At 35.3% G+C, this 144179-nt stretch overlaps 2 protein-coding genes and 1 non-coding gene across 3 annotated transcripts; 2 read left to right on the forward strand and 1 right to left on the reverse strand.

Moving 5' to 3' along the window:
* Positions 1–13594: 13594 nt before the first annotated feature.
* Positions 13595–13667, reverse strand: trnak-cuu (transfer RNA lysine (anticodon CUU)). Its single transcript has one exon. It is a non-coding gene; the product is annotated as a tRNA-Lys (tRNA).
* A 2284-nt stretch (positions 13668–15951) lies between these two features.
* Positions 15952–71736, forward strand: adisspb (adipose secreted signaling protein b). The gene is made up of 6 exons (XM_030162486.1): positions 15952–16122; positions 25820–25923; positions 44692–44831; positions 62835–62973; positions 66747–66872; positions 71070–71736. The coding sequence occupies exons 2-6, from the start codon at positions 25905–25907 to the stop codon at positions 71168–71170; spliced, it is 525 nt and encodes a 174-aa protein (XP_030018346.1). The 5' UTR covers positions 15952–16122; positions 25820–25904; the 3' UTR covers positions 71171–71736.
* A 27979-nt stretch (positions 71737–99715) lies between these two features.
* vax2 (ventral anterior homeobox 2) lies at positions 99716–141842 on the forward strand. Its single transcript, XM_030162832.1, has 3 exons — positions 99716–100069; positions 104120–104307; positions 140407–141842. The coding sequence occupies exons 1-3, from the start codon at positions 99808–99810 to the stop codon at positions 140902–140904; spliced, it is 948 nt and encodes a 315-aa protein (XP_030018692.1). The 5' UTR covers positions 99716–99807; the 3' UTR covers positions 140905–141842.
* Positions 141843–144179: the final 2337 nt, after the last annotated feature.

The raw sequence follows: 144179 nt of genomic DNA on the forward strand, positions 1-144179 counted from the left end.
CTGGGTTACCTGAGTACTTATTTGGCGGAGGGATATTAGGTTCATCCGGGACTCGTGCGGACGAAACAGAAGGTACGGGCTCAGCCGGCTGGGCAGGCACCTGAACCTGAGTGAGGGAGGACTGGGCGATCTGGACAGAGAGCTGGTTCATCTTGTCGAGGATAGTTTGTAACACCTGCTCGTGCCCCCCTAGACGGTGCTCCTGCGCCCGAATTGCCTCCCGGACCTGGTCAAGGTCTGCTGGGTCCATATCTGGCCAGTTCGTACTGTTAGGACTGATGGTACGAGAACCGGACCCAGATGCAAGACCCTCAGACGGAAATACAATTAAAGGGGATTTATTGAATACAGTCAGAGTTAATAATTCACACAGGAAAGTAATGGATCTTTCTTCAGTGTGGCTGTGGTGGGGAACCGTCTTGGTTTCGGATTCCAGGAGAACCACTTTACAGCCCTGGTCGGGAGCACACGAGGGGAACCCGACTAGGAAGAAACACAGAAGAGTCAGGGGACAGACCAGGTCATACACAGGAGGACAATCACTCAGGCAAACGTACATGGGGATAGGCAGGCTCACGTACCGATAGTCCAGGCAGGGGTCGAAACCAGGATAGGGCACCGAGGCGGATGAACAGACAGGGGTCAGGCGAATTCTCAGGTGTGATAGACGAACCAGGTCGAAGACAGACGAGCAGGCAGACGAGGGACAGGCAGAGACGGTGGTCAAAGGGCAAAACGGGTCACAACAGGCAGGCGAACAAACAGGATCCAAAAAACGCTGGTAAGTTAACACACCAAAAGGAGGAAAACGAACTGGCAATGAACAGGGGAGAACACAGGGTTTAAATACACAAGAGGGCGGGAAGAAATTCGGACACAGGTGGAGACAATCAGGGAGGAGTCAGGTAATCAGGGAAAAGGTGAACACAAAAAGGAAGTAAAGACACCAGACAAGACACATGAGGGAAACTTAACAAAATAAAACAGGAAACGACACACAAGACAGACAAAACAAGTAGAAGTCCGGGGACTGATATGACAGAAACCTCTTATGTCCAAATCGGTTATTTTTCAGAAGTAAATGAATGGAGTTGAGAAATGTAGTCATAAGCCTTTTTCAACACTTTTCATGAGTTAAATATTTCTAAAACCATCAGGCCAACATGAAGACTGACCCATAGAATCATTTTATGACCAAAATGACTTTTGATGCTCCAATAATTTTTTCTGTGACTATCTGTTTGTGACTGTATTGCTGTTGTCCTCCTCAGGGTATGTTGACCGAAGGCCTGCGTACGGCTGAAGGCTGTTACCGGACTGTGTGGGAACAGCTGGGCATGGCCTTCCAGACTCCTGAGGCCTACTGTGAGAAGAGCATCTACCGCTCTCTGGCCTACATGAGGCCGCTGAGCATCTGGGCCATGCAGCTGGCCCTGAACGCCTCACAGAGGGACCAGACCACTTTGGCTTCAACTGGAACCACAGACCAGGACCAGGCAGTACAAGCTCAGAAAGAAGACCAGAGCTAGGACCGGAGCCACCTGACAGACTGTCTATCCTGTGCTGCTTTATCTGATCGACTGAAGACTTTTCCACATTTTCTGTTGTTTGACAGAGTTGTGGTGGTTGGAGAAGAACTCCTGTAGATCATAATGTTGTCAGATGATGGGTCTGAAGAGCAAACGCTCCTGATTTACAACATTAGTCGCTTTTCCATTGGACGTCTGCACGAAACTTTACCGATATTTATTAAGTGTGGAAAAAACAAAAGTGTGTAATGTCGATTTTTCCATTAAATCACAAATGCGATGATTTGTTTATTTACTATCGCCAGATGACACAAGAAGTCATTCCATAAACATGGCGATGAACGTAAATATCATGTTGATTTACAGATATATTCATCATTATTATTACTAGCTGCATTGTACCCGTGGTGCCATTGTACGATAGCGCCCTCCTGTGGTGCAACAGCTGTATTGCACCAGTACGCCCTCCTGTGCTGCAACATCGGGACACGTATCGCACACAGAACGTCCGTTATAGTAGGATTATATATTACCCCTCTATCCTGTACTAAATTAAAAAATGATTGGGTTTCCTGGTACGTCCACACGTTTCTTTTAAAACTCTTCTTCTTCGCTTGTTATAACGTCTGTCAACATCCGGCTTTTTTTATTCATGCCACTCTAGTTGCGGAAAAATGTCTTTCCATTGCAGTTTTGTGCGATATACCATTTGCGCTACGCCTGAAAAAACATCTCTTGCCAGAGCAAAAACTTTGGCGAAGTTGTCGTTTTTCCATTCAATCACAAATGCGATGATTTGTTTATTTATTATCGCGAGATGATATGAGAAGTCATTCCATAAACATGGCAACGAACATAAATATGGTGTTGATTTACAGATATACTCATTATTATTATATACTACCCCTCCATCCTGTACTAAATTAAAAAATGATTGGGTGTCCTGGTGTGTCCACACGTTTCTTTTAAAACTCTTCTTCTTCGCTTGTTATAACATCCGTCATCATCCGGCTTTTTTTAGTCACGTGACTCTAGTTGTGGAAAAAGCTCTTTCCACTGCAGTTTTGTGCGATATACCATTTGCACTACACCCGAAAAACCACGTCTTGCCAGTGCAAAAACTTTGGCGAAGTTGTCGTTTTTCCATTCAATCACAAATGCGATGATTTGTTTATTTATTATCGCGAGATGATATGAGAAGTCATTCCATAAACATGGCGACGAACGTAAATATGTTGTTGATTTACAGATATATTCATTATTATTATTATATTTTACCCCTCTATCTCGTACTAAATTCAAAAATTATTTGGTTTCCTGGTATGTCCACATGTTTCTTTTAAAACTCGTCTTCACTTGTAACGTCCGTCAACATCCGGCTTTTTTTATTCATGCGACTCTAGTTGTGGAAAAAGGTCTTTCCATTGCAGTTTTGTGCAATGTAGCATTTGTGCTACGCCTGAAAAACCACGTCTTGCCAGCGCAAAAACTTTGGCAAAGTTGTCGTTTTTCCATCAGGCAAATATTTATGCGCAGGTTATATTCACACAATTTGAGGGTCAATGGAAAAGCGACTATTTTCAAGTGTCCGGTTATAGTCGGACAATGAAAAATCAGTTATAAAATCTAATTTTGGTTGCAGCAGATGTTGCACATTCAAAGCACTACATCATTTCAGTCGGTTCAGATTCATGTTTACTTGGAAGTGTTTCTCTGGAGCTGCTGTCAGTACCGTCTATGTCTGATTATTTTAAACCGGACCTGTGAGTGATCCCAGATCTGAATGATTACTGGACTACACCCATAAACAGCAGCAGTGAAAGTCATTCTAAAGGTTCTAGAAAGACATGAATGCAGTGAAAGTGATAGCATATGATGATAAGTAGGTTTGGGAATGACCTCTGACGATCTGTTTCTTTTGTAATAGCATGTGCCTTGTTGCCTGTTGACCTGCATCTAGACTGTATTGATGAACTGAATAGTTATGTTTTATAAACACCGATGATTACGACAATCCTGCAAAATAAATCAGAGGACAATGCATGTTCTGTGCTCATTTCTTATTAAATGCTGTATTTATGTGATGAAATGTCAAATATTTAGCTGATGGTCTTCACCCACGGGTGTCAAACATGCGGCCTGGGGTCCATATCCGGCCCGCCAAAGGGTCCGGTCCGGCCCTTAGAATTCAGATGCAAAAAATTTAGATGCAAAAAATTCAGATCACACATCCGGGACACCAAGGATAAGTAATGGATTCTATCTCAAGTCCAAACGACTGCCAGCCAATCAAGGTATGTTAGGTTGGTCATGTGATGCCGATGCTGACCTGGACGTGTGATCTGAATTTTCTGCATCTGAATTTTTTTGTATTCTAAATTTATGAACATAGTTGAATTCAGAGACAAAAAAATTCAGATACTTAATTTAAGTGCAAAAAAAAAATTTCAGATACTTAATTTAAGTGCAAAAAAAAAATCCAGATACTTAAGTTCAGTGCAAAAAAATTCAGATACTTAAGTTCAGTGCAAAAAAAAAATTCAGATACTTAATTTAAGTGCAAAAAACATTCAGATGATTTCAGTAGAAAAAAAATTCAGATACTTAAGTTCAGTGCAAAAAAAATTCAGATACTTAATACTTCCTTTGGTTGCCAGTGGATGTTTGGGTCTTTATGGGTTAAACAAAGACACATTCGACTTCACTTGAATCAGTCACAGAGTATATGTAAAGTGTAACTAAAAACAGATGAGTGTTGGAAAATTACATTTACAAAAGGGGTGGGCTTAAGAAGGAAGAATCCCATCTGAAAATGTGTGTCCTTGGGTGGACTTGAGCCACAGTCCATGAGTCTGTGTATGTATGTTGTCTGTGGTCACGTGTACATACTACTCATGAACCTACATATCTTTACATAGTGAAACGCACACCTGCCCTTTAGACCTCGCAAAAGAGTGAATGATGGTAGGAGAGCGGTGACAAACAGGAGTGTTATGGCCAGTTTCTGTGGAAGTAAATCTGTTTCATCAGATTTTGAATTATGAATGCTGTTGAATTTCTAGCACTGGATTTTTTTAGGACCGAAATTTAGTATCTGAATTTTTTTTTTTTTTGCACTGAAATTAAATATCTGAATTTTTTTTCTGTCTCTGAATTCAACTATGTTCATAAATTTAGAATAAAAAAAATTCAGATGCAAAAAACTCAGAAGCAAATAATTTAGATACAAAAAATTCAGATCACACATCCAGGACACGAAGGAAAACCAATCGATTGTATCTCAAGTCGAAATGAAAACCAGCCAATCAAGTTATGTTAGGTTGGTCATGTGATGCCAATGCAGACGGTCAGTGTGGATGTGTGATCTGAATTTTTTGCATCTGATTTTTTTTTTATTCTAAATTTATGAACATAATTGAATTCAGAGACAAATAACATTCCGATACTTAATTTCAGTGCAAAAAAAATTCAGATACTTAATTTCAGCGACAAAAAAAAATTCAGATACTCAATTTCAGTGGAAAAAAATATTCAAATACTTAATTTCAGTGCAAAAAATATTCAGATACTTAATTTCAGTGCAAAAAATATTCAGATACTTAATTTCAGTGAAAAAAATTATTCAGATACTTAATGTCAGTGCAAAAAAAATATTCAGATACTTAATTTCAGTGAAAAAAATTATTCAGATACTTAATTTCAGTGAAAAAAATTATTCAGATACTTAATTTCAGTGAAAAAAATTATTCAGATACTTAATTTCAGTGAAAAAACAAATTCAGATACTTAATTTCAGTGCAAAAAAATATTCAGATACTTAATTTTGGTGCAAAAAAATATTCACATACTTAATTTCAGTGAAAAAAATATTCAGACACTTAATTTCAGTGAAAAAAAAAAATTCAGATACTTAATTTCATAGCATAAAAAATTCAGATACTTAAGTTCAGTGAAAAAAATATTCAGATACTTAATTTCAGTGAAAAAAATATTCAGATACTTAATTTTGGTGCAAAAAAATATTCAGATACTTAATTTCAGTGAAAAAAATATTCAGATACTTAATTTCATTGCAAAAAAAATATTCAGATACTTAATTTTGGTGCAAAAAAATATTCAGATACTTAATTTTGGTGCAAAAAAATATTCAGATACTTAATTTTGGTGCAAAAAAATATTCACATACTTAATTTCAGTGAAAAAAATATTCAGATACTTAATTTCAGTGAAAAAAAAAAAAATTCAGATACTTAATTTCATAGCATAAAAAATTCAGATACTTAAGTTCAGTGAAAAAAATATTCAGATACTTAATTTCAGTGAAAAAAATATTCAGATACTTAATTTTGGTGCAAAAAAATATTCAGATACTTAATTTCAGTGAAAAAAATATTCAGATACTTAATTTCAGTGAAAAAAAAAATTCAGATACTTAATTTCATTGCAAAAAAATATTCAGATACTTAATTTCAGTGAAAAAAAAAAATTCAGATACTTAATTTCAGTGAAAAAAAAAAAATTCAGATACTTAATTTCAGTGCAAAAAAAATATTCAGATACTTAATTTTGGTGCAAAAACATATTCAGATACTTAATTTCAGTGAAAAAAATATTCAGATACTTAATTTCAGTGAAAAAAATATTCAGATACTTTATTTCGGTGAAAAAAAAAATTCAGATACTTAATTTCAGTGAAAAAAAAAAAATTCAGATACTTAATTTCAGTGCAAAAAAATATTCAAATACTTAATTTCAGTGCAAAAAATATTCAGATGCTTAATTTCGTCCAAAAAACATTATGATACTTAATTTCATTGCAAAAAATATTCAGATACTTAATTTCAGTGAAAAAAAAAAATTCAGATACTTAATTTCAGTGAAAAAAAAAAATTCAGATACTTAATTTCAGTGCAAAAAAATATTCAGATACTTAATTTTGGTGCAAATAAATATTCAGATACTAAATTTCAGTGAAAAAAATATTCAGATACTTAATTTCAGTGAAAAAAAAAAAATTCAGACACTCAATTTGAGTGAAAAAAAAAATTCAGATACTTAATTTCAGTTAAAAAAATATTCAGATACTTAATTTCAGTGCAAAAAAAAAAATTCAGATACTTAATTTCAGTGAAAAAAAAAAATTCAGATACTTAATTTCAGTGAAAAAAAAAATTCAGATATTTAATTTCAGTGCAAAAAAATATTCAAGTACTTAATTTCAGTGCAAAAAAAATTCAAATACTTAATTTCGTGCAAAAAACATTCAGATACTTAATTTCAGTGTAAAAAATATTCAGATACTTAATTTCAGTGCAAAAAAAAATTCAGATACTTAATTTCAGTGCAAAAAAATATTCAGATACTTAATTTTGGTGCAAAAAAATATTCAGATACTTAATTTCAGTGAAAAAAAAAAAATTCAGATACTTAATTTCAGTGAAAAAAAAAAAATTCAGATACTTAATTTCAGTGCAAAAAAAATATTCAGATACTTAATTTTGGTGCAAAAACATATTCAGATACTTAATTTCAGTGAAAAAAATATTCAGATACTTAATTTCAGTGCAAAAAAAATATTCAGATACTTTATTTCGGTGAAAAAAAAAATTCAGATACTTAATTTCAGTGAAAAAAAAAAATTCAGATACTTAATTTCAGTGCAAAAAAATATTCAAATACTTAATTTCAGTGCAAAAAATATTCAGATGCTTAATTTCGTCCAAAAAACATTATGATACTTAATTTCATTGCAAAAAATATTCAGATACTTAATTTCAGTGAAAAAAAAAAATTCAGATACTTAATTTCAGTGAAAAAAAAAAATTCAGATACTTAATTTCAGTGCAAAAAAATATTCAGATACTTAATTTTGGTGCAAATAAATATTCAGATACTAAATTTCAGTGAAAAAAATATTCAGATACTTAATTTCAGTGAAAAAAAAAAAATTCAGACACTCAATTTGAGTGAAAAAAAAAATTCAGATACTTAATTTCAGTTAAAAAAATATTCAGATACTTAATTTCAGTGCAAAAAAAAAAATTCAGATACTTAATTTCAGTGCAAAAAAATATTCAAATACTTAATTTCAGTGCAAAAAATATTCAGATGCTTAATTTTAGTGCAAAAAACATTCAGATACTTAATTTCAGCGAAAAAAAAAATTCAGATACTTAATTTCAGTGAAAAAAAATATTCAAATACTTCATTTCAGTGCAAAAAATATTCAGATGCTTAATTTCGTGCAAAAAACATTGAGATACTTAATTTCAGTGCAAAAAATATTCAGATACTTAATTTCAGTGAAAAAAAAAATTCAGATACTTAATTTCAGTGAAAAAAATATTCAGATACTTAATTTCAGTGAAAAAAAAAAAATTCAGACACTTAATTTCAGTGAAAAAAATATTCAGATACTTAATTTCAGTGCAAAAAAAATATTCAGATACTTAATTTCAGTGAAAAAAAATATTCAGATACTTAATTTCAGTGAAAAAAAAAATTCAGATACTTAATTTGAGTGAAAAAAAAAATTCAGATACTTAATTTCAGTGAAAAAAATATTCAGATACTTAATTTAAGTGAAAAAAAAAAAATTCAGATACTTAATTTCAGTGCAAAAAAATATTCAGATACTTAATTTTGGTGCAAAAAAAATATTCAGATACTTAATTTCAGTTAAAAAAATATTCAGATACTTAATTTTGGTGCAAAAAATATTCAGATACTTAATTTCAGTGAAAAAAAATATTCAGATACTTAATTTTGTTGGAAAAAAAATTCAGTGCTAGAAATTCAATAGCATTTCTAATTCAAAATCTGATGAAACAGATTTCCTTCCATACACTTTCTAATGATGGGCTTAAATAAATATTTGTTTGCTTGAAAAATTAAACACATGGTGTCCAGCTGAGTGGACATTTTTGTAACTCCATGAAAAATAGATTGCTAAAACAATTTGACTTGCATTGTTTTTTTGAGACCTAAAGAGGATTAAAATGACTGAAGAAAAAAATGTGGACTAATATTGTCGTAATTCATGCATGAAAGGGTTAAAGCTGAGAGTAAAGTTGAGTTTTATTGTATGAAAAGAGAGAAAACGGAGTTTTTCAGTGAACTAGATGATTAGCTGCAGCACACAGACCAGTGGGAGACGTGATGAATTGTTTCCAGTGTTTGTCGCTATGGAAACCAAGGAAAGTGGGCGGGGCCTGTGACCTCGTACCGTCTGCACGAGCTGTGGGTGATTGACATTTGAAGAGCAGAGCTGTGTCAGTCTGCAACAGAGATTTAAGGACATTGATCTGAAAAAGTGAGCTGAAAGTTTCGAGAATGGGGCAAAAACACGGATCACGTGTCAACAAAGTATCAGAAGGTGGATTAAAAAAAACTGTTTGCACCCAACGTGGGGCTCGAACCAGCAACCTTGAGATTATGAGTCTGATTCTCTACCGACTGAGCTAGCCGGGCTGACGTCACATGGAACGGAACACTGCTATTTAAAGGAAAACCTCAATTGGTTCTGCGCAGCACCGGAAGTAATTTCATGAGGGTTCTGTACGGCCATATATGGGCATGTGTGTCTCTGTGGCGCAGTTCGGCTGTTAACTGAAAGGTTGCTGGTTCGAACTCACCCAGGGACGACTGCTTTGTTTATAGTAATGTTTTGTTAATCGCAAGACAAATTATTGTGTGTTAAACTTACACTGTGTAAGTAGAATGAAAGCAGCAGAAAAGCTGTTATCAACTGCACAAATAATATACACACTGCCAGTCAAAAGTGTTCAAAATTCAGATACTTCATTTCAGTGAAAAAAATATTCAGATACTTCATTTCAGTGCAAAAAATATTCAGATGCTTAATTTCAGTGAAAATATTCAGATACTTAATTTCGGTGAAAAAAAAAAATTCAGATACTTAATTTCAGTGCAAAAAAATATTCAGATACTTAATTTTGGTGCAAAAAAATATTCAGATACTTAATTTCAGTGAAAAAAAAAAATTCAGACACTTAATTTGAGTGAAAAAAAAAAATTCAGATACTTAATTTCAGTGAAAAAAAAATATTCAGATACTTAATTTCAGTGAAAAAAATATTCAGATACTTAATTTCAGTGAAAAAAAAAAATTCAGATACTTAATTTCAGTGAAAAAAATATTCAGATACTTAATTTCAGTTAAAAAAATATTCAGATACTTAATTTCAGTGCAAAAAAAATTCAGACACTTAATTTCAGTGAAAAAAAAAAATCAGATACTTAATTTCAGTGAAAAAAATATTCCGATACTTAATTTCAGTTAAAAAAAAATTCAGATACTTAATTTCAGTGCAAAAAATATTCAGATGCTTAATTTCGTGCAAAAAACATTGAGATACTTAATTTCAGTGCAAAAAATATTCAGATACTTAATTTCAGTGAAAAAAAAAATTCAGATACTTAATTTCAGTGAAAAAAATATTCAGATACTTAATTTCAGTGAAAAAAAAAAAATTCAGACACTTAATTTCAGTGAAAAAAATATTCAGATACTTAATTTCAGTGCAAAAAAAATATTCAGATACTTAATTTCAGTGAAAAAAAATATTCAGATACTTAATTTCAGTGAAAAAAAAAATTCAGATACTTAATTTGAGTGAAAAAAAAAATTCAGATACTTAATTTCAGTGAAAAAAATATTCAGATACTTAATTTAAGTGAAAAAAAAAAAATTCAGATACTTAATTTCAGTGCAAAAAAATATTCAGATACTTAATTTTGGTGCAAAAAAAATATTCAGATACTTAATTTCAGTTAAAAAAATATTCAGATACTTAATTTTGGTGCAAAAAAATATTCAGATACTTAATTTCAGTGAAAAAAAAAATTCAGATACTTAATTTTGTTGGAAAAAAAATTCAGTGCTAGAAATTCAATAGCATTTCTAATTCAAAATCTGATGAAACAGATTTCCTTCCATACACTTTCTAATGATGGGCTTAAATAAATATTTGTTTGCTTGAAAAATTAAACACATGGTGTCCAGCTGAGTGGACATTTTTGTAACTCCATGAAAAATAGATTGCTAAAACAATTTGACTTGCATTGTTTTTTTGAGACCTAAAGAGGATTAAAATGACTGAAGAAAAAAATGTGGACTAATATTGTCGTAATTCATGCATGAAAGGGTTAAAGCTGAGAGTAAAGTTGAGTTTTATTGTATGAAAAGAGAGAAAACGGAGTTTTTCAGTGAACTAGATGATTAGCTGCAGCACACAGACCAGTGGGAGACGTGATGAATTGTTTCCAGTGTTTGTCGCTATGGAAACCGAGGAAAGTGGGCGGGGCCTGTGACCTCGTACCGTCTGCACGAGCTGTGGGTGATTGACATTTGAAGAGCAGAGCTGTGTCAGTCTGCAACAGAGATTTAAGGACATTGATCTGAAAAAGTGAGCTGAAAGTGTCGAGAATGGGGCAAAAACACGGATCACGTGTCAACAAAGTATCAGAAGGTGGTTTAAAAAAAAGTGTTTGAGCCCAACGTGGGGCTCGAACCAGCAACCTTGAGATTATGAGTCTGATTCTCTACCGACTGAGCTAGCCGGGCTGACGTCACATGGAACGGAACACTGCTATTTAAAGGAAAACCTCAATTGGTTCTGCGCAGCACCGGAAGTAATTTCATGAGGGTTCTGTACGGCCATATATGGGCATGTGTGTCTCTGTGGCGCAGTTCGGCTGTTAACTGAAAGGTTGGTGGTTCGAACTCACCCAGGGACGACTGCTTTGTTTATACTAATGTTTTGTTAAAGCTATACCTACCGATGTGGCATTTCTCACAGCACTTAGTAAAGGTTTGAACATGAACAACCCACCTCCCTCCAAATGTTCATGCCCAACGTGGGGCTCGAACCAGCAACCTTGAGATTATGAGTCTGATTCTCTACCGACTGAGCTAACCGGGCTGACGTCACATGAAACGGAACACTGCTATTTAAAGGAAAACCTCAATGTGTATTTGTGTGTATATATATATATATATATATATATATTTTTTTTTTTTTTTTTTTTTTTTTTAATATACTTCTTTGTTTTGTTTTTTGTTGATTTTTTTTTTATATACTTTTTTCATTATTATTTTTTCTTTTTCATTTTTTATTTTTTTAAATTAATTAATTAATTTATTTTATTATTATTATTTGTGTGCGTGTGTGTATATGTGTGCAAATGTATATGTTTGTCTGTATGCATGTTTTTTTTTGTTTCTCTCTTTTCTTTCCCCTCACACCTCCCTCCTTCAGGTCATCAAAGTGATTGTATGAAGGTGTGCAACTCACTAGTGAAAAAAGCCCTGATGAAGACCAGAGGTTGCAACACGTTGACTGTATTTTTAAAAAATGCCATGAATTAATAAAGACATTTTATTTTTACACAAATCCTACAGTGTGCCTAGCATGCGAATGCAGATTTTTTTTTTTTTCTTTTTTTGACTCTAAACAACCAGACACACCACAAGTTTCCAGAGAGCACCTGTGGATAATCACCAAGAAGAAGACCCAGCAGCACTTCCACTTTGTTGGATTAGGGTTGGAACACACTTTGGTACCATACCGTTGTGACAATTATTTGAACAGTATTGTACTGCAGAAAGTAGTGTGTTACTATAAAAATGGAAAAGAGGAAAAGGCAATTAACAATAGAAGAGACAGACCATCAGAACACTTAAAAATGTGGGTCTGTCCTACAGAGAAATGTCCAAGAAAGTCCAGGTGTCAGTAAGTCCAGTTTCCTTCACCATCCAAAGGCACTCAGAAACTGGAGGAAATGCTGACAGAAGAGGTGTGGCAGAGCCAAAGACACAACAGAACCAGAAGACAAGTTTATGACATTCAACAACTGGAGTGAGAGGAGACTGACAGGACAACAGCTTCAAACACAGTGAAGATAGTGGTCGTAGGAAGCAAGTCTGAGTTTCAGCTGTGAACAGAAGACTTCCAGTTGCAGGTTTGATGGGTCGAGTTGCAGCAGAAAGCCACTGCTGAGACTTCAGAATAAGAAAAGAGGCTTCCCTGGGCCATGTTCTAGAACTTTTGACCTGTAGTGTATATGTCTAAACATACACAGAAAAATATACATATCAAACACTCTACTAAATACAGTTAGAGCAGCAGTTTGTACAATGTGTACCAGATAAATATTATCTTTATGATCATTAAAAGAAATGTGAATAAATAAGCCCACCCAGGGACGACTGGTTCATTTATAAAAATACTTTAGTAATCCCAAGAGGAATTACTGTGTGTTAGAGTTGATCAGTGTAAGTATTATTAATATAGCAGAAAAGGCACGAATTTCTAAACATACACATACAAAAATGCTTAAACACAATTAAAATAGATAAATATGTACCTAACAAATTTTTATCATTTTATCATTATGATAATTAAACGAAATGTAGATAAATAAGAGTGCAAACATGTTTAAAGGGTTTTTACCCAGTGAAGGACCTACTATCAATAACTGTGTTTTCATATTATTTAGATTACAGTTTAAAATAGTATGATATTATGTTGTATCCACAAAAACAAGGATTGTATGAAACCAAATCTGCCAGCATCGTCTCTACTCTTTTAACTATATTTTGACAGTTGAACAAATGTTATCAAATCAAATCAAATTTGATTCTACTAAACGTTCTACTAAACACAGAACAGCAATTTGTACAATATGTACAATATGTACAAGGTAAATATTATCATTATGATAATTAAAAGAAATGTAGATACGTAAGTGCAAAAACGTTTAATGGGCTTTGACCCAGTGAAGAGTGTACTATTAATAATTGTGTTTTCATATTATTCAAATTACAAATAGTATGATATTATGTAGTGTCCACAAAAACAGGATTGTATGAAACCTTTTAAGTGTGTTCTACACTTTGAGTGTATGTGACTTCTTTTAAGTGTGTTATGCTTTAAACTCTCTTGTTCTGTTTCCCTTTGTAATTCCATTGTTGTCCGCTAGGGGAGCACATGGAACTCAACCAGAAAGAAGTTGAGGCGCTTCCTAATGAGTGAAAAATCATGCGCCCAACGTGGGGCTCGAACCCACGACCCTGAGATTAAGAGTCTCATGCTCTACCGACTGAGCTAGCCGGGCTACGTCATACAGACGTTAACCGGTGTATAAAAGTGACATCAATACTTTGGGTTAAGTTTTTGATCATTTTTTTCATCGTTTAAGATCCCTAAGAGACAAGACAGACAGAGGTCATGCAAACAAGTTGGATAAGCCAGCTACTTTGTACGATTTGATCTTGGTGGTAGAGAAAATACTTAAAAACTTAAACAACAACAACAACATGGGCCCAGAATACTTACCATCGACTTCAGCCATCTGCCTCATTCCTAAAGAAGAAAACTCATTAGTCTTGTCCAAACAGAACTGTAAACAAACATTTTCAGTTATTCTGGTCTAGGTTTATGTTTCAAGTGATATCAAACATGACTTGACCTCAGTTTAGCTAAACCCATGTTCATTAACCTACTCCAGGCAGACAATGAAGAAAATAAAACAGACAAATTAAACATTAACATGCATTTTTAAGATAACAGAAAGCATTGTAAGGAAGCAGGTTTTTTTTTTTTTTACACAACTGTACTGGGACAAAACTTGACATCGCTAAAAGCTTAAATTAAAAAAAAAAAAATTGTACTTTTCAGGAAACATACACACGTTCGTCATCATTGCTAAGTACTAACTACAGGGCATTTTCCTAAAGTTTCAGTTTTTGACACTAAATAAGTCTAATGTCTGGTACCTGGAAACCCAAGTCCACAAAAAAAAAAAAAAAAAAATGCGTAAAAGGCACGCAATGATGAATAAAAAATAATCAAAATCAAATGCAAGTAACTACGCTCATGACTACAGGGACAACAAAGAAAAATAAGAGGTACATAAGAAAAAATATTTTAAAATTGAAATAACAGTCTTTTCCTGTAAACGTACACGTCACCGGTAGATGGCGCCATTTTCAAACAGATGCGCGTGCGTGGATCTGAGGACAGAGCACAGCTGCTGTCAGCATCACTTCTGCGCTCGTGCTCCTATTACAAACTTTCCTTTTTAATCTTTAAAATTGAGCTTACTCATAATATTTCAAGAATTCAATATTCTGAAAATAAAAAAAGCTATGAAAACCACAGTTCTATGTAGCACTTATGATCTTTGCCTAAACTGATGCATTATTTCTACCTGTGTATTTTGTCCCGTGGTTATGTTCTGTTCTTTTCATGTTGTTATATTAATATTGTACTGTTTTTTTTTTTTTTTTTTTTTATATATTTCCATTGTATTCTGTAGAACAAAAAATAAATAAATAAAACAAGAAAATGGCTGGGCAAAGAACCCCCAACAAAGAAGGAATGGATTGGAATTATTAAAGAAATATACAATACGGAAAAACTAACTTTCTCCTCGAAACACAATTTGGACAAATTTACTAATTATTGGCTAAAATGGACATCTATCACAGAGGATGTGACGCCCCAAAAGTACAGCACCTTGTTTTTCTCATGAGATATATGTCAACATCTGTGTGTTTTATTATCAACATGTGTAAATATGCATTTCAGGAAAATGTACACAAATGTTTATGAAAAATGATGGATGTAACTATGTCAGCAGGTTTACGGGACAATGCAATATGAGAATATATCTGAATCATCTGACTCGGACTGAAACAGGACAATACCCAAACTATCTCAACCTTCTTATTAGGATGGGATAACATTATGACTCATTGACCCACATCTTTATCATTGTACTTTAATTTTTGATGCTACCCTGTCTGTGCTTGTCGATGTCTCTTGTTTTGTATGTAAAATGTAAAACCTGCCAAAAATAAAGTATAAAATAAATAAATAAATAAATAAATAAATAAATAAATAAATAAATAAAAATTCTGAGCTCGTGGAGTGGACGCAGGAGACATTCAGGTACGACTTTTGGAAAGCAGCGGTGATGTGTAGTACTTTTGTTCAGTGTTTTTTTTTAGTACAAATTTCACTTATGCTTGTGTTTTTCCATGTTCTACAGCTTAATAACTCGACTCTACTACCACCACCACATCACTAGGTAAATATTTGACATTTTACCACAATTTGATAAGTTTTAACTGCATTTTCTTTCTTTTCTTTTTTTTTTTAAATTCTTTTTCTCCCTTTTTTTCCCGAAACGGCGTGACCCCAAATGTGTCGACTTTGAGTGTTTCTGGTGAACTTACGGGTTAAAAATGACTTTATTGGGTTGAATTCCTAATTTTCCTTCTTTTTCGTGTTCCTAAACTTTTTAAAACGGCAGTAAATTGCACCGTGAACGCAGCAGTAACATGAGTCCAAAACCATAGGAGCCGCCGCCGTACCACGTGACCGAATGCGGAAGTAGTGTAGAACCAAAAGTCTGGCGGAGAGAAAGGTGGAGTGGAGATTTGAGTGAGCGTTTGTAATTTTGCGCCGGAGCTCTCCGACCAACCAACACTTCCAAACAAACGCGAAGGACGACGACGGACTTGGTTATTTGCTCAGTTAGATGTCCCATCCGTCGGCCGTGAAAGGTAAACTTAAGCGAAACGGTAAACAAAACATATTTCTGTTCGTTATATTGCGTTAAACTTTTAAACGGAAACTAGACAGTTATTAGCTAAAAGTGTACCTGTTGTGACGTTAGCTTCATAAGAAAATTTAACTTAATGTTGCAGAAATATTCTCTATTACTGCAGGAAATGTCAGTAGCTGAAGTGTGTTTTTGTCTGATAAACTGTAAAGTACCTCTAAACCTCAAATAAACATTACATTTCCGCAAAAAAATAGGCTAGTGGTCTACTGTATTTATAGATAACATTAGCAATTTCAATTCTCAGCTACACATATTGCGTTAGTAAGTGTCATGTCACGATATATAGCAGGGGTGTCAAACTCTTTTTAGTTCAGGGGCTATATTCAGACCAGAAAAATAATAACATAATAACCTATAAATAATGACAACTCCAATTTTTTGTCTTTGTTTTAGTGCAAAAAAAACCCCCATTAAATATTAAAAATTTTTACTTGTATAAACTATCAAAAAAAACCTGAAAAAAGTGAAATTTAAATTAAAAAACATAAGAGAATTTAGTGCAGTTTTAACAATATTATTCCTTCACTTTTCATTTGTCCGTGTGCATTATGGATCAGATCTACAAAGACACTAAACACTTAGTAACAGGCAGAAAAAATATTGAAATTGTGCTTAATTTTCTTTAGACATTTCAGGTTCTTCATATTTGTTCAGGTTATTCACATTTTATTGATTCAGGATAGTTTGTAAATGTAAATATTTTCATAATTTAATCTTATTTTTTCACTAAAACAAGGAAAAATAAACAAATTGTTAATTCTAGAATTTTTTGGCTTAATTCAAGATTTTTTTTTTTTTACTTAATTGAAGATTTTTTGGTCTTAATTCAAGATTTTTTTCATAATTTAATCTTATTTATTGCACTAAAACAAAGAAAAATAAATAAATTGTTGATTCTAGAATTTTTTTGGCTTAATTCAAGATTTTTTTTTTTTACTTAATTGAAGATTTTTTTTGTCTTAATTCAAGATTTTTTTTCCTTAATTCAAGTTAATTTTTTTTATTGCTTAATTCAATTCAAGACTGGAATTTCTGCACTTGGCAAAAACATCCCAGGGGCTGAACTGGACCCTTTGGCCCCTGGGCCGCATGTTTGACACCCCTGATATGTAGGTTTTCGCTGTGTCATTAAATGATATTGACAGTCCAGTAAACGCTCACTCATGGAATCGAGGTGGCCAGAAAATTAGAAACGGCTCTAGCTGTAATGCAATAGCTACTGTTAGTTAGATGCTCACCTATTAAGTGGCTTGTATTTTGTGTTTATAAATGTACTTTTCTACTGTGAAACAAGCCACGTATTTATAGCAAATGAAATAATGACATATTTAGATCTCATTGATTATTTACACTGCACCAATACCCATAATGTCATATCCTGCTTACCTTTTAATTAGGGGTGTAAGAAAATATTGGTTCTGCAATATATCGCGATATTTCATTTCACAATACTGTATTGATATTAAAAAGTACTGTATCGATATTTGTAGGTATTTATTCAAATGCAGATATTGTGGAGGTTCATTTTTTATTTTTTTTTTGTTTTTATTTTTTGTTTTTCTTTAATTCATTATTTTATTTATTTATTATCTATTTAACACTCTTTTATTAAATAATGCTAGGTCCTTTGTTGGGATTGCACAAAAATAATGTTTTGATGTTAGGTATGAGCTAATAGAATATGAACATTTGAGCAGGATCTTAAACTGTAATGTCTGTAAAACATAATTTAGGAAAATTTTGTGATATAGCATTAGATCCTGTTCTGATCAAATAAAAATGTTTTTAGTATTTGTGCATATTTCTGGTGTATTTCAATTCTTCAAGGAAATAATCATTTTAAAAAAGAAACAAACCAAAACTGGCCTTTTTAACAGTATCGTGATATATCATGATATATCGTACCGTGATCCTACTATTGTGATTTGTATCGTATTGTCAGATTCTTGCCAATACACAGCCCTACTTTTAATATGAATACAATGATATCATGTCTTTAGTACACTGTAAGCAACTTCCCTGTGTTCAATTAGAAATGACTAAAAATCTTCAAATATTTATTAGTTATCTCACATACCAGGCGAAACTGCTTCCGATTATATATTTAAATCAGGTGAAAGTAGAGAATTTTTATTATTATTATTATTATTATTATTATTATTATTATTATTATTATTATCATTATTATTATTATTATTATTATTATTTTCTTTATGTTTTTTTTTTTGTTTTTTTTTGATGGTAGGAAAGTCACTAAAATATTTAAAATCCTTCACTTTGGTACAAGGTTCCTAAACAATCCTTTTTCCATCTCTTTGTTTCACATGGTTGTCCTGTTGTTAGGTCTCTAACACTGGCTAATTTTTGTCTTAATACATATTTTACATTGTTTTCATCTTGCTCCATCACTTTCCTCTTGTCATTTACATTAGATTTTTACATTTTTGTCTTTTTTACCTCCTATTTTTGTTGTCTTTTACATTTGAATCTCATTGTGTTGCTTACTTTCTGGTTGTTGTTTTTTTCCAGTATTTCATTCTTGGTGTGCCTTTTACATTTGGATTTTGTTATGCCATTTTCATATTCTTGCCTCTTTCATGTTGTTTTCATCTGGTTACATTTTTGTCGTGTATCAGTTTTGTCTTACTTGTCCAGTAAGAAGAAATCAACACTCTTTTAAGGCTGATTTAAATCTGATATGCATTATAAGCAGTAGTCTCCTTACAGCATATTGCATCCCCAGGTTGCAGTAACACCTCCCACTGTTTCCCAGAGGGGTTATGTTTACCACCATCTAAATGTGATTTAGTGACAGTAGCCTTTATCAGTGAAAACATCCTGCAGGTGTGTAAAGCAAACACTACAGCATCGTGAATAGACCTAATGCTACCAGTGCGGTTTTATATTACATTATTTACTTGCCATTGTCTGATGTAGCACTGGAATAAACAGATATATTAAAGATGAGGTTCAACAGCTTATTCCCTGCCGTGTAAAAGTCTAATAATCTTATTTTAGAATGAATTTTATGACTGCTTTGATAGCAAAGACACACCCAGTATGTGTCTTTTTCAAATGGCGGATAGCAAAACATTCAGTCAGCACACATGCATGAATATCAAACAGGAAGGAGGCGAGGACCTGTTGCTGCTGTCTCTGGCATCTGCAAGTTTAATTTATCAGCACAGCACGAAGATGAGGAGGGATGTCTGTAACGAAAGCCTGGCTGGGTGATTTAAATAAGGTGGTCACGCAGGTCAGATGGATTCAACAGACACCTTTACATGATAATGTTCTCACCAGTAAACAGTCGACAAACAATTATGTGTTCATTCGTGATGGGAAACAATATATTTATTCATGATTTTGGAGTTTAAAGTCATGCAATAATCATCTTTTCTGCCATAACATTGCAATATTTATTCAATATTTATTAGAATATAAATGCACTGTTTTAAATAGACTTGGGTTCATAGGTATAGATACACTTACTGTTTTCACAGGTAGTCCATATTGTTAATTAGAGCTGCACGATTTTGGCCAAAAATAAAATCCGGATTTTTTTTCCCTCTAAAAACCTCAATTTTCGATTTCTGGGTAAAACTACAAAAGACAACAGAAGTCGGCAAGTCGTTTTCATGTGCAGACCACAATGCAATGCACTGCTCCCACTCTGGCATGTGATGATGTTTGAGGTGCTGAAGTAAGTTGGTTGTGCTGCTGTCTTTGACTGATACCACCTTCAGGCTGATTTTGCAGAGAGGAATGGTTTGGTCTTCATTGGAAACTTTGAAGCCGTACCAATTCCACACAGCCGACTTCCTCTTGCTATTTTTAGCCACGACTTACTCACTTTCCTTAGCGAACACCATTTTTGTACCGGTGTGTGGAGACCAAAGACTGTGGAGGCTGCTCTTACAGTTAGGAGGAGGAGCTTAAGGTAGCCCGGAGACATGAGAGAGATGAAATTCAATTTGACAATTACCCTTTTTTTAAACATCGTCCTAATTTAATAATCCGATTTCAATTTAAAATCGATTAATCGTGCAGCCCTACTGTTAATATTATTACACTTTACACTAATTATTTACATGTATTAATAGGATTAGCGGATTAACAGGTATTAAACAGTTTAGATTAGTAAATGGTTTTGGTTGCCAGTGGATGTCAAAGTAAAATTTGTCACAAATCAAGCGCTCCACATACAGCAGGGGTATTCACATCCGGTCCTCGAGGGCTGGTATCCTGCAGGTTTTAGATATGTCCCTCTTCCAGCACCTGGAAGCCATTACATCAGTATCAGGCTTCTGCAGAGGTTGATGATGAGCTGATCATTAATTGAACCAGGTGTGTTGGAAGAGGGAAATATCTAAAACATGCAGGATACTGGCCCTCGAGGACCGGAGTCACCTACCCCTGATACACAGTATAAGGTGCACAGGAACACTGGGCAGGCAAAGTGCAGTACAGTGGAACTATGACACTTATCAGTATTTTCTGACTGCTAAACTTATTGCTCTTAAATCTTATTGTTTGTAGCCATTTTTATGCATTAACCATATGACACCAGGCTTGTTATATTAGTTGAGTTAAATATTACACCCGTCAGCTGTAGAGCTGTGTATTGGCAAGAATCTGATGATATGATACAAATCACAATACTAGGATCATGATACAATATATCACGATATATCATGATACTGCTGAAAAGGCAATTTTTTGTTTGTTTCTTTTTTTAAATGTTTATTTCCTTGAAGAATTGAATTCCACCAGAAATATGCACAAATAGTAAACGCATTTTTATTGGATCACAACAGGATCTAAAGCTATATCACAAAATGTTCCTGTGTTCAAACTGAAATTATGTTTTACAGACATTACAGTTTAAGATCCTGTTCAAATGTTCATATTCTATTAGTTCAGAACTAACATCAGAACATTATTTTAGTTCAATCCCAACAAAGGAACTAACATTATTTAATAAAAGAGTGTTAAATAATAATAAATAAACTATGAACAAAAAAGAAAAACAAAAATGAAACTCCACAAAATCTGCATTTGAATAAATACCTAAAAATATCGATACAGTACTTTTTAATATTGATACAGTACCATGAAATGAAATATCACGATATACTGCAGAACCGATATTTTCTTACACCCCTAGTCAGCTATTGTATTACCATGAACGTATCCAATAAAACATACTATGGGTGCTGTTCTTACATCTGGAGGTGTGTAATCCCATAACTGGTTGTCTAATCATAGTGACACACTTCAGTGCTCCAAACAGCGCTGATTAAAACTGGGCCATCTCCTGATTTCAAACTATTTTCCGTAGACCTATCCCTGCATGTGACACTCAAGAACTCTGACTCTGGCACTGATCTAGGCTTGATGTGCTATTGTTTCCACAGTTGTTACACTGAGAGAAGGTAGAGGAAACTGTGAGTGGTTCATTGAGATTATTGACCTCGAAGATGTGACTATGTCCTGTTGGAAAACATTAGAAAGGAACAATTAAAAGGAAATACCAACACCACCACTATCTGTGAATGGGATCACCTGGTTTGTACTATGATGCACATTACTGTTAGAACACAACAATAAGAATTGCTCAGGAGAGTCACTTCAGGCTAGTACATCTAAAAACTGACCGTATTATTCAAGTGATAAAACCAAATGAAATATATTCACCTCTTTCCCACAAACAGGAAGCTGGGGCTTTTCTGTTGAACTACATCATCACATCACTGTCTGTTCACCGGTGATAGAAAGAGAGAAGCTAGCAAACATGGGTTGGATGCCTATAAGTTATAAATGTTCCTTTTGTTGGGTCACTCAATATATTATTAACTAGAAATATAGACAAACGGGGGGGCACAGCATCTCCCCACTCCTTGAGATCTGTCCCCCGCGTGAACCTTCTCCATACTGAATCAGATACTAGTCGCTTTTCCATTGGACATCTGTGCAAAACTTTACCGATATTTACAAAATGTCAAAAAAATACAAGTGCGTAATGTCGGTTTTTCCATTAAATCACAAATGATTTGTTTATTTATTATCTTGAGATGACATGAGAAGTCATTCCATAAACATGGCAACGAACGTAAATATGATGTTGATTTACAGATATGTTCATTATTATTATATATTACCCCTCCCTCTTGTACTAAATTTAAAAATTACTGGGTTTCCTGGTGTGTCCACATATACCGTGACATGTTTCTTCTTCTTCTTCACTTGTTGTAACGCACGTCAACATCCGTTTTTTTAATTCACCTGACTCTAGTTGCGAAAAAAGGTCTTTCCATTGCAGTTTTGCGTGATATTCCATTTGCGCTACGCCCGAAAAACCACCTCTTGCCAGCGCAAAAACTTTTAATCGAAAAATTAGACTTTTGGCGAAATTGTCGTTTTTCCATTAGGTGAATTTTTATGTGCAAGTTATATTTGCGTCATTTGAGGGTCAATGGAAAAGCGAATCCTGATGCAAAGTCAGAAATGCCCATTTCTTTTAAACTGCCCCTCTTCAGATCCATTTATTTTATTGAATTTCTCTGCAGAATTTCTTTAGTTCTACTCCATAAATGTCATTGCCTGTACTGTCTCCAATGATACAATATATCAATCATTAAGGACTATGACATGCTTTTTTTCATGAAGTATATAAACAATATTAGGTTTTATTCTTATAGACCCTGTTGAAATTCAGGTTCACAGGAAAATCACTGCTTATCAATTAATTGTTTATCGATCAACAAGGTCAACCAACTAATGATTAATCAATTAATCAATAATTTGCATTCCTAATATTAACCCTTTATCGGGCAAGTGACTATTTCTTGGTAATTTCCGCATACATTAAAAAACAGTGACAGCAACAGTTACAGTGAGGACAGTGAGTCAACAATCTCAGGTCCAATGTGGTCTACAGGGTCTGTAAGGTCCACCCCTGCATGAACAGTGAATGTACCTGCTCTGTTAGGTACCATGAAGTAATGGTACTAATGTAAGGAATGATGTTCAAAGGGATCATGTGGATGTGGACAGGGGTCTGGATCAGCACTTATGTTGGTCTAATGTTCTAAAATACACGTTCTTTTCCCATTACATGTGTTTTTCTTGTTTTTTTTTTGTTTTTGTTTTTTTTTTGTTTTTTTTTGCCACTTATGGGTAAGGATCCAAATATGGTAACTTCATTAACCTTGATTTTCTACATAACAGTAAAAAAAATATGAAAATTTCTCAAAAGTTACAAAATCTGTTTATGTCCTCCAATAACACACTAAGGTTGAAATTTTGTATTTCAGAGTATTTCTATGAGTGTCCTGTAAAGGGTTAAGGTTTTTGCAGGAGATTTTAATGTGTCTGTCATGGTGTTGCTGAAATATTGTGCGTTAGATATGCATAATGGGACTAACTCCTGTATGCGTGTGCAGTGGATACATCTAAAACCATTAACACTGAACCATGACTGTTCTGCAGAAACTGGTCACATCAACGTGCAGTGTCGCCAGCATAGTCATTTTCTTTCATTAGATACAGGGACTTTTAAGACCCCATTGGCTGCTGTTTTTACTTAGTATGTGACACAAGAAATTAATATGCAATATAATCTAGCGACCTCTTGTACAGACGTTATCTCCTTTATTTTACACTCTTGAGCTGTCATTCCATTTATCTGTAGAATATTCTGTGTTCATGGAGCATATTCTCTATATTTCCATATTTAAATGAAGCCCCTCCTGCAGATACAAACATTCTCCATATGTTCTCCATATGTTCTCCATTCTGTTGTTTACTTTCTGGTTTTTTTTTTTCATTATTTTAGTCTTGTTGTGCCTTCTACATTTACAATTTGTAATACCATTTCCATATTCTTACCTCTTTCCTGTTGGTTTTATCTTGCAACATCCTTATGTCTTGTATCAGTTTTGTCTTACTTGTCCAGTAAGACAAATCTAACACTTTCTTCATTGTTGTGAAAATTTTGTTTATCTGTAGAAACTGAATGTTGACATTTGAAAGAGCCACAGCTAATTTATACATATATATATATATATATATATATATATATATATATATATATATATATATATATATATATATATATATATATTTATAAATATATATACACACACTAAAATCTAGAGGTAGACTGTAGGGCTGAACGATATGGACAAAATTTCATATCTCGATATTCATGCCAGATATCTCGATATCGATGCGATACGATATGACTACGGGTTCGGTGAAAACCAAGCATTTTTCAGAAAAATACAAACATCATAATACAAAAGAATGTGGAAAGTGCAGTTTTATTTGTAAGAAGTCACTGCCAGTCATCAACATTAGCATAAAGTGCAAATAAATTAAATTTGTTGTGACTTCCAGAGCTGTACATGCAGGGCAAGCATGGGGGAAATCTATATCGTTTATATCGTTGCTTTTTCGACATTAATATCTTGAATGTTCATATCTCGATATCGATACAATAACGATATATCTTTCAGCCCTAGTAGACCGATATATTGGGCCGATATATAGATTTCTTTTTTTCAGTATCAGCTTTCGGCCTTTTTTTTTTTTTTTAAAGCCGATATTTGATCAGTTGTAAAAATGTTATAAGATATTTGATCAGGCACCTGTGTGGGCAGCACTTGAAGTTCAATAAATATTAATACTATATGTGTATGTGTATTAATAATTTAATTTATATTACTGCATAAAAATCTTAATTATCTGAGTGTTTCAATTGTATTTTATGGTCAATGTGCTTTATTTAAAAAAAAAAAAAAAATTCAAACCTTAAATATTGGCCTCAAAAATCAGCTGGAGATATCAGCCATCAGCTGACCAAATTTAAAAAAAAATCAGCTTCAGCCTTAGAAAAAAGCATATCGGTCGACCTGTACTAAAATGGTGGAAGTGCTTATATCAGAGCCAAACAATAAGGTTTTCCATCTTTTCTATTTTTGAATTTAATTTTTCCTTTTTTGGGTGCCTGAGCTTTGGCAGTATTTATTCTTAAAATTAAACCATGTCACTGTGATTGAATGCCAGTTTGTTTTTCCATCAATTAGGAAACCAAAACAGGGACAATCCATGTGTTAAAAGGTGAAATACTAATAATGCTGGTAAGATAATATCCAGTGCCTTGTAGAATATCCAGGGTTCATCCAAGGAGCATATTCTGTATATTTCCATATTTAAATGAAGCCCCTCCTGCAGATGCGACTGTTCTCCATCTGTCTGAAACCACAAACAGCAGCCTGGGCCCTGCTAATCCTCTTAGACTGTTGTGTTGTTTTCCTTTAATTGAACTCTTTGTCAGGAGTCTCTACTACTCGTGGCTTCACTGCTGTAGCCCAGCTGTGTTCTGTGCTGAAACACAAGATAACCTGGGGTCATAGATTTAAATAAAAAAAACACACCCAAGAAGCGCACAGAACCGTTACATCCTGCTTCATTATCTCATGTACAACCTTTACCTTCGTATTTATCTCCCTGTGCTCTTCTGCTGATCTAATCACTGCCTATCTATCACCTGTTTTTTCCTTTGTCTCAGTGTAAACTCTAGTGCCACATGCTCTTCTCATTGTTTCCTGTCTTGCTAACTTGTTTTCCAGGGTTGTTCTGAGACCAGGCTGCTGAGATGACAAGGCAGTGACAGAGTGTGTCCAAGTGTGTCTGTACTGGACCAGTTCCTGTGACATGGCTGCCGCGAAGAAGAGTGAGTACTATCGTTTATTTATTCATTAAAAATTAGTTCATTTAGCATTGAGATACAGCTCAGCATTGTGTTACATGTGATGTTAAAGTCCATCAAAATTGATCAAGTCTGTGAGGACAGGCTGCAAAACAGTGGTGTTTTTAGGTTTAAACTCAGACGCACTTTGACTTTGGCATGTTTAGTGTCTGCCATCATCATCATGTTCTGTCATGCTCACATGTCTTAGTAAATGTTTTGGTAATATGTAACAAAAGGTAAGGTAGTGCTGGGTCTTGAGTCCAGTTGCAGGATTCATGAAACTTTGGTGCCCTTAATTGAAGCCCACTTTTCCACCAGATTTGACTGGAACCATAGTTATTTAAGATGTGTCATCAATAGATGGTTGCATAATGGACACTGGATTTGAAAAACATCAGAATCAGAATACTTTATTAATCCCAGGGTGAAATTATTATGTACATTTGTTTCATTCAAGTATAATAAAAAATAGCAGGAAAGAAATTATTAATACAACTAAAAAGAAAAAAAATACACATGTATATAAAGCTTTAAATATATAAACATATATATATATATATATATATATATATATATATATTTTTTTTTTTTTTTTTTTTTTAAATTCTGCATATAAATATATATATATTAGATATGCATATTAAAGTACTCTATTAAGACAGAACTAGAACAGCAATTTGTACAATATGTACTAGACATTATATTATCAATATGACAGTTAAAGAAATGTACATAAAGTGTGCAAAAATATTGATATTAAAAATTATGTGGTCATAATGAGGAATTAAACAGTGAAATCCAGTCATATTACCCCATCCAGCTCCATTTTTAACTATCGTGTAATTTTTTTTAATTTTTTTAGTTTCATTCCTTGTTGAAATTTTGCTTGGAGAAATTCTTCAACTACTCTGATATAGGGCTTACTGTTTCTTATGCCACATTATAGTTTGATGCAAGTGCATATTGGTTTTGTGCCAGTTTTTAAAGATCTCCGTTGTTGTTTTCGTCATGTAAATCTCTTTCCACCCTGACATTCCCACAGTGGTTCACATTTCAGCCCAAGGAAAAATCTACTGATGCTATTTACCTTCAACACATTGTTTTATGACTCAAATAACTAAGATAGTGCTTCGGAGGCGTTGTTGACATCTTTTGTGGTTGTCATGCAGTTGAGAAACTGTCAGCTGTTACTCTGGTAATTCAGTGAAGGTTTTCTGGTTTAACAAGGTTTAACATGCCCATGAGGTATGATCCTGATTCATCTTGCAGTTTTTTGAGAAAACCTGGCAGTACATAGTTGAGGTTTTGCCCAAATCCTCTAACACCACCCAACTAAACTCCTTCTATGAAGATGATTGAAATGCTTTCAAAAGCTTAGTCTTTACCTGGTGCCATTTTCTCACACATTTGCAGTGATATTGCAAATGTACTCTTAAAGGAGTGATATTTTGCTTTTTTAAATGGAATTATTCATTTTAAAACATTTCCCTGTGGTCTGCATAAACTGTAAATGCTATTCTTGGGCCTGAATTCTTCATTAATTCAACTCCACAGGTCCAACTTCAACCCTATTTCTGAGTAATGACAGGAGAAAGGTCATTTTGAGCACTGGCCCTTTAAATGCAAATGAGCCACTTCATGCCCCTCCCCCTCCAGGTTGTTGACTGTGATGCTCAGTCTCGTTCAGCCACTTGTGTTCATTAATACAACCAACAACTGAACATTTTAGGTAATCGGCTCAACGTTTGGACATATTTTCAGTATGGACTACAACCGCTGCTGCTGACAAACAATTACTGTCGTACTCCAGGGCTCAAAATTAACTTTTTGACCTAGGAGCACTGTGCTCCTAACCCTAAAAAGTTAGGAGCACAGGCTAAAATCTAGGCGCACCACTATTATATAAAAAATTTGGAGAACAAGCAAAACTCTTGGCCATACCAAGTAATATTCCTATATGTATTTAAGCAATGTTAACAACCTAGAATAAAGTATTTGAATAGAGTATGAAAGAAAAAGCTTACATTGACACAGGTGCAAAACAATTGTCAATGTGTGGTATATACTTTAGTTGGTTCTTGGAGAAGAAAGACGAATCACACCATTATTTGCAACAACCAACTTTTTTATTTCATGGCCTAAAGGCCCTTAGGGGCCGTTTACACGGCGTCGGCTTCAGTCGACTCCGGGAAGATTTCATCGCGGATTAGCCTTCTGTTAACATGGAAACGGTGCCTAGAGTGCCTGAATCCGGAAACTTTTGATACCAGGGTCCAGGGTGGAACGTTATCGATACGCTCCGCATTCCAGCTCCGTGTTCACGCGAGTCGGAGCGTTCCGGGGTAAAATATGACGTCACCGCATGCGCGCGCAGCCAAGAACCGCCAGTTAACCCACTCCGGGCCAGTTGGTGGCGGTAATGCGCCTCCAAGCTGGTTTGCCAGCCTCTATGACACAATAAAGCTGCAGAAAAAGAAGGAACAACCACAACAACAATGGCCGGTTTCAGAACAACATACGTGCTGCTAACTGTGCTCAGCTCGTCTGTCCAGACAAAGAAGTCCTGCGTCTTTGTACGACCACTCGCCATTGTTGTTTGTAAATAGTGTCCTCCTCCTCCTCCTCCTCCTCCTCCTCCTCATTTAAAGGCTGTCTAAACCGGAAATTGTTTGTGCGCAGGCGCCTGTTTTACCACCACTGTTTCACTACAGCTCTACATCGCCAGCTACTGGTCTGGCATGGCCACTACAGTGTATTCAGCCGTCCTCGCGGACTCATGTTAACGCAGATCGTTATCATAGCGGCGGCGTCTTAACGCGGAATGATTTTATAACGCAAAGGAGAAATCTTTGCGGAGTGTTGCCGTGTAAACGTACCCTAGTCACTGTGGTCTACACCACGCCTGAAGTCAAGTCTCCTTGACCTGGTGCCCCTTAGTCACTGTGGTCTACACCACGCCTGAAGTCAGGAGATTGTTTCAAACGTCGGTGGAGTTATTTGATCCCTTTGTTTATGCCGCCTGCGCACGCGAGGGGGCGGGGACTAGATTTTCCGCTTCAGTCAGCGGGGCGTGGAGCTTGTTTATTTTCAGCTGACGAGTTACTTCTGCAGACATTATTCTAGGCGCACGTATTAATTTTCGCTCATTTTTTTTATTGGCGCACCGTGCGATCGTAATCTCAAAAACAGTCGCACTACCGAAATTCTCAGGCGCATGCGACCGTAATTCAGTCGCAGTCACGAGCCCTGTACTCGGAGAAATGTTCATCAGAAGTCTGGGCCTTATATGTGCAAATGTCGTGACGTAACTAGTTATAAAATGTAACAAATTAAGAAAGATCAAAGACTAATAAAAGTGGGTTTAGCAAAATATGACCCCTTTAAGAATGATAAAGCTCACTCATTAGTGACTGCCAAAATCAATTTTTTTAACCACTTTCCAAATGTAAGAGACTTCCTCGATTAATATGTCTGATGTGGCATTTTACAAAACACAATAGATTATTTAAGAAAAACAACCAAGAAATGGAGCCCTAAATAACTGGGTTATGGATTTTATACTATTTGGACAATCAGATGCAGCCTCAGCTTGTAGTCAGCTATCCTCAGATCAATTGGTGTGAATTTGGTTGTAACTGCGAGGTTAAGCACAATGGCTGAGGAAGGAGAGAAGAGTGAGGAAAGTGTGGTCTTAAAACAGAACAACTGTATGTATGTGTGGACCACGGTGGAGACTGTAACATGACTGGAATACAAGAAACAAATACAAATTCCAAACAATGTCAGATGGAAACGGCACCAAATCACTACCAGATGTTCAGAGTTGGACAAGAGCTACATGTGTCAGATGTCTACTGTGACTTCAGAAAGAAAAGCTAAAGACAGCTGTTGTTTAAAGTAAATGTATGAATTAGTAGGTCTAACACCTCTGTATACATCCATCATAATTATGTATGTGAAGTTAAAACCATTGTATTTGATCATAGGAGGCATTAGCATGGTCATGATATTGAAAGTTGAAAGCGATTGGATTTCATTATTTTCTTATTTCTTGTTGCATATTGGTTTATGTCTTGTGTTACTGGTTGCTGACTATGCTGCTGCAGTAATGCAAAACAATTTCCTTAACCACATCTGTAAAGTATATCTATCTACAATGGATGTAAATACATTGACTTTGGTCAGTTTTGTGAAAGTTCTGTTAAAATGGGATATGCATTTGGATGAAACCTGAGGAGTGTATCACCCATTGCATGTTCTTCATGATGGGTAGACCTAACAGTGATTTACCGGCATATATGCTTTTTTTAACCCACCAAGTAAGAGGTCATGAGGTTTATCTTGTCTGGAGGTGAATCAAAGTTAGTTAATCTTTGACCTGTCTTCACAGATTGTGACGGATGACTTATTTCAGTTAAAGTGCAACCGTAGAATAGATCACTCAGTATTACTGCGGTCAAGAAATCCAAACTGACCTTTTTCATTGATTAGCCATCAAGGAGGCAGTCCCGGACGGCTAATCAATGCACTTTAAAAACACAAGGGGTTTTTCTTTTTGTTGGCTTTGGTGCATTGTGAAAGGAGTCTGTTGGTGACTCACTGTCCGCAACTGCTTATCAGAGATTTTGCCAGTGTAAGCAAATTTATTTCCCCTTAAACCAGAATGTTAAAAACAAGAAGATGTAATAGACAGTCATGAAAGATTCATTATGAACTGATGAATTTGCCTTATCTTCTTACAGTGGACTATGGGTACTTGTCTTTAAGGACCCGTCTGTCCTCTTTCCTAAGGTCACTGAATGAAAATCAGTGCATTGAGACCTTTATTGACTTCCTGTTGATGACATTTGGCAATGTGTTCAGTATCTTTCATCAGTCTTCACAAGTTGGTGTGGTTCCGTTTTCATATGACCTATGCACAGATTCTGCAGCCCATGTACAGTATTACATTAGGGAGGGTGGTAGACAACCATGAATGAATGGTTTAATTCACAATGTTTCCAAACTAGGGATGCATCAACCCTGAAATTCTGGGATGATGCCAGTACCAATAGTTTCTTTTTTTTTTCTTTTTTTTTTTTTTGTTACATACTTTATTTTCATGTTAATCACTAGCACCCTAATTTCTGGCAGACTAAATCCACATTTTATATGATTTTATTTATTTACTTATTTATTTTGAACGTGCAAAGAAATAAAATAAACAAAACAAAGCAAAATAAGCCAAAAACAAAATAACATTTAAATGAACAGAATCTATCTTCAAGTACTTGCAAGTCTGAATTTTGCATGGTCAAAAAGGAGTAGGAACAAGTATAAACTTATGTAATCCTACCCCTCAAGTGCTTTCACACCTTTATCACTAACTTAATACAAGAATCAAACGATACATTTTTCTTAATTTTAGCATTCAACCACAACTAATACATAATGCAGTAATTGAATTATACACAACAATATGATCGTGGTCATGGAACTTGACTTTTTACTTTTAACCTCAGCCACCAAACTTACTTATCGTCTCACAAAGTCCCATACATACTTTGGACAACTGGACATTCAGGAAAGACACTTTCATAAGCACTTGGTACCTTGTTGGACTGGATTTGTGCTGAGGCTGAACTGTCATCAGACAACAACAGATAAGCATCAGACACTGCTATCATACAATATCATCAAAAAGGTGAATATTACCGGATCCAGACAATTATTACATTGGTGTTGATGGATGATTTCATTGGCCATTGCCAGTGTCTAATAGTGATTCTATCCTCACACCCCTAGGCAGAAAAAGTCACATTTTCAGTCTGTGCGCACACACACAAGTAAACAGCAATTTGTGTAAGGCATAACTCCAATCTGCCTATGACATTTTCTCTATTTATTTATTATCTCCTCTATGTGAGTTGCAGTTTCACTTCAAAGACCCATTTCAGTGAATTACCAAGACAAAGATAAACATTTTGTTCTGGTCCTACTGTTGGTCTACCACAGACTGTACATTAGACTGCAGATCTCCCTCTCTTTTTTTCTTTCTCTTTGTCTCTCTCTGTCCCTCATGTGTTAATGGTGTGGAGTTAACATTACATTCCAGATTAGTTTCAGTTGGTATCACTCTTTTTGCCAGTAGCCTCATATAAAATGAGAGTAACACAGTCTTTGTGTTGGTGTAGGCTACATCACTAGACTGAGTTGGTTCAACTTTAAATCTGTGGTAAGTTTATGAAGACAGAACCAACTTAAAAATGTTCTCCAACATTTTTCTGAGATTTCTTGCTTGGCTCAGTATTTTATGTTGTGACGGGACGATATACATATGTACTGATGCAGTGATGACTCTGGATTCACAGAACCACATTTAGTATGGCTTCGGCCCTCTGGCAACCTCAGTAAATATTTCGACTAGAAATGGTATCTATAGTATCCTGCAGTCTCTGCTCTCGTGCAGTTAAAATGCTAATAAAGGTGAAGTGAGTCGAGCTGACACTGGCAGTGGAAGGAAGCATGTTACCTCACCCCCACAATGTCAGTATCATCTCATGCCAGTTTGGAAGACATTGTGAAAACCTGCCTTATTATCAGACAGCCCTTTCCAGCAGGAACTGAAGACTTGAAATTTACCACCAGAGTTTCTCATCTATCACTTGGCTTTGTGAGTTGGTGATAATATGTGATTTGTGAAGATGAAAAAAAAAAAACCCAGTTTGTCCAAATAAATAATTTCAGTTTCCCATTACCAATTGCAATTAGTGTATTTGCACGCTAGCAGTATTAGCACATTTGTATTATTCAATTATCTGGTTGGAATTGTAACACCTAATAACCCAATCACAACCATATCACGGCACATAAGACTTGGATCAACTTCTGTTTTTTCTGGTCAATCTGGTGTTGATTTACGCTCAACCATCATCGGTCATATGATAGGGTGTGTCAAATTAAAAAGTGTCTACATCAACAACCTGTGCTAACAGCATCAGCGTTAATAATAAGTGATAACGCAATGAGATGAAGGTAATTTTATGTTGGATGTAAACAGAGTAAGAGACGGAAGTGTTTGGTTAGCCATGAGTTTAACTGCTGAGCCAAGGCGAACAATGTGAAGATCACATTTCAGTCGAGTGAGGGGGAAAAATATATGCTGCGTATGTTTTGTTTGTTTAGTGGAAAGTCCATGTGGTTTCTGGGGTGACAACAAGAGGAGATTGAAACTGCACCAGTCAATGTGTCATATTTGATGCTGATGAGAGAAGTGTACATGAGGCATCATGTCAAACAGCAAATCTGATTATACACTGGAAAAAATCAAAATCTTACCAAGTGTATTTTTCTAATTTCTAGTCGAAATATCTCATCACACTTAAATAAGACATAATCACCTAAAGAGTAACTTTTCAGTGAGATATAAGAACTTATTTTTAGACAATAGATCTTGAAAATGTTATTTCAAGAAATCTTACCAAGATAATTTTCACCTGTTCCATCGGCAGATATTTCTGCTTGAATTAAGCAAGAAAATCTTGAATTAATCCTCACTTGGGCCCCCTTTGACCTTAGTGAGGATAAAGCAGGTAATGAATGAATGATAAATATTTCTGTGAATATATCCATGACACCAACCCAGACAATATCACTGTGTCCTCTGCTATTTATGTTGGGCTGAGTGCAGACTGGACAGTAACTCACTAATCAATCTAGAGTTCCAAAGTTATATAACAAAACAGGTTGGGGGATAACATGTTAATATTGAATGTTAAAAGTAGACATTGTACAGATTCTACCTTTAATTTCCATGTTAATATATCTGACTGTGTACTTTTGACTATACAACAGCAGTAAACAATCATGAGGCAGTATTGTCAAGGAGGAGAGGAGCAAATTAGAAAGACAGATGAGAGTAATCTAACAGTTAGCAGTGCCATAAAACTAAATAGAATTGAGGTTATACTTAGACTGTTGTTGCACTGTGTTCAAAACCATGCTCCAGGTGGGACTGTTTATTGGTATCAAACCAAAACTAAAGGGAAGTCTAGAAATGACTCAGGTAATAGTTGTAGGAAAAAGGGAAACCAGTAATAAAGCACAGATAATTGCACACTGTTATGTAATATGGACACAGCAGAGAGCTGTACAGCCAGGTAGATAGGGATGGAAATAGAGAACCAGTTCTTTTTGAGAACCGGTTCCCAGTAGCTCAACTCCTTGGAATCATTTGCATTGTTTTGGTTTAGAATGAAGCCAACATGGTGACGAGGCAGAAACGCTCCAAAGTATGACTATGTTTCATGTGAAAAGATGACACCAGGGCCACTTGTAACACTTGAAAAGCTTCCATTTCTTTAAAGGGGGGAAATCCCTCCAATATGCTCAAACATTTGTCCACAGCATGTGATTCATTTGCAGGAATGTCTCATGTTTGATACGGTACTTAGTGATGCTTGTGAATCTAGTGGCAGAGCAAACACCAGGGCGTCATCTGGGCCTGGTTCTGGGGGGGGACAACAAACCTCCTACCCCCTCAAATAAAAGTTTCACAAAGTGAAAAAGGAAAATGAGGTGCACAACACAGGAGACATAGAGGAATTAGCAAAGCATCTTAAGTTTCACTTTCACTTTGTACAGTCGTAATGTGTGAACCCGGTGTCATCTGTTATTATTTGTGCATACTGTATATGTTGTATTTTCTGTTCAGAGATGGAAATATAAAAGACAGTTAATGTAAACAAACCTGTTTGTACTCTTTTATTCCCTCACCCAATGAGAATCAATAAGAGAATCGATAAGGAATCGGTTCGATAAGCAAAACTGATAATCGAATCAGAATCATTAAATTCTTATCAGTTCCCCTCCCTGCAGGTAGATGTGTTTTTTTATTTGGATAGCAGGATAACAAAAAGAAAATCAGAGAGACAAGGCTGACAGGTTGGCCAAATAGTGTAATATTCTGCAGCACAGAGGCAGATATAGTGACAGATTAGTGGACGGAGTTAAGTAGATGGAGATTAATCTGAAGTAAGACAGTTCAGTAGGACGCGTGTGCACATGCTCATGTTAATTGTGCGGTTGTGGGTCTGTTGAGGGTTTGCGTCCTGCTCTCACTGTGTCTCGGATTATCCGATCCATCTAAAAGGCCACAGATCTCAGTGATAATGAGCCAGACTCAGTGGCATGGCCCAAAGCTTTGCCGCTGCTTGTCATCAAAGCAGTTGTTTTTAACCCAGTACGACCTCAGGCATCCTGTATAACAAGTCTAAAACCTAAGCGTTGTGTGTGTCCTGAAACATGAGGATTTTATGAAAAACTAAACACAGTTTTAATGGGAATGTTCACCAAAACATTTATGTACAGTCGTAGACAAAAACAATGTTCCACCGTCTCTTAAAGGTAAAACCACAAAAAAAAAATGTCATCCAGTGTGTTAAAGTTTAAAACATGCATGTGTTGCATCAGAACTTTAACTGAATTTCAGAAACATTACATTTCACATACATCCTGTTTTCCTTATTGCACAAAAGCTTCCAAAGGGAAAGTCAACATAAAATAAAAAATGACCTTGTTATACCTAAAATTATAAAGTTTTCTTAAGTTATATTCATGGGTTGGATCAAGTCATAATTTTGATTTAAAGTTAATCAAAGTATTTATTTAACCCGATGGAATAATTTACGTTCAAACACACTAAAAAGATGATTTACTATAAAGGCCAGAGAAGGTTTCTTACTTTGAGCCTAATTTTTTATTTATTTATTTTTTTAACTTTGAATAAACACATATTTTTCATTATCTTCAGGTTAAGATTTCACCAAAATATCCATCCACCATCCACCACAATATCTACCCCAATAGTCTCTCGATTGAAACCAAGCACATCAAATGTCATAAAACAGTTAAACAGAAGTATCTTTATTTCTCTGGTGGATTCAAATGGAACCTCTCTGCCTCCAAAGCTCTTTTCCATTCTAAGTCTCATTAGTATATCCTTTTAACTGTAACTTCTTATAGGCTTCTTTACAGTATGAAAGCACACCATTATGAAGCTCAATGTGCACGAAATGAATGTATTTGCAGTCACAGAGCTTTATTGTATGAGGTTCTCTGCTTCATTCAAAAGCCTCTTGCAGCAGGAGTGGTGACAATGGGAGTGGAGGCCATACTATAATCGTTTCATCTCGCAATATGGTAATGACTTTAATGCTTAGTCTTCAGTTTTAGGAGCAGAGTTGAGTCAAATGCTATATATCAGGGGTGTCAAACTCATTTTCCACCAGGGGCCACATTCAGCCCAATTTAATCTGAAGTGGGCCGGACCAGTAAAATAATAGCATTATAGCCAATAAATAGTGACAACTCCAAATTGTTTTAGTGCAAAAAATAACATTCAGTAATGCCAATATTTACATTTACAAACTAGAAGCACTCGGAGAGCGCAGACCTCCGCCAAGGCTGATCAGTGCCCCCCCCCCCCCCCCCCCGTGGGCCCCCCCATGCCAAGGACGTTATGTTTTTGCCAGGGTTTGTTTGTCTGTCTGTCTGTCCGTTAGTGTGCAACATAACTCAAAAAGTTATGGACAGATTTTGATGAAATTTTCTGGTCTGCGCCCCCCCGTGGCCCCCCCACCCCCGATCACCACCAAAATTTAATCATTTCTTCCTTATCCCATTTCCAACAAACCCTGAAAATTTCATCAAAATCTGTCCATAACTTTTTGAGTTATGTTGCACACTAACGGACAGACAAACAAACAAATAGACAGACAAACAAACAAACCCTGGCAAAAACATAACCTCCTTGGTGGAGGTAACTATCCAAACAAAAAGGATGTGACTAACCTGAAAAAAATGAAATTTGGTAAGAAATATAAGTACAATTTTATCAATATTATGCCCCAACTTATCATTTATACATATGCATAACAGATCAGATCTAGAAAAGCACAAAACATTTAGTAACAGGCAGAATATTGTTAAAATTGCCCTTAATTTTCTTTAGACATTTCATGTTGTTCATAATTGTTCAGGTTATTCACATTTTATTGTTCAAGGATAGTCTGTTAATGTAAATATTTTCGTAATTTAATGTTTTTTGCACTAAATCAAAGAGAAAAATTGGTGTTGTCATTATTTATAGGTTATTATGATATTATTTTTGAGTTCGATGCCCTAACTTGCACTTTGCAAATTCATCCCATGGGCCGGATTGGAAACTTTGGCGAGTCAGTTTTTGCCCCCGGGCCACATGTTTGACACCTGTGCTATATATGGACAAAAGTATTGGGACAGGTTGAAATCAGGTGTTTCTTTTCTAACGGGTCTGGGATACAATAGTGACAACTAACATAATATAGTTTTATATTGGGGTAAATATCATTGCATTGGTTAGTTTTGTTTAAATTATCTTTGCTTCCAAAATGCCTCAGAGATGGTTTTTACTTTTTAATTTCTCTCAACATTAGTTTTTTTTTTTTTTTTTTTATCCGTGACTATGATTTTTAATGTTCTACCTCTAAATTTCTAAAACATTTTTCATGTTCTGACTGTGAATAATCATTTTCTACCACAACTAACCATCTACTTTCTTTACATCTCACTTAGGAAGAAAAGTTCCTTAAAGAAAACTTGAAGGAAATATTGATGTTTATAAACTATATGGACAAAAATATTGGCTACAGCTGTAACATGTCCTGTTCATGCTGATTTGAGATAAAAGCATCAATATCTGACTGAGAATTCATGACTGATCATGGACACACGTAAACAAAGAAATAACATAATATGTGTATTTTAATGTGACAGTGTCTGAGAACTTGATGAGATAGAATTTCAAAACCCGGGTTTCAGCCCAGTCCTCTGGTTTTCCCACCTATTAAAACAGGTCCATATGGGTTAATTGTCATATCAGTGCCTTTGATCAAATGCATGAAAGTTTATAACATTACATCTATTTCACCACCACAGTGGATTTGAAATGAAGTAATCCAGATGTAATTCAGATGTGAACTTTGAGGTTTAATTCAAGGGGTCTAATAAAAATGTCTAATAAAAATATAGCATATCCCATTTAAGAATTACAATAATTTTAAACATAATCTCTCCATTGTCAGAGGTTCCAAAGTAAACAGAGCACAATCAATGCTGAAAATCCACATCCCATCTCCACTGCATCACCTAAAATCCAGAGGCAGAGGCCAAATTACACAGACTTGCATGTAACTCTGAAATCCTGTGTATATTGACATCCAAGCTATTTCACAATGGTCACCATATTTTTGTTATCACTGGAATTGCTGTTGTTACCATGCCCCCGAAGGAGAGGCAAGGGGTATTTTTGGTTCAGTTTGTTTGTTTGTTTCTTTGATTGTTAACACTCTAGCAGCAAAACTATTGGTTGAATTCATACCAGATTGGGTTTATAGGTTGCCAGTGACCTAAAATAGATCTGATTACGTTTTGGGAACAGTAGGTCAAAGGTCAAATTTTTTTATGAATTTTTTAAAAATCTTTTATTTTCCCCATTTACTTATAGTGGGTGAAATTTCACATGGCTATTAATATATCCATTTTGTTTCAGTTTACTTCTAACTTGGCACATACATAGAGGCACTTGATAAAATGACATCAGCACATGCATAGACATGATGACATCAGCTGGATCGATGCTAAAATAAGCTACAATACATGCGAGGGCTGGGGTTTGTTGTGCCTGGCACCACTTGTTTCCTTTGGAACGCAGGTGTTCTTCATAACATATGTGACTTGTCATTTCAAAGCAGGTGTTACTAACATCATTAAGGGAGCCCTGTTTGTCTGTTTGGTGTCCTGTAAGCCATAACTGTGGGTCTAATGCACAAAAGAACACCACTGCTTTGCTTGTTGCTCCATTTCAAAATAATATTAAAGTGTATTCATATCTGATTGTCGTGTTTTTGGAAGGGCCTTCTGATAATACACTCATAAGTCAGATAGGAATATGATTTTTTTTTTTTTTTAATATCCTTCATGTTTTTCAAGAGACCTGTTCATGGCTTGAGCAGTACGGTAGAAATAATTGTGTTTTAGATCAGAACGTGAGAGATATTTCAATATTCAAGGTACTTAGTTCTTATCTTTGACATCTAGAGCTTCGTATGTGTTCCTCATTTCACTCACTTGCTATTTTAACACTGTGATCCTGCACATATGGAAGATGATGTAACTCTCTGAACTCATTATTGTGACCCAGATTGCTGATAGCAAGGATTTCTAATCTCTAATATGCATTCATATGAAAGTTTAATGGAAGTAAGCCCATGTGGGGCAGTAATGGTCTGTGTTTCATGTAACATAGAGGCACAAGCCATGAAATTAATTCATTAATAATGTCAGAGCTATACACTAAATAATAGCCTCAGTATAAACTGCAGTGATTTAACTTAACATTTTTGTGAACCTTTCAATGTTCAAACATTATTTAACTGAATTAAACACCCAATAAATCTTCTGATGTTTGCTAAGATTAAAATAAATCCTTTGTTATTACCAGGTTTTGCTGTTTTAGCTTAATAATGAATATAAATAGAACATCTTCTGCAAATCTTGGCTTGGTATCATGTGTTTGATGACAGGCTTGTGGGGGGACTTCAGTCCACATACGGGGGGGAGAGGTACCTCGGCCAAACAGAGAACCACAAAACAACTTTAGGCTATTTGGGGGAAGCTATTTGTTCCAGGATCTTCAAAGACGTTCAATCTGTGCCATGTATTGAGGTTGTTCCGTATTGTGATGAAGATATGATGTGTGATAAATGTTCCTTTTAGCTGTATATGTCCTTTTTGTTCCTGCTTCAACACATACACTACTGCACTGCTAACCACAGCTGTTTGGCATATCAAACAGTCTTTTATGTATTATTATAGCATGTCATTGCTTCTAATTCTAGAGCAATTCTAAAGAGCGGAGTTGGTATTCTTTTTCACTGCTGTGTCATTATCAACTGTATTTTTCTTGCTTTTGTTTTCTTCCTGAGCCGTAGTGCTCACTCTTCCTGCACCAGCTAATCTGAGGGTGGCCTCTGTAATTTACCAATTTGGGAAAAATAAAGTCTGTGTGTCTGTCTGTGTCTTGTCTTGTCTTACCTTGTCTTGTCTTGTCTCTTATCTTGTTGTCTTGTCTCTTATCTCTTGCCTTGTCTTATCTCTTATTTTGTCTTATCTCTTGTCTTGTCTCTTATCTTGTCTCTTGTCTTGTCTCATCTCTTGTCTCATCTCTTGTCTTGTCTTTGTTTTGTCTCTTGTCTTGTCTCTTGTCTTGTCTTTTGTCTTGACTCTTATCTTGTCGTCTTGTCTCTTGTCTTATCTCTTGTCTGGTCTCTTGTCTTACCTTGTCTTGTCTCTTGTCTTATCTCTTGTCTGGTCTCTTGTCTTACCTTGTCTTGTCTCTTGTCTTGACTCTTATCTTGTTTCATCTCTTGTCTCATCTCTTGTCTCGTCTTTGTCTTGTCTCTTATCTTGTCTTGTCTCGTTTCTTGTCTCGTGTCTTGTCTCGTGTCTTAGCTTATCTTATCTTATCTTATCTTATCTTATAAATCCAAAGCAGCCAGTAATACATTAAATGTTCCCATGTTGAGTGTGAGTCATAGTTTCCATTCAGACCCGTTCTGACCTGACTCTAACATCTGTCCTGCCAAATCCAATCACATGTGTTCTGCTCTAATCAAAGTCTGAACACACTCAGGTTGCATTCCTATTCCATATCCCTGTGTGCATTGGGAGGTGGTGTAGGATGCATCGGCCCTCTGTGGTCTGAACAGGTATGTGTCCACATAACATACACTATACGGACAAAAGTATTGGGACACATTGAAATCAGGTGTTTTCTAACAGGGGTCTTGGATACAAAACAATAATGACAAATGTCATAATATAGTTTTATACTGTGATAAATATTGTATTACACTGGGCAGTTTAGTTTAAATTGGTATCTTTGCTTCCAAAATCCCTCAGATATGTTTTTTTACTTATTGTTCTCTTTGTTTTAGTGTAAAAAGTAAAATTACATGAAATTGTTTACACTTACAAACTATCCTTACACAAAAAATGTGAATAATGTGAACAAATATGTGCCAGGTGAGATTTATTAGGAACAGTAAGTGCAATTTCTACAGTTATACCTGTTACTAAATGTTTTGAGTATTTGCAGATCCACTGTTATCTTTAAGTTGTAATGCACATCTGTACATGATAAACTGAGATATAATATTGTTAAAATTGCACTTACTTTTCTTAAGAAGTTTCAGGTTGTTCATGTTTTTCATATTTTTTAAAAGGATAGTTTGTCGATGTTAACATTGTTAACTTTTTTCACGCTAAAATATAGAGAAAAGTTTGCAGTTGACATTATTTATAGGTTATTATATTAGCCGACTATTTTCCTAGTCCGGTCCATTTCAGATCATATTGGACTGTATGTGGCCCCTGAAATAAAATGAGTTTGACACCCCTGATTTAAAACATCAATTTATAGTCATGACATAGGTGTAATTGTTGTGCAACATGACTGAATGAACTACCATTCAATAACAGTATCATATTATGGTGGTAGGTGTAGTCACTAAGGTTATAATAGTTTTGGATTTTTCATCATAGTTTTGTTTTATTTAGGTTTGACTTTTTTTTTTCTCTCTAATTCAGTTAGTTTTAATTAGTTTTCAGAGCAGGTTTGCTAGTTTTTATTGGTTTTCTTTTTTTCTAAATGCTTAGTTTTAGTGTAATTTTAGTATTAGTTTTACCTTTTTCATATCTTTTATCTTCCTCGCCATCGTATTCATAGAAATCCCATTCAGGACTCTGCTGCTTTCTCCCATCTTTAGTCTCCATGTTTCCAGGTAGAGTGAGGACGAGAGGACGACTCTAAACGACAAGTGACGAGAGGTGACGGGCCGTGACAAAGACAGAAACAAAGGGAATTTTATCCATGATTTTTATACGTTTTAGTTAGTTTTGTAAGCACATAATACAGTTTCAGTTATAGTTTTTTCTTAAATTACAGTTTTTATTTGAAAATGCTTTTTCAGTTCGAGTTTTTGTCATTTTGTTAGTTTTCGTTAACAATAATAACCTTGATAGTCACTAATGGCTTTTCCATTTACCCACAAATTGTGCAAATATAACTTGCGCATAAAAATTTACCTAATGGATAAACGACAATTTCGCCAAAAGTCTCATTCTTCGATTAAAAGTTTTTGCGCTGGCAAGAGGTGGTTTTTCAGGCGTAGCGCAAATGGTATATCATGCAAAACTACAGCTAGAGTCAGGTGAATTAAAAAAACAGATGTTGACGTACGTTACAACAAGCGAGAAAGAAGACGAAACATGTCGCAGTATGTGTGGACACACCAGGAAACCCGATCATTTTTTAATTTAGCACGAGATAGATGACTAATATATAATAATAATGAACATACCTTGGGGGGCTGAGCCTTCGCTGCAGCCACCCCCACCCTATTGGAACTCACTCCCTCAAAACATCAGGAACTCTGACTCAATACAAAACTTCAAATCACTACTCAAAACACACCTGTTCAAACTTGCATTTTCTTGATCCTCTTTTTTTTCTCTCTGTTCCATTTGTTTTGTTTGTTTGTGAAGTGTCTTTGAGTGTCCAAAAAAGTGCTATATTAGTGTGATTTATTATTATTATTATTATTATTATTATTATTATTATCAATATATCTGTAAATCAACACTATATTTACATTCGTTGCTATGTTTATGGAATGACTTCTTGTGTCATCTCACGATAATAAGTAAACAAATCATCGCATTTGTGATTTAATGGAAAAACCGACGTCGCGCACTTCTGTTTTTTTGACATGTAGTAAATATCGGTAAAGTTTTGCGCAGGTGTCCAATGGAAAAGCGACTACTGTCTCTAGATGAGAGTCCATCTGGCCTGTGCCTGCTTTGTGTCATGTTGTAACTGACAGAATTTAGTCAGCTCTCAGTGTTACTTAAGATGACAGATTATTAAAGTAATCATTCACAGACCAGGTACTTGTTGAGTATGGCTCTGATAATGTGTCTTTGTTGTGAAGTCTGTTGAAGATGAACCAAGCAGGGAATCACACACTTCAACACACACTGCAGCAGCCAGTTTCTTAAGTGTTCCTATGGGAAATGACATTTTAGCGAAAGTGTTGAAGTCCCATCTGCTTTAGAAGGACACTTTCCTATTAATAGAACAGTGGGTAAACATGTTTTTAACCAAAGCAGATGAAGCCACGATACTCTTTATACTGTTTTTATGTTGGACTCGTGTTGTTTGGACCACACTCCTCTGAGATTCTGGGAAATTGATGCTCTGTAAGCAGACCTAAAGCTCTGGGAATAAAACTTAAAGCAAACTGTTTGTTGTCAGAGAGAATTATTATTTTTGGGAGGAGGGGGTTTATTTGGAGAACAAAAATCTTTCATCTCACACTGGGAATGACTGCTTGGATAGGAGAACAATAAATATCAATGTCATAGGAGAGCACGTAACCCTAAAGGGAAATAATATGTGTAGCTTGTAAGCCTAAACTTCTATAACTGCTTTACCCAACATCCCATAGAGACTCTTGTGATGCACAGAATAGAGCGGAAGAAATCGAATCACAGTTGAATGAAAATGTCCATCTTCCATTATCAGGATTCAGCAGCATTACTGTCAGTAGAGAGGGGCAGTTACACTAGGGGTAGTTACACCTGGGTTCTCCGTAAGACCAGTCTCATTCCAGTTTTTGAAGATCTTGTATCAGAAACGATTATATTTTGTCTTAGTCTTGTCTCAGTGTTGCACAAAGAGGACTCAGGATTTTATTTCAACACGGTTCAAGACCATGGTTTATTGACATTAGAGGTGTAAGAAAATATCAGTTCCACAATATATCACGATATTTCATTTCACGATACTGTATCAATATTAAAAAAGCACCGTATTGATATTTTTAGGTATTTATTCAAATGCAGACAAGGCGAGGGTTCCGTTTTGGTTTTCGGTTTTCTTTTTTGTTTATGCTTTATTTATTACACTGTTTTGTTGCATAATGGTTATTTGAAGCATTCTAAAAGCACTTAGTACCATCTGAGAAACGGATGTTAGCTCCTTTGTTGGGATTGTATAAAAAAAAATGTTATGATATTGGATGATTCAGGGACTGTCCACTATACATTCTACTAACAACTAATAGAATATGAACATTTGAGCAGGCTCTTAAACTGTAACGTCCGTGAAAAATAATTTAAGTTTTTACAGAGGAAAATTTTGTGATATATTATCAGATCCTGTTCTGATCAAATAAAAATTTGTTTAGTGTTTGTGCATATTTCTGGTGTAATTTTTCAGAAAATCTTAAAAAAAAAAAAAAAAGAAACAAAAGAATATCGCCTCATTAACAGTATCATGATATATTGTATTGTGATCCTAGTATTGTGATTTGTATCATATCTCCAGATTCTTGCCAATACACACCCCTAATTGACGTCATTATATGAATTGATGTAAAACTTCCTGCTTCAAATGGTAGTAATGACTTAACTCTTTTTTTTAATTATTGAATTTTTAATTGAATTTAATTTTATCTTATCTTAGGTCGACTTATTTCCTTCATAATGTCACTTTCATTATGTCAGTAGTAAGACTGAACTGCTGCTATTTTAGTTGATTTGTTTTACCTGTAATAAATCCCATCTGAGTTTTACTTGCCATATCTACAGTTTCTGTTTTCTCTTTCTCAGGTTGTGCAAAAACAGGAGGGGTGCGTTTCTCAGAGGAACCCCCTGCTGCCGGCGCCCCATCACACGTTCATTTCGATGAGAAGCTCCACGACTCTGTCGTCATGGTGACTCCAGAGGATGACGGCAACTTCATGGTTAAGGTGGGGTTAATTAGACTGACAGTGGGTAACATTTCCAGTCTGTTTTTCTCTGCTCCTGAGACCCTCCAGGTCATCACCTCTTGCTGTCAGTTTCTCCCATATGTGGTTGATGAGGGACTACTGTAGTTGTTGAAACCGGGAAATATTCCAATCCTACCATTACTGTTAAGTGGAACCAGTAGTAGGCAGATAGCTAGGGCTGGGTATCATGGCCAATTTCCTTAATCGATTTTGATTCATAAGGTTCTGAATCGATTAATCACAATTCAATTTGATCCGATATTGATTCGATTCAGTATTGATTGATTCAGATCAATTTAGTGATACCAAAGTACAGTTTTGAGCTGTAACCTGATTATTTGACGACCGCAGCCATGGAACACATCAATACTGGTCGCAATATTGACATTAGAAAGGAAATAAATATGACATTTATGCAGAAAATAACTGAATCTGCTCTTAAATAATGAACGGGACAGAAACATGGCCATGTTTCTACAGTGGCTCAGAACAGACTTCTTCGTCATCTTTATTCTGTTTTATGGCTGGTGGCTTCTAGCGTTAAGGCACGTTACTATCACCTATGGCTGAGTGTGGATCCAAGTTAATATTCGTAGAATGACCGGCTTCCGCAACCCGCCTTGGAGAGCCTCCAGACGGTCAGTTTCTCCACACTGCAGGTTCGGGTTCCTCCATGCCCCTCCCACTCCAGAACTGTTGCGAGTAGGGTTGAAACACCCCATTCCCACAGGTGCCCGTAAGACGGAGCTGACCGCACCTCGGTATTGGCAGTACCCTGGTCAGGTACTTGCCATACTGCTCTAAAAAAATCGATCTTATCCACTATTACTCAATAACACAAAATTAAAATAAAATTGATCAAATTGATTTTTTTACCCAGCCCTATTTCTAGCTAATGCTGGCCTGCTGTTGATCCTATTTTTATTGCATTCTGTTTGTATAGTACTGGTAGTATTGCCTCCCTATTGTTGCCAGAGTCGTCAGTATTTGCACACCTAACGTTGCGTATGTCAAGTGGTAACGCATGTGGTGGCAGGTGTGTTTTCAGCTTGAGTAGGAATAAAACATACTTGTGTAAAAATGTTCTGAGTAAAAGGGTGCAGCTATGGATGTAGTTTAAAGTTTCAGCTGGTCTTTTCAGTCATGAGCTCAGTAATTGCCTGGCATCATCATCATCATCATCATCATCATCATCATCATCATCATCATCATCATCATCATCATCATCATCATCATCATCATCATCATCATCATCATCATCATCATCATCATCATCATCATCATCATCATCATCATCATCATAATAACAATAATAATAATAATACAGTTTGCCCAGACTACATTAGAGGACATTACTCACACTCCATCTGGGTCATGTACGCTATGTACACTCTGTAACTTAATTAATTTTGTGGGTTTATTATTGGAGGAAGTGAGGGTGATAAGTTTGTCAGAAAATGCTGGATGCACTGAATAAGCAAACAGGAGCAGATAGGACAAGACTGAGACAACAGTCCAAAGCTTCACTAATGAGTTCCTGAACAAGCAAAATGCCTTACATAACATATGATCTTCATGCCTGGTGATAGTTCATTTCAATCAGATTATTACTGTTCAATTAAACAGAGAAGGCACTAATTACTCATAACTAAGCCAGGCTGAAATACTAAAGGGTTCAGTACAAATTAGATGTTAAAAAAAAGAATCATCTTTAAAAGAAGTTAAATGTAATCAGGTTGAACTACAGTCACTTGTGTTTTATCTTAATGGTCAGTGTATTCCAAAGCTCTGTAATGAGTGATAATCCGGGGCTTGGCTCTCCTGGTCTGACAGGTTTTTCAGGTGGCAGATATAAGGTAGCTCTATGATCTAGTAAGCCATTCTGTAACATTGATAAGCTTTAGCTGAAAAAACGTCCAGGGGAAGATTAAAGTCTTTTCTCATCACTCTTAATCTCCTCTGTCAGCTACAAAGGCACACAACAATCATATCAGGTTTCTCATCTGTTCCTGCATTTAGCTCTTAGACCTCCGAGGTGTTTAAGACTCGGACAAAGAAAAGTGCAAAAGGCACCAAAACTTAATCTTAAACTTAATGTACCCTTTTGAAACCAAGAATCACAACACACCTTATCATACACTTAAAAATATGCCATGGACTCCTTTCACCTTCAGGTTTTTACACTTTCAGCATCAATAGTGTAAATAGTTTGTTTTTTTTTCAGCTTTACTAGTGTATGTATATACCGTATATTTACTTCCATTTCCTGTAGATTTGTACATATGCAAATGTAGTATTTTTTCTGCTTTATTTCTGTATTCTATTTATATTATTTATTGCTTTTATCTCTTCACACTTACTTTCCTCTTTTTTTTTTTTAGCTTACCGGCCGACAGGCTGTAAGCTATTGTTGTCAGGTGGCGTCTGTCGTCGTCTGTCATCGTCTGTCGTCGTCTGTCGTCGTCTGTCATCGTCTGTCATCGTCTGTCATCGTCTGTCATCCGTTACAAAACTTTCAATCGTCTTCTTCTCTGAAACTACAATTCCGATTGACTTCAAACTTGGTATACAGCTTCTTTATGATGATGTCAACAAAAGTTAGTGAAATTATTTGGATCTGGATCTGATTCTGGATTTGGTGCAACTTTGAAAAATTTCCCCATTATAAGAGATAGGAAGTGGATTGATGCAATAACTCAGTAAATATAAATGATATCAAATTAAAATTTCTACAGTCCAGCCCTGATGGGGAGGTGACCAAAACATAATGTCCACATGCTGATCAGGATCTTCTTCTGGATCCGGGAACTTACGGAAAATTTAACATGGGCTCTTATGGGGAAAAAATTTCAATCATCTTCTTCTCTGAAACTCCAGTTCTGATTGACTTCAAACTTGGTATACAGCTTCTGTATGATGATGTCAACACAAGGTATTGAAATTATTTCGATCCGGATCTGATTCTGGATTTGGCGCAACTTTGAAAAATGTTCCCATTATAACAGATAGGAAGTGGACTGATACAATAAATCAGTAAGTATTAATGATATCAAGTTGGAATTTGAATTTTTTTACAGATCTGATTGGAATATGACCAAAACATGGGCTATTTCTGTAATATAACAAATACACATAACTGGGTGATAATAAATGGTATCTGGATCCATTTCCCAAAGCTTTTAATTTGGCCGGTAAGCTACAGGGCCATTGGTCCTATTTTTTCTGCTTCATTTCTGTACTCTATTTATATTATTTATTGCTTTTATCTCTCCACACTTACTTTCCCTTTTTTTTCTCTTTTTTGCTAGTGTTTTTGAAGAATGGTTTTGTATGCAACTGAGCTTTTGAGACCAAGTAATTTCCCTTGTGGATCAGTAAAGTTTGTTTAAGTCTAATAAAAGCAGAAAACACTTAAACCAGAAGCTCCTTTTACTGGCTGTGTAAACCAACAGGCCTAACACCAAACAAGATTTTCAACTTTTGATAACCGTTGCAGGTAGTTTCCCAGTTTTGTGGTGTCATGGAATTACACATTTATTATTACTGATTACAGTGACCCTTAAAGTAAAGCGAAGATAAGCTTATCTTTGATTGAACAAGTGTTTTATTAGGACCTGAGCACTGAAAGAAGAGCAAAGACCCTGTTGAATTCTTCAGAAACAAGCTTTTTGAGAGGCTAAACATCTTTGTGCATTCATCAGAGGTGGTAATAAAAAGTGCTACAGCCAAAGTTCACCTACTTTGATGGAATTCAGTTGAGAGTGTGTTTTAAACCCTTTGCATAACATTTGGCTCAGGCCAGTCCTGAAAACGTTTAAAACCTCTGAATTAATGGCTACTAGATGCTGGCTCTTAGCTTTCAGGATTTCAGGGCTAATAGAAGGCTTTGGTGTGTGTCATGTGGTTGACAGCTTGAACATATGGAGCTTCTTTGTATATGAATTATGTTTTCTTCTATTTTCAGCTCCACATAAAGATGAGCGCTGTCACAGTGCTAGCATGTGCCGTATTTTATTGAAGAGGGTACATTCATCTACAATATCTATTTTCATTTTATATATTTTCAAAGGCCACCTGTTAGTGCTAACCATTTTTGCAACATTTTTTTAAAGGAGTGATATTTTGCTTTTTTAAATCTAATTCTGCATTTTCAAACATTTCCCTGTGGTCTACATAAACGGTAAATGCTCTGCTTGGGTCTGAATTCTTCATTAATTCAACTCCACAGGTCCATCTTCAACCCTATTTCTGAGTAATGACACCAGAAAGGTCGTTCTGAGCGCTGGCCCTTTAAATGCAAATGAGTCACTTCAGGCCCCACCCCTTCCAGGTTGTTGGCTGTGCTGCTCTGACCCGTTCAACCAACAACTGAACATTGTAGGTAATCAGCTCGAAGTTTGGACATATTTTCAGTATGGACTACAACCGCTGCTGCTGACAAACAATTGTGTCGTACTCGGAGAAATGTTCGTCAGAAGTCTTGACCTTATATGTGCAAATGTCGTGATATAACTAGTTATAAAACATAACAAATTTAAAAGTAATTGAAATGTGTTGTAGAAATCCACTCCATTTTGCCGGAATGAATATAAAGATAACTTTGCAGCACCTGGAGGGTTCAAATTCAAACTTTATGAACTATTAGGGTCCAAATACACAAATAAATGAACCAAAGACTAATAATAAAAGTGGGTTTAGGTAAATATGACCCCTTTTAACCCTAGGCCTCAGAGAACTAGCTCATATGAGCTTAGCTAGCATGGCATAGTGTCTATTTAAATGTACCTTCTATCTGTATTTATGATTCATGTGGTCCATTAGCCACTCAATCACACATATTAGTAATGTGCCAAACTAATTCATTTATTCATCCTCTTCAGTAGCTCATGTGCTCAGCCTATGCTCCACTTCATACACTCACCTGCAGCAGTACGCAACGCCAAAACAGGAAGTGGCACAGTTCACCTGTTTTCATAGGCCCAAATGCCCAGATGGGTTTAACTGAAAGTCTCATAAACATTTGTTTATTGATTTGTTTGTCAGAACTGGTTTGATATTTTCAATGCTGTATGTTATTGAATTGTAACGTTCTATATATATTCATATAGTGCAGCCATAGTAGAGCTGTAGGACACACAAACCAGGGCTGAGGAGCCCCTACAGTTTTTCTAGTTTATGGAGGTGGACTAAGTTTCTGTGTCATTAGTGTCAATAGTGCATTTTTGCTAGAGCCTACTTAGCCACTAGGTCTAGCTCAGTGGTTCTCAATCTTTTTCTGTCGGGCCCCCCTTTGGAGCATGAAAAATCTCCAAGCCCCCCTCAACCCCAACAACATTGTACCTGTGGTGCAATTATTACTTTTATCGAAAGAAACATCAATATCCTAAAAATACTTTTTGCTTTTCCTTGAATAATTTGTTGTGCAAATTAAAAATAACGTAGATTTTTGATTGAACAATACAAATGAACTCAACAAGACTGCTCCCTGAGACATTACTTTTCAAAATAAAAATAGGAAATGTGTAATTATCTTAAACTATGACAATAAGGTAATTTTTTTTTTTTTTTTAGAACAACAAACACATTTTGGTAACAAAGATGAACATTTTAACAATATCAGTGGCTGCAATGAGCCCGTTTACGTTGCACATCTCAGAACGTCAAAGTGCAAACTGTACAAACTGTGCAAAAACAGAAACATGTCACATTTTTCTTTTCCAGTCCAATCCTTGTGCACTGTCCAAACCTAAACTCTTTGTCTAGTCTAGTGACAGATCACCATGGCAGTAGATTTGTTTGTTGTACGTCCCTAAAATGAGTCCAGAATGCTCCAACGCTAAAACATTAGTTCCACCTGCTACATGTGCTAACCTGAAGAAAAAATAAACACCTAGGAATGAGTCCATGCCCCCCCTGGCAAGCCTTTGCGCCCCCACCCGGGGGGGCCCGCCCCACTTTTTGAGAAACACTGGTCTAGCTGAAGATATTTTGTTCATTTTTTTCCTCACGCCCTGAAGGGGAGGCAAAGGGTATTCTTCTTTGTTTCTTTGTTAACACTTGAGCAGCAAAATTATTAGTTGAATTCATACCAAATTGGTTTATGGATTGTCTGTGACTCAGAATAGATGCCATTACATTTTGGGAAAAATAGGTCAAAGTTGAACTTTTTTTATGAATTTTTAATATCTTTTTTTTCCCCATTTACTTTTAATGGGCATAATTTCACGTATCTATAAAAACATCAGTTTGGTTTCAATTTACTTCAAACTTGGCACATGTATAGAGGCAGTTGATATGCTGACATCAGCACATGCATAGATATGATGACATCAGCTGGATCGATGCCAAAATAAGCTACAATTCGTGCAAGGGGCGGGGTTTGTTGTGCCTGACACCACTTGTTTTCCTTCTTTTGTCACTGTTTTTTTGTGTTTTTTGTTTTCATAAAAAGGTTTTAATCTTGCATTTGTACTTAGAATTCAGGTCCACTTCATCTCCACGTTGATTAAAGTCCTACTCTGCATGTCCCCTCTCTAAATGTGGGTTCAGCCCACTTTTGAGCAGTATTTTCTTAAAAATACAACTGGTGAATACATGAATATAATACATGTGATTAAAGCCTGTCCTGAAAGGCCCTGCTCTCAGACAGAAGCTACAATCCACAGCCTCTTAACTATCAGTGGATGAGTCGACGGCCCATGCATTCCAGTGTCCTTAAGGGTTTGACTGCACAAGATGGGTCTGTTATTCATGACTTTACATTTACATTTACATTTATGCATTTGGCAGATGCTTTTTTCCGAAGGGACTTACAGGGGAAGATTAACAATTAAGCTCTCTCTATCTCTACTTCTTTTGTAAAGCACCTTAAAACAACCACAGTGGACCAAAGTGCTGTACAGAAGAATAAATAAAAACCAAAGTAAAAATACAAGAATAGATTAAAGACATAAAACAGCTGTACAATTGAAAATGGTATCGTACAGAAGAATAAAAAAAAAGCAAAATGATCGAATGAAATACAAGAATAGATTAAAAAGACATAAAAACAGCTGTACAATTTAAAAACAGTAAAATAAAAATACCAGATAAAACAATAGAATAAACATAATATTCCATTCAAAATGGAATCTTTGAAAATGAAACTTTACCTTATGATACCTGCTTCCCAGTTTGACAGGTAACCTCCCACTCTAACTCCTGTCACTGTCTGAGGAGCAGGACTTGACACCTAATGAGACGTTCAGGGATTGTAAATCTGTGTTTAACATGTGACTGAAACACAACCCCAATGACATAATTTCAGGCATGACTTAAATGTGACTGTACACCTCAGCCTAATCCTTAAATAGATATGCAGTGGTTGGTATTAGTCTGTGGTAGGTCCACAGCTGTGTATTCAACCTGACGATGTGCACACTTTAATAACGAATAAAATTAAGGTCAATATTATAGGGACACACAGATCAGGGTTCATACAGGTGCTGGAAATCCTTGAAAATGCTTGAATTTCAATGTTGTGTTTTCAAGGTCTGAGAAGTGCTTGAATTTCAGTTTAAGTGCTTGCAATTTTAACTCAGTGTGATTTATGTTTTATGATATGATTTTGTTTTTTTTTTCATTCTTTGCTTATTCGGAGAAGCAGATCATACAAAACTTCCCTCTCGGGTATAATTTAAGTGTCTACACCTCAAATGTGAATGAAGAGTGAGTTGCTGATCCAAGTTTTTTTTAGTAGAATATAGAATAAATATAACAAGTGGGTGGGAGGAGAGGGCTTGTTCCGCTTCTTCATCAACAAGATAAGACACATTAAGGTGTGTGTGTTTAATGAGTTAATTTTTAATATTAACTCTGCCAGGGTAGATGCCGAGACAAAACTACTCACAGAGAGGTGATACATTTGGAAAAATAAAACTTTATGTCAAAAAACAGAATTCCCAGGTGTACTCAGATCGACTCCAGGTGCATTTTTATCTTTATCTCGGTGTGTGTGTGTCTGAAGAAGGCCAAGTGGCTTCCCTGTTTTTTGGATAAAACTTTGTGTCCTACTTCAATTTTTTTTTTTAACTTTTCGCCATTATGAAACAACTTTAGATGTTTGTGGCATAATCCAATGTACGTCATTGTGATAAAAATAATCATGACTGTAAGTATTCCATTAGATAGCCTATGTATTTTATTGCAGAGATAAGGTGCTGTGCTGGAACAATTTGAAAATTACCCTGTAGAAGTCAATAACTTAATAACGACCGATAACGTAATTATGGTCAATAATGTGATAACAGCCGATAACGTAATAAATTTACCATTTTTAAAATGTAATAGGTGAATAACGTGATAGCAGCAGACAGGACTAGAGATCATTTTAACCAAGTTAAATAGACAAATACATGGAGAGAGAGAGGGGAGATTTTATCATAGTTATATCTAATAAATGAAACTTTAATACAGTCATATTAATATATTATTACATTATTGGCTAAGTTATTACATTTGCAAAGAATTTTTTTTTTTTTTTTTTTTTTTTACCAGGCCAATAATGTAATAACCAGCCAATAACATAAATAGTTATTATGTTATTGGCTGGTTATTACGGACCTGGGGGAAAAAAGAACAGACCAGGAAAAAATAAGTAATAATAAGTTATTACGTTATTGGCCAAAAGTTATGTTATTGGTTCAGGACTTTTATTACGTTATTGGCCTATTACATTTTAAAAATGGCAAATTTATTACATTATCAGTTGTTATTACGTTATTGGCTTCTACAGACCCTTAAATGTGCTTGAAAAGTGTTTGAATTTGTCCTTGCAAAACGTATACAAACTGACAGATCTACAGTGAAATACACAATTATTCATTTCTAGTTTATGGCTCTTAAATCTTTGCCCTGATAGTTTTTTCCATTCGTGTCTATTTATTTTTTATTATTATTATTATTTTATTATTATTATTATTATTATTATTATTATTATTATGAACACCCTTCATCTGCAGTTACCTGTACTTAATTAAACTCCTCTCTAAAGTTCTGGTTTTGTTCAAGTGGCTGAAACATAATACCAAGTGTTTCTCAAGTAACATCGGTTTTTCTAAGTGTCTTTTGAAAAGATTTGCAGCCTGAAGGTAGTTTGTCCTAGAATTCTCTATATCGCTGTAAAAAGACACTTCAGTCCTTCTTTGTTTTCATCTTCTCTTCATTGCACTTTTGCTCTTCAGGCATAACATTCTCCACTTCAGTGGGATATTAGCAGTAGATCTGTCATCGCTTTACACCTTTAGTTTCTCTCTTCATTTCTGCTGACACAATAACACACGAAGCTGCATCAAATTCCCTTCGTAAAATGCTCTAATAGGTCAGCTTGTAATTTCTCTGCAGTTTATGTGGTTAGGCTGAATTCCCAGATGAAAGTGCTGGACAGGCTCACTGTAGCTAAGCCTTTCCAAGCTTTGAAACTAATTCACAGCCAAATCGATTTATGTGCTCATTCCTTAAAAGCTGTGTGTGTACACGAGTAGATTGACGACAAACTTAGCTGTGACCTTCACACTCTGCACACTCTATACGCACACACACACACACACACACACACACACACATACAATGTACTACACATATTTGTGCGTGTGTGACAGTGTGCTTCTCAAAGCTCTTCCAGTGTGTTTGAGAGTGGGCACGGAGTACAGTGAGCCCAGCGTCACGGCTCATCACGGAACACAGAGGGCAGGGTTGCTATGGAAACAGTTGGGAGGGGGGGTTGTGATCCTTGCAGACAGACCAAAGACGAGGTGGGAGTGTGTGGGCTGGAAGCGGTATGTCTGCAACAGCTGGATGAATACACATTTTCACTCAGTTAAACAACAGCTTTCACATTTCACACACTGTGTACATGTGAAGACCGGCCAATTTTTTCTTTTTTTTTTTTTTATTGTTTTTCTGCTTTATTAGTGTATTCTATGTATATTATTTATTGCTTTTATCGCTTCACACTTACTTTCCTTTTTTGCTTTTTTGCTAGTGTTTTACAAGAATGGTTTTGTATGCATCTGAGCTATTGTGTCCAAGTAATTTCCCTTAAAGGGGTTATATTTTGTTAAACCCACTTTTATTAGTCTTTGGTTCATTTATTTGTGTATTTGGACCCTAATAGTTCATAAAGTTTGAATTTGAACCCTCCAGGTGCTGCAAAGCTATCTTTATATTCATTTTTGCAAAAATCGACTGGATTTCCACAGCCTGTTTTAATTCCTGCTTAATTTGTTACATCTATAATAGGGGTGTAGGAAAATATCGGTTCTGCAATATATTGTGATATTTCATTTCACAATACTGTATCAATATTAAAAAGTACTGTATCGATATTTTTGAGTATTTATTCAAATGCAGATATGGCAGAGGTTAATTTTTGTTTTTCTTTATTGTTTATATTATATTTATTATAATTTAACAGTGTTTTATTAAATAATGGTTATTTGAAGCATCCTAAAAGCACTTTTTACTGTCTGAGAGAGGGAGATATTAGTTCCTTTGCTGGGATTGCACAAAAATAATGTTATGATGTAAGTTATGAACTAATAGAATATCAACATTTGAACAGGGTCTTAAACTGTAATAATTGTAAAACATAATTTAAGTTTTAACATGGGAACATTTTGTGATATAGCATTAGAGCCTATTATGATAAAATAAAAATACGTTTAGTATTTGTGCATTTTTCTGGTGTATTTCAATTCTTCCAGGAAATAATCGTTTCAAAAAGAAACAAAACTAATTAAAAAAATGGTCTTTTTAACAGTATCATGATATATTGTGATATATCGTATCATGATACTAGTATTGTGATTTGTGTCGTATCGCCAGATTCTTGCCAATACACAGCCCTAGTCTGTAACTTGTTATGTCACAACATTTGTGCATATAAGGTCAAGACTTCTGACGGACATTTCTCTGAGTACGACATAATTGTTTATCAGCACCATACTGAAAATATGTCCAAACTTCAAGCCGATTACCTAAAATGTTCAGTTGTTGGTTGAACGGGACAGAGAAGCACAGCCAACAACCTGGAGGGGGCGGGGCCTAAAGTGGCTCATTTGCATTTAAAGGGCCAGCGCTCAGAACGACCTTTCTGGTGTCATTACTCAGAAATAGGGTTGAAGATGGACCTGTGGAGTTGAATTAATGAAGAATTCAGACCCAAGCAGAGCATTTACAGTTCATGTAGACCACAGGGAAATGTTTGAAAATGCATAATTCCATTTAAAAAAGCAAAATATCACTGCTTTAAGTCTAAGTCTGAATACTGCATAAAAGGCAAGACAGGGTTTTACCTTTGCCAAGGAGGTAACAATTATCCAAATAGTTTCAGTAAAAATCCCCAAAGACAAATTTAATATTGTTTCAAAATCCAAATGTATAAAATTAATTATGAACTTCCACACGTCCAGTTTTTCCTGACTCTCGGTACAAACAAACTCTTCTTTTTTTTTTTAACTAGGCAGAGGTAGAAAAGTACTTCAGAGGCTCGAGTAGAAATAGAAACACCAGCAAAATTTACTTTAAAGTGTCAAAAGTAAAAGTAGGACCTACCCATTCTGGAAGATAGCAATATGTGATGTTATTGCATTATCAGACAAAGCTGCAGATCATTAATGTGGACACAGTTTTATTTTTATTTTTACGTGTCCCTGATTATTACGGAGGTTATTAATTGAGGTGGCTTTTGCCTTTTCAAAGAAAGAGTCTCCATCTTTGTGTCTTCTCCACATTGAGGCAGAGCTTGTGTTTTGTTTTTGTTCCTGTTTTCTAACCTGGCACATATGTCGGTGCACTAATGAGGACCCTTTGTGTTGTGCATTCTCCACTCTCTGCTTTTGTAATAGGAGGTGAATCATGAGCCAGTGGAAATGGGCAACTGTCAGTTTTCTGCTGATGAAGTGTTGCTGCAGAGGCAACACATTTTCACATTACATGTGAATTTCACAGTTAGCTTTTCCTTTTGATAGGAGCCGTCTTGAATGTGACGACCAGTAGTATTAAGCAAAAAAACGTATAGTAATATAATACAAAAGGTGTGAGCTGCCTCCAGGAAATATTTCTTACACAAAATAGAGGCGAAGCTCAATATCAAGGTTGTTTTACTTGGTGTTTTTAGGGTAAAGTTTGCACACTTTAACACAAACTTATCTACTTGCATGTCACTTGGAGTCCATTTCCATTTTCTGTCATAATATGCCAATTTTTTCAAGTGTATTTCTTCTTGGTTCTTTTTTTCAAATAACGCTTCGCACTGGGTTCATTTAATGAACTCTGTGGCAGAATCAAAGCAGAAATACCAAACCAGGTTTAGTCACCGTTATAAATTACATTACTCATTCTACATCAGTGTCTCTAAAGGCAAAGCAAGGCAAGTTTGTTTGTATATAGGAGTGTTAGAAAATATCGGTTCTGCAATATATCGCGATATTTCATTTCACAATACTGTATCGATATTTAAAAGTACTGTATCGAAATTTTTTTAGGTATTTATTCAAATGCAGATATAGCAGAGGTTCATTTTTGTCTTTTGGTTTTCTTTATTGTTTTTATCTTATTTATTATGATTTAACACTGTTTTATTAAATAATGGTTATATGACACATCGTAAAAGCACTTTTTCTGTCTGAGAGGCAGATGTTAGTTCCTTTGTTGGGATTGTACAAAAATAATGTTATAATGTTAGTTCTGAACTAATAGAATATGAACATGTGAACAGGATCTTAAACTGTAATGTCTGTAAAACATAAATTCAGTTTTAACACAGAAACATTTTGTAATATAGCATTAGATCCTGTTTTGATCAAATAAAAATGTGTTTAGTATTTGTGCAGATTTCTGGTATAATTCAGTTCTTCCAGGAAGAAATCTTCAAAATATATAAAAATCTTAAAAATATATCTGAATAAACAAATAAATGGTAATATAAATAATAAAAAATCTTTAAAAATCTAAATAAATAAATAAATTGCCTTTTTAATAGTATCGTGATATATCGTGATATATCGCACGTGATTCTAGTATTATGATTTGTATCGTATTGCCAGATTCTTGCCAATACACAGCCCTATTTGTATAGCACATTTCATGTACAGGACAATTCAATGTGCTTTACATAAAACATAAAAGCATCACAGGAGAGGCATAAAAATACATTTAAGATGATAGAAAGTTAAAATATAAAAACAATAATGTTAAAATATAAAATCGACATTAAAATCATCAGCGATAAAATGTCATTTTTAAAGTCATTTAAAAGACATTATTTAAGAGTTTAAGAGAAAGCTGCAGTCAACAATAATATTTTCAGGCCTGATTTAAATGAGCTGACAGTTTGAGCAGACCTCAGGTATTCAGGAGGTCTGCTCAAAAGACTGTTGACGGATTGTTAGAAGAAAACATATTCGAAAAGGACCGGGATGAAGTTTAACTCATATACTCCCGTCCCCTTACCCCCTCCTTCGACCTACCCTAAATTCCCATGTCAGATCCCATAAGTAACTCAACAAATCCTACACATATCAGACTAAATTGTGACTAAGCACAAACACAAAAATACTATACATATCAAAAATAAACTGCTCATTTCGTCATATTTTCTTAACATTTTGTTTTTTATCGTCTTTTTAAATGTGTTATTTGATTTCATTGCATTCGTTTCATCGTTTAGGTTGTTCCATAAGTTGATTCCTTTCACAGAGATCCAACCTTCCATCACCCTCGTCTTGAATCTTGTTTTTTTTTTGAAGATGTTTAATACTTTTAGACTGTAGTGACTTTTCCTTCTTTCAAATTTGTGCTGAATGAGTGAACATTAAAGGACAGTACAGGTTAAGGCAGTACCCAACCTTTTTTGCCTTGTGGCCCCATTTTAATATCACAAATTTCTGGCAACCCCAGACATTCAAAACGGAGACCTTTTTTTTTTTGGCTAAAATGAATTTGTTTTTGATTATGTAATAGTTTGCTGTACCATGTTGTAAATAAACGTTAATTTTAGAGGACATTTAGTCTATATAATGTATATTATTCTGGACGGAGGCAGAAAAGCCAGGTGTAGATTACTGCACAAAGTGAGAATTTGATTTTCCTTGGTCAGGATATGTACAGTCAGTCCAGCTTGAATTTACAAGGCTGACAAGTAATACTGAACAAACAAGAACTCAAACTATGAATTATGAAAGAGCTGCAGCATCTGAAACTGACCACAATGAACATTTGACAGATGAACAGAACCACAGTGCTTCAGTTTCAGCTTCACAGTTTGTCTTTTATGTACTGGGATTATCTCTGTCAACTCACCTTATGTTTTTTATTCCTAAGTTTTTATTTTTATCAATTACTAGAAATTTCAGGCGACCCCATTTGAATTCCAGGCAGCCCCACAGGGGGTCCTGACCCCAAGGTTGAAAAACACTGGGTTAAGGTTGTTCACCATTTGCTCATGAACCATTTGAATTCCTCATGTAAATAAGATGGACATTAAAGGATCAAATCACCTGAAAACATGTGCTCTTACATTGTCAACGATTATTTAGCAGGACTACTTAGATGTGTAGGACGTTAGATAAAGCCAAAGGCTCATTCAGTGTCCAATGGGAGTTACCAGAGTTTCATCTCACATGCCTCAGTTAAAAGTTCTGTCTGGTCACATGGACTGACTGAACTGTTCTCAGTGACATAAAGTTCACAGAATATTTGGCATTTTCTTGTAAGTTGACTGAAGAATTGTGCCATTGTTTTGGAAGAACTCTATGTTCATGTGTCTGGGTGTGTCCAAGTGATACATAGAGGATATCTTTATTAATTTCATCTCTTAGTTGTGATGTAATGCAGGCTAGAGTCTGCTCAGTAACTCAGAGGAGTCTTTGTCAGTTGTCTCTTTTTACTTTTTTACCACTCAAACTACATCGGACCAAAACCTGTGGCATAATATTCAAATGTAGTCAATTATTCCGAGACAGATTCGTTGTGTTTACATGCGTGGGACTCCGCTGACTGGGTGGATATTGTTTTTGTGTGTGGCGCTCCTTCAGCGTGTCCTCTCTCTCCTCTCTTAATGCTGTTTGCATCCTCGGCTGTATCCAGGGGTCATGTTGGGCTGGAGCTGCCGTTTGCAGCTCTTGCTGGAGGGCTTTTCAGCTTATCTCTCGTTGCCTGCACTTCCCCGCTGTCTCCTCCTCTCGTTTTATCCTGTCTCCTCTGTGAGGCTTTCCTCACTCCACTCTGTGATGTATTTCTCTCGAATTTTTCTTCTTGCTGAAGATCCATTTCTTCTCACACACCACCTCTCAGTTAAACTCTGCTCTTTTTTCCCCCCACTCTGTTGTCTTTTCTAATATTTTATTCAAATTTAGAACAACTGGTACAGTGTCAGTTATGTTGTGCGCAGATGATGGACAGATACTTATTAGTCACTATGTTTTGGAGGTGTCTGTCCCACTTTTGTGAACACAGTACCCCAATGCCTTCTGGGAATTTCTTCATATTTGGCTCAAATATTTACAAGGTCGAAGTCATTACAATCAGTCAATCAATCAAATTTTATTTGTATAGCGCAAAATCATAACAAAAGTTATCTCATGACACTCTACATATAGATGTTAACTAGGGGTGTGTATTGGCAAGAATCTGGCGATACAATACAAATCACAATACTAGGATCACGATACGATATATATCACAATATATCACAATACTGTTCATATGGCAATATTTTTTGTTTCGTTTCTTTTTTTAAAAGATTATTTTCCGGAAAAACTAATAGTGCAGCATTTGGATAAATAAAATTTTAACACACGGCTTTACCAGTACAAAACAACACATAAATAAAATTTTACAGACATTACAGTTTAAGATCCTGCTTAAATGTTCATATTCTATTGTGAAAAGAATATGTTGTGTTCAGTCCCTGAATCATCCAACTTCAGAACATTATTTTTGTGCATTCCCAATAAAAAAAAACCCAATTACCTCTTTCAGACAGTAAAAAGTGCTTTTAGGATGCTTGAATTATCCATTATTTACCAAAACAGCATTATCAATTTCAAAAAACTACATTTATGACCTGCAATATCACAATAGTACTTTTATAGTATACAAACAACAGAACAAAAAACCCATGTGAATATAGAAATAAAAGAACTGGAAAAACTAAAACAAAAATGAACCCCGCCATGTCTGCATTTGAATAAATACCTAAAAATATCGATACAGTACTTTTTAATTTCGATACAGTATCGTGAAGTGAAATATCGCGATATATTGCGATACCAATATTTTCTTACACCCCTGATGTTAATGTGTTCTTTTGTTGGAAGCTCCATGAATAAGTCCGGATTCATCTCGCTCTCATTTTTATAAATTTAATTTGACTTGAGCTGATCACAAACAAAGCATTCCTTAGTACTAAGGATCCACACCAAGGAGGAAATGGATACAGACATTCAAACACACATCACTTTTATAATCCTTATAAACAGATCCCCAAACTATGGGCTGACTCCCTGTGGGCTAGGTGGGCTGGGTCACCAAAAAGGGGCTGGTGTGATCTGACTCTTAAGTCAAGCAGATGTGATACCTCAACTCGATGTAAAACCCTTTACTGACAGTGTGTTTACATGTTATCTCCTGTGATTAACAATAATATGTGGGAATGTGTGTTTAAAAGTGTGTCTAAGGTAAAACTTAAGTCCTGTGTTCATAAATCTGTCAGTTTGGTATACTGACCAAGATGTTACAACCAACCCATACTATCCTAAAAACTTACTAAGTGAGCCAAAGGAATCCTATCTTAAAACATTTACTAATTTCTAAAAAGATTAAACTTAAGACTTCAACTGTCTAAATTAAAATAATATTTCATAGAGCTAGTCAAAACCAGACTCGCAACCAATTTACAGAAGCTCACTTGATCTTTAGTTTCAGTATGAATACAGACCGTGACAGCGGGGCCTCATGAGCCTTCTGACTTTTTGGGTTTTTAACATTTTTTATTACAATCTGGTAATCAGGGTCAAGGTCACAGATGTGGTTCCACTGATGACCTTCTAAGAACTGGTTGACTTTTCAGTTAGTTCGATCAGGGGTGTCAAACTCATGTTAGTTCAGGGGCCACATGCAGGTCTCAAGTTTTGGTCTCAAGTGGGCCGGACCAGTAAAATAATAGGATAAATACAATTATAAATAATGACAAATCCGATTTTGTCTCTTTGTTATAATGCAGTAAAGTAAAATTACATAACAAAACATGTGAATAACCTGAACAACCATGAAAAACCTGAAATCTGCATTCATCAACCCAGTAAGGTGGGGTGAAACCCACCTGTCCTGAAGAAGAAACAATCCAGAAACAAATGAAAAAATGTGAATAAAAGCTCTATTACGTATGTGGTTGAACTTCACTGAGGCGTCTTTTCCTGGGGAAGCTATTAGAGGGTCTTAACCAAATCCTGCACTCGTGTAGAGGGTGTTACTACGAATAACATTAAACTCTTGGATTTTTGACAAATCTGTTCACAAGGGTTTCGTGCTACTGGCAGACTTTTCAGTTTTATTTTCACTAGGGCAAAGTCTGCCAAGACAGCAGAGGTGAAGGGATTAAAATCACCGGAGCAGTAATTAATTAGTTCAATTAGAGCAGTCCTTCCAGAAAAAAAAACTGGCTCAACAAACGGTAGTGCTTATGAGATTTACTTATCCAAAATAATCCATTATTTATTGAACTGTTAGGAACTTAGGCCATGCACTGTGAGGCCTGTTTTTCCTCTGTATAAACCCCTCTTTTTATTTCTCTCTTTGTCACCACCCTCTCTCCCTGTGGTACAGTCGGATTAGTCCCGAGTTTGAAGGAAAAGAAAAGAAGCCCTTTGTTTGTTCCTTTTAATCGGTAAATCTTTAGACTTCTTGCCTTTTAACCCTCTCTACATTTGTTCCCGTCTCCAGGTAGGCTTCCTTAAGACGCAGCACCGGTACGAGATAGTCTTCACCCTGCCTGAGATCCCGGCTCTGGGGAAAGATGTGTGTCCAGCACCGGTACCGAGTCCACACCTCCGAATCACTGATATCACACCGGCGGCAGAGGGTAAGAGCAAGGAGCCTGCCAGCCATCTGGTGTTCTCTGTGTATTCAGTTCTGAGAAAGCAGTCTGGAGCTGGGCCAGTCACTGTGAAATATGCACGATCTATTCTGTACCGAACCAATCACAAGTCTGGGGGGCATGCGCACCGACTTCTTTTTGTCACGAGTCAAAGTCAGTTCCAAGTCCGCAAATCTCTTTACATCTGTTGTTAGTCATTTACTTGATTCAACAACAAGGGTTGAATTACAGATTACACCCTTTACTCTTAAATTTCTCTGACAAAAATCCGTCTTATCTGTGATTGGTTTACTCTGTGCCTGTTAGTCCCGCCTTCATATTTGGATTCAAGCCCCGTGATTCCAGACAGATTTCTCTTTGAGAAAGATGGATGGCTGGCCAGGCTCAAGAGCAAGAGAAAATGAGAAAAAAAAAAACAGGCAAGAGTGCATTTAACAAACGTGTTCAAACCCCTCTGACTGATACAGCCTATTATTGGCTTTTCTAGTAACCTGTTCTGTCTGTGGTTCGTTGAACCAACTGGAGGCTGGTTCTATTTAAATCAGGTCATCAGTCTGGGGAAAAAAAATCAGTCCATCATCACCCTTTTAGCTCTTCAGTCCCTGTGTCCTATATTCTTATTTGATTTGTAACTAATTAGCTCTAATAAAAAGAAAAAATAGAACCAATGTCCCTGTGTCTCAGCAGCATGTTGTATCAAGAATCAACAAGTGGTGCCAATCACAACAAACCCCGCCCCTCACACATATTGTAGCTTATTTTGGCATCGATCCAGCAGATGTCATCATGTCTACATGTGTGCTGATGTCAGCATATCAGTTGCCTCTATATGTGCCAAGTTTGAAGTAAATTGAAACAGATGTTTTTATAGACATTTGAAATTTGACCCATTGTAAGTAACAATGTCAACCACAACCACAAAATGTCTGGGTCACTGGTAATCTATAAACCCAATTTGGCATGAATTCAACCAACGGATTTGCTGCTACAGACATTTAAAATTTCACCCATTATAAGTAAATGGGGGAAAAATGATTTTAAAAATTCATAAAAAAATTGGAACTTTGACCTACTTTTCCCAAAATGTAATCAGATCTGTTCTTGGTCTCTGGCAATCTATAAACCCAATTTGATAGGGATTCAATCAATGGTTTTGCTGCTAGAGTGTTAACAAACAAACAAACCGAACCAAAAACAATACCCCTCGCCTCCCCTTCGGGGAGCTGGGTAGTAACAACTGGAATTTACGAGGTTGTCAGGTTCTGCCATTATGTTAGAGTCCTGTGGTGTTGATGCCACAGATCAATATGACATTTGTGCACTTTCACACTTGTCTGAAAGCTCAGCAGGCCTTCCATGCCTGGTTACAGTTGCCAAGGTAGGGTTGGACAGTGGCCATTCTGGAGAGGAGATTAGTCAAGAGTCATGGAAATATTAACAAAACTCTGATAATCTCAAAATAATATGTGATATCTAAGACGATCTTTATTGGAAAATTAGAGACCTGACAGACTCAAAATGAGATGGAAAAAGTTCCACTGCAACATATTACACCATCAGATGTTCTGATTTAGAACTACTATGACATAACAGAATAAACCAGCCTGCTCCACTAAACAGTTCACATACCAAGCCTGCCATTGTTCAGCTCACCGGCTAATAGGCCATGAGCTACTGCGAAGGTGTTATAACCTTCAGTAGCAATTTATTCAAACATCTCTCACAGAAACTAATGGTAAGATTATTTTTAGATTTTGTTTTATATTTATTTTATAATTTTATATTATAGTGACCTTGAAGGGTCAAACTCAAGGTCATTATTATCTAGATTTCAAAAGTCTTTCCCAAAACTTCTGGTCGGATTCATTTCAAATTCAATATGTAGCTTCCTTGGGACAATGTCTACAATGTTTGTTCACAATTTTGAGATGTTTTGATTTTTGAAATTTTTATGAATTTTTGAAATATTGAAATTTGGCCTTTACTTATAATGGTCCATATTTTGGTGGCTTATAACATGGAAATGGATAAAGATATCAATATAGTTACTATTGAGCACTGATATGAAGTCGTGTATGGACTTTCAATTGGGTCGATGACCTTTGACCTTGAGTGACCTTGAAGGGTCAAACTCAAGGTCACCAATGTCTAGATTTCAGCAATCTTCTTCTCCTAAACTACCGGTCGGATTCATTTCAAATTTTATATGCATCTTCCTTGGGACAATGTCTAACACGTTTTGAGAAATATTTAATTTTTTACTTCTTGATAAATTTTTGAAATATTAAACTTTTGCATTTACTTATAATGGTCCATATTTGATGGCTTACAACATGGAAATGGTTTTAGGAAATATTGATGTTTATATCTCAAATCTACATGAACAGGACATCTTACGAGCTGTAGCTGTGATGTGTCCAAATATTTTTTTTTCATATAGTTTATAAACATCAATATTTCCTTAAAGTTTAACGGGAGATTTTTCTTCCTAAGTTAGATGTGAAGAAAGTAGATGGTTAGTTGTGGTACAAAATTATTTACAGTCACAGCATGAAATATATTTCATAGAACATTTAAAATCATAGTTGTGGATAAAAAAAATAACAATAACTTTTGAGAGAAATTAAGTAAAAATCATTTCTGAGGCATTTTGGAAGCAAAGATAACAATTTAAACAAAACTAACCCAGTGTTTCCCAACCTTTTTTGAGCCACGGCACATATTTTACTTTAGAAAAATCACAAGGCACACCACCAAACAAAAATGTCACAAAAAGTGTATTTACTGAAATATTATACAAATCTAGTCTCAATGTACTTACTCGGTGTGAAACCTGGACCTGTTCAGTTGAACACAAAGCTCATATTCCTGCAGGAATTGAAGAAAGACACACACAAATACTCCTCAACAGCTCTGAGTCGCTCTCTTTTTTCGGGGGGGGGGGGGGGGGGGGGGGGCAGGGCACATCGGGGCACATTGTCACGGAGTGTTTGGAACAAGAAAGCTGAGAGCGGTTCGTCAGCGACCCCTCAGACGAACCTCCGGATTGAAGTCCGATGTGTAATAGTATGGGAGGGATATCCCCCCTGCCCCAGCCAGATACCTGGGGTTTGGGGGTTACTCGCTAATCCGTGCGTCACTAGTGAGGGGGGGCTTTATCTGCAGAACGCACCGCATCGGGGCTGGTTCACTTTCACTTTTATTTTTATTTTTGCAAAGGCAAACAGGAGACTGTTGTGGTTGAGTGGATCATTAGTGCGTCCACTCGTATGTATCTATATCACGCTGTTCTTCCAGTACCAGTCAGGTCAAATTGGATCATCTTCCACGGCACACCTGATGATTTTTTACGGCACACTAATGTGCCGCGGCACACTGGTTGGGAAACACTGAACTAACCAATGCAATGATGTTTATCACAATATAAAACTATATTATGATATTTGTCATTATTGTTTTGTATCCCAGACCCATGTTAGCAAAGAAACACCTGAATTCAACATGTCCCAATACTTTTGTCCATATAGTGTATGAACCTGTGCTCATGTGTTCAAGCTGCACCAGGTGTGTGTTTGTTTCAGTGTTGACCCATCAGTCAGCTGTGTTTGTGTGTTTCTTTCATGATGTTGACCTGCCATTTCAGTCTCCCATCTGCCTTATTCTCTCTATGATCAGTCTGATATGAAGAACACTGACTCACACACAGTGTAAATCCAAATGAAACCCAATCTGTGCTTGTATGTGTCATTGTTTTGTAGGAGGTCTGAAGGTAACGTGTGAGTACATGGCCCTGCAGGAGGGAGTCCTGTGTGAGGAGGTCTTACTGCTGAGCGAGACCAACGAGGACGCCTGTGTCAAAGTTAAGGTTCATGCCAGAGTCATGGGTGAGTTCACTCAACTGAAACATGCGCTATAGTATAGAGTATACAGTAGTGTAGTATAGGATATTATAATGTAGTACAGTAGTGTAGTATAGGATATTATAATGTAGTACAGTAGTGTAGTATAGCATATTATAATGTAGTACAGTAGTGTAGTATAGCATATTATAATGTAGTACAGTAGTGTAGTATAGGATATTATAATGTAGTACAGTAGTGTAGTATGGTATATTATAATATAGTACAGTAGTGTAGTATAGCATATTATAATGTAGTACAGTAGTGTAGTATAGGATATTATAATGTAGTACAGTAGTGTAGTATAGCATATTATAATGTAGTACAGTAGTGTAGTATAGGATATTATAATGTAGTACAGTAGTGTAGTATAGCATATTATAATGTAGTACAGTAGTGTAGTATAGCATATTATAATGTAGTACAGTAGTGTAGTATAGGATATTATAATGTAGTACAGTAGTGTAGTATGGTATATTATAATATAGTACAGTAGTGTAGTATAGCATATTATAATGTAGTACAGTAGTGTAGTATAGCATATTATAATATAGTACAGTAGTGTAGTATAGCATATTATAATGTAGTACAGTAGTGTAGTATAGTATATTATAATGTAGTACAGTAGTGTAGTATAGCATATTATAATGTAGTACAGTAGTGTAGTATAGGATATTATAATGTAGTACAGTAGTGTAGTATAGCATATTATAATGTAGTACAGTAGTGTAGTATAGGATATTATAATGTAGTACAGTAGTGTAGTATAGCATATTATAATGTAGTACAGTAGTGTAGTATAGGATATTATAATGTAGTACAGTAGTGTAGTATAGCATATTATAATGTAGTACAGTAGTGTAGTATGGTATATTATAATATAGTACAGTAGTGTAGTATAGCATATTATAATGTAGTACAGTAGTGTAGTATAGCATATTATAATATAGTACAGTAGTGTAGTATAGCATATTATAATGTAGTACAGTAGTGTAGTATAGTATATTATAATGTAGTACAGTAGTGTAGTATAGTATATTATAATGTAGTACAGTAGTGTAGTATAGGATATTATAATGTAGTACAGTAGTGTAGTATAGTATATTATAATGTAGTACAGTAGTGTAGTATAGTATATTATAATGTAGTACAGTAGTGTAGTATAGGATATTATAATGTAGTACAGTAGTGTAGTATAGGATATTATAATGTAGTACAGTAGTGTAGTATAGTATAGTACAGTATGGTACTGTATAGTTTAGTCTCAGAATTTGCAAACATCCCCATGCACTCAGGCGCCATAAAGGGGGGGGTTGACAAATTCATGGGTTCAGTGGATACAGGTTAGAAGTTGTGAAAATTTCATGTAAGATGCGCTGTTTAATAGAGGAACAGAACCCAGGAATTGGACGTTGAAAGTATGTAAAGTTTCACTTTCGTTTCATGCCAGCGTTGGTAACGTTAGTTATGGACCGCACCCCCATGTAAATAACTGCCCCTCCCAAACAAAAAAAAACAAAAAAACAACCCATCCCCACCCTCTGTTTTTTTGACAAATCGTACCCTGTAATAGTATAGTATAGTACAGTATGGTACAGTATAGTTTAGTATAATATGGTATAATATAGTACAATAGAGTATAGTATAATATAGTATAGTATAGTATTTATACTACAGAATAGTATAGTATAATATGGTATACTAGAGTATAATATAATAGTATAATATAATATAGTATTTATAATATAGTACAGTATAGTATAGTATTTATAGTACAGAGTAGTATAGTATAATATGGTATAGTACAGTATAATATAGTATAGTATAGTATTTATAGTATAGTGTAGTATAATATGGTATAGTATAGTATAATATAGTATTTATAGTATAGTATAATATGGCATAGTACACTATAGTATAATATAGTATTTGTAGTATAGTATAGTATAGTATAGTATAGTATATAGTACAGTAGTTATATCTTTGCATTAACACTTTTTCCACACAAACCAGCTGATTCCAAGGGACTCTGGTGTCTGGTTTTCTGTCCTTTAGAGAATTATCCAAACTATTATTCGTCTCTTTACTGTGGAATATCTGACTATTTCTACACTGTCCTCAAATATTGGAAATATCCTCATCACTAGTTTTCACACATCCTTGGGTCCCTTGAGATGGGAACGGTTAGCTTCCCTTTTGTACAATTCTATGAGAAATCAAGTGTTTTGTGCTGATCATGTATCATTTTACCAAACAGTCCAGCATGGTGCTGAGTATGGACTGATTGTCAACACAAACATGACATGTGCTGCCATCTGCTGGTGTAAACCTGACACAGCAAACAATATGGAGGATAGATTTCATCTGGAGGCTCATATTGTATATTATACCAAAATGGCAAATACAAAAGTTAAACACAGTAATTTTGTGTTTAAATACACACTTCAAATTTTTTGGTGAAGTTTTGATATCGTTTTTATTTCATTTATGTTACACCTAGTTTTAGAAATTTCAGGTTGTTCATGTTATTCACATTTTTTAAGGACAGTTTGTAGATGTAAACATTTTCATAATGTGATTTTACTTTTTTCACATTATTTTGCTGTTCTGGCCCTCTTGAGATGATACTGGGTTGTATGCGGCCCCTGAACTAAAATGAGTTTGACATGGGGATCAAATTGTCAGCATTATTCATTTAAAAAGGGAAGTTTATGGACCTCTTTATGCAAGTGATAAATATTTGTTTGAGAGCTTCACTCCACCTCCACAGGCCTGTAGTCAGTGTGTTCTGTACATCTGAATCAGACCAGATTAGATGAGTGTGTTTGTGTCAGCAGATGGACAGTGAGGTAAGGAGGCCATATGCGTCATTCTGTGTGTGTGTCGGTGTAAACACACTCCCCTTTCTACATATGTGTATGTGTGTGTTTGGCTCCTGACGGGTTATTTTTACTCTTAAACCTCAACATCTGTCCAGTCAACGCCTGGATGACAAAACATCAGTTTAGTAAAGCTACATTCAGACGGCAGGGCTTAACCCTTTATTGGACACTCATAGAAATACTATGGAATTTGGAATATAAACCTTAGTGTGTTATTGGAGGACATAACAAGACTTTATTACTTTTATGAAATTTTTCAACATTTTTTTTATTGTTATGTAGAAAATCAAGGTCAGTGGAGTTACCATATTTGGTTCCTTACCCATAAGTGGCAAAAAAAAAATTTAAAAATCCATGAACTAAATATAAACTAGTAAAGCACTTGGAGAGGGCAGACCTCCACCAACAGTTCTCCCCCCCCCCCCCCCCCCCGCGATCACCACCAAAATTTAATCATTTGTTCCTTGTGCCAGTTTGAACATTTCTTGAAAAATATAAAATATAATATAAAAACATTCATAACTTTTTGAGTTATCTTGCTAACAGACAGACAGAGAAACAAACAAGCCCCAATGAAAACATAACCTCTGCTGTCCTTAGCGGAGGTAAAAATACAAGAAAAACACATGTAAGGTGAAAGGAACATGTATTTTACAACATTAGAATATCACTTTTAGAACATTAGACCGTAAGTGGCAAAAAAAATAAAAAAAACCCTAGAAGTATATATAAAAAGTACAAGAAAAACTCATGTAAGGTGCTAGGAACATGCATTTTAGAACATTAGACCATCATAAGTGCTGATCCAGACCCCTGTCCACATCCACATGATCCCTCTGAACATCATTCCTTACATTAGTACCATTACTTCATGGTACCGAACAAAGTAGGTACACTCACTCTTCATGCAGACCCTGGAGACCACATTGGACCTCAGATTGTTGACTCACTGTCTTGTAATGTATGCAGGAATTATCAGAAATAGTGACTTTCCTGATAAAGGCTTAATGCACAATTTGGATTTTTTGGTGAAATCAGATTTTGTGTGTGTGTGTGTGTGTGTGTGTGTGTGCTCGTTCATATTACACATTAAATGCGACTTCTGTCAGTTTGAGACAAATCTGTAATTGTCTCCATTCACTGTAAACTCATTCATATTCAGCCCCAGGACTTCTCTCTGCAGTTGTGTTCGCTCTAAATGAGTTGCTTAGAAACGTAGACGTGCATCGATTCGGTTAAAGTTTGTAATGGAGCCGTTTGATAGTGGGTTTGGGTGTTTGTGTGTGTCTTTGTCATGCAGATCGTCACCACGGGACGCCCATGCTCCTGGAGGGAGTGCGCTGCATCGGCGTGGAGCTGGAGTACGACTCCGAACAGAGCGACTGGCAGGGATTCGACTAGATGACACAACGGCCACTAACACCTGTAACACAGACATAATACACAGCCAAACCATCCCACAGCAGCCACACCTGACACACACTCCTACGTGGAAGCAGACGGACACGTACACGGCTCATTTCCTGACAAAACTTAACAAAGAAACATGTTCTACTAACACTGGAGTTTGAAGGTCGAAAACTCGATGAACAGACTACGGCTTTGTGTTTTGAAATACAAAATGTACCTTTCAAATATCCACTTGGAGTACATGATAGATAGATAGATAGATAGATAGATAGATAGATAGATAGATAGATAGATAGATAGATAGATAGATAGATAGATAGATAGATAGATAGATAGATAGATAGATAGATAGATAGATAGAGGAGTATAAAAGTGTTAAACTTTTAAAGCAGTGCAAAAACAAAGACAATAGCACAGTGGCTTGTAATAAATATAAGGACAATAAGGCCCTCACACGTATTGTATCTTATTTTGGCATCGATCCAGCTGATGTCATCATGTCTATGCCTTTGCTGATGTCAGCATATCAGTTGCCACTATATATGTGCCAAGTTTATAGTAAACTGAAACAAAATTGATATTTTTATAGACGTGAAATTTCACCCATTATAAGTAAATGGGAGGAAAAAAAAGATTTTAAAAAATTCATAAAAAATTTGAACTTTGACCTACTTTTCCCAAAATGTAACCACATCTATTCTAGGTCACTGGCAATCTATGAACCCAGTTTGGTATGAATTCAACCAATAGTTTTGCTGCTAGAATGTTAACAAACAAACATAATATGTCCTACAAAGAAATATCATTGGACTTTCCCAAACATCCTCACTAATTCATTTCCGTAGCAGCAGCCTGAATAATCTAAATCTAAGGAAAAACATGCATAAGATAAGTTTTTATTGAACAAACTGCACCTGAACATAATAATAACTGCATAGAACCTTAACTTAAGATGGTATAACTGTGACAAAATAAAGTTTAATTCTCTAAAGTACAGAAAAACATCTTGAAAACAAGTTATTAATGAAATTATGCACGTATATAAATAAGTTATTGATATTTATGGTGTTTCTGGCAGTTTTTGCGTGTTCTTCATGTGTTTTTAGATCATCATGATGATGAGAATGGGACATATCACTCGGCAGTAGTTGTGTAGTAGTTTGATAGATATGTTTGGTTTAGTAGTCTGTTCATACTGTGTTGCTTTCTGTAAACTACAGAAGTGGATTAGGGCCATTGGGAAAAAAAATAATAATTAAGGTCCAATATATATATTTTTTTATTATTATTCTGAGAATAAAGAAATCTGATAATAAAGTGAAAATTCTGATAACAAAATCAAAATTCTGATAATAAAGTCAGATATCTGATATTAAAGTCAGAATTCTGAGAGAAAAAAGTCAGAATTCTGTCTTTAATCTCAGAATTCTGGCTTTTTTTCTCAGAATAATAATAATAATAAAAATATATACAGGATATATATTTTGGACCTTAGTTTTTGTTTTGTGTTTTTTCCAGTGGACCTAATCCTCTTGGGTAGTAAACTGTGCTGTTTGTATGTTTAGTTTTTTCTGTTAAGTTTTATCAGGAAATGAGCCCCACAGCCACACCCACTGATTAACACATTCTTTACTGCAGTGCCATGTGCAGAACATTCATCAGGAGGGTTAAGCTTGATTACAAATGGTGAACGTTCTGAGGACATTTACATATAAAACGTTCTTCTGCTTTGGTGTTGAATTCAGTCTGACCAGTGAAAGGATGCATCTGCCTGGTTTTACCTTCTATCTGCTCCTGGACACGCTCCTCTCTCTTCCTGTTTGATGTTAACGTGTGTTTTTCTTTCTGAACCTGTAGAGGGCAGCAGAGCTCCATCAGTCAGTGCAGCTTCAGCTCCTTTTCACTGCTCTTCACCCTGTCCCTCCTGTGAAAAGTCTAATAACTGTGTGAATTCATAGGCGTTAATCAAGAAACCTGAAACTAAAATAAACAGGATAACTTAAAACTGCACAAGAATAGAACTGAGAGGCAATTCTGGCCTAAAATGTGTGTTTATGAAGCGTAGGAGACCACCGTATGTAGGGTTACTCCATCCTGAAGGCTTTAACTGGACTGACTGAGCAGCATGGAGCTCAAAGACAAACATTAGAAAAAGTCCTGGTCTTCTTTCTGGAGGTTTCACCACTCAACTGACAGTTGTGTTTGTACAGAGTAAAAGACACGGGGGCTTTGCCTCTCCGCAAAGAATAAGAATAATGCCTCAAAACAACACACCCTCAGTTACATTGAGGTATTTATGTAGATCTGTATAAAATATTCTGCAAGTTTTTTCTGATTGATGAGGTATTATCTTTGAAATTATTCTTGTAAAAATGTATAAACACAAAACAAAACCCTAAATGTGCAACAGGCAGCCGTCCTCTTACCAAGAAAAGAAATAATGTAATATATACAGTCATGGGAGAAATTATTAGTCCACGCTTGTTGTCTTCAGTTTCTTGTTCATTTTAATGCCTGGTACAACTAAAGGTACATTTGTTTGGACAAATATAATGATAACAACAAAAATAGCTCATAGTAGTTTAATTTCAGAGCTGATATCTATCCATTTTCCGTGGTTTTCTTGATAATAACCAAAATCACTTCAGTTCTTACATCAATAGCTGTGTCATAAACCTTGTTTTTGGTGATTTTTGATGGTCTAATCATTTTTTCTGCAACTGTATAACATATTGTTAGCATCATAGCATAAAGTCATACACTATATGGACAAAAGGAACGGGACACATTGAATTCAGGTGTTTCTTTTTTAACAGGGGTCTGAACTACAAAACAAAAGCAACAAATGTAATATAGTTTTATATATTGTGATAAATATCATATTCATCATTAATATTGATGTTTTTATCTCAAATCAGCTTGAACAGGACATTATGTGTTCCAATATTTTTGTCCATATAGTTTATAAACATCAATATTTTCTTAAAGTTTAATGGGAGATGTGAAGAAAGGAGACGGTTAGTTGTGGTAGAAGATTATTTACAGTCAGCATGAAAAATATTTTACAAATTTCGAGGTAGAACATTAAAAAAAATCTATGTTGAGAGGCATTTTGGAAGCAAAGATAACAATTTAAACAAAACTAACCAATGCAGTTATTTTTATCACAATATAAAATTATATTTTGACATTAGTCATTATTGTTTTGTGTCCCAGACCCCTGTTAGAAAAGAAATACCTGAATTCAATGTGTCCAAATACTTTTGTCCATATCATGTGTCACTTAGGTAATTATGCTACGAGGTTAACGATATGTTGATTGCCAATGAGCCACAAATACATGCACAAAATCCAATCGCCGGTAACATTTGAACAGATACATAAACGTGGGCTTTAAGGATGTTGTGGTTTTGGTTTGGTTAGATTTAAGCACATGTTGGAGGGGATTAGATCCACATGTTCTGTCCTCCAGTAGAAGGACAGATTCAAACTGTGGTAAAAGTAGAAAAACTGATCCAACCTGATAGAAAGTGACCTGAAACATCCCCAGAGTATACAAGTCTAAAGTCAGCCTTTGAGGGGCTTCATATTCTTAAAATGTGAAAACAACTGAACTATTCTGGCCAGATCAAATCCAAAACAACTTTAAAATAATGAACGTTAATCTGACTCCAATGAGCTGATGAGTTTTCAGTGTCCAGTCTGTAATCGTAGCGTCTCTTACTTTGTGTTCTTCTTGTTGTTTATCGTTTGTGGTGCATAGTTACAGATTCTTTCCTCTGTGTTATTGTTCCATTCATTTAGGTTGTAATCAGTGTTTATATTGTGAAGATGGACAATCATGCAAAATAAGGATAATGGATAAATCCCCTCAAATGTTTCACACTTTAAGCCTGTTTTGAAAATTTGCAGGTATTTTGTGTTAAAATGTTTAGAGTAAAAATGAAAAATGTTTCTGATCTCTTTAACCCATAAAGACCCAGTGCTACTTTTGTGGCACTTCCCACTTTAATTTTTCGCTATATTTAAGTAAAGCCTGAACCATTAAATCATTGACAGAAAATTCCAGTTCTTTGAAGCTGGAGTTTTTATTGGTCCTTCTGAATAACCTAAAAAATGTTGGGGTTTTTTTAAATATCAATTTCCATCTATGAGTTTCAGTTTTACAAACCCCAAGGACCAAAATAATGGTGATAAAGAGCTATGTTAAAGTTGGAATATCCTGGGGGTGGCTCCAAAAAAACTTAGATTGAACTACACTTTAAAAATCTTGAGTCAATAATTCTTTTCCAGGACTCCCTCTGGTCATATGAATTTTATTTCAAACTGTTAACAAGTAATTTGGTCCATATTTAACCCTGTAAAGCCGGAACCATTAAATCATTAACAGAAAATTCCAGTTCTTTGAAACTGGAGCCTTTATTGGTCCTTCTGAAGGACAATTTCCATTTATGAGTTTCAGTTATGTATCATATTTGATCCATCAGGTCTCAATGCTCAGATATTATTTTTGAACAAACAAAAACATAATAAAACACAAACATGTCTAACAAATCGGTAATTCCTTTTCAAAATTGCCAAAGTTCTTCTTTCTTCCTCATTAATGACAGTCTTGTAGTGTCACTGGAAAGGCCTCTGGTGAATGAATTCCTCCCCCTGGTGGATTATCTGTGTATTGCATGTATCTAATTGTATACATCAGGTTTTTCAAGACAAAAAATATCACACTGATCATGTAGAGGGCTTCAACACTCATGTATCAAATATGGTACATTTGGTGTTATGGGGTTAAGTCATTTACCAACATTTATTATATATTATCCTCTGTATTTTATGTTTTTTAATGAAAATCTGATATTTTCTTGTATTTAATTAGATAATCATGTAAATGTTCATAAAAGCTCAGTTTAAAGTTGAAGGTTATTATATCAAAAATAGAGAAAAAGTGACTTTTTCAGCAAAGATACCAAAAACGGAGTCTAAAACAAGTGTTTTCATCTACTGTCATTACTGGTGAATCAGTGTTGTTGAAGATGACAGTGTTTCCATGGTAACTACGGAGCCTCTGAACGTCCAAATGGGTCATATCTGATGACCATGAAAAGATGACAAACTTAATTTCACATCAGTTATTTCAACGTATGAATAGGTTTAGTGGTTCAGACGTTATTAAACATCTTAGGTCAGTAGACGGTTTTGGTCGTTGGTGGATGTTTGGGTCTTTATGGGTTAAAAACAACAGTCAAATGTCGCTCTTTCACTATGATTCTTGCGTGCGATTGATCACATGACTACATACGATTTGAACTTGTAACAGTCCACCAGTATTGTTGTTGTTCTACTGAGATCAGGCTTTAAATGTTCTTTCGACAGTGGTTTCAGAGATAGAGCTTCTACAGTCAGTCAGAAAAAACTGCATCACAAACACCTGACGCCAAAATAAATATGGAGGGTTTTTTTCTGTGGTCACGTCCACTTGTCGCTGAGCTGTGACCACGTTGGCCCGCTGTAGTTTCTGGACAGGGATCCACTGGGGTTGGACTTCAGGAAGCCTTCAGAACACATGGACAAACCAAGTGCCTTTTGTTGAACTGTGTCGTTTCTGTCTGAAATGAACCTGCCGTTGTTTACGGACTCACGCCGCCGCCGACCCGCCACAGGTAGACGCCCGGATCCTCTGAAGAATGCAGGGAATCCATCAGATCTACTGCACGTGTCGGTTGGGTTTCCACCATTTCACCACCAGCTTCCATGTGTTTGATCCAACAGGAGCTGAAGATCTCCACCGCTAAGGATATTTAACCTTCGAACATCCACATGTCCGTCACATCCGTCCTGTTTGGATGGACTCGCTTGGGTTGAAGAATAAAAATGAAGACAAATACATTCATCTCAGGCCGCCGCATGTTCTGTTAGAACCCATAACCTGAGTCAGTTTTCCGAGATTAAAGTCAGAATTCCGAGATTAAAGTCAGAATTTTTAGAAAAAAGTCAATTCTGAGAAAAAAAGTCAGAATTCTGAGAAAAAATGACTGAATTCTGAGATTAAAGTCAGAATTCTGAGATTAAAGTCAGAATTCTGAGATTAAAGTCAGAATTCTGAGATTAAAGTCAGAATTCCAAGATTAAAGTTAGAATTCCTAGATTAAAGTCAGAATTGAGAAAAAAAATCAGAATTCTGAGATTAAAGTCAGAATTCCGAGATTAAAGTCAAAATTCTTAAATTCAAGTTAGAATTCTGACTTTTTTTTTTTCTCAAAATTTGGATTTTTTTCCTCCCAGACTGATCTCACAAAATCGTGTTGTATGTCACACCACTTCTTTTGGCATTTGGTATGCTGTACGTACGCATTTTCATCCTTTTACGTGTTATTCAACACCATTTGATAGCGTGTCAATGTACACCAAGATCTCCGGTTTACATGTCCGTGACCCTGAACTTAACCCGTAACTGCTAATCGTGTGGTATTTGACGTGGCGTGAACACACATACGGAAAGCTTATAACGCGTACAGATAACACACTAATTAAAAGTGGCGTGTTATCTTTACGCAATTCATGATATTACATTTTTTTCTTGACATTCAGGGAGAGTGTCACTTTTGCTTTATGGCATGCAGGAGAAGTACAACAGTCTGACAAAATGACAGACCGAGGTGACTTTTTACGCATCCGAGGGGTTCCAGAGGAAGACATTACTGTCTTAGATGAGCAAAAGGAAGGGAATCAGATATCAGTGGCTTTTTATTCAAATATACGTCCACAAGTTTCAAAACATAACATTCACTCGCCTTTTGCTCATCAGAGAAGAAAGTCAAAATTCTGACTTTAAACTCAGAATCCTGACTTTGATATCAGAATTCTGACTTTAATCTAGGAATTCTGATTTTAATCTCAAAATTCTGATTTAAATCTCAAAATTCTGACTTTAATCCCAGAATTCTGACTTTTTTTCTTGAAAATTCTGACTTTAATCTCAGAATTCTGACTTTAATATCAGAATTCTGACTTTAATCTAGGAATTCAGACTTTAATCTTGGAATTTTGACTTTTTTTCTTGAAAATTCTGACTTTAATCTCGGAATTCTGACTTTTTTTTCTTCATAATAACAATTTAAAAAACTATATTGGACCTTAATTTTTATATTTTATTTCCCAGTGGCCCCACTCCTCTTCCGTAGAACTCCCATGTGCAGAGTTTTCCAGAAGGTTTGGGACCCACATCCTAAAAACCACTACTATGTCAGCAGGTTTAGTGCAGCAGTTGTGGTTCCACTGGAGCCTTGTGTTTGGTCCTGGCCTTCTGTTCGCTCCTAAATGGACTCTGGTGCCCATCTGACGCTTTGTGAATACTGTGGATGTTGAAAGGTTAACTTCCTGTCCGCTCTCCTTATTGGACATTTTTATCGTAGCGAGTGCCAACACGTCTCTGCACTGCTGTCAGACTCTCACCATATCATCCTTTTTTTTTTCAGCTTTTCTCTCTTTGGAATCCACATTTGTGCATCATTTCTGTATTGTTTTTGTTGAACCAAACTGAAAGTATTGGGCCTTAATGTAATTAGCCTGTGTGTGATAAGTGTGCGTTAGACCAGGACTGTGTGTGTGTCGTACAGACTGACTAGATTTTTCTGACGTTCGCCTGCAAATATTAGGTCAAATCTTCCTCCTGTGTGTAAAACTCAAGTGCTCCATAGATGAACTGTTTCAGGAATGTAGCAGTTGACTCGCTCCGTGTGTGTGTGATTTGTATTTTTTCATGTCAAAACTGAATAAAACTGCAATGTGTGTATATATATGTGTGTGTGTGTTTGTATATGTGTGTGTACAGCAGGGGTGTCAAACATGCGGCCTGGGGGCCAAATGCAGCCCACCAAAGGGTCCAGTTTGGCCCCTGGGATGTTTTTGCTAAGTGCAAAAATTCCAGTCTTGAATTGAATTAAGCAAAAAAAATAAATTAGCTTGAATTAAGGAAAAAATCTTGAATTAAGCCAAAAAAAAAATCTTCAGTTAAGTTAAAAAAAATCTTCAATTAAGCCCAAAAAATGTCAAATTTAGCAAAAAATCTTGAATTAAGCCAAAAAAAATCTTCAATTAAGTTGGAAAAAAAAAAAATCGTCAATTAAGCCACAAAAAAATCTTCAATTAAGTAAAAAAAAAAAAATCTTCAATTAAGTAAAAAAAAAAAAAATCTTCAATTAAGACCAAAAAAATCTCAAATTTAGCAAAAAATCTTGAATTAAGCAAAAAAAAAATCTTCAGTTAAGTAAAAAAAAAATCTTCAATTAAGCCACAAAAAAAATCTTCAATTAAGTAAAAAAAAATCTAAATTAAGCCAAAAAAAATCTAAAATTTACCAAAAAAAAAATTTAATTAAGCAAAAAAAAAATTCAATTAAGCAAAAAAATTTTCTATTAAGCCAAAAAAATCTCAAATTTAGCAAAAAATCTTGAATTAAGACAAAAAAAATCTCAAATTAAGTAAAAAAAAAATCTTGAATGAAGCCAAAAAAAATCTTCAATTAAGCCAAAAAAATCTTCAATTAAGCCAAAAATAAATAAATAAATAAATAAATCTAGAATTAGCAACTTAATTTTTTTTCTTTTAGTGCAAAAAATAACATGAAATTATGAAAATATTTACATTTTCAAACTATCCTGTACCAACAAAATGTGAATAACCTGAACAAATATGAACAACCTGAAATGTCTAAAGAAAATTCAGCACAATTTTAATAATTTTTCTGCCTGTTCCTCAGTGTTTAGTGTCTTTGTAGATCTGATCCATAATGCACATGGACAAATGATAAGTTGAGGAAAAATATTGTTAAAATTGCACTAAATTTTCTTCTGTTTTTTAATTTAAATTTCAGTTTTTTCAGGTTTTTGGATAGTTTATAAAAGTAAGTATTTTCATAATTTAATGTTGTTGGGTTTTTTTTTTTTTTTACAATAAAACAAAGACAAAAATTTGGAGTTGTCATTATTTTTGGGTTCTTATGTTATTATTTTTCTACTCCGGCCCACTTCAGATATGGCCCCTGAACTAAAATGAGTTTGACTCCCCTGGTGTACAGTGTAGTTCCAGTGGCCTGTATCAGTTCCTTGCAGCACCACATGGGGGCAGTAGACACCAGCTCAGTTCAGCTCGGCTCCACAAACCACACCATCTGCATATCTGCATCCCAACGGTCCCTTAAAATAACCATTTAAGATTACTCCTGTAACTGTTGGAATGGATTATATTTATAGTTTTGTTATAAGAACCTTAAATATGCTTTGTTTTTACTTCTAGAAACAGAACATTTACAGAAAGGAACTGTTAACCCTTTAGAGGACACTCATTAAAATACTACGGAATTCAGCATTTCAACCTTAGTGTGTTATTGGAGGACATAACAAGACTTTATATGTGATATTTTTCAGTTTTTTTGTATTTTTATGTTCAAAAATGAAGGTCAGTGAAGTTACCATATTTGGTTCCTTACCCATAAATGGCAAAAAAAAGAAAAAAAAATACAAGTACACATGTAAGGTGCTAGGAACATGTATTTTAGAACATTTAGACCCACATCGGTGCAGATCCAGACCCCTGTCCACATGCACATGACCCCTCTGAACAGCAGTCCTTACATTAGTACCATTACTTCATGGTACTGAACAAAGCAGGTCCACTCACTGCTCCTGCACAGGTGGACCTTCCAGACCCTGGAGACCACATTGGACCTGAGACTGTTGACTCACTGTAACTGATGCTATCACTGTCTTATAATGTGTGTGGACATGACCAAAAATAGTCACTTGCCCAATAAAGGGTTAAGTGTTTGAAAATTCTAAACTTCATCACTACTTTGTGCAGTATTTATAAAGTTTAATTCAGTTATTTCAGTCGCTGTAAATACTTTTGCTCCTGTTTTAACCCATAAAGACCCAGAGCTGCTGTTGTGTCGGTTCCTAAATGAATGTTTCTCTGTATTTAACTTGATTTATCACCATTTTCCGTAGTATTATTCTTTGTATTTCACATTTTTTCAGTGAAAGTCGTGTAATTATTTATACGTAATTTACTGATCATGTACTTTAACGATCATGCTGAGATTATATGTGAGGGTTGTTCTACCCAGCCAGCATGTCCATATGGGCCCCAGAAAGGTTACATTTGGGCTGCATATAAGGGTCCCATGTGGGTTTGTCTGCAGTTTCCATGGTGGCCCCACATGTGTTTGCCCAGATCAGAATCAGAGACCTAAATGTCTCATATTATTTATTCTTCACACTATTTTATCCCATGATATTTATCTTTCATGTCATTTACACTACTTCTCGTGTTATTTGCACAACTTAAATTCTGTTTTACAAATATCTTAGTTTGCAATACTTTTTATTTTTTTAATGTAAATAACGGTGCCTTTTTACGGATATTTGTTGTTGTTTAACTGATATTTTTTGTCTGTCTGTAAATTCTTGCACTGAAATGGAGAGCTTTACCTCAGTTTCGCTGTACATGGTGCAATGACAATAAAGAGATTCTGATTCTAATTTTGATTCTGATTCTGATATGGGCCAACACATGTGGGGCCACCATGGAAACTGCGGACAAACCCACATGGGACCCTTATATGCAGCCTATTGTAACCGTTCTGGGGCCCACATGGACATGCTGGCTGGGTATTAAAAACAGATACAACTTCAGAAAAAGTCACTTTTTCAGCAAAATCTATCATTAATTGAACTTAAATCCGGTGTCTCCATCCACTGTCATTAATTTGTCTCTATATTTAACCTTTCTTAAGTCATTTATCAACATTTATTATAATATTATCATCTGTATTTTGTGGAAAATCAGGTATTTTCCTATATTTAATTCAATGATCATGTACATGTTCATGAAAGCTCAGTTTAAAGTTGACGGTTATTACATCAAAAATAGAAAAAGTGACTTTTTCAGCAAAGCTAACAATAGTAGAGTCTAAAACAAGTGTGTCTACTTTTGTGACAGTTTACCATTTATCATTATTTTTTCTCATTATGTAACCTTTCTTAAGTGATTTATCACCATTTACTGCAGTGTTATTGTCTGTATTTTGCTTTCTTCAATGAAAATCAGGTATTTTCCTATATTTAATTTCCAGATCATATAGCTGTTCGTAAAAGCTCAGATTAAAGTTGAGGGTTATTATAACAGAAACAGAGAAAACTGAAGAAAACATGACCGTTTTCTAATCAAATCTATCATTACCTGAAGTGTGTCCATCCACTGTCAGTGATCCAACTCTATGGGTTTTACTGGTGAATCAATGTTGTAGAAGATGACGGTGTTTCCATGGTAACTGCGGAGCCTCTGATCATCCAAATGGGTCATATCTGATGACCACGAACAGACGACAAACTGTATTTTACATTAAATATTTACATGTATTGATAGGATTAGTGGATCAACAGGTATTAAACAGTTTGTATCAGTAGATGCTTTTGGTCACTGGTGGATATTTGGGTTTTTATGGGTTAATAGTCAAATATTTTACTTTGATTATTCTTAAATTCAGATTTTTGGGTTTAATATGAGCAGATTTCACTGGAAAGATTAAAAGGAGCTGGTCATTTTTACTGTTTTTATCAGTGGAAATAAGTGTGAGCTCATTTAGACAAAAAAAAAAAAAAAAAAACTCAAGTGACTAATCTCGGAATTCTGACTTTAATCTCCGAATTCTGACTTTTTTCTTGGAATTCTGACTTTTATTTCAGAATTCTGACTTTTTTCCTCTAAATTCTGACTTCAATCTCGGAATTCTGATTTTAATCTCAAAATTCTGGCTTTGATCTCAGAATTCTGACTTTTTTCTTGAAATTCTGACTTTAATCTCAAAATTCTGGCTTCAATCTCAGAATTCTGACTTTTTTCCTCTAAATTCTGACTTTAATCTCAGAATTCTGACTTTTTTCTTGGAATTCTGACTTTTATTTCAGAATTTTCCTCTAAATTCTGACTTCAATCTCGGAATTCTGATTTTAATCTCAAAATTCTGGCTTTGATCTCAGAATTCTGACTTTTTTCTTGAAATTCTGACTTTAATCTCAAAATTCTGGCTTCAATCTCAGAATTCTGACTTTTTTTCTTGGAATTCTGACTTTTATTTCAGAATTCTGACTTTTGTCCTCTAAATTCTGACTTTAATCTCGGAATTCTGATTTTAATCTCAAAATTCTGACTTTTTTTTTTTTTTTTTTTTTTTACATGTATTGATAGGATTAGTGGATCAACAGGTATTAAACAGTTTGTATCAGTTGATGCTTTTGGTCACAGGTGGATATTTGGGTTTTTATGGGTTAATAGTCAAATATTTCACTTTGATTATTCTTAAATTCAGATTTTTGGGTTTAATATGAGCAGATTTCACTGGACAGATTAAAAGGAGCTGGTCATTTTTACTGTTTTCATCAGTGGAAATAAGTGTGAGCTCATTTAGACAAAAAAAATAAATAAAACTCAAGTGACTAATCTCGGAATTCTGACTTTAATCTCCGAATTCTGACTTTTTTCTTGGAATTCTGACTTTAATCTCCGAATTCTGACTTTTTTCTTGGAATTCTGACTTTCATTTCAGAATTTTCCTCTAAATTCTGACTTCAATCTCGGAATTCTGATTTTAATCTCAAAATTCTGGCTTCAATCTCAGAATTCTGACTTTTTTCCTCTAAATTCTGACTTTAATCTCAGAATTCTGACTTTTTTCTTGAAATTCTGACTTTAATCTCAAAATTCTGGCTTCAATCTCAGAATTCTGACTTTTTTCCTCTAAATTCTGATTTTAATCTAAAAATTCTGACTTTTTTTTTTTTTTTTTTACATGTATTGATAGGATTAGTGGATCAACAGGTATTAAACAGTTTGTATCAGTTGATGCTTTTGGTCACTGGTGGATATTTGGGTTTTTATGGGTTAATAGTCAAATATTTCACTTTGATTATTCTTAAATTTAGATTTTTGGGTTTAATATGAGCAGATTTCACTGGACAGATTAAAAGGAGCTGGTCATTTTTACTGTTTTCATCAGTGGAAATAAGTGTGAGCTCATTTAGACAAAAAAAATAAATAAAACTCAAGTGACTAATCTCGGAATTCTGACTTTAATCTCAGAATTCTGACTTTTTTCTTGGAATTCTGACTTTAATCTCAAAATTCTGGCTTCAATCTCAGAATTCTGACTTTTTTTCTTGGAATTCTGACTTTTATTTCAGAATTCTGACTTTTTTCCTCTAAATTCTGATTTTAATCTAAAAATTCTGACTTTTTTTTTTTTTTTTTTTTACATGTATTGATAGGATTAGTGGATCAACAGGTATTAAACAGTTTGTATCAGTTGATGCTTTTGGTCACTGGTGGATATTTGGGTTTTTATGGGTTAATAGTCAAATATTTCACTTTGATTATTCTTAAATTTAGATTTTTGGGTTTAATATGAGCAGATTTCACTGGACAGATTAAAAGGAGCTGGTCATTTTTACTGTTTTCATCAGTGGAAATAAGTGTGAGCTCATTTGGACAAAAAAATAAATAAAAATCCAGTGACTTTTCAGAAATCTGTCTTTATAGAACATCATGTAAAAGCATCAGGAATAATAAACCACATGCAGGTCTGCGTGTCTGTGCGTGGACACAGGTTTGTCTTTGCAAATGAAGTCCATCCTAAAACAGCCGTGGGTGAGTGGAACAGCCCCGTGTTTTTTTGTTTTTTGTTTTGTTTTTTGCTGTGACTCACTCTGTAAATCCACCTCTGAACTCATCCATCCGGGTCAGGCTGAGACCGGACCGGACCGCGTCACACGCAGGTTCCCCTCCTCCTCCGGTAAGGACGCACAGCCGCCCACGAGCCCGGCCTTTACGCGTGTCCATCTGACACGGAGGATCAGGTCCGTGACTCAGTTCTTCTGTCTGTTCTTACCTGGATAAGTCAGGTGGAAATTAGGAGGATTCAACTGAACATCAGCATCAGACTGAAGGAATCTGAACACACACACACACACACACACACATTAGTTCATAAGTTTAATACAAGAACAAATACACCTGTAAATATATTTAACCCTTTCATGCATGAATTATGAGAACCTTACTCAAGATTTTTTTTCTTCAGTGATTTTATTCGTCTTTAGGCATGAAAATAAAAAAAAAAGCAAATACATTTTTTTATGAAGCTATTTTTCATGGAGTTAAGAAAATGTTCACTAAACTGGACACCATGTGTTTTATAGATATACTGTGAGAAAACTATGAAACAAAAAACATTTTAATGCAGCTAATTTGATGATTTTTTTTTTTTTTTTTTTACATTTTAACATACTCTAATATTAGTCATTACTTATTTCATGGAGATAAAATGCAAAACCTAACCCTAACAATAACAATAACAATATCAAGGAACTGATTTACACTCAAACATGTTAGATCAGGTTTATCAAGAACAGCAAAGTTACAGTAATGTTATCAGTTGCAGTGTATGGGAGGATGCAAAAGCCTCCACTGTTTTGGCTGATATGGAACTAAAACAACAAAATCCATGAATACATAAAAAACAAACAAACAAACAAACAAAAACAGCTGTAGAATAACTGTCTATGCATGAAAGGGTTAAAACAGATCAGAATCTGCATTTAGTTCATTTACAATTAAAACTTTATTTATTTATTTATTTATTTATTTATTTGAGGATCTTAATGCTTCTGACAGGAGGAAAAAAAAACCCAAACTAAGTCACTGTCATCTATAGTCTATATCCATACAAACACCTGTTTTAACAACAAAACCATTCAAATATTCCAATAGTTCAGTTCAAAACTGAAGGACTGGCTTAAATCTGACTATAGTTCATTTACAATTAAAACTCTACTTTTTATTTATGTATTTATTTATTTATTTGAGGATCTTAATGCTTCTGACAGGAGGAAAAAAAACCCAAAACTAAATCACTGTCATCTCTAGTCTCTATCCACACAAACACCTGTTTTAACAACAAATCCTTTCAAATATTCCAACAGTTCAGCTCAAAATTTAAGGACTGTCTTAAATCTGACCCTAATCCAGGTCTACATTTAGTTTCTTTAAAGCCAAGAAATATAAAGAATTAAAAAAACAAAAAAGTCATGTAGGCCTATGTGAATACCTTCTCTTTATTGTATTATTACTCTCATCTTTATTAAATTACAAATAAAAGCAGTAATAATTAGGTCAAATCAGTAAAATGTGAATATTATTTGACTCATGTTTTTGCAGTCATAGAAACAAAAACACAATGAAAAGAATTAAAAAAAAAAAATCAAATAGGCAGTCATAAACTAATAATAATAATAATAAAAATAATAGTATTATCATAGGGGTTGTTAATGAGATTCTTCGTTTTGTAATAATTTAACATCTCGAAGTAATTTAATTTAAAGTTAATAAATGTAACATGTAAAATTATTGTGAGAAGTTTAGATGTTTAAAATGTTCAGACACTATAATACTTGTAACTCTTTTTACTCTTCTTTTTTTTAATTAAAAAAAGGCCGTATATTAACGTTGATTTCGTTCAAATTAGGAGAAAAAAAAAACTGTTGAATCCTTTGGCAATGACTGCTTTATCATATCTGTGGACCTTACATGTATTTTCGTCATTTCTAAGAGGATTGTGATATCTTTATGTGTCCATTTCAATATTTACCATCTTTTATTCAAACCTATTAAAACAGCCGAATGTAGGGGGTGGTAGGTGGGGGTGGGGGGCTTTTATTTTGAAAAGCCTCTTTGCTTTTAGCCCAGTCCCAGCAGTATTTTGGCATCAGTCTGACCGGTTCCTTCTCCTTTTCTACTCAGTCTATTTCAATAGTCTCTCTCTAGTGTTTCCTCGGACAGGAAAAAAAAAAAAAAAAAACACGGGCGGGTGGGTCAAAGTCCCGTTTTGGCGTCCACTCACTGCTCTGTGTCCGTGGGGAAGAGCCCACACCACCCACGGCCACTGTGGAAAACACGACTGAAGGACTTATTTATTCATAAGGACGTCGCATCAGCATCAGATGCATCACTGTGTGGTGTTTTTTTTTTTTTTTCCTTCAGATTTGACGGTAATACCGCAGACAGCTGTAAACCTGTCTTTTATTTTGTGTGTTTTTATTTGTGTTTATTGGATTCTCAAAATACACAACAATGATAACACACACACATACATAAAAAACAAATCCTAAACCCCTTGCTGTCACCATATATCTGTATGCATTAGTCTATTATTTGTATTTTTATTATTGTTGTTGTTTAATTCTATTATTTCTAGTATTTATCTTCTTGTGCGTCTGTGCGCGCGCGGCCTTACAATGAACCGTGCGTCGCTGCAAAGTTCTTCAAATGTCCCAAATGTGAGAATTTACAGCTCATTCTTCCATTTCATTCCATTTTTACTAAAGAAAAACCTGTATTTATTCCCTTAAATCCTCTTTTTAACCTTTTCATTCATACAGTGGACAGTTCTTCTCCAGCTGTTCTCTTATATTTTCATGGTTTTGTTGTTTTACTTCCATATGAGCCAACACAGTGGACACTTCTGCACCATCCCATAATACACTAACATTCATACCATGACTATAACTTTGCTGTTCTTGATAAACCTGATCTGCAGTAACATGTTTGAGTGGGTTTTTTTTTTGCATGTTATGTCCATAAAGTGAGTAATAACTAGTATTAGAGTGTGTTAAAATGACAGAAAACATCAGATTAGTAGCATTGGAAATGTTTTTACTTCATAGTTTTCTCACTGAAAATCACTTTTTCATTTTGCATTCTTTGCTTCAAAAATTAACCCTTTCATGCAGGAATAATTAGAACCTTTGTCGAGATCTTTTCTTTTTTTTTGAGTGTTTTTAGTCCTCATTAGGCATGGAAAAAAACAAAAAAACAATGCAGCTGAGTTTTTTTTTCCATGGATTTACAAAAATATCCACTTGGCTACACCATGCATTTTATTCTTGAAGCACAGAAACATGTATTTAAAAGCAAATATCAGAAAGTAATATGAAAACAATGAAATAAAAACATTTGTCATGCTGCTAATCTGATGTTTTCTCACGTTTTAACATCCTCTAATACTAGTTATGACTCACTGGATTGATTGATTTGATTGACTGATGTGTTTATTTCGAACATGAATGTCAAAATAAACAAATACTTAAACATAAGACATATAATACATATTCAAAAAGGAGGGAGAAGAAGCAAAACTTCTAAAATCCCACCCCTTCTCCTTAAATAATTACAAACAGTAATAATCTTCCTAGTTCATGAATTTAATATGCAAAAAAAGACTTTTTGTTTTTTTTTTTGTTTTAAAAATCTGCTAATTACAGTCTAACAATTAACTATTGATTTACACTCAAACATGTCACTGCAGATCAGGTTTATCAAGAACAGCAAAGTTACAGTAATGGTATGAATGTCAGTGTATTATGGGATGGTGCATAAGTGTTCACTGTGTCGGCTGATTATGAACTAAAACAGCAAAACCTGTGAATAAACAAGAGAACAGCTGGAGAAGAACTGTCCACTGGAGTGAACACTGTGCATGAAAGGGTTAAACACATGGTGTTCAGCTGAGTGGACATTTTTGTAACTCCATGAAAAATAAGTTAATTGAAAAAAAAAATTCAATCGCATTATTTATTTATTTATTTTTTCATGGCTAAAGAGGAATAAAACCATACAGGAAAAAAAAATCTTGACTAAGGTTCCCATAATTCAAGGGTTAATATTAGTTTATATAATAGTCTGTTTATATGATACTAGTTGAATCTACATTTTTATCATTTTAAGTTTTTTTTTACAAACCTGACCTGCAGATGTTTGTCCAGACTGTTTTAAATCATCTTTTTAATACTAGTTTATATTATAGTCTTTTTATATTGTACTACTTGAATCTACATTTTTATAATTTTAAGTTTTTTTTACAAACCTGACCCGCAGATCTCAGCCCAGACTGTTTTAAATCATCTTTTTATATTATAGTCTATTTATATTGTACTACTTGAATCTACATTTTTATCATTTTAAGTTTTTTTTTACAAACCTGACCTGCAGATCTTAGTGCAGGCTGTTTTAAACCATCTTTTTATATTATAGCCTATTTATATTGTATTAGTTGAATCAACATTTTTATCATTTTAAGTTTTTTGTACAAACCTGAGCTGCAGATCTTAGTGCAGGCTGTTTTAAACCATCTTTTCCCTAAAACAGTCCTTGTCTAAATGGTTAAATCTTTCCAAATGTTTGCCATTCTTGCTCAGATTTGTCTGGATAGTGTGAGTGTGAGTGGGGAGGTGTGAACTCTGCGTGGCCCGGTGCCCTCCCGCTGACCTCTGGGATTACAGTAATCTCTGTTGATTGATCTGATTGATCAGATTCATCTCCACGAGGCCGCAAATACGGGCAGCACACGAGAGGCGCAGATGAGGAGATGAGGCGGTCGGTGCGTGGTGCAAATAAACACTGAACCCTTCCCGTGGGCCGTGGGGCACGCAGAGGCCACGCAAAGGCGCACACAGTATAGAGACGGTGGGCATCATGTGCTTTACGTAGCCCACGGTAATAGGATCTAATTGTGAGTCGGAGCGGAACAAATAATAATGTGATAAGAATATAGGTGTCACATGGAGATCTGATCATATTATCAAAGAAAAGAGAATGGAGTCCCATCATGAGACTGAATGGAATCAACTCTATGACACTGAGCAGCTTCAAGGCACGAAGTCCAGGCAAAACACAGCTGTTCCAGGGTATGATCATATATGGACATTACTGTTGGGTCAGCTCAGAGAGAAGCACTTTCATAGCAAGAATACAAATCCAGTTTGGCCAATGCACAACAGATCCACTTTTCAGATTCTGTCTTTTATGTTTTTATTTCACCTGTTTTTATTTTTACTGTGAATCAGAATCCTGTTTACGCTCATGTAAGGAAACAGGGTTCACATATAAGAGGAGTTTACTGCAGTGGTTTGATGCATATGTAATGGAGTAGGTATAAGCATGCAGGAAAAACTAAATAAAACTGAATAAAATAGACTTATACTGGACTATAAGGAAATATACAATATGGACAAAACTAATGGAATGTTACCAAACATTCCCAGGATATGCACTTTTATTTACATAAAAACAAACTCATAACCAAACAAAAAGACTTCTGAGTTAAAATATTAAAATAATAAGCCTGGATTCTCCTAATTCAAATAAACCGAGCCTCTAACTATCAATATTTTCCCAAAAAGAAAACAGAATCATTCATATTTATGTTTTTTTTAAACAACTTTTACAATCACTTTTTCATGCTATAATGAAACAGTTTCAATAATAGTAATAATGATTATAATCTTAAATGTCAGAATCATGTTTATTGCCATGTAAATAAACAGGGTTCACATTATACTAGGAATTTACTTCAGTGGTTTGATGCATATATAAAGGAGTAGGTATAAGCCTGCAGTAAAAAATAAAATAAATAAATAAACACAGAACATAGAGTTATACTGGATTATCCAATTTTGCAAAATATACAATGTACAATGTGGACAAAACTAATGGAATGTTACCAAACATTACCTGGATATGCATGTTCAGTGTGTTCACTTACATAAAAACACTTATAACTAAACCAAAACTCCTCAGAGTCTGGTGTTGACCAGCTCTATATGTAAAGTGTCATGAGATAACTTTTGTTATGATTTGGCGCTATAGAAATAACATTTGATTTGATTTGATCCTTGAAGTTAAAATAATAGTTCAATAAACCGAGGCTCTAACATCAATATTTTCACACAGAAAAACCCAGAATCATTTATATTTAGGATTTTTGAAACAACTTTTAGAATCACTTTTCTTGTTATCTCTGACTGTTTCAATAATAGTAATAATAATAATGATAATAATCTTAAATATCAGAATCATATGAACTGCCATGTATGTAAACAGGGTTCATTTTACACTAGGAGTTTGCTCCAGTGGTTTGATGCATATATAATAGAGTTGGTATAAGCATGCAGTAAAAAATAAATAAATAAATAAACACATAAGATAGAGTTAGACTAAACTATCCAATTTTGCAAAATATACAATGTACAATGTGGACAAAACTAATGGAATGTTACCAAACATTACCTGGATATGCATGTTCAGTGTGTTCACTTACATAAAAACAAACTCATAACTAAAAAAGACCTCAGAGTTAAAATAATAGTTAAATAAACCAAGGCTCTAACATCAATATTTTCATAAAAAACCCAAAATCATTTATATTTATATTTTTTCAAACAACTTTTCCAATCACTTTTTCTTGTTTTTTTCTGACTGGCTACGATGAAACTGTTTTAATAATAATGATAATTATCTGAAATGTTAGAATCATGTTTAATGCCATGTAAGGAAACAGAGTTCATATTATACCAGGAGTTTACTTCAGGGGTTTGGAGTAGGTATAAGCATGCAGTAAAAAATAAAATAAATAAATAAACACAGAAGATAGTTAGACTGGACTATATGGAAATATACAATATGGACAAAACCAATGGAATGTTACCAAACATTCCCTGGATATGCACTGTTATTTACATAAAAACAAACTCATAATTAAATAAAAACACCTCTGAGTTCAAACAATAAACCTGGATTCTCTTTAGTTAAATAAACCGAGGCTCTAACTATTAATATTTACACAAAAAACCCAAAATCATTCATATTTATGTTTTTTGAAACAACTTTTACAATCACTTTTTCTTGTTATTTCTGACTATTTCAATAATAGTAATAATAATAATGATAATAATCTTAAATATCAGAATCATGTTTACTGCCATGTAAGAAAACAGGGTTCATTTTATACTAAGAGTTAACTTCAGTGTTTAGTACATATATAAAGGAGTAGGTATAAGCATGCAGTAATAAATAACATAAATAAATAAACACATAAGATAGTTAGACTGAACTATCCAATTTTACAAAATATACAATATCCATTGTTGACCAAACCAATGGAATGTTACCAAACATTCCCTGGATATGCACTGTTATTTACATAAAAACAAACTCATAATTAAATAACAACACCTCTGAGTTAAAACAATAAACCTGGATTCTCTTTAGTTAAATAAACCGAGTCTCTAACTATTAATATTTACACACAAAAAAACCCAAAATCATTTATATTTATGTTTTTTGAAACAACTTTTACAATCACTTTTTCTTGTTATTTCTGACTGTTTCAATAATAGTAGTAATAATAATAATTATAATAATCATCTTAAATGACAAAACGCTGTATCTGTGATGTTTGTAGAACTCTGTGAACGTATACAACTTTTATTCCTCTATTATTTTCTATCATTATTGCCACATATTTGACACACACACAAAAAAAAATACTTCTAAAATATTCATAGAATCTTCAGTTCTGCTGCCGCTCAAATCTAAGACAACATCTGAAAGCCACATGTCAGGAGGTAATATAATAGTTTTGTATTTCCAGTTATGGGATGCATTGGTGTTGACCCTTAAATTAGCTGTTGTTAGCTCACTGCTCGTGCTAACTCATATATATGTATTTATGTATATATGTCTGTGATTAAAAAAAAAAAAAGTTGAATTAGTGATTAAAACCAGATACTGTAACTGACTTCAACATGTGTCTGGCTGTAAATCGTGAGTATCCTGGTGTTGAATGTGCCTTTTATTAGTTCAGTTGTAATATCAGGAAGCTCTTCTTACTTACTTTATAACATTCACCTAAAAACACCTGTTTTTTTCTGTATATGAGTGTAGATGTGCCTTTATTTGTTCACACTTTTACCTTTATATGTTCATTTTTTAACCTTTGGAATACTTTAGTGAGCCTGTTTTTGCATCAAATAAAACACTTTATTCATATTTATAGCACCGGACTGACTGAATGTACAGAAATCTAAACTTTTACCACTTGTTGCATTTTACTCTAGTTTAGAAACAGAGTTCATTTCCACAAATACTAAATACTCAAACGTAACCCCATCAGTAGTATTATTTCACAGTGGACAGGAAGCGCTGCCAAAACATTCAACTATTTCTTTTGATTTGTAAATGACTTATATTAACCCATAAAGACCCATAATACAAATGATTTTTTTTCTCTTTCTGTAACCTTTCTTAAGTGATTTACTGTCATTTATTGCAATATTATTATCTGTATTTTGCTTTTTTCAATGAAAATCAGGTAGTTTCCTATATTTAATGTACTGATCATGTAGATGTTCATAAAAGCTCAGATTAATGTTAGGGTTATTTTATCAAAAACAGAGAAAACTGCAGAAAACATGACTTTTTTAATCAAATCTCTCATTAAATGAACATAAACCCAGTGCGTCCATCCACTGTCATTGATCCAACTCCACTGGTTTTACTGGTGAATCAATGTTGTAGAAGATGACGGTGTTTCCATGGTAACTACAGAGCTTCTGAACGTCCAAATGGGTCGTATCTGATGACCATGAAAAGATGAGAAACTGCATTTTACACCAATTATTTACATGTATTGATAGGATTAGTGGATCAACAGGTGTTAAACAGTTTAGCTCAGTAGATGGTTTTTGTTGACGGTGGTTGTTTGGGTCTTTATGGGTTAACATTATACTTCTCTCTCTGTCTCCCTTAAAAGTGTCAGATTTGTGATTTGTTTTGCAGCAGAGAAGCAGTTTTGCTGCAAAACCGTCCTCTTTTTATCAACATGACCAAGTCAGGGATATTACTTTTATAGTGAGCAAGTTCTGACGAAACAATATATGCATAAATAATTTAATTTATGGAAAGTTTCTCTGTTTTACTCCGTTACATTGAACACATAAACCTACTTTTTATATAGCGAAGTTATGTGATTTAAAAATAGTACATTTTTACTAATGTAGAAACAAATGGAAAATTGTTGATTTGGACTGGTTGGCAAAGTGAGTTCACTGTATTAGAAATGAATCAATAAAAAACATACTATTCAATACTGATATTATGACACTTTAAACACTTGAACAATGGGTCAAACCTACTGTGACTTTATTTATTATTGTTATTTTTTAATGTAAGGTATTTATTGATGAATATAGGTTAGCAAAGGACTTGAACTGAGGGAACTTTGGGAATTCATGTACTTCCAATGATGTTTGTAGAAACAGCACATTATTTTTATTTTGTTATTATTTTAATGTAGGCTATTTATTGATGAATATAGGTTACTAAAGGACTTGAACTGAGGTAACTTTGGGAATTCATGTGCTTCCAATGATGGCTATTCTACTGAACTAGACTTCAAAGTAGAAACAGCACATTATATCTTTTTTTTCTGTTTGTTTGTTTTTTTCTTTAATGTAGGCAATTTATTGATGAATATAGGTTACTAAAGGAGTTGAACTGAGGTAACTTTCTGAATTCATGTACTTCCAATGATGGCTATTCCACTAGACTAGATTTCAAAGTAGAAACAGCACATTATATCTTTTTTTTCTGTTTTATTTTTCTTTAATATAGGCTATTTACTGATGAATATAGGTTAGCAAAAGACTTGAACTGAGGTAACTTTCTGAATTCATGTACTTCCAATAATGGCTATTCTACTAGACTAGATTTCAAAGTAGAAACAGCACATTATATCTTTTTTTCTGTTTTTTTTTTTTCTTTTTTCTTTAATGTTGGCTATTTACTAATGAATATAGGTTAGCAAAGGAGTTGAACTGAGGTAACTTTCTGAACTCATGTGCTTCCAATAATGGCTATTCTACTAGACTAGATTTCAAAGTAGAAGCAGCACATTATTTTTATTATGTTATTATTTGTTTTTAATGTAGGCTATTTATTGATGAATATAGGTTAGCAAAGGACTTGAGCTGAGGTAACTTTGTGGATTCATGTGCTTCCAATGATGGCTATTCTACTGAACTAGACTTCAAAGTAGAAACAGCACATTATGCCAAGTTGTTTTTTTTTTGTTTGTTTGGTTTTTTTTTTTTTGCTGCACTGGTCTGTTCATCTCAGAAGCTGCAGTGTTAGAGTCACTAAAACGTAGTTCATACTGACTGTAGTTTAGGTTTCAGCCTTTGTGAGAAGACAAAATGAGTAGGAACCTATGTTTTTTTGTTTGTTTTGTTTTTTTTAGGTATGAATAAATAAATAAATAAATAAATAAATAAATAAATCAACAAACAAATTTTCCTCATTGCTGGAAGCTAAAACCTACTATATATTCAACTCTGTGGTTTTGATCTGTTCTCTATCTATCTATCTATCTATCTATCTATCTATCTATCTATCTGCTTTCAAAATCACACACAAACACATTTAAAATTGAAAATCCAAATAAATGTGCGCGTTCTTCGATGGGGGAGAAAAAAAAAAAACTCTACTTTTCGGAGGGTTTTTATGGTGCGTCGGTAAAGACACTGAGAGTGTAAACACTGAACACTGAAGGGGGGCGGGGGGGGGGGGGCGGTGTGTGTGTGTGTGTACGTGTGTGCGCGCGTGAGTGTGCGCGCGCAGCAGTAATCAGTCGCCTCTTGTCTCGCTGCTGAGTGCAACCTCTGATTGACAGTTTCTATTCATCCTGTGTGAGATTAGTCCAGCTGAAAGGAGTAACGACCCGTGTGTGTGTGTGTGTGTGTGTGTGTGTGTGTGTGTGTGTGTGTGTGTGTGTGTAGTAATTACAGACTCACACAAGAAGAAGAACACAAGAAAAAACACACATAGCAAAACTGTAATTACACGATCTTGCTCTAAATGTTTTTGTTTTTTTTTTCTCTGCATGTTTTCAAAACTGAGCGACTTGAGGTAAAAAAGGAAATTCCAAACAGTCAAACCTCCAAAAAGGAAAATAATAGTCCAGCTCAGTTTAGGTACAGATTAGGAGTTAACTGCTATTTACTTGCTCCTGTTTCTGTACCTGCGGCCATTTCAGAGGACTCCAAGCGCATCAAATACAGCCGAGAAATGGACTAACTCATGTGGACGCACCTTCTGTTTGTAAAACTCTTGGATCATCGGAAACTTTAGATTGCGCATGTCTTCCTGTGGACCGCCTTGTTCATTTTTTTTTGTTTTTTTTTTAAAGCCTGGGTTTGTGTTTTCATTTTGTGCACATCTACGTTTTAATTCCACTTCATACCATAAATAAATAAATAAATAAATAAATAAATAAAAAATTAAAATTAAATGAATTCGAACTATTTTTGACACCAAATCTTTTCTTTCTTGTCTGTGGAATCTTAAATTGCAGTTTTTTCCTCTTAAACGTCATCTTGTTTCATCACCAAAAACTGATTCACTTGTCACTTTGATGAAAGAAAAAAAAAATGAAAATAAGTTTCTGTACATAAACATTTAAAATAAAAAGGCAAATAACTTTGGAGGCTTTTTGCGCAGATGTTATGTTTCCAGTAAACTCACATCTGACAACTGTTATCAAAAACCAAACACTTCATCTCCTACAGAATAACTCTGAATTTAAGTTTTCACAGTCCTTTATATATGGCAGAGCTGCAAATTACACACTCAAATGTGCGTAAAAACATATTTAGGGCTTTTTTTTTGCGCAAGAAGGAAGTTGCGGACACTTATTTCAATCTTTCCTTATTTCATTACTAATTTGGAATAGAACAGACTAATATGTGGGAAAAAAGAATAATACAAACAGCTCTTTAGGGCAGAATAACACACTCCATCTGGCGCAGTGATGTCAAACTACGACACTTTTAATCCAAAAATCACATTTGAATGGAAAAAGTGCAACATTGTGCGTCACAGAATCCCAGACATAAGGAAGGGGACACTGAACATGAAGTATTTGAAGTCATTTCGTCTAAAACTGAGGTGAATATTTGTAGCCTGCAGGCTTTGATGTCACACATTAACCCTTTCATGCACAGTGGTCAGTTCTTCTTCAGCTGTTCTCTGTTATATTCATGGGTTTGGTTGTTTCAGTTCCATATCAGCCAACACAGTGGACACTCATGCGTCATCCAACACACTGACATTCATACCATTACTGTAACTTTGCTGTTGTTGATAAACCTGATCTGCACTGACATGTTTGAGTGGAAATCAATTGCTTGTTATTGTTATTAGACTGTAATTAACAATTTTGTTTTGTTTGTTTTTTTTTAAAGAAAAAAGGTTTTTTTTGTGCATATTATCTTTATAAAGTGAGTGATGACTAGTAGTAGAGTATGTTAAAATGTGAGAAAACATCAGATTTGTTGCATTAAAATGTTTTTATTTCATAGTTTTCTTACAGTTTATCAGTAAATACGTTTCTTTGCTTCAAAATTAAATGCATGGTGTCCAGCTGAGTGGACATTTTTGCAACTCCATGAAAAATAGATTCATTAAAAAAAAAAAAATCAATTACTTTGTTTTCTTTAATGCCTAGAGCAGGGGTGTCAAACTCATTTTTACTCCAGGAGCCACTTTCACCCCAATATGATCTCAAGTGGGTCAGACCAGTAAAATAATAACAGTGACAAAAGTAAAATTATATTATGATAATGTTTACATTTGCAACGTTTCCTTAAAAATCTGAATAACATGAACAACTTGAAATGTCTTAAGAAAAACAAGTGCAATTTTAACAATATTCTGCCTCAGTTTATCAGTTTATCATTTACACATGTGCTTTACAACTTAAATTACAAATACACAAAACATTTAGGATCAGGCAGAATATTGGTAAAATTGCACTTACTTTTCTTAAGACATTTCAGGTTGTTCACAACTTTTGTAAAAGGATAGTTTATTAATGTAAACATTTTCATGTAATTGTACTTTTTTTTCACTAAAACAAAGATCAACTCTGTAGTTTTCATTATTTATAAGTTATTATGATACTATTTTACTGATCATGTCCCAATTAAGATCTAATTGGTCTGTATGTGGAATCTGAATTAAAAGGATTTTTACACCACTGATTGTTAATATCTTCAGTGTAATTCATCCTATATGGGCCAGATTGGACCCTTTGGCGGGCCAAATTTGGCCCCCGGGCCACATGTTTGACACCTGTGGCCTAGAGGAATAAACACACTAAAAAAAAAAAAAAAAAAAAAAAAACATGTTGATTAAAGCTCTTATAATTCATGCATGAAAGGGTTCATATGAAAAGGCGAATACTTATAGATTTATATTGATCTACATATGTTATTATTTTCATTTCCAGGAGCTACTTGTGATATTTAAAGGAAAATCACTGTCATTTGTCCTTTTTTCCCCCCCTCTGCTTTTACTTTTCTACGTCAAAGCGTCCGTTTTTGCGCCTGACGCTTTTGTGCGCCAGAGGGGAAGTTGGAGCGTAAAAAGCAAAAAAGATAAAAATGTCACAGTGTATGAGTGTGTGCTGCGGGTGGGTGGGTGGGTGTGTGTGGGGGGGGGGACCCGTGCAGCGCTGTCTGTTGCACCAAAACCATCATCTCATGTCTCCTGTAGCGCCTGATCCAGGTCTGAGGCGGCACTCATCCCCTCTGTTAGTCCAAAAAAACCCAGCGGACCAATCAGAAAGCGGTACGGGGGAGCGGTGCGTAAGCAGGAAGTGACGTCACGTGCGCCTGCCTTCCTATGTGTCAAGTGTACAGCCAGTGCCACAAATATTCTCCACACACGCCAACATCTCCCCTGATAGAGCAGGCGGGGGTCTATGAGAGGAGCGTGATGTTTGCGCTCCGCAGCCAATTAGACATTCTGATTGTTTGTGCGTAAATGCGCGCGTCTTCCCATTCTCAGTCCCAGTCAGTCCCATTCAAGGCTGCTTTTTTTTTTTTTTTTTCTCCTCTAGAGGACCACCGACAACCAACCAACCCCCCCTCCACCCACACCCCCTCTCCTCCTCCTCTTCTATGTTGGCCATCTCACACCAGCCGCAGCCGCACCATGCAGTTCTGCAGAGGATCCGGCACCGAGTTCAGTCGCTGTTTGTGAAGTAACAGGCTGCGGCGGACGCAAAACACAGGACGAAAAGTTCCGTTCCGTCCTGTCCCGTGCGGTGTGAGTGCACGCGGTGAACTGTGACCGCTGCCTGTGTCTTTTCTTTTGCATTTGATCCGTGGGTGCGCAGTGGAAGTGTGTGTTCCTCTGTGGCACCTCCCCGCTCCTCCACACACACACACACACACACACTCACACACACTCACACACACTTTACCCTCTTGTACCTTTTTTTTCTTTCTTTCTTTTTTTTTTTTTTTTTTTTTTTTTTTACAACATGCATTTCTCCTGCAACTAGTAGAGCCCGAGCCTTTTTGGACCGGGACTGTGGGACTTCCGTGCGTCATGCGTGGAGTGGACACCTGAAGCGCATTCAGCTCCAGGACCGCCAGACTCCCATGTAACAGGATCTACTTTGCTTTTATTTTGTTTTTGTTTTTTCTTGAAGCTAAGGAGGGTATGCTGGAGAACACTTGTAAAGAAGAAGAAGAAGAAGAAGAAGAAGAAGAAGAAGAAGAAGAAGAAGAAGAAGAAGAAGAAGAAGAAGAAGAGGGCAACAAAGTGTGAGAAAAGCAGCGAAGAAACTCAGCTCCCCCTCCACGCACACGCAGATTAGTTTGAAGAGGTCTTGGTATATGTTCGACCAGGCCACGACTATGGGCGATGGGAGCCACCGCTGTGGACCCAACAACCCGCTGTGTCCGGACCGGATGGACGCAACCAATAAGTGTCGCGGAACCGCCGCCGCTGCCACCGATATCGGGAGCCGGTCCCCGGTGCAGAGCTCCACGGACACGCCGGGGACGTCAGCGTCCACCCCGACGTCCTCCAGCGAAGACGGACACGACAAACTTTTGGGAGTGGACCCGGACTACTGCCGGAGGATATTAGTGAGAGGTAAGTGCACTGAAAACCCACATGAACTGAGGATTATTCTGCTGTTCTACACACAAGACAAGTGTCCCAGCAGGAGCCCACTGGAGCTGCAGGGATGGAGAATTATTTTATATTTATACTGTTACTCAAACCATTAATTTAATCCACAAACACACTTTAGCACTACTACTAATAATAATAATACAATAAAAACACATTTAACTGAGCTAAACACTCACTAATATTAGTCTGAATGTGTTTTATGTGAATCTTTAAAATAAATGAAAACATTCTTATTAAATATATAGAATAGGGAGGTTGGAATAAAAAAAAACAAGTAAATAATATCACAGTAAAAGTTGATGTTAAAATTGGACTCTTGAATATAGACTTAAAGAAAGGGGTCGTGCTGCAGGAGGGGCAACTAAGTCAAACAATGGATCCCTTCACTTTAAGCAGACAATGCAACCATATTGGAAAAGGCACTTATTGATTTTTATTAATACAACTGATACTAAAATGCACAAATGGACAGCGTAGAAAATTGGCTTCTATAAATTGTGAGGGATTGTTTATTTTTCTAATAATTGATTATTGGTGAATCAATACTAAAAAAAAAAACCACACACACACACACAGAAGCTGAGCCTGTAGCCTTTAGCCTGTATTTGCTCCTGTTTATTTTCTTTGACATTGTAGGTAGTTTGACCTGAGCTCTAAAAAGGCACTGAAAGGTCTGGAAGCATGTGAAGCTGTGCTCCAGTGAACTTCACCTGTGTGTTGTTGTGTTGTTTTCTGACTGACAGGACATGGGCCGCTCCTTCACAAGAAGGCTGTGTGTCTTCTGCTGTCACTGTCTGAATGCCTTTGTGTTAGTTTCCTTCACAAAACTATATTTTATAGTGTCCATGCCTGTGTGCAGGACAGTCCTGTAGAAATCAAACTAGAAATATGGGTTCAAATTAAATGACCAATAATAAATGACTACTTTGATCAACATTATAGCTTTGTAGCCTCTTTTCATTTTTTGCTTTAAATGATCAGATTGTAGCTTAATATGTTATATATAGCATTAACATTACTAAAACAAAAAGAAATATATATTTAAAAAAAAATAAAAATAGATAAATCAGAAAAAGCACTATAAATTGTGTATTTGTTTAATGTAAAATACAAACATATAGGACATTGTATATATATATATTTACATATATATATTTTTTCATATAGGCTATAAATAGGCTATTTTCCAATTTTTTAAATTTATTTATTTATTTTTTTGAACACATCTAAAGTAGGTGTGGTACCATATCTAGTTAGATTCCAATAGGCCTAATTGAGGTTATTTACTTTGAGGGCGTTTTATGTGTTATTTCAGTTCGTAGCTTTATAGGGAAAAAAATCGTGTCAGAAAAAAATAGTAAGGGACTTGTAAGTCACTGTGAAGTTGAAATAAAATGATATTAAAATCAGGCAGTTTTCATGCCTGCAGATAGCTGTAAAAATAGCCTACGTGTCGTTTTAGTGATCCAGGAATATTTGACAGAAAGAGCCAACATGTCGCCTTATCTACGACTATCGTGAAAATTATTATCGGTTCCACATTTGTGCCGCATTCAGTTACAATAAACCAAAGGCCAGATTTTAAAGAGACAGAAAATGTATTAAAAAGAAAAAGAGAGAAAGCAAATAGATAATGTTGTATATGTGGAAGCTGCAGGACTAGTTTGGGTTTGAAAATAAATAAATGAGCTGTACTGTCACTGTGGACGCTTTGACTGTTTTATTTGCTGTTTTATTTCTTATCAGTCACACAATGATGCTCCAGTCCCTGTTAATAGAGCTGGTGGTCTGTGTTTGGACCGGGATGTGGTCCGGTTTTGATAGAAGTGCATTCGTATGGAGTGTTTTTTTTTTTTTTTTTTTTTAAGCGGAGTGTGTTTGTTCGGGCTTTTCCAAACAGAGCTCGGGGTCACCCAGAGGTCAGCAGGTCTGCGCACTGCGCTGCTGCTGCGCGCAAATGATTCCAACACAGCTTGGCCTTTTTTATCATATTTATCACGCATTTGTACCATATATACTGCATGCATGCTTTAATATTTGTTACATTAAGAGGGTTTAGAGCCTCTGTGGTGCATATTCTTACCGTCTGGATACACATTACTATGCGGATGTAAATATGGAGATTATGGCTCTTCTTTCGGCTTGTATATGAAGAATATCAGTGTTATTTACTGTTTGATTAAGCCGTACAGTGAACGCACCATCATGATGTTACTGTAGTTTCTGCATAAACTACAATTTCTATTTTATGCACTTATTGTCTTTTATTAGCTATTGTTTTTTCTATTGCGCACAACTTCAAATTATCATGTTTTTAAATATATATGTGCTCAGACAATTCCAGTAAATTCAATAACTTAAACTACACTTTTTTCGCCCCATTTTCACTGTTTTTTTCTGCTCGTATTTCCGTCAGATACCGGCCGGTCAGCGACCTCCTATAGAAACACTATGGCTGTTCAGTCCAATCAGTTTGGTTTCATCTTTAATTCAGGGCTTTTCATATTTTATATTGATTGCATATTTCATGACTTTAAAACCCTGGACAAAGAGCAGTTTCTGTCTGCCCTCCGCCTCCATTAGATGTGATAAATACGAACACATCTTTGATATTTTAACTTAAGCTCCAAAATTTGAATTATTAACTGTAGGTAGTAATACATACACATATAGGCCTATACAGAAAATGATAATATACAGAAAATAATCAAAGTTAAAATATCTTAGCCTATACATTTCGTTTGTCGTTTATTTGTTGACTTTTAACAGTTTTATATTGGATTTATGGGTCCATGACAGAATATAGGATGAGACTCTCCTCTTTCTCTTTTATAAGCATTTAATCAATTTCTTTTTCTTATCCAAATAAGTTTTAAATTTCTACACAGCTCAAATGTAATTATTTGAAGATTATTTGAAAATAGGGTGGAAAAGACTAAAAATAATAATGATAATACATACGTTAAAAAGCCTTTGGATCATAGTCTTGTTAGTGCATTCTTACCAACCCGCGCAATGATACACAACCCCTTCACTTGACTGAAAATAGTCCGTAGGGTCAAGTTTGGGGGTCAAAGTATGATGATATCAAAACTAAAAATTAAGTAATGAAAATGTGTCATCTTTGGACTATATAGCATATGCAGTTGTCATTTTTAACAGGTCTGTTTCCTTAGAAAAGCAAAGAAAACAGCACCATTAACCACTTATTTGTTTATTTATTCAATCCAACTTTATTTGTAAAGCATTTTAAAACAAACGCAGTGCTGTACAAAAGAATAAATAAAACTAAAATACTAGAATAAAATATAGGAATAGATTCAAATACATAAAACAGCTATACAATGTTCGGTGTTATGTTCAGTGTTATTTATTTTACTCACTCACTCACTCACTTACTTATTTACTTACTTACTTAAGCCTAATCTGTCTCACATCAGCAGGAAATGAGTCACAAAATTCTCTGAAACTGTCAGCCCAAAGCAGCCGAGGCTACATATGAGGTTATTATGCAAGTTTGGGTATTTTTAGGTTAATATAAGCTATAGAAACTTTGTTCAATAAAGTTCAATTGTAGTTGTCGTTCAGGTTGTAATTTATTTATCTGCTTCTTCACTGGCTGAACAATAATAATAATAATAATAATAATAATAATAATAATAGGCCTATAGCATTTTTGTAGGCTAAATTAAACCCTTTATACACAGGGGGAAAAAAGAGACAAAAGTATTTTCCTCAAAAAGAGTAAATTTGGTTCTATATTGACTTTGTAGAGTAACTTTTACTCTTTTTAGAACCAAATGTTATCTGAGTAGAGTAAAAATTTCTTCAATTTCCTGTTTATGTTTGGCACGTGAGGCCTGTGACGTAGCCTGCTGTACATTCACGCGCTATATTTAAAGTAGAACTGAGGATAACTGAACCATGGCTCACCTTTAGTTGAACTTCCGGTGGTCGTTGCTGAGTTATATAATTGTTGAATTTTTTTTTTGGCTTTTACGTAAACAGACGCGAAAGGCACCATCCGGGAGATCGTGCTGCCGAAGGGGCTCGACCTGGACAGACCCAAGCGCACGAGGACCTCCTTCACCGCCGAACAGCTCTACCGGCTCGAGCTCGAGTTCCAGCGGTGTCAGTACGTTGTGGGCCGCGAGCGCACCGAACTAGCACGGCAACTGAACCTCTCCGAAACACAGGTAAGACCGAACTGTGTGACGTAGACCTGAAAAATGGAGGCGTGGGTTAATTAGCTCGCACAAATAATTCCTAAAAGCCAAAAAAATAATCATAAAAAATACAAACAAACACAAGGAAAACTGGTAAGACACAATGTAAACAAATGCTAATGCAGTTTAAGCTAGTAGTAAGCTAGTTGCATATAGCTGGTTCGCCAGATGCTAGCAAATAGTTAGGTTGTATGTAGGCCTTTTGGTGTTACTGTGTGCTTCTTTATGGTTACAGGTGCGCCTACCTCATTAATTTGTCACTTAGCCAATCAGAAGTAAAGAAATCCTATAGCCACACCCACAGCTAGCTACTACCAACAGTTAGGCTAGCCGGGACTGCTAACATGCGTAATTTTAAGGTTAAATGCACCACAAACAAACGAATAATGATAATAATAATAATAATAATGACAATAATAATAATAATAATCACTCACAGTGAGAAATTTCATGAAAAAAAACAGATATGGATGTGGTGTCTTCCGAAAAGACAAGGCCCCACAAATAGTGCGCGAGATCTCAGTGACAGGTTTGAGGAAAAAGAATATGATGCGTTCACGGTCCCCAGAGATGCACACACCTATGGGACATTTTGTAGGCTACTCAGCGCCAGGTGGCATTGAGACAGTTCTTGGGGCACGTGGTGCACCAGTAACTTATTAAGACACTTAATATGGGTTTTATTTTAATTTGTCATCTGTAGGCCCATATTAACCCCTATTAGGGCCTGAAATAAGCTTAAAGCCTATGGGGCCTGTAGTTTCAGGTCAGGCGGTAACCTTGCCTTGGCTGATAGGTTACGCCTTTTCAGCAACCCGTGAGAGATTCATTAAAAATCACAATAAATAAAATAAAAATACATATCAATATTTGGCATGAATCGACAATCAGTGCAAAGTTATTTAGGCTGTTTCGTCGTAATGACATCATCTCTGTAGGTGCGTATCATTGCAAGTATTTTTGTTTTACCTGTCAGATAGCTTAATCCTACAGTTAATTAACTATTAATCCTATTATTATCGGACAATCTTATAGGCCCGCAAATCTACGTCATCTTTCTATCTATCTATCCCTGGACAGTTCAGATAATTTTACATTCATGTACTATTCATTTATAAACAGAGGGATTCACTGTATTTTTCGTTGTCGCCCTGCGCGTGAGGACCGACAGTACACCAAGAGGCAATAATAGCTAGATATTACACATATGTCCTAAAATATATACATATAAATGATGTAAGCAGAGGAAAGCACACACACTAGCCCTGCTCCACGCCAGAAAAAAACACACACAAAAAAAAAAAAAACTGAGCTGTGTTTACATTTATGCACCTGTATGACATATGTCGGGTTTTAAACAGTAAAAGTGATTGGGACCTATTGGCTGCAAAGCGTCCTATTTGGGCTATTATTAAGAGGGAAGTGCTTTGTAAATATTTTTTAAAAAGCAGTGTCCATCTGTCAACAACATCCACCTAACTCAGTCATACAGTCCTCAGTTCTGAAGGTGAGGGCGGATGATGCGCATTTACGCAAAACGCCTATTAAAAATGAAATAAAACTGAATGCAGTAGATTAAATGGATTTGCTGGACATTAAATAAATGGTACACTTCTCTTCAGTGCTACAGTATGTGCTGTTGTTAGAAATAGGCTGAGGAAGGCTGGGATAGCGCCACATCATGCGTGGACGTGAGCCTCCTGTCACTCAGCCATCCGCACCGGCCCGCGCGCTCCATTCAAAGCCTCCGCAGGGGACAGAGCCCCGCCCCTCACTGTTTGTTATGTGCATAGGTCAGCACGAGCACATACGTATGGCGGAAGTTTGGAACTTTTGGACCACTATGATGATAGCAACAGATAGGTTATGCATTGAGCTGTGACCTGCTAAGAACATGTTTTACATCCACAGGATAAAGGATTCACAGATAATATCCTTTTCAGAAGACAAATATATAGACATTTTTCTTCAGGTTTGGTATCCATTTTGTGAAAAACTACGCTGTACGAATTTGTTGACATTGAAAAATAAACCAGCAAGTCCTGTTAGAAATGACCAACAAGACTGTTAGAAATGAAAATGCTTCAGCTATATAAGCGTTGTTAAAATAATTGGCTACTTCTGGAGTAATTAGGCTGTATTTAACCATGTGCAAATGTTAAAATGGTATACAGAAAAAAATATTTACCTCAGAATTAGATATATAGGCCTACAGAGTCGGCATACACATATACAAACACTATGAAACTTAGGCTATAGACATTTAAATTATTAAATACAGCCTATAGATATCTGTCAAGCCCATTCAGCCATTAAATATATATTTTAATATGGCTTAGGTACATTAGTTATAAAACCAACTGTAGCATTTGTAGGTGATATGTAGACTTCATATGAAATACAACTCATGTAACTCACATGTAATAGTAGCCAAATAAACACACACATATATGTGTATAGGCCTATTAAATGCTATAGTGACAGAGGTAACATAAACAATGGTTATTTATAAATGTAAAAAGTAGTTAGTAATATTTAGTAAAATATAAGGATAAAAAAAACCGAAAAAATTACGGAAGAGTTCAATTTAAAAAAAAAAACTGTCATATTTCGCTGCTGAAAGTTGAATGTAAAAGCTGAGTGTCTGGTTTTGTTGTGGGCCTTCTCTGAGCAGAAGTCTGTGTGTGTCATTAGTGTTGTCATTGGGGTGTTCATGGGGAGGTCTGAGCCTCCTGCTGCCTCAGGAGAGGCTGGCCACCCCGATGGGCTCAGCTGAATGAAGTATGAAAACTGTCTGACCTTCAAATTAGAATAAAAATGTAAATAATAATAATAATAATAATAAAAGTCTTTCTCGATAATGGCGTGAAATATCAAACCCATTGATGAGAAAATTCTTAAAGCAACGCACCACTGAAGCGGCTTTTAAAGCTGATCAAAAAGGCTTTCAGTTGACATTAGTAGGGATCTTTCCTCTTATTATGTTCTTTGGCTGTTATGGCGTGTTTTAAGCAAATGCACCATTCAAGGTTAATCATGCAAAATAACAAATGGAACACAGAAGCTTTCAAAGTTATTTCGTTCGAGCTGTTTTCCGGTGACTCGCAGTGTTTGTTGATGTTTGCGGTTGAAGGTTTCTGCATGTTTCTTTGACAGTAATTTGATTTCTGTGTTAAAATTAATGACCTATGGGTTTTCTTTGAACGAAAAAAAACCTTTATTCCAATATGCGTCTATTAAGAGCGTGAAATACAGAACTTTTTCATATCTATCTATCTATCTATCTATCTATCTATCTATCTATCTATCTATCTATCTATCTATCTGTTTTTTTTTTTTACACACACACACACACACATATATATATATATATATATATATATATATATATATATATATATATATGTATTTTTTTTTCACTTTTGTCCTATCACATGACCATCAGCGTCAGTCCTTTTCCTTGGCAAACCTTTGTGGTAGATTATAGCCTAACAAGTAGAACACGATTACAGCCTAAACGCTGTTTTTTAGCTTTTCGTAAACGTGACAGGCCTCTTTATCTGCGAGAGAAACACAAATACTAATTACACTAATATGGGGAGGGTTGGATCGTTAAGTGTTTTTTAACAATGTTTGGGGATTTGGTCATTGACCCATGGTGTAACTCCAATTAGTTTGGTCAGGTATTCATACTGATCACGCAACGAGGCAGACATTCAAACGCACACACACACACACACACGGACTGAAGCAAAAAAGGAAGAGGAGCTGCAGTCCCATCACAAATAAAAACAACAATTCATTCTTTTTTTGGAGGGGGGATTTTCTGTAGATACCAAACACTAAGAGTAAAATTATTATTGGACTCTTGTCTGTAGAACTGTGTCATGAACTGCGGGGTTATAATACAAATAGATGTAACAGGTAAAAACACAACAGCCCAATACAGGGTTAAATTAGGGACCATAATGCATTGCAACGGTCAAATTCACCTCAATTCGAACCCCTTCTTCAAAACAAAGTACTTGGTGTTTTGTTGGATACACAACTAATTTGGTCTACCCAAACTGCTAAACGTCATTCTGGAAAAGAAAAAAAAAAATCCATACTAGCAACAGGTTAAAGAAAAAAACAAACAAAAAAAACAAAAAAAACAGCCTATTGCAGAGTAATCAGTGCGTTTCGCGGCCTATGAAGGAAAATAAGAATAAATAATTGGGCCTCCTTAAAGTCCTGGACCAATGAACTATGTCATGAAAACTGAACAGACTTTTCAGACGTTTGCAGTTCAGCTTCATTCATAACAGGAACGATTTCAAATAAAAAAAATTAAATAAATAAAGACCATGTTTTATTTATATTAATTTTTTTTTTTGCCTCTTTTTACGACCAGCCTTGACACTTTTTTCCCCTCTCATTTTACAAATAAAACTTCCAATTTTACAATAAACTAAACTTTTTGGTGGCATCTTACTTTTCTTTTAGTTTTTTTGTGTCAGTTTGTAATTATTTCGCTTTGTTCCTTTTAGGTGTTAACGAAAAACAGAGGGTGAAAGGGAAAACTAAGGCCATTCATCCGTATCCAAACCGGAGCCAATAAGCGCGTTTTGTTTTTTTGTTTTTTTCAGGCAATAAAATGAGTTGTTGATCATCTTCCATTTTGTGCCATATTCCATCTCATTCCTGAACCAGAGAAAGATCACATGAACACTGCACCACAGGTTGAATGTTGAGTGTTAAATGTTGGTTGTTTTTGTTAGGTTTTTGTTTATATCTAGGGCTTATCTTGCAAATATATGCACCAAATTTCAGTTTTTGCAGACAATAAAGTTCTTATCTTATCTTATCTAGTAGTATTTTCTACTTGTAGTTTCTCAACATCATGTAGCACCTATTTCTGCTTTTTTTTTCTTTTAATTAATAATTTTTTACTGAGACATTTTCACAGAATGACAGCAAATCCCACTTTCCTTGAGTTGTTTCATTGTCCCCACACTCGACCCTTTGTCACATATACCTAAGACTGTCCCATTATGTGATTTTATACACGCTCATCGTTTGTTTCCCGGATTTCCCACTCGTGATTTCATGCGCAAATTGAAAACGTACGTTTAAACTGTCACAAACGCAACTACTGATCACTATTAGGACGTCAGTACTGCAAAACATTTCGTCCTACAGAGTCTATTGTGTGTATAGTTTAAGTTCCAGAACGAAATTTCAGACTATAGTCAGAAGTGCATCCTACACAAACTATGTGAAAAATCCTGACTTTTCAGTTTCAGCCACTCCATATGCATATGTCGCGGATAGGTTGAATGAATCCGACGCTTAAAAGTAAGAAACGCCACTTTTCTGCAGACGCTCCCGTGCATTTTAATGTCGACACGCAGATTTGACTATTTTAACTTCAATTTGACCAAAAGCACCTGCTCAGATGAGTTTTTACTGGTGATAATGAGGGAAATCCACCCCTTTTCATGCCTCTAGACGTCAGTGTGCCACCGTTGCTGCTGCTGTAATCCGTTACCGGGCGCAGTAATCCGTTACCGGGGCAGAGCTGTCCGTTCATCCCGGCAGGTGGCTCCACGCTACAGGGAACTCAGCAGCAGGGGGGCGACGTGTATGTGCATGGGTGTGTGTATGGGAGAGAGCATGGAGCCATCACACATATAAAAACATTGGGGAGACGCACAAAAACTAAAACATAAAACATTCATGACGGTTTGCTCCCGGTCACAGATGATTGATGCTCACGGATGAGGCTTCAGATCTTATTGCAAAAGGTACGTGGTAGCAATTACTGCATAACAGCATCACATCTCAGTTTTAATCCGCCTTTGTTAGGTCATTATTAGTATTTTTACATCTTCAAGACTGAAACATTGTAAGTTATTTCCATTGGAAGTGTCTGAGAATTGAAATTAGGGGGAGGAGGGGAGGGGTATTTGTCCTCACACCTTCCACCTGGATGTTTTAGTCTTTTTTTTTTTTTTTGTCAATTGCTCAGTGTCCTCTCCTCCAGCTGATTTGTGGACACCACGCTGTGTGATCACTTTAATCTTTTCCACTGAGTTGAGTGCAGCTGACCTATACGTCGCCACGCACTGTAACAGTCTATTGTAGTCCATTGAAAAGCTATGGATTTAATGGTCCCCTTTATTTTAATCCAGCAGTAAATGGGGGAGAGACAGCTTAGTGGTGGTTGTGAGTCAGTTTAATCTTCATTGTAAAGCTGGCAGAGTGTCACCCAGATGTTTACAACTGTTTTTCCTTCTTGCTGTAGTTGGCAGGACGTTTGTTTGTACACAAAATTCAGGGTGTGGGAATAGAACTGTGTATTATTTGTATTCAGTTATATCCGGTTATTATTCTTTTTAATTGCACATCTTCATAAAATCTGCTATACCAGCTATCAAATGCACCTGCTTCTAAATTTTTCTATGAATCCATCCATCGAAAATCCAGATGTGGGTGTATTGCATGTTTTTGTCATTTTGTGTTTTATGTAACATCAGTCACGCAAAGTTGGAGAGTCTTTCAATACAAGAGGCTATCCTTATTTCAGCATCATGTCTTCACACCTTAAAGACAGAATCGTTCAATTTCCAACTTCTCCCAAAACTAGGTGCAGACAAAATTGACAAGAAACAAGATACCATTGGGAATGTAAAAAATTTACTAGGCTACATAAATGTTGCATTTAGATGGTGGTGATATCGTGGCTGCGATGTGATTTGGTTTAGGTACAAAAACCGCTTGGTTAAGGTTCGGAAAAGACCACGGTTGGGGTTAAAATAGGACATTTTCATAAGGGTTAATGTAAAAGTAACCACATCATGCAGAGTGTGTATATCCAATCCAATTCAACTTTATTTGGAAAACACTTTAGAACAACTGCAGTGGACCAAAGTGCTGTACAGAAGAATAATTAAAACCAAAATAGAAAATTAAAATACAACATAGATTTAAAGACATAGAAACTGTACAAAAAAGAAAAAAATGCTATACAGAAGAATAAATAAAACCCAAATAAAAAGAATAAAATACAAGAATACGGTGACTAAGTTCTTATTAACCTGCCAACTCGTTAGTTATTATTAGTTATTCATACAACCACAAGAGGTCACCATATCACAAATGAACCAGTTCTGTAATTTTTCTGACGATAACATTTTTTAACTTTTATTCATCATAAATAATAAAACCGATGCAAGTATTTCATTAGAAAGTGTTTATGGAACTGGTTTTGGAAAACATCCCAAGAAGAAAAGGCAAGTCCTTAATGACGTCAGATGTATTTAGTTTCTCTAGTTTGAGGCTGAATGTGTTTCGTTTAGTCTTTCGCCTTTAGTCTGTAAAGATTTGCTTCAGTAAATAATTCTAAACTGTTGGGTTTCGTATTAAAATACACCTTATTCTGTTATTTAAACATCCAACAACAAACCACACACTATGGATTTCATGAATAAGCTCTAAAATATTAGTATGAAATCAAACATTGCTGTCAGACTCTCAGATACCAGTCCAGTTGACTTCAGCTACAGCGTTTTTTGACTAGTTTTCTGCTGAGATTGTATCAGTATTTGATTGTTTTTGCTGATGGTTGGCCACAACAGTACCCTCAAAATGAAAGCAAGAGAACAAGGACATTCAGCTAATGAGGTTTATAAGAGAAAGTAGTGACTTCTTTGCTAAAACTGTAATTTTGGTTAATTTATTTAACATTTTGACACAAGCTGAGACAAACACCAGCCTGATGTGAAGCCTTCCAACAGGTGTTCATATTACGTGAGGTCAGTGTCATGTTCTACCCACTCCCTTTCCTCTCTGATGCATGTTGTCCTGATACCAAACAGCCTCGAGCCAGTTCAGTGTTCACAGTCCATGTCAAACACTTTGAAGTGATGATGATTCTTGCTGTTTTACTTCAGATTTGTTTGGGTTTTTTTAGACTTTCTAGCCTACACTAAAGTCAGAGGTCAGGTTTGGTCGTAGAGCAGCAGCTGTGACACTATTCATGACTAGCATTCCTCTGAGTGTCTGTTATATTACATTCTGACAAGAATAGAAAGGATTCTGCTGTTTAACTGTTCCAAGATCAGGAGAAAAGTCCTAATGAGAGCAGTAGGGATGGCACATTTTTATAAGCTAATCTTAAAGTTAATTTAGCTCATTTAGCTTTAATTTTGGAACCCCGGCAATGTGGGCTCTATAAACTTAACATCACTCTTTACTGAAGGGACTCAGACAAGACGGATCTGAAAGTTAGCTTCACTCTGGTTTATTGAAGTTTGTGTTGCTTTTCATTAACAGAACCCTGATAATGTTTGCCAGGTTTTTGTCAAAAACCTCAAGTGATGTTCAATCCTTAGATTCCCTTAACAAAAAGCCAGTGAGATTTTTTTTGATGGCTTTTTGCGGAAAATAAGATTTGTTTTATATGTGAGTTTATGAGAGTATATGAGAGTTTTATATGTGCCAAATAAAACTTTGATACACATTTTGTTCTGCAAGATAATGTTCATAAATGATTTTAAATTATGAGTTATGACATGTAAATCAGTTATAAAAAGAAAAGGCTTTTCCTTTTACCTGTTCTAGTTTTGCACTAACCTCTTCAGTCTCATTCAGCTGTGTTTCAGGGAATATCGTTTTTCTTTTCAAAGAAAAGCTTTAAAATTCACTCGAGGAAGATTACTTGGTATTTTAAGTTGTTTAGCAAAACCTGAAAATCTATTATTCTTCTATCTATTCTATCATTTGTGTTGGTCACAGGCCGTATTTCAGACCCTCTGTGTTTTATGACTAATGTCTGCACCATTACATACTGGAGGAAAAAACAAACGATAGTGTTTTTTACCACTGCTGGACTCCTGATCACACTCTATGTCTGTTTCTCCAAGCAGTCTGCAGAAAAAGGAGATAACACAACAAATTCTCTATACGTGTGTCTGTGTACAATCAATGTCCTCGTTGTGTGTATTGTTCTTTATGAAGGCCCAGACAGACAGTGTCTGGCCACTTGTCTGGGCCGTAGAGATCCCGGCCATGACGTATAGCTGTGCAGATGTAGCAGGAAGACGTCCGCACAGTGTGAGGATTGTACTAACACTCAAAATAGTGAAAGAGAGAGGAAAGGACACAGACAGACAGACAGACAGACAGAGATATAAGCAGGGCTTCATGTGCTGATTTGTGCTTTCAGTTTGTGTCTAAAATGTTTGGGATTTATGTCATTGAGCAACAGTTTAGTCTGGAGCTAAAATCCTACAAAACATAACTTGCAAATACAAAACATGTTTGTCAAACACAAATACAGATAATATTTTAATGCATGATTCTACTAAAACAAATACAACATATCTTACAAATGACTTTTTGCAAACAAACTGAACGTCAGGAAACAAGGACATGTACCTGTTAACAGTATGTCTTAATAATAAAAAAAAAAGCAGTTTGATTTTGTAGTTGTGAAGTGTATGATTTGAATTAATTCTTATTGAATATGCACAGTTTTTTTCTTGTTTTGGAAATAATTTATAACATTTGGTGGTAGTGAAATACAAAATTAACTACATTTTGTTTATCAGTTAAATCTACTCAGATTTGCAGACTGTAGGTACCCCTCAAACATGATTTTTACAAAAAATACAAAAACCAAGGCGCTCTCTTATAATTTTAAAATGTCTCTATTAATTATGGCATGTCTCAATGGACCTCATGTCCATTTTAAAATTATAAGAGAGTACTTTGGTTTTTGTATTTTCTGTGCATTGACAGTCCCTTCACCAAAGAGCACCTCTTTTACCATTTTTTCCATTACTGTTTTCCATTACTGCCTGGAGTTCCATGAATTGTTCTTCTTTACTGTTTGTTCAAAACATGATTTTTAAACATTTCTACATTAACTCCAACTTGTGTGTATTTTCATTTCAGTCTCTAACTGGATTGGCTGTCTCTGGTTAAGTTGCCTGCTAGTATCAGTTGTGATTAGCTCTCTGTTTCCATAAACAAAAAAATGAATAAATAGGTACCACATGTATATGAGGTTGAGTTACTAAGGACATTAATTTTTGTATTTGTTTGATTGGTACCTTTTTGTATTTGTAAAGCAAACAGTTTCTTCATGAGTCACATGTCATTAGTAAAGCACTTTTTGTGCTCTTGTTAATTTTTGACACAATACTGAGTAGCACAGATTTGTATCTTTTCGACTTTCTGTCACTGTGACCTGAAGCCAGAGCAATGTTTTTGAAACTCTGATTATTTAATCAGTTGATTAGATAATCAGAGGAACATATTAGCAATTAAGTCTTAGCTACCTTTATCTTCAATCACACTCTGAGTGATTGGACTTGTTTCATCAGCTTCTGGCAGAGTCCAAACTTAGTGAAATTAAGCTACAAGAGGTTTTCACTTTTTTTAAAACATGGACAATAAATGCCCCAAGTCTGAACTTGAATTACCAATCAGGATGGTCAAAAATTGTATGTGTCTTTTGCCAGGCCAATGTATAATGCAATTAAATGGAATGGATTACCTGTCTGGGAGCTTATAGGCCTCCGGAAAGAACAGGACACTCAGTTTGCAACACAAGGCTGACACTACAAATATGCTCAAAATACTATATTCAAATATGCTCACAATAATAGATTTATATGCTATATTTATATAGCAATGATACCCTTAAAAAGAGCGAGACTACAATAGGAAACTGTTTTACCATTAATAAGAGGAGCTGACAGACATAATATGAAAAATTACCTTATTTGGTCAAAAATAATTAAAATAATTACAGTAGAAAGTCATTTAAGAAATGTAATAATTCATGCTTTCTCTGTATCTTCATGATATTGGCATTGGACCTAACAGGAAACACATGCTGATGATGATGTTGTATTTTGTAGTTAATTTTAAATGTATTTATTTAACCCTACTTGACAAACGCTTGTTTTGATAATTAACTCTAACCTGTTTGGAAATAAGGCTCATTAGGTTTGAAGATAACCAACGAGTCTAGCGAACTTTCCCTGTATTTCATTAAAATGAACAGTTAAATGTTCTATATGTAAAACTGACACAATGCTTGTGGAAGCTGGTCACAGTTGATATTAGTTCAACAAATGACTCAGTTTCAAAGTTAGAGACTGTCTCAGATTCCTACATCCAGGATCACCACCTCTATATTGATTTCTATGTAGAGGAGAGTTGTTTTTCGGTGTAAATTTTAGCTTACGCTCAAGTCGTTCAGCGTCTCTCTTCTGCTGCTCTACAGACACAAATGACCGACTCAACACGGGCTCAAACACTAACTTCACTGAAGCATCAAGAGAAGGAGCAAATTTAGCAAACTGTACATTCTGAATCTTTAATATGTGGTGTTACAGAAATGGTGGTAAGTGTAATGGTCGCTGCGTTAGTGGGATTTAACTATTTTATACTAGAAATAAACAAGCTTTCAGATTTAGTCACATTTAACTTTTTTTTTCTGGCGGCCACACAGCAGATATAAGATAAATATGAGGATATAATTTTTGTATTTTGTATTTTATTTATTTATCTAGACAGGGACAATGCACAATATACACTACAAACAAAAGTTAAGGATATTTCTTTTTTTTTTTTTTTTGGCTTTTTTTTTTTTTGTAATTTTTGCCATTTGTAAATAAAACTATGTCTGGTCGATAAAAAAATGTGTTCATAATTCACACACAAAAAAGTAAAAAGCGCTGTACAAGAATCCCAACTGAAAAAATAGCCCAAAAATTAAAACTATCCTTAACTTTTTGTTTGTAGTGTACATTAACCTTAAACAGGAGAGGTGTAGTGTGTCAGGTTGTAGCATTAGTGCTAATTTCCACCTGTAGTCCCTGGGCAGGCTGATGTTACCATTAAAAAAGCAGACATTAATAAAAACTAAAACATACAAAGAACAGTATAAGATGCATTTCCATAAAAAAATCACTCACATCCAACCATTCACTATTCATCCCAGTCTGTCACACACACTCTAAGCATGTTCAATGAGATAGAAGAACCCATTTAAAACTGCGTCATTTGTGTGCTCTGTCCAAAATGTGTATTCAATTCAAATATATCCTGAAAAAGAGAATTAGTGGGCATGAGAATACTGTGCGGCGCAGAGCTCGGACTACACTTCTGCTGCAGGTAATAGGGAATTTGAGTGACTGTGGGGTGACATACACAGAAAGTCATGGACCTCATCCAAACCCCTACTGAGTTTTTGCCAACTGGGTGCGGCAGGTTTTTCCTCTGAAACAAGGAAGAGGTAATGGCTGCTGTCTAAACCAGGAGGGGCCCCGATGGGTGGAGAGAGAGAGAGAGAAGCTGGTGAATGGATGGAGGGCAGGAGGGAGGGGCCAAGGGAGGCTGGGATGAGAGAGGGAGGTGGGCCTCATAACAGTACCAAGTGCTTTTGAGCTAAGGAGGATTAGGCAGCCATATCTACCAGCGATTCTATAAGACGGGGTTAACCCCTCGCTGAACCTGGTTGGACATGTGCTGCAGTGATGGAGGACCAGATCAGGTTTATTCGAGTGATTGGGTAACCAGGTAAGTTCTGAAGTGTTAGGGTCAGAAAAATATGTGAAGCTGGTCATGACCACGGAGCTGGGGAGTAAGAAACACTTAACCCAGTCACAAGGACACTAGACTTTCTGTCACAATAAAACTGATAGCTGGCCTATTAACTGATTTAATTAATTATTGAAGTCACTGGTAACTAAATAAACATACCCCCTGAACACATACAGTCACGGAACAATGATCAGATCAACCCTTGTTTTCTTCAATTTCTTGTTCATTTTAATGCCTGGTACTACTAAAGGTACATTCGTTTGGACAAATATAACGATAACAACAAAAATAGCTCATAGTAGTTAAATTTCAGAGCTGATATCTATCCATTTTCCATGGTGTTTTTTTTTTTATTATTATTATTATTTTATAATAACCAAAATCACTTCAGTTCTTCCATCAGTATCTATGGCATTGTACTGACAAAAAAAGTGCTTTTAGGCATTCCATGTTTTCTTTTCTGTCTGTTTTAGTCACATGATACACACAGGAGTTAGTACTTGATTGCATAACCAATGTTTTCGATGACTTTTGATGGTCTAATAATTTTTTCTATGTGTACGTACATGAAGCTGTTTTTTAGTAAAGGGAGTCGATCCTTTCTTGACTTTATTTATCCTTTTTTCTAAGCTAATGGCCGTCTTAGTTGCCATAAGAACAGTCTGTATATGTATTTCTATGTAGTGCTACTTGTAATGTAGTATTTTGCTTTTATTGTAGAAATAGAGAAATCCAATATTACTCTACCGTACAAAGCAGAAGTGAGGAGAAAGAAGGCACACAAACTTTGAAGTTCTACATTATTGTGGTTTATGTAAGTGTGTGATAGCTACATTAGTCACATGCACTTTTAGCTAAAGACAAGAGGGAGGAGCAGAGTCCAGACGGGGCACTTGTACATGTACTTTGTGGAAATGCCCTCTAAAAGGCAAGAATAGACTCCATGTAAGAAATCAAGAAACCAAACATTTATATATATATTAATATAATATCATTGTTATCATCAATGTTACACCATGAGTGACAAAACACATCCATAAATGTAAACAAAACAAAACAATAGACAGGTTTCCACGCGTAAAATGACAATATGAAGAAAAAAATGCCTTTACCAAATTCTGTCATGCATGTCATTTTTATCTTATTCTTTTGAAAAAAAATAAAAAATTAAATCAGAATGAAGCATCTGTTTTTTCAACTTTTACTCTAGACCAAACTTCTGTGTTTAAACTGGAAAGAAATTCTGGTTTGACCTTTATTTTGATAATTACTGAATTACTGATACTGACTGATATGAAGAGTTTTCTGTTTGTTAACCTTCATGCAGTGAGTTTCTACCTCCAGACAATAACAGTGTGTGTAGGCTGAGCAAAAGAAAACTAAACAGACTCCAGTTAGATGGCTCTCCTCTCTTTCTGCTCTTCTCACTTATTTGCAGTTCTGTCTGAGACAAAACTCCTGCAGTACGCACACACACACACACACACACACACACACACACACACTAACACTAACCTTTCAGCCTATTGTCTTTAATAGTTCTGTGGAAATGAGGAAGCTTGTTCTTCAGCTGTATTTTGCATTAATAACATTCCTGTACAGTTTTGTGAGACTGTGTGTGTGTGTGTGTGTGTGTGTGTGTTTTTTGTTTTTTTTTTAGAATATAATAACTGGGAGAGAACCAGGAAATTTGTTTTTTTCTTTTCATAGTACTGTACTATTTCTTATTTGTTTGCTGCTCTCTTCTTTTTTCACCTACTGGAGAGGAGGTGGAGCTTCAGTCCTGTTCACAAATACAAGCTAGAAACATACTGTGAATTCTTAAACTTCTAAACAAATGTCATTTCTGCCTTAATCCAACTATAAAACATTAAACACTGCAATTTTACTTTAATAAGGACATAACTAAATATAGTTTTTTTTAAAACTCTTTTTATTGAAATTAGAACAATGACAATATAAAAAAGTCTTATATAGTATCTAATATATGTGTGTCAGAACAAGAATATTACACCCGCACTCACATTTACACATACACACACAAAAAAAAAGGGGGAGGAAGAGGTCTGTCTACTTACTTAACATTAAAGTAATCTATAAAGGGCTGCCAAATTGAATACAATAAATTTAAATTTTTTTAGTGATAATTTGATTTTCTCCAAATGTAAGTGTTGCATAATATCTTTCATCAGAGCCTGATGAGTCGGAGGATTTTTGTTCTTCCACTTTAACCAAATTTGGCGTCCGGCCAGTAGTGTCACAAACTTCATAACAACACTCTGTTTAGTACTGAGGTCCACTCCAAGGTTATTATCGTAAACGAAAAGTAACGAAATGATGAAAACTACAATTGTAAAAACATTTTCGTTAACTGAAAGAAATAAAAATTATAATTAAAATTAAAAAAAAAAGATAACTAACTGAAACTGTATTGTGTGCTTACAAAACTAATTAAAACGTAAAAAAAAATTGTGAATAAAATTCCCTTAATTTTCGTCTTTGTCAATGTCGGATTGATATAAAATCGATTTATTTCCCTCAAGCAATTTTAGCTGCTGGAACCATATGATATTTAACAGTCCGTCACTTCTCGTCACTTGTCGTTTAGTCGTCTTCTGGTTCTCACTCTACCTGGAAACATGAGGACTAAAGTTGGGAGAAAGCAGCAGAGTCCTGTCTGGGATTTATTTGAATACGACAGAGAAGAAGAGAAAAGATGTAAAGAAACTAAAACTAAGCATTTAGAAAATAACGAAAACTAATAAAACTAGCAAACCTGCTCTAAAAACTAATTAAAACTGACTGAATTAGAGAAAAAAAAAAAGTCAAAACTAAATAAAACTAAACTTTAATGAAAAATCCAAGACTATTAGAACCTTGGTCCACTCTAAATATTGTTTTAAGAAAAAAAAATTAATAGTCTGTCATTTCAAAAGTCACATTACTCTTACACTGACTATGTAGATGTGATGTTTGCTACGTGTTGATCACAAAGTCACCAGTTCCCCTTTGTTCGTCTTTAGCTAAGGATCTACCGGTCCATAACATCCAGATTCCAAACAGTTGAGTATGCAGTGGTGCGTTCCGTTGCAGTTAAACAGGCACTAGCTGATGTGCCTGGTACAAGCGTCCATGTTAAAGGCTGTTCATTGTGTGCTGTGGCTCATCACATGCCTGTGATCAGGGGGTCTGAGTGGGGTCACAGTGGGAGCACCAAGCTGCTCCAGGGGTCATACAGAGTGTGAAAGACGCTCAGCAAAAGTGTCCTTCTTAAATACTTTAGCGTCACAAGCCTTCATTTCACTTTACATTTTCTGAATTACACAGGCCGACAGCGTTCCGATGCTCCGTAGTGTTAGTCCAGATTTGAAACGCAGCTCAGATTTGAAAGTCAGTAAAAGGAGAGTGTAAATACGGGAAAACACAAACACGCTGCGAATCATTTCACGATCCTGCGCGTGTCGTTCATCATAAAGTGTCATGTCGGACACATTAGTGCTTAGCTACTTTATTGAACACCCATATGGATACCCAGTTGATCTGTACCCTGGGTCTTGATCTGGCTTAACCTTTCTACCTCTAGCCCAGTTCTCCTGCCACTCTACTCTGTACGCAGCTGTCTAGATGGATCCACAGCTCTGCTCTCTGATTGGCTGACCTCTGCCCGACTGCTTGGTGTATTCATGCATGCCAGCCTGATCATCTCTGCCTGACCTTGAATTTACCCCTCCCTGCCTACATTTGCCCCCCGTCCTTTCATTTTTAAGTCCGTCAGTGCTCAGTCCTACCTGCTGTTCTACAGACCCACTTCCTCTGTTGAAAACACAGCATCATAAAGCTGAACTAAGGCGGTCGTGCTTAACACTTGTTTCATTTATCTAGATCTACCTTTGGGTGGTTTTCTGCTGTGTCGTGTTGACATCAAAATAGAATCTGATATGACGGAATTTAACACTAGCAATTAAAATACTGAACATGATTTGTATTTATGTAAACTGATGGCAACGAGATTAGTTAATGCTTAGTTCTTCACAAATGAGCACTTTATGACCAGGCAATAAAAAGTTATATTTTATGTATAAATGAGGTAATTATATTAGTAACTATATTTTTGAGAGTCTGACTGAATGGAAATAAACTAGTGCTTTGTAGAAAATACATAGGAACCTATTATATCAAATTAACAAAAATCAATTTTCTTTTATAAATTATTCTTCTTCTTTTTTTTTCTAACAAAAAATTAAAATATTGTACTATCTTTTTAGTTACATGCAAAACTGCAGATGAAAACCAGAGTGACTAAAGAGACTTTAGAAATTCCCTGCTTTGACAGAGTTGATTTTAAACATTGGTATGTGTACTGTAAATATTGCGCCTCCAGATATCGATCAGATATTCCAAAGGAGTTCTGAAACATCACAGTGAAGTAGACAGACAGGTCTACAATTTAAATTTGAGCGCTACAGTCACAATAGAGTTGCAGTTTAGTTAATATCACTTTGCTAAAAGTTACCAGACAAACTAATATTAGCTGTCCCACAATATTGGTGTACAGTTTTATGCATTTAAATTAAACAGTAAACAAATAAATTAAAATGAATACATCTAAAAGCAGCTAACTTCTTATTATAAAAGTCAGCCATCTTTGTTTCCCAGTAACTGTGTGCTAAATTAGCTAACAGTATTTCTGGTGTCTAACAGTGCTGGGATTTAAAAAAAAAAAAAGAAAGAAAGAAAATGTCTTAATATATTTTTCTATCATACTAAATACCATTGCAGTTAATATTTTTATTTTATCGTTAGCTTTATTTTTGTTTCATGGTTACAAAATGCTTCAGAATTGTTTTTTTTACTGACTTGTAACCATATAATTTTGTGTATCATTATGATTTTGTTAAATGTTAACTTTCATATTTCTGAAATTTTCGTCACTATATAATACTAAATAATAACTATAATAAAAATCATTTTAAATCACTAGTAGCTGTTTTGTTTCTTCAGGTCTCAGGAAGAAAAAAACAGCCGTTAAACTTAAAAGAAATATTGATTGGACTTTTATCATGATAATTACTGGTAGGAATGGGAACTCCTTCAAACTGAAGCTGTCATGTGTATGTTATATATATTATAGGTACCATTTTTCTCTCTACACCTTTACACATATTTTACCTTTAAATTTCATTCACATGTTTTTTTGGATTTTTGTGTTTGATTAAATTAAACTAAACCACCCCTCCCCAAAACCTGTCTCTTTGAAATGGCCCATTTTTCTACTTATGATAATAAGTTAAAATAGCAGTGAAAACTGTCAGGGTGCATTTATGCAAACGTTTATGGCCTGTAGTGAACTGGGTTGTAAGGGTTGTCATTTTCCATTGAAAAACATTTGGGAAACACTGGACTAGTTTCTCATAAGGTCGCCATTGTTCAGGAGGTAGAGTGGGTTGTCCGATAACTGAAGGGTTGGCGGTTCGAATCCTGCTCTGTCCTAGTCATGTGCCGTTGTGTCCTTGGGCAAGACACTTACAGGTTATGATTTGGCGCTATATAAATAAAATTTGATTGATTGATTGATGCCCTGAGACGAACTGGCGACTTGTCCAGGGTGTACCCCGGCTTCGCCCCTATGTAGCTGGGATAGGCTCCAAGTGACCCCCGTGACCCTAGTGAGGATAAAGCGGGTTCAGAAAATGAATGAATGAATGAATGATTGATTGATTGATTGATTGATAGACTTCACCCGCCTTGCCTCCAGTGTCACTCACACTGGTGTATGAATGCATATGAATGTTCAGTGGTTTGGTGTAAATTGGCAGCCACGCCTCCATTGGCTACAAATGTAGTTTACCACCACCAGAGTGTGAATGTGAGAACGAATAAATAATGGATCAATAATGTAAAGCGTTTTAGGTGCCTTGAAAAGTGCTATAGAAATCTACTCCATTACTATTATGATTATGATTATTATTATTATTATTATTATTACTAGCGGCATTGTACCCGTGGTGCCATTGTACGATCGCATGAGAGGCTAAAATCGCCCAGCATACCTCACAACATTTGAATACGGACATAAAATTGTGCCTAGTAGATTGTCAGGTAATGTTTCTATTCATTTGGTGAGTTTGGCGACGATTGGGCCTGTGAAGGCTGAGGAAAATCCATACAAACGCCCTCCTGTGCTGCAACATCGATTGGACGGACACAGAACGTGCATTTTATTATTATTATTATTATTATTATTATTATTATTATTATTATTATTATTATTATTATTATTATTATTATTATTATCATTTTCAAAACCAAAGGCCAAAGCTGTGATAACCTTAAAACCCGCTGTGATGAGGATGTGAGTGAGTGTCTTCTGCTTTGGTTGCACTTTCCACTATCCTATTTAACTCCTCCCTTTCTTCATACCGTCTTGGTTTTGCCGGTCCACTCTAGTGCCTCAGTCTGAGGTCTTCCAGGCCCACAGTGCAGAGGGCAGGCCTGGGGCATATGCAGGTCACGCCAGATCCAGATCTCCCCCGGTAATCTCTGCCCCAGCTCTGAACCCTGGATCCCATTAAAAAGGATTTACATCCAATAGTGTAGATGTACCAAAGGCAGCTTTGCTTTTTTCTCTTCTCATAATTTTCCCCCTCTAATAAAAATCCCTGTAAAACACCAGAATGCTTTTTTCTCTTTTTTTTTTCCTGGTAAAGGAGAGGATGGAGGGCTGTGATGTGAACAGAAGAATAAGCCACGCCCACAGCGTAGGGATAAAGGGGAGGGTTGATTGGGGAATTCATCTGGACTGAAAGCCTTTTATGGGATGTGGATGTTTGGCAAGTGCTGGTGCATGAGTAAAGTACACGTCGGGATCTTAAAGTGGAAGAGTGGAAGGAGAGGAACTGGCAGATGCTCACAAATCTTTTCTCCATGTTGTGTTTTTCGCGGCAGAGGACCTGCTGGCAGTGGTATTCCCCCTCTGAGCTCTGGGATCCTCCTCGATCCCATTATTTGCGTCGTGGTCAGTAGTTGAAACTGATGATCTCACTGCCTGTTGAGCCTGTATTTACGCTGATGTGATACTGTCGTTAGCACCGCCCCGCCTCATTTACCCTCCAAGTTTTGCCATCCAGCTCGACAAAGCTCCTCCTGTCATGTATTAGGTATGTTAGGAGAGAAAATTCAACTAACTGCTGACGGAGGCATGACAGGGGCTGAGGCGACACGCTAGTCTGGAATTATCAGTGTGAACCAGTAGTACTGCTTTACAAAGGGACTACCACAGTGCCCTTGAGCAATCACTCATCTCACTAAATATTCAAGTCTCTCAAATGAAAACTAGGACTTGGAGGGAAAGGGCCAAATCAAATTACTGTTGTTGTTATGTACTAAACACAATATCTGATGTATTTGAGCTATCAGATTGTGAATCATGAAAAAAACAAAAACAATTTACAACAGTTAAAAATGAGACAATTTTATTTCACATCTTAAAATTATTCATTAATAAAGATTAAGAGCTGTCTTTTTGGCACAAGTATTCTCCCAACAAATAACTGAAAACCTTTGTGATTAAAATGCATGTAAATTCAGTCAAAAGAGGAAAATGTTTTGTATCTTGAAACTTAAACCAAGTTTATTTATTTATCTTAAATTCAAGGCTATAAACAAATGTTTCAAATGTTCATTATTTTTCATTTTTATATAGTTTTTCTTTTTTTTTTTTTTTTTTAAGGTCAGTGTTGTTTTAATCTAGCTTTACAAATTCATATTTGTCTTATTTGATGCTCATTTCAACGTAAATGTTTTTGCAGCAGATATTTTCACTGACAGGTAGATGTTTTGCAAAGGTTGTGGATTTGATCCAAAATTCTTGGAGGGATTTGAACACAGTTATATCCGCTTACAATTATAGTTTTGATTGTTTTTTTGGTTTTTTTGTAATTTGAATATTCTCAATGTTTTAATCTCAGGTCCCCTTAAAATTCTTTCATTTTCTGCAGTTGAAAAAGCCAAATTGAAAAAGAAAAAACACCATTCATTAAAGGTCCCATACTGTGCAAAACAAGTTTATTATTCACAAGGAACCATTAATATAGCAGAAGAACAAAAGGTGATTTTACCCCAGGTTATTTCTAATATTTAGGCTGTGACTCTTTCTAAAATACTTCTAGATATGAGCTGGTTTCAGATGTAAAAATATATCTCGACTCCTCATTCCTGTGCAGTGTCTCACCAAAACCTTCCAAGTAACACTCAGGGTGTTTTCTGGGCAAACGTCTCTACACATTCAGAACCAAACAGTGTCTGTCAGAAATGACTCTGAACAACATAAACATAACATTTAACCTCTGCTTGAAAAATTTTAGTGTTAATGAAATCAATCAAACTGACTAGATGCAGATGTCATTTACACACAGAGTTAATCTTCCAGAATCATAACACTGTCCAAATATCCTCTGAACACAGAACATGTTGGTTTTTGGAGCCAGAAGCTCAAATGCTTAAGTTTAAAAGTCATCAAATGCATGTGATGTAGGAAGGGAAATAGTTATAGATGAACCAAACCCTCATAATGTTGTGATTCTTAGTTTTAACGACGGTTTCACTTTTTCAGCTTCAGACTTTTATGTGATGAATGTCTCATCAGAAACCCATAAAGAAGCAGTTTTATTTTTGTCCACTATGAACCATTGACATTACTCAACACAAAGCAAAACCCAGTCATTTCCACCTGGAGCTAAATGACCAGACTTTATACGACAATAAAAAAAAACCCCACTCTATAGTCTGTGGTAAAGGTCAGTGAAGTGGAAAGAAGCCTTTGAGGAGAGTGTGTGGTATTTTCTTTGAAACATTTTAAGAAACATATGCCACACATATGGAAGCAAATTACTGCGCAGGGAAAATAAACATGAATCAGCTCCACATTATACTGTAATAGTCACGGAAAAAATTATTAGACCATCAAAAGTCATCGAAAACAATGGTTATGCAATCCAGTACTAACTCCTGTGTGTATCATGTGACTAAAACAGACAGAAAAGAAAACATGGAATGCCTAAAAGCACTGTTTTTGTCAGTACAATGCCATAGATACTGAGTGATTTTGGTTATTATCAAAAAAGAAACATGGAAAATGGATAGATATAAGCTCTGAAATTAAACTACTATGAGCTATTTTTGGTGTCATCATTATATTTGTCCAAACAAATGTACCTTTAGTTGTACCAGGCATTAAAATGAACAAGAAATTGAAGAAAACAAGGGTGGTCTAATAATTTTTTCCGCGACTGTATATCCTCCTGAGACCCAGCAATGCATGTTTGTCCTCTGTAGGAGACAAAAGTTTAACAGTTTTACTAAAAAAAATGCTGTTCGTTGCAAAGTACATTCCATTAAATAAATAAATAAGAAATAATTTTAAAATGTATCTGAACAAACTGTTGCATTATGCAGTTTCCAGTCAAGACATTTATTTGATATAAAAAAAGCTAAAACTTTCACTTTCCTGGGTCTCAGGAGGACATAATGTTCACATTTGTATGAAAAGCTTATAGGGACATTTATTTATTTAAAAAGAAACTCTTTATATCTTGTGATAGGAAGCGCTTTGAACTAAGAGCATACATATAAAACACCATCATTAGTTTAAAAGGTACTACAAGTATAACAACAATGTTCCTTAAAAGCATCTCAAAGCAGAACCTGATTCAATCAGTTAGAAAAACATCTACATCTTGACTTATTCTTTCCCCAGTAATTTAGAACGACTCAATGTATTTAAAGTAGAGGTCGACTCATATGGGGTTTTCTAAGGCCAATGCTGATTTTTAAAAATTTGGTCGGCCATTGGCTGATATTTACAGCCCATTTTTGAAGCCATTATTATTTTTTAAGCACATTGACCGTAAAATACAATTGAAACACTCAGATAATTAAGATTTTTATCAAGCAATATAAATGAAATTATTAATACATGTGCACATAGTACTCTTTTAACATTTACTGAACTTCAAGTGCTGCCCACACAGGTGCCTGATCACATATCTTAGAACATTTTTACAACTGATACGATCGTCTTTGAAATAAAATTAAGGCTGATGGCCAAAAAAAATCACTCGCTTTATCAGCCAGCCCATCTATCATCTACCTCTAATTTAAAGAGACTAGAGTCTGTGTTTGGCCTTTTAGGAATATGTTTCCATACTTTGTAGCATTTGAGAAAAGAAAATAAAGTTAATTTGACCTAAAACATGTTTTTATTTGTGTTTGGCTTTATAGGTGTTGCATTTTAGTTTTTAATTTATATACTGTTATATTTCTATTTACTACCTCTGAGGAGCTGAGCTTTTACTGTTTGCTTTTAGCTGCACTGAAAATACAGAAGTATGACAGAACAGAACAGAACGGACCAAAACAGACTAGACCAGAACAGAACAGACCAGAGTAGAACAGACCAGAGTAGAACAGAACAGACTAGAACAGAACAGAACAGACCAGAGTAGAACAGACCAGAGTAGAACAGACCAGAGTAGAACAGACCAGACTAGAACAGAACAGAACAGACCAGAGTAGAACAGACCAGAGTAGAACAGACCAGACTAGAACAGAACACAACAGACCAGACCAGACTAGACCAGAACAGACCAGACCAGACTAGACTAGAACACAACAGACCAGACCAGACCAGACTAGAACACAACAGACCAGACCAGACCAGACTAGAACACAACAGAGCAGACCAGACCAGAACAGACCAGACCAGACTAGACTAGAACACAACAGACCAGACCAGACCAGACTAGAACACAACAGACCAGACCAGACCAGACCAGACTAGACTAGAACACAACAGAACAGACCAGACCAGAACAGACCAGACCAGACTAGACTAGAACACAACAGACCAGACCAGACCAGACTAGAACACAACAGACCAGACCAGACCAGACCAGACTAGACCAGAACACAACAGAACAGACTAGACCAGAACACAACAGAACAGACCAGACCAGACTAGAACACAACAGAACAGACCAGACTAGACCAGAACACAACAGAACAGACCAGAACAGACTAGACCAGAACAGAACAGACCAGACTAGACCAGAACACAACAGAACAGACCAGACTAGAATGTAACAGAACGAGAACATAACAGACCACACCACACCAGACTAGACCATAACAGACCAGACCAGAACACAACAGAACAGACCAGACTAGAACGTAACAGACCAGAACAGAACACAACAGACCAGACCAAATCAGACCAGACCAGACCAGACCAGACCAGACCAGACCAGAACAGGGGTGTTGGTCATAAACGTAGTCATGTGATCGTTTCGCTCACTGTGAATGTGTGTGAACATGTTGGTGTGTATGTGACCGTCGCGTGTTCCCTTCACGTGACATGTCAGTGAATGTGCTCATATAGTCCTGCAGTGTTTCCACTCCACCCTCATCTTTTTGGGTTTTTTTTTTTCTACATTTCTCTTTTGCGTACATACGGTTCACATATTCGCGGTTGCGCTGCTGTCGTTCAGTCTGACATGAAACTTTTTATAGAGCCGTTAAGAGCTTATGCATTTCTGCTGTTACAGGAGTTTCCTTTAAATCTTCTGATGCCAATCCCCACTTATCAGGGATTAGATTACTGGATTTCTACGAAAAATCATGAAGAGGCTACCCAAGTGGGCTGTGTGTTTAAATAACTTTCGGAACGCTGCAGAATGGTGTCGAGGAGGGGACGAGGAAGAAGGAAAGTGATATACTGTATGTGAACAGTCAAAGCCATAGACCGGTGCTCATAGTGATGATAGTTTTAACTAGAAGCACTCGGAGAGCGCAGACCTCCGCCAAGGCTGATCAGTGGCCCCCCCCGTGGGCCCCCCCACCCCCGATCACCACCAAAATTTAATAATTTCTTCCTTATCCCATTTCCAACAAACCCTGAAAATTTCATCCAAATCTGTCCTTAACTTTTTGAGTTATGTTGCACACTAACGGACAGACAAACAAACAGACAGACAAACAAACAAACAAACCCTGGAAAAAACATAACCTCCTTGGCGGAGGTAATAATTAACACCACAGAGTGACACAACATGAAACCTGCACACGAACAACAACAGCAGCAGCAGCGAGAGAAACCAACACAAACAAACACAGATTCAACATCAGCACTGCTTTCAATCAGCTGTGATAGCACTGACAGCTCTCACTTAGGGGTGTGTATTGTCAAGAGTCTGGCGATACGATACAAATCACAATACTAGGATCAAGATACGATATATCATGATACTGTTAAAAAGGCAATTTTTTGTTTGTTTCTTTTTTAAAAATTATTAATTCCTGAATAACACCAGAAATCTGCACAAATACTAAACTTTTTTATTTGATCACAACAGGATCTGATGCTATATCACAAAATGTTCCTGTGTTAAAACTTAAATTATATTTTACAGACATTACAGTTTAAGATCCTGTTCAAATGTTCATATTCTATTAATTCATATTTAACATTATAACATTATTTTTGTGCAATCCCAACAGAGGAATTAACATCTGCCTCTCTCAGACAGTAAAAAGTGCTTTTAGGATGCTTCAAATAACCAATATTTAATAAAACAGTGTTAAATAATAATAAATATAATAATAAATAATGAAGAAAAACAAAAATGAACCTCAGCCATATCTGCATTTGAATAAATACCTAAAAAATATCGTTACAGTACTTTTTAATATTGATACAGTATTGTGAAATGAAATATCGCGATATATTGTAGAACCGATATTTTCTAACACCCCTACTCTCACTGTGAGGATTTGACGTTTTAGCAGGTAAAATATGAATTTATAAGTGCATTCATACTGAGGTTTGAACACTGATGATGCACGTTGACTACTTTTCTGACATTTTTAGTCTAAATGATTCATCGATTAATCAAGAAAACAGTTGAATAACCTTAGAGAATAGAATTTAGTTGCTCTCCCCTGATGAAGTAACATAAAGGGGAAGAGAAAATTCAAGCACAACAGTTGTTCTTTTTTCTATTATTCTATTTATTTATTTATTTTTTATTAATTTTTTTTCCCCTATGTTTTGTATTATGTTTGTGTCTGAAATAAACTAAACTAAAAAAATGGGGTTGGGATTAAAGATAAAAATAAAAATAGTAGTACAAAAAATTCATGGGAAGGAATGCTTCTCGGACCAAAAAAAGAGTTTGTTCGAGGTGCTCTTTGGAAAAAGGGATCCATAAAGTAGATATCAAACTGGAAGAAAACTCCAAGGCACTCTCCTTATGCATTAAAATACCTTTATTAACATTTCACGGTCATATCTAGACCCAAAAACACACTTCTGCACGTTTCAACTTCAAGCCTTCATCAGGAAGTCAAAAACAGTAGTTGTAGTAGTTTATTCGGTCGTTAATTACTTTAAACAACAAACAAAAACAACATATCCGTTGTTCCATATACAATGTGACCGAAAAAGTTCAGGCTGAAGTAAAGACTGATTTTGCCTAACCCTATTTACAGTTAACACAATGTTTCCACATGAAAACAAACAAACCAAAAAAAATTCATTGTTATCATTGCTAGATATACAACAGAAGAGAATACATGTTATATTTTAATTCAGGTAAATCACATTCTTATCTCAACTACCAATATTGATGCTAGTCTTTGAAACTAGTAATATCTTTAGTCAATCCTGAGCATTATATTTTTGAATAATAGTTAATTTGTACATCTTTTTAAAAGTTTTAATTGTTTTAGACTGTTTTAATCAATCTTCAAGGCCATTCCAAAGATTAACCCCTCCAATTAAAATACATTTACTTTTTTTTATTTATTCTTGCCTTAGCTTTTTAAAAATGCTGGTTCCTCTGAGGCTATACTAATTTTTTTCTACATTCAAACATCTCCTGGATGGAAGGAGGGACAAGATTATTGTGTAAATTAAACTTCTGTAAAAATAGAGTTTGTTGGTGCATTAAAATCTGCATTAGTAATAATTCTTTTCGCCTTTTTTTGAAGTAAAAAGATAGGATGAATATTTGAAAATATAAATTATTGTCATGGTGTGATCGTATTTCATCATTTTCTGTCTTTAAAATCATCTTATTTAAAATTCATAAAAAGTGCCTGGAGTGAAACTTTTTAAACTGAAGTTATAAAAAAAAATTTGAATGTTCGTTGATTTGATGCAAAATTGATCTTTTATTGTAAAATACACAACATTGTGGTGGAAGTCTCCTGCTGTTAACAATAAATGTCACGAATTAATGAATAAACCGAAGCAAATTGTGAAACATCGCTTGGTTAAATCTGCTTTAAATTAATCAAATTACTTCATACTTTATTGCTCCATTTTTCCTTTAATATTAATTCAATTCATCTTTGGTACTTCTATGGCTTATATTCAGTATAGAAATGAAAAGAAACAGCCTGTAATGCAATACATCATTTGTTTATTGCACATTTTAGAAGAGTTAATGGTATTTTTTGACAAGGCAAGGCAAATTTATATTTCTCTAGCACCTTTCATACAAAAGGCAATTCAAAGTGCTTTACAAAGGCATACAATTACATTAAAATCATAGAGAATAAAACATGAAACAAAAGGAAAGCGCAGAAAGATTAAAAAAAAGTAAGAAAGGAATAAGGGATAGTTTAAACAAAAGCTAAAAACAGTCTCGACTATAATTAAGAAACAGTAAATATTCCATCTGAATGTGATTATTTTTTCCTAATGTGACTCAAAAATGCCTGTTTATATTCGTACATATTGTAAAAATGAAGCGAGGTTGTTAATCAGATGTGACCACATATTAAACAGACTTTTTAAGGAAGTATATGTATTATTATCGCTGCTGTGTTTACATGTTTTGGGTGAAAATAGGACATTATAATATGTGACAGTAGATGTATTTTCTGCATAAATGAATGCTGTAAAACCTAACAAACATATTCCCCTGCTCTCTCAGGCATTAATTAGTGGTTAATCATCCACTTATTAATAAGAGATAGAGGCTGTTTGTACATTCTATACATCTGTGGTTCAAAATGAGGTCACTTGTTTCAGATTGATCTACACTGAACTGGAATTTATATTGAAAGTAGGAATCAAACTAATCCAGGCAATTCATTAACTGACTGAACATGTATTTAACAAACAACTAGTAACAGTGTTGTTGTTTTAATACTTGATGATATTATTTCTTTAACCCATAAAGACCCTTTTGTGTCACTTCCCAAATGAATTTTTCTCTAGATTTAACCTTTCTGAAGTCATTTATCACCATTTATTATAATATTATCCTCTGTATTTTATGGTTTTTCAGTCAAAACCATGTATTTTCCTGTATCGAATTTACTGACCGTGTAGATATTCATAAAAGCTCAGATTAAAAGTAGATTTTTTTCCTCAATATTTAACCTATCCTAAGTGTTTTTTCACCATTTATTGTAATATTATCCTTTTTATTTTGAGTTTTTTCAATGTAAATCATGTATTTTCCTATATTTCATTCATTGATCATGTAGATGTATGAAAATTAAAGATTAAAGTTGAGGGTTATTATATCAGAAACAGAGAAAACAAAAGAAAAAGGGAGTTTTTCCAGCAAAGATATCAATAACTGGATGTAAAAGTAAGTGTTTCCATCCACTTTTTTACTCTTTTAAGTGTCTCATTTTTCTACACTTCTCTTCTGTCATCTAGCTTGTTTTTAAAAATATAATAACTTGTTCTCACAATCTTCTGCAGATAGTAAAAGGAGTAGTTTTTTTTAAATAAATATATATTTTTTATGCCCTTTTTTTTTGCATTTCATTTTGTTTGGTTGTTTTAATTTCCATGTTAAATTATTCTATTTCAATTTTTATATTTTATACATTTATGCTTCTTTGGTGGCACTTCCTGAATAAATTTTTCTCTCTATTTAACCTTTCTAAAGTGATTTATCTCTGTTTATTATAATATTATCCTCTGTGTTTAGCGTATTTTCAGTTTAAATGAGATATTTTCCTATATTTAGTCAGTTGATCATGTAGATGTTCATTAAAGCTTAGAGTAAAATCAAAGGTTATTAAATCAGAAACAGAGAAAACTGAAGAAAAAGTGACACTTTCAGAAAAGTTATCAATAACTGAGCATAAAACAAGTGTGTCCATCCACTGTCATTGATCCAACTTGATGGGTTTTACTGGTGAATCGATATTATAGAAGATGACGGTGTTTGAATGTTCACGGTTGATTTTTTTCTCAATATTTAACCTATGTTATGTGTTTTTCACCATTTTTTGTAGTATTATCCTGTTTATTTTGAGTTTTTTCAATGTAAATCATGTATTTACATATATTTAATTCACTGATCATGTAGATTTTTCTAACACCTCAGAGTAAATTCAAAGGCTATTATATCAGAAAAAGAGAAAACTGGAGGAAAAGTGACTTTGTCGGTCAAATCTTTCATTAACTGAACATAAACCAAGTGTGTCCATCCACTGTCACTGATCCAACTCCATAGGTTTTACTGGTGAATCAATGCTGTAGAAGATGACGGTGTTTCCACGGTAACTACAGAGCAAGGTTATAATACAGGGTGTCCCCAAAAATTTGACATCATTTCATCACCTAATAATTTGTTTAAAATGTGTTTGCTCTTTCTTATTTTTTTCTGGAGAGAACTTAATGTTTTTCTTAAAGATTTATTAAAATAAAAATGTAATTTTGTCACGTTTAATGAACCCATAAAGGCCCAGTACTACTTTTCTCAACACTTAACCTATCTTAAGTGTTTTTTCTCCATTTATTGTAATATTATCCTTTTTATTTAGACTTTTTTCGATGTGAATCAGGTATTTTCGTATATTTAATTCACTGATCATTTAGATATTTATAACTGCTCAGAGTAAATTGACTGTTATTATATCAGAAATAGAGAAAACTGAAGAAAAAGTGACTTTTTCAGCAAATATATCAATAACTAAATGTTAAAACAAGTGTCTCCATCCACTGTCATTGATCCAACTCTATGGGTTTTACTGGTGAATCAATGTTGTAGAAGATGACGGTGTTTCCACGGTAACTACGGAGCCTCAGAATTTCCAAATGAGTCATATCTGATGACCATGAAAAGACGACAAACTGTATTTTACACCAATTATTTACATATTTTGTTAAATTTAGTGGATTAAACATTTTAGATCAGTAGATGGATGTGGTCGCCAGTGGCTGTTTGGGTCTTTATGGGTTAAACATCTTAATTTGTCTTGATAAATAAATATTAAGCTTCAATTCAGTGTTTCAGTGTGGAAAGCTGGACAGTTTTGAGTTGTGACCTTCGACCCAGCATGCCTCAGAGCAGCAGAAGCAGCAGCAGCAGCAGCAGTGAGAGTATAGTGAAACTCGGTCAGGATTATGTATTTTTCATGTGTGTGATTCCTCTCAGAGGGGGCTCTGTGTGCAGCGATCTGCTCTGACCCCACCGTGCCCTCCAATCAACATCCAACACAGCCCCAACTTTTCCACACGCTATACATTAAAGCTACACTGTGGCCCATCAATTAAACATGGAGGACAAGGACAGCCAGAGTTCAGCGAGCTTTTCTCAATCTGCTGCGGGTGGCGTGATGGTGGAAGCTGGGAGAAGTTCGCTGCCGTGACAGAGGATCATGGTTGCAGATGTCAATTGTGATCCTCCTTTTCTTCTCTTGCCCTTTGTCATATACCTGTTATACGCTTCAATATTTGAAATGTTTCTTCTTTTTCCGCGACAAATTTCATCTTGTAAGTCATCACAACAGAAAGCAGAAAAATGTGAAAAGGAAATGAAAACCCATGCAAATGAATAGTGTGCCGCTGAACGGTTGCCATGGAAACAAAAATTGCACACAAAAAAAATAAAAAATTCCCTCTTATTTTCAATGGGAAAATGTTGCAAAAATGATCAAACCCACTCTTTTACGGAGCCACACAACATTTTGATTTAAAGTAGGAACTCGGTTCAAACTTTAAATGGGTTGGAAGACGTCAAACTTTTCTGGGTTCAATAAGTATTTTGATTTCTAGAACGGTACTCAGAACATTGCAATTGAAGTTTGATGTTTTTTCCCCATCTGTTTATGATTTTTATAATGGGTTTGTATTGCACTGCCTTTATTCTGGATGATGTCTTCACTAGAGCAGAGAGACATTACTGTTACTTTTTCCACAAGTATTATTCTGACACAGTTTAGACTTCTTTTTTTTTTTTTTTTTTTTGCCATTAACGTAGCTGCATGTGACATCTTTCATACAATGTGACTCCCAAAGCCCTGTGACGTAAACAGTTTGAACTATGACCCTCAAAGTAACTGGAGTTCCACCCAGTGTTCCCTTTCTGTTCTAATCCAGAATAAGTCATGTTTTTACACTATAATCGTTCTCACAATGCATTAATAAATCCAGATAAAATTAATATTAACCCATAAAAACCCAAACAGCCAAACCAGTAAAACCCATGGAATTGAATCAGTGACAGTGGATGGAGACACTTATGTTCAGTTAATCATACATTTTGCTGAAAAAGTCACTTTTTCTCCAGTTTTCTCTGTTTTTGATGTAATAACCCTCAACTTTAATCTGAGTTTTTATGAACATTTACACGATCAGTGAATTAAATATCAGAAAATATCTGATTTTTACTAGAAAAATGCAAAATACAGAGGACTGTTTTATAATAAATGTTGATAAATCACTTAAATATATGGCCACAAAAGTAACACTGGGTCTTTATGGGTGAAATAGCAAGTTAATTCTAACATTATTGAATGTAATTAACCCATTAAAGCCCAAACAACCACTGACGACTAAAACCATCTACTGATCTAAACTGTTTAATACCTGTTGATCCACTAATCTTATCAATCCATGTAAATAATTGGTGTAAAATACAGTTTGTCATCTTTTCATGGTCATCAGATATGACCCATTTGGATGTTGGGAGGCTCCGTAGTTACCGTGGAAACACCGTCATCTTCTACAACATTGATTCAGCAGTAAAACCCATGGAGCTGGATCAATGACAGTGGATGGACACACTTGTTTTTACATTCAGTGTGCAATATCTTTGCTGAAAAAGTAACTTTATCTTCATTTTTCTCTGTTTTGATATAATTAACTTTGAATTTACTCTGACTTTTCATGAACATCTACATGATCAGTGAATTAAATACAGGAAAACACATGATTGAGGCACTTTTTCTTGTTAGCTTTTAATCGAGTGAGTTTTTTTTTTTTTTATATTTCCTGTGCGGTTTTTATCAGATGTAAAAAAAAAAACTGTAAAAAAAACGGTATTATTCCGGCAGCTGGGGTGCCAAAAAAACACTGTTAAATAACGGAAAATAACATCTCATAAAAATACGGTAATTTTCCATAAATAAAATACAGTTTTTTGCCCAAACTTTACATGAGATTTTGCATAGTTTTTTGACGTTTTAATGTTTAATAAAGAACATTTACATGTATTAAAACAATCAAATTACCTTTAAATATATATATAAATAATTTTCAATGAGACAAAGTTGCACAATCCACTAATAAAAACTGTATTTGGACAGTTTATCACTGCTTATATATGTTATACATTCACAAAAATACATTTATTTAACATTTTTGTTGTGACACCTCACGTAATTGTACAAGATATTTGTCAATTAAGAAACAAGTCTTGTAAAACTTATACTAATACTTCTTTTACAGTTAATTGTCAGTAATTTTATCTCATTTTATTATTTTTTTTTTACATTATTAAACTTTAAATTAACAGTTTAATCTCATGAATAGAAAAGAAATATTTGTGAAACTACGATACATTTGCAAATGTATTTTAACAGTATTTTTCTGTGAAAAAAGAAAAAAATTCTTTTAAAAATGGAAATTTTATGGTTATTCACAGTTACAGCTTTTTCATGTTATTTTACATTTGACGTGTAAAAATCACAGTCTGTTTTTGTCATTTCATTGATATTTTCCTGTGTCTTAAAAATACAGGAAAAATCTAAAATAAACAGTAAAAATTCTAAATTCTTAAATTACAGATTTTTTTTTTTTTTTTTTTTTTTTACAGTGTATTATAAAAAAAAAATTGGTGATAAATCAGTTAAGAAAGGTAGAAATAGGGAAAAAAATCATTTAGGAGCTGCCACAAAAGTAACACTGGGTCTTTATGAGTTCATGTGTTCAGTCAAGTTTAGTCTATTCTCCGTCACAGTGAAAAGAGCTCAGTTAAGTTTTAAATCTCTCCCTCCGTGGGGGCTTCCTTTCAATGTTTTCATGCAAAAGCGGTAGGAAGCACCAGAGCAAACGCAGGCACTCAACTCCATAGCTGTTAAACTGTTCTGTGTGAATATATTTGCATTTTTGCATGTATAAGGAAGTCTTTTTACCTTCCAGTGCCTCTGAGGTGACTGAATTCTCCCATCTCCCTCTCCATACCGCTATAAATATAGGGTGGTAAAGTGATAACTCGCTGTTGGCTTGCATTTCTAGCCCCTCGGAGCTCTGAAGTGTAAGAAGAGTTAAAGTGCATTCACGGGACCGACCATGATCAAATGCGCAGAGAAAAACAACACAGCTGATCCAATAGCTGATACCAGGGGATTACAGCATCTCTGCTTGTTCTGCACGGATTTATGCGTGTATGACTGGTTTATCATTAAGGTGTTGCGTGCTCGCTGCTCACACACAGAACATGCTACATACCGTGGTACGTATGTATGAAGCAGAGGTCACACAGAAGTCAGTCACACACACACACACACACAGTACAATTTATCAATCTTCGGGCATGCAAAAGGACTTTAAATGAGTTAACGTGTGTGAATCCAAAAGGAGCTAACATGCCAGTTCAAAAAGCATTAGCATGTGTGGGTTAAACGCAGCGACACTTCAACTCACTGCACTTTAGGAAGTTACGCTTTTGGCAGAATTATCCACTCAACCACCAGTTTGAGACGTTGCTATTTAACCCTTTCATGCACAAATTATGAGAACCTTAATCAAAATTTTTTCCTGAGTGTTTTTATTCCTCTTTAGGCATGAAAAAAACAATGCGATTGAAAATTTTCTTCTGAAAAATAGATAAATAAAAAAATAAAAATAATTTTAAAAATTAAAAAAAAAAACATTAAAATAATAATAATAATAATAATAATAATAATAATAATAAAAAAAAAAATCTTATGAACCTATTTTTCATGAAGTTGCAAAAATGTCCACTCAGCTGGACACCACATGTTTAATTTTTGACGCACAAAAACATGTATTTACTGATAAATTGTGTGAAAACTATGGGGAGGGCTTGTGATTCTGGTGGTTTATGCTCAGGAGAGATCTACATAATGTTACCAATTCATGTCAGAAAAGATATGTAGTGTCTTAAAACTTTAATAAAGATATGTGTTAAAAAAAAACAAAAAAACGAAAAGAACAACAAAATCCATGAATATCCAAGGGAACAGCTGTAGAATAGCTGTCCACTGTAGTGACCAGTATGCATGAAAGGGTTAATTAACCACACACCCACTGATGACCAAAACCATCTACTGACCTAAACTGTCTAATACCGGTTCATCCATTAATCCTATCAATACATGTAAATAATTGGTGTAAAATACAGTCTGTAAAATGGTCTTTATGGGTTAATTAACATTTAAGTTAATTAAATAATGATTTAATATACACCAGTGACCAAAAGCATCCACACGTTTAATAACCTTAGAGCCATTAATTCTATCAATACATGTAAATATTTGGTGTAAAATATAGTTTGTCATCTTTTCGTGGTCATCAGATATGATCCATTTGGATGTTCAGAGGCTCCGTAGTTACCGTGGAAACATCGTCATCTTCTACAACACTGATTCAGCAGTAAAACCCATGGAGCTGGATCAATGACAGTGGATGGACACACTGGGTTTATGTTCTTTTAATGATAGATTTGACAGAAAGTCACTTTTCCTCAAGTTTTCTCTATTTCTGATAAAAAATAGCCTTTGAATTTATTCTGAGCTGTTAGAAAAATCTACATGATCAGTGAATTAAATATAGGAAAATACATGATTTACATTGAAAAAACTAAAAATAAAAGAATATTACAAAAAATGGTGAAAAAACACTTAAAATAGGTTAAATATTGAGAAAAAAACCAACTGTGAACGTGGAAACACTGTCATCTTCTACAACATTGATTCAGCAGTAAAACCCATGGAGTTGGATCAATAACAGTGGATGGACACACTTGTTTTTACATTCAGTTATTTATATCTTTGCTGAAAATGTCACTTTTTCATCAGTTTTCTCTATTTCTGATATAATAACCCTCAACTTTACTCTGATTTTCACTGGAAAAACATGAAATAAAGAGGATAATATTATAATAATAGGTGATAAATCACATATGAAAGGTTAAATAGAGAGAAAAAATTATTTGGGAACTGCCACAAAAGTAGCACTGGGTCTTTATGGGTTAATGTTTCTGCAAATCACAGATACATAGTGAAATGTGTTTCATGTTCTGCTTTATATTTTTAAAGGAAAGATACTAAAGATACAGAAAAATGTCTGTAAAGATGGAGTCAGGACCTGAACTCCAGTTCTCCAATGTTTATACAGTCGCAGAAAAAATAAGACCATCAATGTCATTAAAAACAATGGTTATACAATCCAGTACTAACTCCTGTGTGTATCATGTGACTAAAACAGACAGAAAAGAAAACATGGAATGTCTAAAAGCACTGTTTTTGTCAGTACAATGCCATAGATATTGATGGAAGAACTGAAGTGATTTTGGTTATTATCAAGAAAACATGGAAAATGGATAGATATCAGCTCTGAAATTAAACTACTATGAGCTATTTTTGTTGTTATCATTATATTTGTCCAAACAAATGGACCTTTAGTTGTACCAGGCATTAAAATGAACAAGAAATTGAAAAAAAAACAAAGGGTGGTCTAATAATTTTTTCTGACTGTATTTGTTCAGGTTATTCAATTTTTTTTTAAATTATGTTTTGTAACTATTAACATTTTGTTGTAATTTTCCTTTTTTTTTTTACACTAAAACGTGATGTTATGATAGTATTTTACAGGTCTGATCCCCTTTAGGTTGATTTGCACTGAATATCAGGCATTAAAATGAACAAGAAACTGAAGAAAACAAGGGCGGTCTAATCATTTTTTCTGTGACTGTACATTAAAACAGCAAAGTTTGAGGTTATTTAAATACATTTTGTTGATCATTTATTATAAATTGTGATGCAGAGATTGTGTGTCCATGGTCAACATTTTTGTGTGGTAACAGGGTTGGGAAAAAGTGAGATTTACCAAACTCAGAGTAAATTCAAAATGTACCAAAATGAAGTGATACAAAAGTGTTGACTGTTGTGTTGTTTCTTCTGGTTGTGTTGTTCCAGGTCAAAGTGTGGTTTCAAAACCGCCGGACCAAACAGAAAAAGGACACCACCAAGGACTCGGACAAACGCTCCTCCTCCAGCTCCGAGTCACTGGCCACCTGCAACATCTTGCGTCTGTTGGAGCAGGGCCGCCTCCTGTCGGGCCCCGCCCCGCCGCCCAACCCTCTCCTGGGGCCCCCTCCCCACCCGGCGAACGGCTCGTTGCTGAGCAGCCCCGGCGGAGGCTCGTCCACCTCACCTGGGATGAGCAGCAGCACTCCGCCCAGCTCCCTACCAGGAGGGACTTTTGGGCTGTCGCTGCCGTCGCTGGGCGGGACCCCTCCATCACCACGGCTGGGGGTCCCGCCTCCTCATTCCCTCTGCTTCTCCATGCCGCTGCTGGGCGGTGCACATCATGAACTGACATCCACCTACGGCTGTGGTTCTTCAGCTTTTGAGCCGTATATGCGATTGGACAGGAAGGAGGCAGATCTGGGGGGGAAGAAGACGGTTTCCTAGGTTAGACATCCACCTTTAGGATGTACGGGGACTGGGGTCTGGGTCCTCTTCTCCGTCTCTCACGCTGCCATCTCTTTCATACCTGAGCGGCCGACGAGATGGCAGATACAAAAAAGAAAACACAACCTGGATCACCAGAAATGTGAAAAAGGACGAGGGATCCTTCCTTGAGGCACTATTTTGTGTTCTGTTTTGGCACATTCGTATAAAACGGTGAACAGGACGTGATGTGGCAGAGAGTCAACACGTCACTCTCGCACATTAAAAAAAAACTAACTTGTGAATTTTCACAACAATGACGTGTGTGTGTTGCGTGAACCCTGACAAACAGATGTTTTTATCTCTACTCTCTTTGCAGTGGTTTCAAGTGACTCTTCACTTTTGTCCAGTAAGTTTGTGTGTGTGTGCTTTCTCTCTATACAGGCCTTCATTTACTGTTCAGGAAAAAAAAAAAAAAAAAACTTGACATGGATAGTTCAGACTTGAATCAGTGTCTGAATGAGTTTCAAAAAGAGCAGTTTGTACACATATTCCCAAACAAGTGGCCATGTTTGATTTTAGTTTATGTGCTATCACTTTAAGGAAGAAACACAGAAAAAAAAAAAGAATTGTAGCAATTTAATATCAGTCTGTTTGGTGTCCAGAGGTAGTTTTTGTAAATTCTTTATTTGGTTGTGTTTGTGTATGAAATATGTGGTAGGATCTGGACAAAAGGTGCAAAATCACATATCTAGATCCATTAGTGAGGTATAAAGAAGAAAAAAGAAAATAAAAACGCTGGTTAGACGCTGCCAAAGCAGTTATGGATAAAGTTTAGGAGGTGCCACACGTCTGACCTCCCATCAGTTACGCAAGTTGAGCTTCCTTTAAACCCAGATTCATTTTCCACTTTCTTTATGACAAAAATGTTCTTGTTTTCCACAGCAGACTCAAAAAAACAAAGTTTTTCAAATACATATGTTAAAGGTTCAGTATGTAAGATTTGCATATGCTTGCGTGTTTATGTGAAGTTTATTTTATAGTGGAAGTGTGGTGTGGACTTAGAAATGGGCTTATCTAATTTCAAATGATTGAGTGGCTCTCAGCGCTAAAGTACTTGATATTAGCAAACGAAGCTAACTATTGTTTCAGCTGTCCCAAAATCCACCGTGGTGCCCTGTGAAGTGTTTCTGTGTACGGGGCTCACTAACGTTTATGCTCACTCCTGAGTTCTTTAATGTTTTCTCTGCGTTTCTACAACTACTTAACGACTGATAGCAGAGAAACGGAGTCAACTCACAATCGGTTAATAACACAAACCTCATGCAAGCTCACAAATGTGTGGGAATCTTACTTCTTGCATATTTAATTACATATCTGCCAGAGTTTTGGGTGAATTTTGAATTCAGAGAACAACATTAGAGCTCTTGAGCTGTGAGTCTGATATTTACTCCAGAGATAAAACTGCAGTGTTCATTTTTCACCTGTCTTCCATGTCATCTAGTCTGGGGCTGTAAGTCACCAGTATGCAATTTTAGTTACTCACTTACTTTAGTTACTTCTAATTTAAATTTTTTAATGTTACTCTTTCCGAAAATGATACACTGGAAAAAATCAAAATCTTACCAAGTGTATTTTACTCATTTCTGGTCAAAATGTCTCATCACACTTAAAATAAGACATAATCACCTAAAGAGTCACTTTTCAGTGAGATATAAGAACTAATTTTTGCACAAAAGATCTGGAAAATCTTATTTCAAGAAATCTTACAAAGATAATTTTCACTTGTTCCATCGGCAGATTTTTTTTTGCTGAATTCAAGCCCAAAAAAATGTGTAGTGAGATATTCTGACTAGAAATGAGAAAAATACACTTGGTAAGATTTTGCTTTTTTCCAGTGTAGGGGAAAAAACTAAACAGCAAAAAAAAAAATCCAAATAAAAAACAAAAGCAAAACAAAAACAACCCCCCCTCCCATAAGGAAAAACAAAAAAAAACATAATTTTATTTCCCAAGCCCAAAATTACAAATGTGTATTTGCAGGTGTTTTGCAGGGTTGGTTCGCTTTACTGTCCATTCACTAGAGAACATTCACATTTATCACCTTTACAAAGCTTGAATCTGAGAATTTTTAGTTGCTCAACCCAGCTAATCCATCATTAAAATCCATGGAAATTAATGTTTTTAAATTTTTGAATAAGTTCAGTAGAGGTTCATTTCAATACATTTGTGCGTAAAGTTCGTGCTGCTGTCTGTTTTAGCTAACTCCATTTCTAATATAACAGCTGTACTTGTTGTCTGCATCCATTATAACGATGACAACACTGATTTAGAGGACCAGTCCATTTTTGGTTCCTTCATTCATTCATTCATTTTCTGAACCCGCTTTATCCTCACTAGGGTCACGGGGGTCACTAGGAGCCTATCCCAGCTACGGGGTACACTCTGGACATTTCGCAGTTCATCGCAGGGCTGACTCTGTTTTTGGTTCCATTTACCATTAGTACACTCACCCCCAACATCTCCAGTGTCTCCTCTGCTCCTCTACAGCAGCAGCAGTGTGCACTAACCTCAACATGGAGTTGGCTAAAAGCAACAACAAAAGACTTCCAAGAAAGTATAAAATTTGTTTCTGGGAAATGAGTCTCAGTTTTTCTAATAAGAAAATTAGTCTGTCAAGCATGTTTTTCATCAGAAATGTTTTAATTTTTAAATAAAATTTATCTAACTTAAGACATTTTACTTAATATATAGCTACATGTAACCAGTAACAAGCTAAAAGATTGAATTGTATCTCAGAGGACGAAAAAGATTGTTGTCTTTAACTTCCTTAAAAGTCAGAATTTTTGTGCTATGTTTTGTTGAATGTTCTAAAGTAGCTATTCTTCTAGTTTTAAGAAATATAGTCAGAGATAAGCGGCCAGAAACAATACAAGACAATTTGACAGGGTTCCTACAGGTTTCTACAAGCTAAATTTAAGGCTTTTTTTAGACCTTTTTAAGACTGCTTAGAACAGAATTTAATGCCCATTTCACCGCCTAAAAATTTGTGACTCATAGAATTTAGGAAAATGCATTTATTTACTCCAGCGCCTTTAATCATTTCTCACCGGGGGCTGCAAAGTTTGCGATAATTAGTTTCTAATTTCAATGTAAATTGTCGGGTTGGAACGGAGTAGAAGAACGTACTTTTCATCTTTCCCAGACACATTTAAACACAACACAGCCAACAAGTTTATGGCATCATAAATTAAGACCCACCATGTAACATTTAATACCTTTTTAAGACTCTTTTT

Source organism: Sphaeramia orbicularis, chromosome 18, assembly GCF_902148855.1.
Source record: "Sphaeramia orbicularis chromosome 18, fSphaOr1.1, whole genome shotgun sequence".
In the NCBI taxonomy this organism is placed as follows: Eukaryota; Metazoa; Chordata; class Actinopteri; order Kurtiformes; family Apogonidae; genus Sphaeramia; species Sphaeramia orbicularis.

What these genes read in the sequence shown, in the direction of transcription:
- adisspb (XM_030162486.1), top strand. An exon ending in TATCACACCGGCGGCAGAGG is followed by an intron (nt 62,974 to 66,746) that starts GTAAGAGCAAGG and finishes ATTGTTTTGTAG; the next exon opens with GAGGTCTGAAGGTAACGTGT. An exon ending in GGTTCATGCCAGAGTCATGG is followed by an intron (nt 66,873 to 71,069) that starts GTGAGTTCACTC and finishes TTTGTCATGCAG; the next exon opens with ATCGTCACCACGGGACGCCC.
- vax2 (XM_030162832.1), top strand. Translation starts at nt 99,808, where the DNA reads ATGTTCGACCAGGCCACGACTATGGGCGATGGGAGCCACCGCTGTGGA. An exon ending in CCGGAGGATATTAGTGAGAG is followed by an intron (nt 100,070 to 104,119) that starts GTAAGTGCACTG and finishes TTACGTAAACAG; the next exon opens with ACGCGAAAGGCACCATCCGG. An exon ending in TGAACCTCTCCGAAACACAG is followed by an intron (nt 104,308 to 140,406) that starts GTAAGACCGAAC and finishes GTGTTGTTCCAG; the next exon opens with GTCAAAGTGTGGTTTCAAAA.